This window comes from Hydra vulgaris, chromosome 09 (assembly GCF_038396675.1).
Source record: "Hydra vulgaris chromosome 09, alternate assembly HydraT2T_AEP".
NCBI lineage: Eukaryota > Metazoa > Cnidaria > Hydrozoa > Anthoathecata > Hydridae > Hydra > Hydra vulgaris.
In genome coordinates this window covers 35,972,903-36,117,081 of record NC_088928.1, presented here as the reverse complement: position 1 = coordinate 36,117,081, position 144,179 = coordinate 35,972,903, and the positions used below count along the sequence as shown (strand labels likewise).

General features: G+C 28.2%; 1 protein-coding gene across 1 annotated transcript; it reads right to left on the bottom strand.

The window, feature by feature from the left end:
- Positions 1-37,080: 37,080 nt before the first annotated feature.
- LOC100213760 (protein white) lies at positions 37,081-122,133 on the bottom strand. Its single transcript, XM_065805540.1, has 20 exons — positions 121,740-122,133; positions 90,641-90,821; positions 80,302-80,350; positions 78,800-78,986; positions 78,597-78,668; positions 78,278-78,376; positions 77,996-78,162; positions 68,563-68,634; positions 65,369-65,471; positions 59,966-60,022; positions 59,603-59,637; positions 53,480-53,585; positions 51,537-51,677; positions 51,283-51,375; positions 51,113-51,170; positions 50,548-50,625; positions 45,254-45,359; positions 42,259-42,359; positions 41,237-41,325; positions 37,081-37,537 (listed from the first exon to the last, which is right to left on the bottom strand). Exons 1-20 carry the CDS (start codon positions 121,947-121,949, stop codon positions 37,436-37,438), a joined length of 2,106 nt encoding a protein of 701 aa, XP_065661612.1. The 5' UTR covers positions 121,950-122,133; the 3' UTR covers positions 37,081-37,435.
- Positions 122,134-144,179: the final 22,046 nt, after the last annotated feature.

Genomic DNA, 144,179 nt, shown 5'->3' with positions numbered 1-144,179 from the left:
GTTATCTGATTTAAAATAAAGTTTTCAATAATTACCCAAAGAATAGTTAAAATTATGATGACGGCATGTGAGCCAGAAAGGAGTTTTTGTAAATTTGCATTGCAAGCGTTCATAGATTTTGAATCTCAAATGAAAATGAATTTTTACAAATTATCTATCCTGCCTTTTAAACAAGTTTCTATCCTGCCCATTCATCCAGTTTCAACTTTTAAGAAATGCAAACTAGACAATGTCTTATCCTGAATCAGTCTGGTTTTAACATATTATTTTTTATTTGGAGAATGAATATAAAAAATATTATCGGTTGATTGTTTGAGCAAGTAAATTTTTTTTTTTAATTGTTTTTTTATTTATTCATATTTTCACTGTCGTATAAGAGATGCTATTGTTAAAATAGTTTGAACTTATATTACTAATGTATATGACTAACATAAAACACTACCAATGTGGTAGTGGTTTGGTGATAGAGGGCTCGCCTTGTAAGCAGGTAGTTCCGAGTTCCAACCCATCACGTCGCTGGTTGTACCACCCTCAACTTGTTTCTCCAGGCATCGATCATGCTCGTTAAGGTTCTTGTTTCGATGTTAAAGAGTTAAAAGAGGTTTATAATCAAAATTTAAAAGAAATCAAAAGGAAAAAAAGAAATCTCTTTGACTGTAGTGACCTCCTTGACCTTGGAGAGGCAAATTCTTTAAAAAAAAAAAGTATTAGAATGTATTACCTGTTGATTTTTAAAACATATTCAAAAATAAATAATAATTTGAACAATAAGTTTTTAATTACAATTTTATTTGATTTAATTCATAAAAACTTTGTGTTTTACCTTTTACTTTTTAAGCCGTGCTCGAATAGGAAAAAAATCGAAAATGGTTGGTTTTTAGTATTTTCAAATTACCATCTTATCACTGCTATATATTTTAAACTTTAACGGTGGTGGCCTGGGTATATCACCCCGCCCTGTCTTACTTGGATTACTGCTTTTAAGTATTTAGTAACGATTATTGTTTGATGGAAAAATAGCAGAAAAACATTTAAAAAGATACAGTACAGTAAAAAATAAAATACTGTAAACGCAATGCAGTAAACTCGTATTCCAGTTCTCTAGCAAAAACTGGATATAAAAATGTGTTTAAAAATGATTGCGTAGGAATAAAATCTTTAAAAGTATAAAAAATTACCACTTCCACCCCACCCCAATCTAATGACCATTCCCCAAATCTGCGCTTGCTCAACGTATCTCCACCTATCCCCACAATAACAGTCTCTTGCAAAAGTTTAGTACCAGTTAAGCATTTTTAAGTAAATCTATAATTTATTGAAAATAATATACTTTGTGTATGTAATTTGCATAAGTCATTTTCAATAAATTATGGATTTACCTAATAAAATACTAAACCAATTGCAAGAGACTGTACAACAACCCAGTCAATGAATTTTTATCATTAATTTTACTCCCCTTAGCTATTTAACCCAATTAGGTAAAATACAATTAGGTAAATAAGAGTAGATTTTGTTTAAAGCAATTTGTTAAAAAAAAAAAAAATTAGCATGATATTTAGTTTTACTCAGCATTTTAAACGTGTTTTTTGAACAAATACACTACGTTAGGAAGTCATCGCAAAACAAATTTCTTTATGTTTGGGTGCATTATTCCTATTATTATCTTAATGTAATCTTTTAAGTAGATCTCTTGGTGTGACATATTGCTTTTAATCTAGGCTGGTGGTATTTATGTAAAACATAAATTATATTAAAAATATCATATGCTTATAAGAAAAACGCGCATTTGCAACTTCCACGTTATGCGTTTGTTTGAACGAACAATAGAAATACGCAATTAAGTAATTAAGTAAGTATTAAACCGAACGAGTTAAAAAACGGAACAGATGCAATGGAAGTTTTGTGTTTTAGTTTGTGCAGAACTTAGAGATGAGCAACATAAACACTTTCATAACAAAAAAAAATAATTTTTGTAGTAAAAGGAACAATATTTTATGCAGCCATTAGTAAAATTGATTCTTTGGAAAATATATGTGGTAAGTGGGCTGCCCTAATAAGTATAAACATACAAATGTTTGGATTTTGCTCCATGTCTGGAAGTTAGCTCCAAAAACTCCTGAATCCGAATCCCTTGATGAGATTTCATTATACGCATGATGGGATTTCATTATAATCCCTTGATGGGATTTCATTATATTACGTTATATGCCGTTCTAGTGGTATACGTACAGGTTTTATAGCTACAGTTTTCAAAAGTTTACCCACAACAGTCAACACTCTGCATAAATTGGTTGTAGATTACAACAAAAAAATAAAGTTTTTAATTACTGAAATAGCCGGCAAGAAAAACCTGAATTCGGCCTATGAGAAAGATTTTCTTTATATTTTGATGTATGGACATCGCTACGTAACCGTAGCTAGAAGAAGATTAATTTACATTCAAAAGTTGTCAGTTCTGGAATTTAGGCTTAATTCGTATAACAGGATCAATGTCTGCAGATAAGTGTATTGAGCTATTAGAACAAAAGCTTGCACAGCTTGAAGTTGGTTGATCTCGATGCTAGTCATAATAAGCATTGAGAACAAAAAGCGATGTTAGTGAGGTAAGTTATGGTTTAGTGATCAAAAAGGTACAAAAATTAATAGCAATGTTCAGACGATTACCAAAAAGTATATATATATATATAATATATATATATATATATATATATATATATATATACATATATATATATATATATATATATATATATATATATATATATATATATATATATATATATATATATATATATATCTTGCGGATATTAAAATATATTTTTTAAAATTAATCATTAATCGTTAAATGTTGCAGCGAACAGACGTGTTTTATTGCAAAGAACTTTTTTTTTTTTAACAAATTTAAAAAAAATTTTTAAAAGTTAACATTTGTTATCAATTTAATTGTTAAATATGGCAGTTACCATTAGCGAAATAAAAAATATGTTTAGAGAAATGTTCGCTGAGTATAAGAAAGACATAGAGTTACTAATAAAACAACAAGAAGAAAACGTTCTTAAACTCATTATTGCAAATGCAAAGATTGCAAAACGAGTGACAGACAACAAAAAGCCGAATTAAATATTATCGACAGTATGGAAAAAATCAAAAGACTCGAAAAGGATGTATTTGATATAAAAGAAAGCCTACATTTTCACGAAGAACTCATTGAAAAAAAGAATAAAAATAATATTGAATCTATCGAGAAAGAAAGAGTTTCTAAGATCGATCACGAAGAAATAATCTCAGGATTGATGGACTGAAAGAAAACAAAAATGAAACATGGACGGAAAGTGAAACAAAAGTGATCAAACTGTTTGAACAGACTTTAAAGGTAAAAAATGTTAAAATTAAAGGAGCGCATCGCTGCGGATGCAAAGATACAAAAAAGCCACGTACAATCATGATAAAACTTTTAGATTACAAAGATAAAGTAGAATTTTTTAAAAATTCTTTTAAATTAAAGGGTGAAAGTATTTTCATTAATGAAGATTTTTGCTACAAAACTAAGGTAATAAGAAAAGACTTGAGAGAAAGAATGAAAACTGAAAGGCAGTTGGGAAAATTTGCATATATATCGTATGATAAGCTAATTGGGCGCGATTGGGTATCAAATAAACCGTGCCAAGAAAGCAAGAGTTAAGTTTTATTGTTTTATTTGCAATTTTGTGTTTATACAAAATGTCCCTTTTATTTTCTATTATTATTATTTTATCTTATTTTTTTTAAAAAACAAAAACAAATAAACAAAAAAATGAAGGAAAACCTAATAATTAAATTTTGTGATGAAAATATCATTCTCAGGGACGAAAATGACTCTGATAATTTTAATCAACAAATATTTGAAAGTCAATACTACACAGTTTTTGAATCTTTCCAATATCTACAAAAAAAAGAAACTTTTTTTTCAATTTAAAACATTAATGTTCGAAGTTTAAAAAAATTTTTGAAAACTTTAAGTTTTTGTTGGATGAATTAAAACATGACTTTAAAATTATTTGTCTTACGGAAACTTGGTGTAAGTGTGGTGAAACAAATGCGGAATTTGAACTAATTAATTACAAATCAGTTCACCCACCACGTAATTTTGGTATTGTTGGGGGCGTAAGTATTTTTAACCACAACTCAATTAATTATAGTTTACGTAACGATCTATGTGTGAATGAAATAGATTGTGAGTCATTATGTATTGAATTAAAAAATAAAGACACAAAAAACATAATTGTAAACGCGACATATAGACCGACATCAGATAATTTAAAAAAATTTAAAACTCATCTGAAATCATTTATAACAACTATCAATAAAACGCGAGATCATGTCTTTTTGGCTGGTGATCTAAACATTGACCTAAAAAACATGCTTCAAAAAAAATTTAAAAATTTTATAAACACTCTTCTTCAAAATAATTTAATTCCAACAATAAACAAGCCAACTAGAGTGACTAACAACTCTTCTATACTTCTTGATAGTATAATAACTAATAACTTTCATAATAACCGTCTTAACACAGGTATAATCAAAACTGACTTATCAGATCATTTCCCAACATTCTTAGTTACTAATAAAATAATAAATAGCAACATTCCTTCTAAAACTACCGTATTTAGGTGACAGATCAATGAAAACTCTGTAAAACAGTTTCAAAACGTTTTAAGAAACAACGTTGATTGGAATCTGCTATTGCAATTAAACGATGCTAACAACTCATATGATCTATTTCTAAGTCAATTCTGCAAGCAATATGAAACAGCTTTCCTGAAAAAAAATTATTGTGAACACAAAAACAGTTATGACTCCATGGATGTCTAATTACTAAAATCCTCAAAAAGAAAACAAAAGTTATATGATAAATACTTAAAAAAAACAACTTATAAAAACGAAATGACATATAAAAACTACAAAAATGTATTTGAAAAAACAAAAAGAAACTCTAAAAAGCTTTATTATGCAAAGCTATTAGACAAAGCAAGCGGAAACACCAAAAAACTTGGAATATAATTAAAGAAGTAATTGGCAAAAAAATAACAGTTGATGAAAAATATATTTATGATAAATAAATTATTGCTGAAAACATAAACAGTTTTTTTATTAATGCTGGTCCAAATTTGGCATCAAAAATTCCTCTGAATTCAACTTCATTTGAGTCTTATTTAAAAAATAATGATTAAGTTATGGATGAGCCTAATCTTAAATTAATTGAATTGCGAACCGCCTTTTATAATCTTAAAACTAACAAAAGTGATGGATTTGATAAAATTAACGTTAATGTTGTAAAATCTGTTTATGATATAATCGAACCTCTTTTGTTTCATATCTTTACTCTTTCTTTTAAAACAGGTATTGTCCCGGAAAAATTAAAAATTGCACGAATCACACCGGTTTTTAAGACTGGCGATGACTCTATTATTTCTAATTATAGACCTATATCTATATTATCGTGTTTCTCAAAATTGTTTGAAAGAATAATGTACAACAGGCTATTTAATTATTTATCAGAAAACAAGATGTTGTACTCAAAAAAATGTTCCACTGAACACGCAGTGCTTGAAATAGTCAATCAAATAACAAACGCATTATGTACTAACTACTTTACATTAGGAGTTTTCATTGATTTGTCAAAGGCTTTTGATACTGTAAACCATAACATACTAATAAAAAAACTTGAATATTATGGAGTAAAAAATAATAACTTACTTTGGTTCAAAAGCTATTTGATCAATAGAATGCAATTCATCCAATATGCGCAAAAATAAACAATTCCATATGCTGTAGCTTGTGGTGTCCCCCAGGGCTCTATTTTAGGACCCTTATTATTCTTAGTATGTATAAATGATTTAAATTTAGCAACACACTTCTTAAATTGTATTTTTTTTTGCAGATGACTCCAATCTTTTTTATTCCCACAGAGATATTAAAACACTTTTTGAAACAGTTAACGAAGAGTTGGGTAAGGTTAATGAATAGTTTATAAGTAATAAACTGTCTCTAAATGTGGATAAAACCATATTTATTTTATTTCATGAAGTAAATAAATTAGAAAATATTCCCATTAAACTGCCAAATCTGATAATCAACAACTCTAACATTAAAAGAGAAACTTCAGTTAACCTTTTGGGCGTAATATTAGATGAACATTTACGTTGGAGTGATCATATAAAAAGCATTGAAAAAAAATTATCAAAAAATATTGCCATGATATATAGGGCTAAACCAATTCTAAATAATAAATCTTTAAAATGTTTATATTTTTCTTTCATTCATTCTTATTTGGTTTATCGTAATATTGCATGGGCAAATACAAATCATGCAAAATTAAAAAAATTGTACAGTAAACAAAAACATGCCTGCAGAATATTATTTGGAGCTGATAAAATTGTACGAGCCTCTTCTGCGTATAATGAGCGCATTAAATGTTTATAAAATAAATTTACATCAAGTTTTGTTGTTCATGTATAAAACAAAAATCGGAAATCTCCTCAAATATTTCAGTCCTACTTTGAAAAAGTAGTGCATAAATACCCGACAAAATTTTCAAATAATAACTACATTGTCCCTAAATATAATTCAAAACAAATTACATATTCAATTCAATATCGTTGACCCTATTTGTCGAAAAAGTTTCCTATTATTGCAAATACGAAAAAAGTTAGTATACATCAGTTTAAAAATGAATCAAAACAGGTGTTATTACAAATGGATTTTAACATATCCGATTTTAAATGCCTCGTTTAAACTAAAATTCAATCATATAAAATATGTCTCAGAATTTATCAACTTTTATTTTTTTTTGTTTTTTTGTTTGTTTGTTTTTTCATTATTTCAGTTATGATGTTTCCTCTAATCTTAAAAGTTATTGCTGAAATCTTAGTTCTTGAACATTTTACTATTAATGAGTTGTTATTTATTTTTAATTAAATTGGTTTTATAATATACATATATATAACACGGTTTTTTTAAATTAAGTACTCTTTTATTTTGAATTTTTTGTTCTTTATTTAAATATTACTTTATTACAAATTGATATAAACTTTATTTTCATATTTTTCAATAAATACTTTGTATAATAAATACTTTGTATATAGCGTGGCTCTTGTAAATACGTGCTCTTTAATTAATTAATTTATTTTTTATTTTTATTTTTTATTTTTCTTTCAGTTTTTCTTGTTTACTTGATTATTTCTCTTAACATGAGTATTGTTCTTTAAGTATTTCTTAAACTAATTGTTATTTATTTTTACATTTATAATTTTTAATAAATAGTTTGAAAAGTGTAAATATATTTTACGGCTATTGTAAATACGTACGATTGGGGCTCGGTGATAAGACAAAATAATGTCTTCTACTTGCCCCACCAGTGTTTTTATTTATAAACTTTTAAATTGTAAAAGTTATTAAACGGCGAAATAAATAAACACATAAAAAAAATAAAAAATAAAAAGAAGTGTGCTGCGGCTAATTCTTTAGTCAATGCTTTAACGCGTCTATTTATTAAAAAATTGCATACAAAAAGCATTTATAGACATAAATCTACCAGAAGGTGAACCTTTGGCTTTTTCCTAATAAATAGTTTTTTATAAACTTATTTTGAATCTCTTATCATTTTTATTAAAACTTTACTAAATAATATGTTAATATCTTTTAAGAACAGATATTTAAAAATCCCGGGATTAATCCCGGGATCCTGGGAATAAGTAAACATAACCCCGAAATCCCGGAATTAAAAATACAGCACGGGATTACAAACCCTATTACGCATTTTCTAAACAATGATCCTAATAAAATTGAATGATATATTAATTTACAGTATTTTTGATATAAAATAATGGTATGCCATTTGGATCTGTTCAAATAATGCGTGACACTTTTTTTGGCGTTGTTAAAGACCCCCTTCCCTATGTAATATTTTGTGAAATTTTTAAGAACAATCACTAGCCACCTCCCTGTGTGACGTGACAAAGATAAAAATTCAGAATTTTCATAAATGTATATTTTAATTGTAACAGCTCATGTTTTTAAAAAAATACAACTGATAAATTTCTGTTTAAGACCTAAATTTGAACCCAAATTGTACTTTGACCTTCAAATAAAGGTGTTCCATGTTCTTCAATAATTATTGAAAGCCAGTAGAGGTCAGAGGTATCAATATTGTCCTGATCATATCACTCAACTATTTTTTTGACCGAATTTAATGAGAAACACATGAATTCAGATAGACGTTAAGCAACTTGGTTTTGACTTATGACGTTTTAAATTTTTGAATCTTATTTGATAATCCAATACTTGAGCAAACTGTTTTGTGGTGTTTCATTGATTTGATAATTACCAAATATAGACTACAATTGATATAAATTCTCTTTGGTAAGGAACTTTGAATGCTTATACATGAGTAGTCGTATGTCATTCTTTAAGAAAAACTTTTTGTAACTATTTTGGGAAAATTGTTTTGCTAAGTGATAAGTTTAAAAAGAGGCTTGCAAAATTATTATTTGTATTATTACACTAAAGGCCACCTTCTCCATGGAACAAAGAAATTGTTGGAAGAAGAAAACCAGTTGGATTATAATGAAATAGTGAGCTGCGACGATGACAACAGCAGTTTCAGCAGATTATACATTATACCTAAAGATCTTATTCTAAGCAACTTTTAATACTTAAATTTCAATATATTTTTATAAATATCGTTAAAAAAATAAAATAAGGTTTTTGATGGTATTATAAATCGGTTTTAAATAATCGCCCACTACCTGGTTATTTTATGTTCGTAGGATCAGAATTTCTTTTTATGCGTGCAATTACCACAAAAAATTTCTTATGGCGTAATTGTTAAGACACTCAAACCAAAAACGCTCGCTATTTGTGAGGTTGAAGCATATCATATTTCTTGAAATTTTTAATATTATATTTAAAAATCTCCGAGTTTAATTAATTACGCAGTGATAAAAATTTTTAATTTAAAATGTTTTTTATCACGTCACAGTGTAGCAAACCTTAACTTCTTAAGTCAAGTTATAAATAAAAAGTTATTGAAAAAAAATCTTGAAAATGGTACAGAGTACTCTAAACAATATACCTTTTTTATACATTTTTGCACATTTTTTGTAAATCAAATTAAACAAAAGTATTTTTACATATCAAAAATTTTTTTTTTTAAATGCAGATTAAATTTAATTTTGCGCTGTAGCAGTGTTTATAAACAGCAAAAATTTTCGAATATTTTTGTCTTATTTTTTGACTTTTTCTCTAAAATGAATAAAAATTTTACCAAAAACAAAATTTTTTATCTCTAAGGAAAAACTCAAAATAAAAAAAAAATTCAAAAAAAATTTAATGGAAGAATGAAATTTAAATTTTATTGAAAACATAACTGCTCAAATATTGCAAAAATGAAAATTTTAGAAATCAGACATTTTTTTATCATTGCATATCAGTATTAGAAGGTTTCTAGATTTTAACACTGCTTGGCAACGGCGAGGCATTAGTTCAACTAAATTAATCAGAACATCTAGATACTCTCAATTTGTTGGGCAAATAACCCAAGTATTTGTTCAACAATCCAAAAGCATCTTGAATCATCTTTATAATTCAGTTTTATGCGCTTTAACCCTTTCAACCCAAGGTACTTTGTATTCGTTTAATTAAATTATGATTTGCATGAACTGTGCATTAGAATATGTACTACTTAGAATATAATATTTAGGAACAAATTTTTATAGATAAATATAAACCAATTAAGTAAGCAAACAACAATTGTAAAAAAAAAAACTTGTAACTCATTTTATAAATAAACACCAACCGAGCTGAAAAATGCTTAAGGTCTTAACTGGAACCGCTAGATTTGAATGGGTTAATTGATAATGAAGATGTTCTGAAGGATGTTTTCGAAATGTTTCCCAAGGATGAGTTAGACTTCCAGAAGACCAATCTCGTTTTGATTAACCGATATTCTGTCCTGCCTAAAAAATGTTTTTTTGCAAGTCTCTTAGGGTCTTTACCCAGCCAATATTGTCGGACTTCAGACGTTCCAAATACTTTTTTTTTAGGTCTTTTATGTACGAAGCTCAAGCTCCCGGGAAAACTTTCAAAAGACGTCGTTTTTGCATCCTGCTTGCACCAAATCATTTTGAAATAAATTTGGACTAACTGGACTTAAAGAAGACGTTTCTTGAAAGTCCCATAAAGACGTTTTTTTAACGTACAAATTTTGTTTATCCGCCTGTTTAGACTAAAATAAAACACAAGGGTAAGTCTTATTTAGTTTTTACATCGGTGTAATTGCTGCAATTTTGTTTTTAATAATAATGTTTTTGGCTCCATCAAAATGTTTGTCAAGTTATTAGTACTAGCAGTAAGCAACCCGTAATACGGGTTATTTGTTATTAAATCATTGCTTATAGTTAACGACAAAAAAAAGACTACTTTAACATCAGTTAAGTTCTTACAGACATTACTATCTCTCACATTACAGGCATTACTATGTCTCTCTAAAATAATTAAAAAAGAAAAGATTATAAAAAAAGCTAGACAACTTAATGTAAAAACACGTGCAAATAACATCACAAATCAATAAGATTTTATCAACTAAAATACTTGATTTTATTTATTACAATTTGAACAATTATATTATAAAATAGCAAGCAAACCGTAAAATATTTTATATATATGGTCATTATCAATTGTGGTATTAAGAAATACGTAAGAACTCAGTAATTACATGTTTTATTGATGCTCCTTGTACTAATTCTCATTTAACTCTCATCTAAGAGAGAGAGGGAGAGAAATAAAATGTTTTCAAAGCAGCATATTAAAAAAAGTAAAAAAGACACGTAATAAATAATATTAACTGGTTTTATTAAGTTATCAGTAAACAAAATTATTTTAACCTTCATTATGTAAAGATCCAGCTTCTCTCTTACTGTTGACTAATGATTAATAGAGTAAATTTCATATCATTAAATTTACAAGTTTAAAATCATGTTTCAACAGTAAGCAAACTAATCAAGAATCTTACAAATTGTGATCTTTTCTAATTAAAGACTATATTTTAACTTAAGATTAATTGAAATCTATATCTTCTTTTAAGTTTATATATATATGTAAATATATATATATATATATATATATATATATATATATATATATATATATATATATATACATATATATATATATATATATATATACATATATATATATATATATATATATATGCACATATATATATACATATATATATATATATACATATATATATATACATATATATATATGTACATATATATATATGTACACATATATATATATATGTACATATATATATATATATAAATATATATATATATATATATATATATATATATATATATATATATATATATATATATATATATATATATATATATATATATATATATATATATATATATATATATATATATATATATATATACAGTCGTCCCCCGGTTAACGAACTTAATTCGGAGTACGAACTAGTTCGTTATCCGAAAAGTTCGTTAACCGAAACGCGTTTTCCCATAGGCCGCCATTAAAAAATTTTTAATTGGTTGATTTTGCCGAAATAATGGGGGAAAAAATTCAAAAAATTGTCCAGCTTGATAAATAAAATAGGCAAAGGTGAAATGATTGAAACCTGAGATTTATGCACTTTTAAAAATTGAAACAAATTGAAATTGTGCATGAAAATTGCTTGTCAAAGTTTTAGAAAAAACTAAAAATTGAACATGAACATTGCTTATCAAAAAATGAAAATTCAACAAGAAAATCGCAAAATCGAAAAAATCGCAAGTGGGAAAAAAACCAAGAAAAAAGCACAAAAATGCATGAAAAATATTAGTGAAACAAGAAAAGAAAAAAATGAAACAACAAAAGCACACCCAGCACAACCATTCACCTCCCAGGCTTCCATGACACTCACAAAACTGAGGGGGAAATGCTGGACGGCGCGCCCGACTTTCACGCGCGTGTGCACGCCATTTGGCGGTCCCGGTTCGTTAACCGAGTTCCGGTTCGTTAACCGGGGGAGGATTTTGGGCAAACTTTCGGTTCGTTAACCGAAAGTTTGCTAACAGGGGGGTTCGTTAACCGGGGGACGACTGTATATATATATATTTATATGTATATATATATATATGTACATATATAAGTTGTTTATCAAAAATAAAACAATATTTATTTACATCAATAAATTGTAATTTAACAAAGAATGTAGTCTACAATACACAATCTAAAAGTGTAAAAAATGAAGTAATATCAGTCAGTATATTTTACTCTAAAGTAAAAAAAAAATTAAGGAATTCAAGAATATGTGTATATTAATAATTTCTAAGAAAAAATATTCATATAGAGAGAAATATAAAATATACTGAGATATAAGAACATTTATGTATATAAACTTATTTGTAAACAAAAGACAGACAGTTTTCCATATTAAATACGTAAAAGGTGTATCTAATAAAGAATATACCCAATATAAAACAAAAAAAATATAGCAAACTTACTAAAATCAGTACCAGTTCTACTGTCTAAAAATTTTTATTATTATTAATCCTTCTAATAATAATAAAAAATAACAATAAAGTGATCTGAAGTGACTAAAAATCACTTCACATTTTTCCAATCGCGCTAAAAAATAGTTTTCAGCTCTTTCCAATTGCTCTAGAATATAAAACAAAACTTGATTAGCTACGTTGCTTAGTTTTTAAAAATCTGAAAACAGAAAAGCAAAAAACCTGAAACAAACATTTTTTATTAAATTACTATATTCAAACAAATTAAATTAAATTAACATCTAAGACTTCCTTCATAATTTGATGGCAAAACTACAACACGTCCTGGTCTGATATTATGATCATTTCCAAGGTTGTTTACATGTTCGTGTAAGGCATCATACTGCTCGCTTCTCTGTTTGTTTAGGCTAATTGTCTAACTGAAGGTCTATAATTTTTATACTGAGATAATGTAACATAATTTCTAACCAATGTAGCACGTTTAGGGTTGTGAACCAATTGATTATGTCAACCAGCATCACCCCTTGGAAAAAATAGAAAATAAACCATAGGATTTAAGTTGGCAGACATAATTGATATAGTTTTAAGAGGATGACTTTTTGGGTAAATAACAACTTCCTCGGAGGCAGGTGAAGCACCATCTTTGCCTACAAATACAACTGCAACTCAATTATGTGAAGGGAGATTATGGCAACATCTATCTTGCCTTTCAAGTAAAGACATTTTTACAACTGAGGCTGAGCGACCTTCTTTAGCTGCTTGGCGAATTTTTTCATCTTTCACTTCAGCCATGTTTTTAAATGCAGGAGCAAATGGGTTCCCTTCACTAATAATAGTTTGCAATCGAAACACAAATCGTTTAAGCAAAGATCATTACCACGTTGTCAATCAATTTCGTAAGCCAAATGTCTATCAACTCAAAACATTACAAAAAAAAAAACAAAAAAAAACAAACAGCACACAACAATAGAACACACCATTAGACAATATAGCATGTATATAACAGAACTTAAGTAGCATAACGTTCATATATAACAGAACATAAGTAACAAAATTACGCAAAATGCTATAAAAAGAAATTGTTATATATTTCCAGAATAATTAATATGAAAGGTTAGAAAACACTTAGACTTAAAGCAGTAACTCAATTTGAGACTAAACATCAAGTCACACCTCTGCTATAAGTACATCGCTTGGCTGGCAAGGTTGACAAACCTTGCTCTACACATTTTCCAAGTCACAGCACTTTGAAAACAATAAAATATAAACATATTTACCAAATACAAACACAAAATATATATTCAACATTGTATAAACATATTTAAACACATGTATAAAACAATAATGTAACACATACTACCACATACACAAACAATAAAAAAACATTTTAAACTATTACAAAAACACATTCGTAAAACAGTTCTAAAGCACATATTACCACATACTTATAACAAAATTTAACCTTCACATCCATGTCAGTGTTGGCTCAAAATTTTAATTTATTTTTTTAAATTTCCTAAAAAAGAACAAAAATAGTTAATAGAATCACAGAAATTCCAAAGTAGTAATAACCAATTTTATGGAAATAGCATTAGTATAACTTTTTTTTGTGCAAAAAAAGTGCATAAAAAATAGTCAGGCCTCATCCATACCCCCGTTTTCCTTCTAAAAAATAAAGTATAAAAAGCCCTATAAGAACAAAACTCTTTAAAAAAATAAAACTCAAAGAAAAGCTAAAACAAACAAAATGCAAACGATTTTAAATATTAAAAGGAGTGATCCTTTCTAATTTATATTTAACAAAAATGTAATACATAAATTGCTCAACTATTTCCTATACTTACCTCAAATATAATATGATCTAATTATGATTATTTATCTTAATATGGCTCTTTACCTAATATTTCTACACTAATAAATAATAGTTAAATTTTAAAAGATAAAAAGTTTTAATTCGCTTAACAGATCTTTCTCCAATGACCGCATACATTTTGAGAACACGCACTTTCAAGTTTAGAAAAGCCTAGTAACTTATTGAAATACTTTAAAAACGAAAGTGAAACGACGTTGAACGTTGAACGTTGAATCTAGCAATTATATTAAGATAAAAAATTAGATAGTATAACATATTAGAAGTTATTAGGATATAAAATTATGTTTAGTATCGTTTTGAGAAACAACCATTATAATTTATTTATAAATTCACAAATTATATTTTTACAACATGCACTGAATGTTGCCAAAAAACTTAGCATGTAATAAAAGGCTTACATGTAGTAAAAGTTGATTTCATTTAAGAACCTTTGGTCTTCATTTTTAAATGTGTAGTCTAAAGGTTTAAAAAAACTGAAGTACTCTAGCTTCTAAAGAATAATACCAGGTAAGTTGTATTATTTTTTTAAAAAAAAAAGCTTTGTAGAACTATTACGTCCATCTTGAACAAAATCGTTTTTTTATACATTGTAACTATGTTGTAACATACAATGTTTAATATATATTGTGATATAATATATGTGGTTTAATGTTGAACAATATAAAGAAAAAAGGTATGCTGCGCAAAAAAACAATATTAAAAAAAGTTTTAGTTCTTTAAAAATATGATATTTAGTTAAATAAATGATATATAGCATTAGAGACCTTTCACTATTTTACCATGGCACTAGTGACTAAAATAGTGAATGGCCTCTAGTGCTATTTATCATTTATTTATTTATAAAGTTATATTTTTTTAAAGAAATAAATCTTTTTCAAAATTTCAATATATACTCAAATCTCTTAAATATTAACATTACTATATATTCATTAGTCTATAATTTTATTATTATTACATTTATGCAATGCCAATAAAAAATTAGTAAAAAATAATTTGCATATACTTTTTAAACAGATAATTTATAAAGATAGCGGTAAGTTAACCAAAAAATTAGTGATGTAGCAGCAAAAAATATAGATTTTCAATCAGATTTGAAATGAAAGTTTTTCTTTCTATGATTCATTTTTCTGCTCATTTTTCACATACATAAGCCTAAAACAATTTTAAGACTTTGTTAATGTTTACGGGAATGCAATATTAAGGTTTGATTAACTTTATTTACAGTTGCGTCATTATTAATAATCAGATTTTTCTACAATACTAAACTTGAACGTTAAAATATCCTAAATATATTATTGGCTTATTTGATAATAATATGTATGATTTTTTATTTTGTGTGGAATTTTTTTAATAAATTTGGTTTCTAATGTTTTATTTAGATTCAAGTTATCATGGAGAAATAAACGAAAGTCAATCTTTTATCAATCAGTGATATTGAATCAAATATTATTTTTACTTAATATTTTAAAATAAACGCGGTGAAAATAAAAAAATCTTTTTTTTTATTATATAAAGAGGATTTTATACTATGCAATATAATATTTAAATAGGTTATTCGAAAAAAGGAATATTTATATATTTTGGAGATTTCAATTCGTTTTAATATACTTACGATCATATCATTAAAATAGAGTACTTATTAAATGATGAATCTGTGCAGATAATAGGCATTTTGAAATAATAATATAAAATAATATAAAAATAAAATAATAATACAAAATTAAAGTTATAAAAACAGTTTCTTTGTTCGCCCTGCGAAATTTGTACCCATATTTTTGATGGTTGGGTGGTTTAAATTAGGACATTTTTGGCATTTTTGGCTGATTTGGTATTTGCCAATTTCGGATACGACTCAGATAGTTAAGTTACATAATTACATTTAATATTACATTTTTAATAAAACATCAATCGTAGATGTTTCCTTGTCTTTGTTTATAGGTCCTTTATTTCTAACTAGGACATCAAATAGTCTGATTGGGATTGACCATCCATCCAGGATGTCAATGAGATTGGTAACAATGATTTGTCTGGTATGGCGGTTCTCAAGATTCCTCAATGATAGCACAACAAACATTCGGTTCCACTCTTGATCTATCCAATGTACAGTTAAGGGTAGAAATGCTTTGAGATTATTGTTGCTTGTCCAGACATCACTTGTAACGTGGATTGAGTCTGCCTTATGAACCAAAATCTGAACTTTGTTTCTCACTTCAGCATACATTTGGAGAATTAAAGTACTAGAAAAAGTCACTTGTCCTGGTATGGATTAATGAGGCTCTAACTTATGCATCAGGCAAATGAAACCAACATGACTTACAAAATTTGAGGGCAAGACATCCACTGCAATTATTTCAGCTATTAACTTTGTGATCTGTAATTGACGCTGGTTATTAGCATCAAAAACTTTCTTCTTGTCAAAGAGAGCTTTAAGTGTTTGCACTTTTGGCTTCTTGGAAGACAAAATCCTTGTCCCGAAGTAATATATGAAAAATATTTCCATATATTACTTCGGGACATGGTATTAAGCTGCTATAAACTTAAGTTGTTCCAAACTTATCATTCTTTTTATTTATGATAGAATTCACTAAATATTTAAAGTTTTAAACTTATTCAATATTCAAAGTTATTTAAAATTATTTGTTTTGGTTTTAATGATTTATTTTTTATAATACAAAACATATATTTTGCGAAAAATATGTTTTTTTGGTTATTTGGTCTTTTGGTATTTTGTTTTGGTTATTTAATTATTTCTTAATTTTGTTTATTTTCACTATTAGTATTGGTCTGCTGCTTTGGTGCCAATACCGATTAATCGGTTTTAGCAAAATCCGGGCGAGATCGATTTTGCGGATCAAGATTCAGTTATGCCCTAATTTAAATTTACTCTGTTTATTTAAAGCATCCATTATTTATTTTAAAACATGAATTTAAAAAAAATGAACACACTAACACTGTCTTTACTTAGAAATAATAAGAAATTAGGAATAAGTGTTTAATATACTTTTTAGTGATGTGAAGGTAAAAAAGTTAACAAATTAATAATAAATTTATTAAAATGTATTTTTAAATATATTTTTATGCTCTGAAAATTTATTTTAATGTCTATTACATTCATCAAGTAGTTGTTGACTATCAAAGGTCATGAATATTGAGAAAATAATACTTTGCAGGAAAGAAACCACTAATCTTTGGACAATTGCTGCTCAATAGCTGACGGATTAGGCTAAACAATCCAGCTTTGGAGTTAAGAAAAATATAAATATTTTTTTTGCTTAGATTTATGTGACTCAAGTGAGGATGAGTAATTATTGGTTTATAATTCTTTAGTTCATCCTGTTGATGTGTGTTTTACAAAAGATCTCTTATCTTTGTCAACACAATTCGCTGCTTGTGCCACCCATAACAAATGGTCACGTTTTTCCGTAAATGAACTATTGTGTATTTTGCAGGTTGAATATCCCAAATAATGCAATAACGTTTCTGGTAGTTTTCAATTCTGAAGCGAACTATTATCCATGACAAAACTACCACATTTTGCAATGTCTTTGTGCTATGATTTATGCTACATGACCAAAAATAAATACAAAGACGTCGTAAGTAAACGATGCTTTCTGCTTGAGTACAAAGATTACAATTAAAGGTATATGAGTCCTTCATACATAAGTCACAGTTTGGTAAGTGTTTACATTTTTTTCCTGGATTCATTTTTCTTTGTCCTAGATAACTCGCCTTTGAAATGCTAGTGTAACTACATTGTTCCTAAATCAATAAAATTTAAAAAAATAGATAAACACATAAAAGTTATTTTTTTTATCTTTTTTTTTAAGATTTATGACCAAGAAATTGGTTGAGGATATTTGTTGTTTATAAAGATTTTATTTTTTTAAATTTTGTAATATATGTATATGTAAGGTATGCAAACAAAGTATGCTTCTACGTACTTTTAACAGTTTAGTAGTTTCATCAATTATTGTTTATGGTTGTATGATTGTACATGGTAAACTTAAGTTTCATAAAATAAGTTAATCAATTTCATTTTATTGTATAGCTTTGTTAAAAATAAAATAAGTTCATGACTCGATTAATAAACAAGACATGAATAATAAACATGAAGTATATTTAACTCTATATAAATCTATATATAAATTTATTAGAATCAATTAAGTTCATATCTATCAAATACTATTTTAATTTTATAAACAGGGTAGGGTTCCATTAGTTGAAGCAGATCCCTAATTGCATAGTTTGATTTTATTTCCAAAACAAATGTCATCTACTTATACTCTGCATTTAACTAGTACAACTTTTTGCTTTTTATGTTTTCTAAGTTATGGGACAAAAAAATATTTCTGCGAATTTTGGTGAGGTTTTTTTTAGGTAAATCTAAGTTTGTGTAATAACTATTGATTGCATACGGTACTCACTAATTAGTAGAGTATTTATGATTGATTATAACGATCGATAGAGTAATTAATCCTACTTATTAGTAAGGTTGAATGTCTATAGTTACTAAGAATTAAAGTACGATAGATTTGTCATCTGCTGTAAAATGCTGTTTATTCCCTTAGTGTTCCAATTTAGGCCTCTCCTACTTTTAAATAATTTTTTCATAAAATTTGTAAAAGTTTTTACTAATAACTTGTATTAATTTTAGAATCGTTAACTAAATCCAGCAACATTGAAATTCAAGGGTGCATTGGAAAAACATGAAAAGAAAGAATAGCGATAGGTGCTGAGATATCCCTGAATTTTTTATTTTATTCGTACCTTTCATTTTAAATAAATAATTTTATGACTGTAAATTTGTGTTAATTTTACTATAATATTACAGTGGTACTTTGATCATCCTGTGCGTACGTCTTTTAAACGTCCTTTCCGAACTTTTATATACGTCCTTTAAAAACGACATTGGTAATTTCATCTGGATACCAAATCTGAACCATTTAAAAACGTACAAACCAGACGTATTTTGAACGTCTCAATCGGTCGTCTTTTGAATGTCATCTGAATAGGACGTCTTTTGAACGTTTCCTCGGAACGTTTTTGGTAATTTCACCTGGGCACCTAAAAAGAACCACGTCTGAACGTTCCGATCGGACGACTTTAAAACGTTTTTTGAACGTAAAAATGCCGACTGGGTACACTCTAAAAACAATCCGTTAGAAAAAGGAAAGGGTTGCTTTTTTCCGTTAAATTAACGAAGTAATTCGTAGTTAAAAAAATTAAAAAATGATCGGAGTAAAATTAACTATTTACGGATTGTTTGATCCTTAATTTAATGGAAAATTACTGAACTTTTATTAAAAAGGGTTTCCTAAAGAAATTATGAAGGGCTTCCTCTGTAGACTATATTTTTAAATCTTGTTTGTTTGATTTAGATTTGTCAATATACTATAGTTCTTTATTTAAAAGAGATAAAGTTTTAAAAGGCATTTTTCTTAAATCACATTTAAATCGTAGATAAAAGGTTTGTTGCAGTAATTTTAATTTGCCATTATTTTAATAGCTTCACATTTCGACTAAATGTAAAGCTATTTTAAAAAAGCGTAATTTAAACTGTGTTTATCCATTTGCTTTTTCTACTAAATTTTAGTAGAGAAAGCAAATGGATAAACACAATTTAAATTACACTCTGTTATTTGTAATTTCGAAAGATATTAAATTTATTTTAAGTTTTCTATATAAAGCATTGAATATATTTTTATGAATATATTTTTAATCTTAATTTTATATGATCAACTAAAGGGTTAGTTGAACAATTATTTCTATAATAGAGACTGTATGAATTGCATTGAAAAATATTGGGGGTAAAATATCCTTTTTTAAATTCAATTCTCTATTATATTTCTTATATTTATATATTTTCATGGTGCAGTACCAATAAAAATAAATTAAGAAACCTCGTTAATATGCAAAAACATGCAATCAGAATTATATCCAATGAAAACTGCTATACAATCTAGGGGAGGAAGGAAGGGTTTAAAATATTTTGCAAATTATATAAAACTAATATAAATTTTCAGTTATTCTTAAAAGAAAACCACATGCATCCGTTTTCATTAAAGTATCATATCAACTATAAACATGTTTCACTAAAATTTAAAATAAAAAGATAATGTTACAATCTAAAAATAATTTAACGTTTTTTAAAGTAAGAAATTCTGGTGTCTTTACTTTTTCCATTTATAAAATCTTTTGCTATAGCTTTAACATCTATTTCCGAGGTGTTCAATTTATAAAATTGAAGGAATAGAAGATGATTCAATCGTTTCTGAGTCAAGGTTGACCGACTATATTACTTCATCAATCGTAGGTGAGAGAAAGATCTCTCGGCCATGCATGTTGTCAATGGTCGATACCAAGTAAATTTTTAGAAGTTTTGATATTTCAGAAAACATTTCTGAGACTCCTTTACAGTCGTTTAACATATCAATTATAGTTGTGATTGATATTACCTGTTTAATGTTCATTTTATATGTAACGTTATAAGTTTCCTCAATGGATTTAAATAGAAAAAGTTCAGCTTTTAATTTTTCATAAACTTTATCATTTTTATAGAAAAGCTTTATATTATCTAAAGCTTTTATGTCCGTATCACCACTTGCAGTTGACGATAATAACCTTTCTAAAGCAATTACTGATTTCATTGAATTTTCTAGGAACCACTGATTTAATTAGCTTTCTATAACATCATGTACCTCGTAATGCTGAGCTCGGTAATATTCCATCGTGTCCCATTTGTGAATGTTCAAAGTATTATCAAGACAAGGCAAAGAAGTATGATGTGGATTGCAACCAAATTTCTTCACTCCTTCATTAATACAAGATTCAAAAATTGATTTAAAACGTTTTTCTGATCTCATAGATGATGTATAAATTTTTAATAACATTATTGATGAAGCAATTGTTTCAGCATCTACTTCAGCAGATTGCATATGTTGAGAAACTTGCTATACAGTTGCAAACCCATTATAAGCCAGGCAAAGCCCAAAATATAATTGAAATGATAATAATTTATCAATTAAATCTTCTGCTTAAGCTTTGTTAGGATCATTTGATTCAGAAATATTTTGATGCTCTCAAACAATAACTTGAAAATTTGTCAGAATTGAACCATATGATTTGGTCGTCGCGGTAAAACGAATCGGACAAGGAGCACTTATTATTTTATTCATTGATTTGCTTGACATCCTCGTCAAGTATATCGCATTGTAATTTTTTAAACCTTACCAGTCTCTTTGGAGCAAAACAAATGAAATTAAACAACAGCTGGCACAATTCTTGTCCCTCGTTCATACAACTGACTTGTTTACAAGCATCTTGAAGAACAAGGTTGAGCTGATGTGCGTAACAATGTATAAAAACTGCTTCATTGACATCATCTTAAAATAGTTAAGAAACACCACTTAGATTCCCTGACATTGAAGCGGCATTATCGTAACTTTGCCCCCGCACTATTTTTTGTCTTGTCCACATCTTAATAAAAGATCACATATTGCATAAAAAAGCGACTTACTTTCGGTAGCATCAACTGCATAGAGACCAAGAAAATCTTCGTATATTGTAAAATTTTCAAAAACTGATTGAACACATATAAACATTTGCTCAATACCGAAAATGTCTCGAGTTTCATTGCATATTACAGAAAAAAAAAATTTGATTTAATAGCACTAAGTACGTTTCTTATACATAATTTGCCATTAGTTCTATCATCTCGTTAACAATATTATGAGACATGTACTTACTGTTTGACGGCCAGCTTGGTAGAGGTGGATAATTTTCACTCCTCTTTAAAAGTAACTGATTAAGATTGCTCTCAATTTCATTATTCCGTCGAATAGCTGAGTCTTTTTGAGTAACACGTTTTAATGTAGAGATTACACAAATTAAGCACTCGTAATGCTCATCGCATTGCTTATCATACACTTCACTTATTATTTGATGGTTTTTAAACCTGCTGCACGTAGTGTAAATAATTTTTCCTGTGTCTCCTTATGAAACGATGATAGGTCGTGTTTTCTCAGTCTTTCTGCAGCCTTTTTCCAATTGTGATAACCAATTGCCAAAAAATTTTGTTCCTCGCATTTTGAAAAGATACCAGATTTTTCTTGACGGAAAGAAAAATCTGGAATTTTGGAATGACATAGATGAATCCAAGGGTAATCTATTATATTTTCATTGAAAAATCTAAGTTGTTTGCTGTACATTTTTTTGGTTGCTTCAACATCGATTTATTTTTGTTTTTGCGGCATTCCACTCACAGCAGGAACAAGAAGGAAAAAATTTTTCAATGTCGTTTCCTTCTTGAATAATTTCTTCCGTTGGTGAAGTTGGCCTTGAAGAATGCTTGTCATGTTCAAAGTAAGATATCGGTGTTGTTTTTTATGAGACGGTTCTGTCATGACCAGTAGTTGTAAGGAAATATTAGTCGTATAAATAGTATTATGAATTATGTAAAATTTGCTCATGTTTAAGTTTATATAGTATTCACAACTGTTAATCGCTCCCTTGTGAATTGTAAAACGTTGTTCAAAGCAGACACATAAAGTTATTATTTCAAATACAAAACGCTAATAGCTCCCAAGAAGCTTGTAAAAACGTGATTCGAAGCAAATGCATTAAGTTAGTACTTCAAATACAAAATACTAATTGACCTCTAGCGGCTTAAAGTTGTGATTTAAAACAAGATAAAAACTTTTAAAATAATAATTTTACAAACTTGTAAGGTGGGGGGGGGGGGGGGGAAGGCTGTAATACCAAAGCCCCCACAATTTTAAAAGTGAGGAGGCTGAAGCCCCCAAAGCCCCCACTATTCCACCACCCCTGGAATAAATACTTAACCAGATATTCAGATAACGCCAATATACAACACAAGTTATTTTGTGGTAACTGAGTTTTAAATCTTAATTAGAGGACTGAAGGCATGGAATAAAATACTTACAACTGAACTTAAAACTCTTACAATGTTGAATGAGTTTAAGGCTAAACTGAGTTATTACTAAGAAATGATTTACTACAAAACCATTTCTGAAATTGAAAAATACCCGAATAATTAATCTATCAGTTAAATGAAAAGTATATTAATTTTAGAAAAGATTGAGTTAAGTGCACTTGGTAACTTTTTAAATTTATTTATGTCTTAGTTGCTTAATGTGTATTGTTTTTATTTTTATTTTTTGATCCTTAGATTTCCGTTTTGTGTTCTAAAGTTTAATATATATAAAAAAAATAATTCATGACTTTTCAATAAATAAAAACGAAATACTTCTGTGCTTCTAGAAGAATATGTTTAAGTTAATAGCGCTTCTTGTTATTTCTTAATAATAGATGTTTTATTTATTACTTTACCAATTTTACATTTGTTTATTTTATATAGTTATCGGAATTGCTTATTTTTAAATTAAACTTTATATTTGCTGAATTTATCAAGGGGTTTGGCGACAAGACATATTAGTCTTCTTCTCGCCCCTGCTACCTGAGGAGGCTGAATAAGTGCTAATTTCATAACTGCGAATTTCATAACTGCGAATCTGCATAAGTGCGAAACAGTTGCAAAGACTGGCATAAGTGCGAACTGGCACAAGCGCGAACTGGCATAAGTGCGCCGAAAGAATTTAAAAACATTGGCATAAGTGCGAACTGGCATAAGTGCGAACTGGCATATGTGCGAATCAATTGCAAAAACTGGCATAAGTGCGAACTGGCACAAGCGCGAACTGGCATAAGTGCGCCGAAATAATTTGCAAACATTGGCATAAGTGCGAATTGGCATAAGTGCGAACTGGCATAAGTGCGAATTGGCATAAGTGCGAATTTGCCAATTCGCCACTTATGCCAGTTTGCACTTATGCCAATGTTTGAAAATTCTTTCGGCGCACTTATGCCAGTTCGCGCTTTTGCCAGTTCGCACTTATGCCAGTCTTTGCAATTGGTTCGCACTTATGCCAGTTCGCACTTATGCCAGTTCGCACTTATGCCAATGTTTGGAAATTCTTTCGGCGCACTTATGCCAGTTCGCGCTTGTGCCAGTTCGCACTTATGCCAGTTTTTGCAATTGTTTCGCATTTATGCCAGTTCGCGCTTGCGCTAGTTCGCACTTATGCCAGTTTTTGCAAGTGATTCGCACTTATGCCAGTTCGCGCTTGTGCCAGTTCGCACTTATGCCAGTTCGCACTTATGCCAGTCGCACTTATGCAGATTCGCAGTTATGAAATTCGCACTTATTCAGTCGCCCCCTGCTACCTATATCGTCAGCCCGGAATACAAGTGTCGTATTCGACATTTTTGAAAAAAATGACTTATATATGCGAACTATCTATTTTTTGTGGACTTATTTTAAAAAAAATATGCGATAGCTCAATTAAAATTTTTTCCACTATATTTCAGTAGGTCATTTGTCGTAAATGAACTTTTCAAACAAAACGCTCGAGTTACATTTGTTGTACTTAGCGTAGACCAATAGTAGCGTTCTATTTGCTCACGTGACTTTAGATTAATACGTTTTCACTTGTTTACTTTATTATTACGTATTCACATTGTTTTTTAATATTTAATTGTTTTTTTCTCTTTGAATTGAATTGAAATGTTCAGTAAATAAAAATTATTACCCGTAATCAAAAGAACTAAACAGTATTTATAAATATATCGTTTTTTTGTAAAGATAAGTAACAAATATGGAATATTTTATAACAAATATGGAGTATTTTATGGCTTCTGATGCTGATAATCCGATACCAATAGTATTGGAGCCTAACCACCAAATGGAAGAAGAAACTTCTAGATATGTAGTGGAAGACCCTACTAATTCATCTATTTCTTCTACTATCATTTCTCCTAACAATGAAAAGTAAATATATAAAATACTTGTGTACATAGATTTGATTACAATACGTCTTGTGCTCGAATAGTTTTAAAGAGATCATTATTTTTACATTCAAAACAAGTTCTTGAAATTTCTTTTTATTAACATTACCTTTTGTTTATTTATTTTTACATCAACTGTATTTATGCATTGTTTTTTTATAATATTCTAAATTATAGTTTTTATAACATTAATTTTTCTACTTTTAATAGGCAGTTTAACAAATAGTTTCCAATACAATAGATTTATTGTTACTTTAATTATATTTTGTAGAAAACTCACAAGAAAAAGACAAAGAAGTGTTAACAAGTGGAAAATAAATGTCAGAAAAAAGCAAAGGCAGTGTGGCAAGGCCTACATAGATAGAAATGGTCAAGAGAGACCAGAGAGAAAAGTAGAAGAAGCTTGTTCTTCAGTGTGTAAACTAAAATGTTTTAAAGTTTTTAGTGCTAATGAGAGAGTTGAAATCCATTCTTATTTCTGGAACTTAAGTGACACTAAAAAACTTAACTTTTATACTCAAAATATAGAAAGGTGGGATTGTAAAAGAAAAAGTTCAGGAATTGGTAAACATAAGAAGTGTGTTTATAAATATCATTTTGAAAAGAACGATGTTAGAAGCAGAGTTTGTAAATTATTTTTTCTAAAAGCATTAGATACCAGTGAAAGAAGAATTTACTATAATTTTGATAATATGGTAAATAAAGTAAGTGGACTACCAAGGTCCCCAGAGAAAGGAAAAATGGTTTGTAGAAAAACTTCTAATCAAGTCTTAGATAAGATCAGAGAACATATAAATAGTTTTAAAACAGTTGATTCACACTATTGCAGACAGAATACTAACAAAAAATATTTAGAGCCGTCATTAAGTACAATTAAAATGTACAGGTTGTGTAAACAAGCTTACACAGAGTTCAATGTAAAAAAAGATGTTTATTATTCAACTTTTAATACAGAGTTTAATTTGGCATTTCATAAACCAAAGAAAGATTTGTGTGATTTATGTCAAAAGTATAAAAACAAAGAAGATGATCAAAAAATACTACAGTATAGAGAGAGTAAGCTATTAACTAGAAAAGAAAGAAAATGTGATCTGGCTAAAGTTGCAAATGGAGATTACAAACCACAGCAGTTATAACTTTTGATTTAGATAAAGAATTTCCCAATTTGCTAATTAGGAAAAATTTCCAATTGCTAATATTTCTGCATTCTATTATTAAAGAAAATTAAATTGTTATAATTTCATAGCCCATTGTTCATTGAATAACAAAACTTATTCTGCACTTTGGAATGAATCTATGACTGGTAGAGGTGCAAATGAACTTGCAAGTTGTCTGTATAAACTATTAAAGTTAATTATTCAAGACTGCCCAAATATAACAGTTAATAAAATTATTTTGTGGTCTGATTCTTGTGTTCCCCAGAATAAGAACTCAATTGTGTCAATGGCAATAAAAATTTTTCAAAATGGAAGCAGGATACCACTCATTGAACAGAAGTATAGTGAACCTGGTCATAGTTCAGTACAGAATATTGACGCTGCACATAGTGTGATTGAGAAAAAATTAAGACATTTTGAGATTTACAGTCCTCCTATCTTATTTAAGTTACTGTCATCTATTGAAAAAACTTCTGGAGTAGAGTTGAAAGTCATACAAATGTACAAAGATGACTTCAAAAACTTCAAACTTGCTTCCAAGTCTTTATATTTCCATAAAGTGCCTTTTGCAAAGGTAAAACTAATGTGTCATGAAAAACATCTACCTTTTTATATTAAATTAAAAAAATCGTTCTCTGGTCCGTTAATTGAAGAAAGATTGGTAAAAGGTACCCCTCAGAGAAAGAATAAACATATAGTTAAAGTTCTGAAATAATTTCCTCCATTAAAATGTGATTCAACACGTTTTTTGCTCTCAGATAAAAAAATTAATGACCTTATGTCAATGGTAAAATATTTTGATGGTGATGATCTTGAATTTTTAACACTCTTTTTAAGTCACAAAGTCTGAACAATTAAATATATCACTTTGGAAAATGTTTTAATAAACGTATATATTTATTTCTTTATTGTAAAAATAAGGAACAATAACGGAAATGGTTGTTTTTTATATTTAAGGTTTAAGTTATTTATATCATTTTTCACAGACAAATAAAAAGATGTAAGATAAATTAGTTATTTTAGTTTTAATTATTCGAAAATAAATAATATTAATAAAAATTGCTTAATGTAAAAAAAAAAGTATAAGAAGCTTATTAATTTCTATATAAGAAGCTTGAAGATTAAAAACTGTATATTTCTGAATATAATGCCGATAAATTGGTTACCGAGAAAGAATTAAAGGAAAAAAATGCGAAGGACAGCGAAAATAAAATTATACTAAGTCTATAAGTCATTGTTAGTTACAACATAAGAAAATTTAACCTTAATTCACCTACTATCAAATTAATTGCATCCATGACAATTGTATTCCGACAAAATGTTCTGATTTCGAAATACATTTGTTGTATTTGAAAAACAGTGCTCTTAGTTACGGGAAAAGTTTTTACTTTTTTTATTTTTTTAACAATTTAAACAACAACTTATATTGATTTTAGTCAACTTAGTTAAATTTCAACATGTAACTAAATTTACATAAAGAGATTTTGTACTTTAAACTTTGAATGCAAATTTCTCAATTTAAACACAGTGTCGTATACGACACTTGTATTCCGGGCTGACGATATATCTTGTTTGTAACACACGGATTGTATATATTTAAATAGCAAAAAAAAAAGAAAGAAAGTGTTTGGAGATATTGTTGTTGTAATTTTTTTTAAAAAAAGTACCTAAGTTTATATGAATTATACTTCAGTCGTCAGCACTGAAGTCACACACAAATTTGGTAGCATGTGAATTCATATACTTGCCTTGTACGCCGCACAGTTTTCGGCAGTATATGTATGTAGTATCTAGCATATTATTTCTGGTGAATGATTTTTTTTTCCTTGCGTTTCTTTTTGATACCATTATCTTTTATAACATTGCTATTTTTGATGTAGTTTTTGTAACGATTTTTTTCTCTGATACTTTCTTTTAATTTATCTTCTTGTTTTTTTGCTACTTTGTTTCTAGAAATCTTGTCTTTGTCTGGTGTATCTGTTAAAATATGATCTTTTGCTTTTTGGGCCAATTTCTTTAAATCCTAGTGGTATTCAAATGTTTAATATCGGTCAAACGCTTCAAAAATTCTTCAAATTTTTCTAGTGGCGTTTTTACTGCATTTGATCGTGGAGATTTGAGAAGTCCAAGAGTTAATATTCCATTATACTCAGTATTATCGGTCTCTGCACTTGAATTAAAACAAAACATTGCAACCAAAATTTAAATAAAAAATTACAATTATTGTTGTTGTTGTTGTTGTTGTTGTTGTTGTTGTTATTGTTACTATTGCCAGTAGCCAAAGCCGAAAGCTCTTGACTGTCAGAAGTTAAAACATGAAATTCAGTCTATGCTATAGAGACTGTTGGTTCTGGACAGTCTTTAACATTCAAAGACATAGTCAACATCCAATAATTTTTTGCGGTTGAATGGCCAGATTCCGTTGACTTGAAATCTTGTGTATATATTTTTCGTACACAGCTTGGAATATCATATAATGTTATTGTTTTCTCATGTGGCTACAAAATTAAACAACTCATAAAAAACAAAATCTTCTTTTCATTTTAAATGTTAAAAATAAATAATTTAAAAAAAGTTATCAATCCGTGGTTTTGTCACAATGACCTTTTACTTAGTAATTTTTTTTTTACTTAAACACTTATTACGAAAATTTAACTTACATATTACGAAAATTTAACTTACATTTTGTTTGTGGTTTAGGCTCGAATCGATAAAAAGCTCGAATTGGTAAAAATGTAATACATGTTTTCTAGAATGAAAGTTGAAAAATTAAAAAGTTATCTGACTAAAAGGATTAAAGCGGTAAAAGAAGAGCTAGCAGCACATGTCTTTGATGCAATAAAAACAGATGTTCTTCCTATCCAAAACAGATGTTCTTCCTATCAAAAACAGATGTTCTTCCTATCAAAACAGCAGTAAAAGCTTAGACATATTTGAAAAAAATAAATATCAAATGAAAATGATATTATACGATAGACAGGTACCTAATTCGTTTAAAGTTTTTTATTGCTAGGTAAATAAAGAAAATGTGAATGAAACAAAGGCATGTCAATGTTGTTATATCCAGAGCTAGTTGGTATGAGGCCCCAAAAACCTATCAGTAGGGCTCCAGTCTTTTAAAAGATTTTCTGGAAGCTATTATTAAAAAATACCAAAAAACTTCTTCAATTTCCGAAAGGATCCCTAAATTTGCTAATGGGTCCCCTGAATTCCCTACACCCCTTCCCCCAGGAAGGTACGGGGGTAGCCTAACCACGTCTAAGTATTCAGTTATATTTGATTGTTTAAATTTTCATGTTTTATTCCCTTATTTTTTCCACTTATATTTGATGAAGGACCGTCGTTTGTTAGTGAAGAAACCAGTTTTGAATTTTTGAACCGGTTCACAGTTTGTAAGTCATTCAATATTTTATCGTTGTATATTAAATCCTTCCTAGTTCGGCAAAATCGAATTTTCAAGACTCGAATTCAAATAAAAGACGAATTTAGGCCATATCCGTAAACCGAATTTAACTGAAAAAGAATTTAGGCCATATGTGTAACCCAAAAAGCATGAAATCCAGTGTTTTTTTATGTTGTAAAATCATTTTATATAAACTAAAATCATCAATTTGTAAATTTGAATAAAACTCAATAAACTAATATTTATTTACTTTATCATGTTTAATTCAAATTTACTTTTTTTGTCAGAAACTATATTTTTGTTGTTTTTTATTGATTGTTTTTTGGGTAATGTTCTTTGTTTAATTTTAACATATGAATAACTTTGGATTAGTTTTGATTTTATTTAATAGTTGTTTTTCATATTCAATTTTAAATTTTTCACAGATCATGGTATCATCCTACTAATCATTTTACAGTCATTTAGTAAATAATGTTTTTAAAGCTCATTGCTCTAAATGATGATTTTAAAATTCATTACTCTAAATGATGACCATATAAAATTTGCAACCCACTCAAGTTGAGGGAGTTTAAACTTTATACGCTAAAATATTTTACTATGAAACTTAAAATTTATCGATGAATATAAGTCAAGATGAAAATAGTTCAAAAAAAATTTCATCAACTTGTTGCTATCACGTTTGTGGTAGGAGGGCAAAAGCTTTGGGCTTTTTTTTCCCAGGCTCCAACCATCGCAATTTTTTGCGAAGCATCCTGCAACGCCACTACTCTCTTTATTTTTGCTCCACCCAGCGGTTGCCCATGAGTTCTATGGCTTATCTTTCTTAGAAAAGAAGTTTATAGAGCAAGATAACCATTGACAGACAACTTAAAAAGTTTTAAATTATATGAATCAGGAAAGCAAGATGAAGGTAACGAATTCCAAAGGAACTGATGTTCGAGGAAAAAAACTAGACAAATAAGAGTTTTTGGAGCACTTCGGAACAGTCACAGAAAAAGGATGAGACTTAAATGAATTTTAGTAGATGGCACAAGAAACGTTAGCTCTTTAAAGCAGTGCCCGTTTTAGTATTTGTAGAAAAGAGAAAGAGAAGCAACATTACGACAATGTGATAGTGGTTGGAGGTTGGCTGCAAGAGCAGTTCCAACTATGTCTACTATGCGCATTTGCACCTTGTCTAAAAGAGAAAGGGCATCATTGGGTAGATCCGCCACAGATATGGAAACAGTATTCCATTCAAGGACAGTTTTGATATTTATGGAGATAAAGAATAGAATCCGGAATAAGAAAGTGTAGAAAATGGATTGGAAACACGTTTTCCAAAAAAGATTGGAAGTAAGAGTCAATTTAGAAGATAAAAGGTAGATGACTTATCGAGTACACTACTGTTCATAAATATAGGATATCTAAATTATTGCGATAAAATTGGCTGAAAAAGTTGGGTTTTATCTGAATTAAAGTTCACCAGCCACTGTGAGCCCCATGCTGTAGCAGAAGTGAGATCCTTTTCAATCTCAAATGCCCCTTCAAGCAATCAGAGAGTGTTGGCTTCTTATCGACAACCCAACAAGTTGAAAGAAAACATTTCATTTTACCTCACTGAATGGCAGAATAAGAGTTGCTGAACGTATTGAGCGAAATGACGATAACTCTGATAAATGCGGTATCTCTGGCGCAAAATTTATGGGTCAAATATAAGTTAGCTTTCAATAAGGTTCGCAGCGGAAATTCAAGTTTTATCGGAACGGGGGGGGGGGGGGTTTAGACAAAAAAAATTGACTAAGGACCGAAACAGATATACTAAGACAATTTATCAAAACAAAAGTATTAAGAAAATTTAATATTAGCTTCAGCACAGCAATAACAGCCACCTTGAAGGAAGATTGTTTTCACTAAAAAAAGTGCACGAGGTACTTTCTACAAAAAACAGTAATAAAAGCAAACAAAAAAGAACTGAATATGTTAGAAACATTAACGAACAAATCACAAATGGTCATCAGATAGTTTGGATAAATAAACTTAAACCATTTTTGTAGAAAAAAGAAGGGACATACAAAATAGGAAAGAAGAGCAATAATGAAAATACCTGCCTCAAAAGGTGCAAATGCAAAATGTGTAAAAGATGTTTAAAAATTTTCCAGCTCAGTTGTAACGTTTAGGACCTTACAGTCCAATTTTAAACCTGACGGAAAAAATCTGGTCTTAAACTAAAAGTAACGTTAAAAATGCAATTCGCATTCCATCTGTATTTGGTGCTGGGATTACGGAACAACAAATGCAATATTGGCAAAAAATTGCAATAATAGGAAGTGATTGTGCACGTGCTGCTTAACATAGTATTAAGCATTATTCAACAATTCCCAAGTTGGTGTTTAACTGAATACTACTATGACTTTTAATGAAACTGTTCAAATTTAATTTAAATCTTTAAATTTTTTTGTAAATAAGTAATTTGTGTTTTATTTATTATTCGTCTGATTTCTCATATGAGTTTTTCACAAACAAAAAAAAGAAAAAGAAAAAAACACCCGATAGGATTTTTCCAGTTACCGCCAAAACCGCAAAGTGTATTATTATTTATTGAAAACCAACCCATATGGCCACCATGGCCAAACTTGGAATCAAACTTTAATTACAAGGTAAATTAAAGCAAAAAAATTAAAAATACAAAGAAATTTGTTTTGAGAATCTATATTACAAACATTTCTTAATTTTAACTATTATGTTCTCCATTACATCTATAATTTCTGATTAACAACTTTCACGTTTTGAATTACGTCTTACGTTTATTAATTACAACTTTCATGTTTAAATTACATCTTACGTTTCTCAGTTACAGCTTTCATCTTCTCAATTACATCTTACATTTCTTAATTACAACTTTCAAGTTCTTAATTACATCTTGAAAAGGTGTTGTAACTCCCAACTTAATAGTGGCAGCCTTTTTGGGAGATAATAAAAATTAAAAAAAAAAAAAATTTGGATACACTTTACTTATTTAATATTTAAGATATTTATATATTATATATCTAATTAAGATATATAATATATCTAATTAAGATATATAATATATCTAATTAAGATATATAATATACTAATTAAGATATATAATATATCTAATTAAGATATAGCTATTTAAGAAAAGTGGATTATGATAATTTATAGTAACAATATAATAAATAACAATAATAATTACAATAATAATAAAAATACAAATAATAAAAGTAATAACAACAGTAATAATAAAAATAATACAGTGATCGATCTAGGATTTTTTGGTGTTTAAGGAACACTGTGAAATAATGCTATGAAATCTGAAATTTATCAATGAATATAAGTCTAGTTGAGAATAGTACAAAAATTTTTTTTAACTTGTTTAGAGGTGTGTGTGTGTGTGTGTGTGTGTGTGTGTGTGTGTGTGTGTGTGTGTGTGTGTGTGTGTGTGTGTGTGTGTGTGTGTGTAAGTGTGTGTGTGTCTGTGTGTGTGTGTGTTAAACTATAGAGTTTTTGATTCCAGCCTCCAATCATTGCAACTTCTTGCAAAGCATCATTATTTGTAATAAGTATAAACATACAAATGCGTGTACTTTGCTCCATGTCTGGAAGTTAGCTCAAACACCAAAAAATCCAGAATCCGTCGTTGCAATAATGCAATAACAATAGTTATAATAGTGAGAGTTTGAAATAGTATCCTAATTAGAATACTTAATTTATGCAACATAAAAAAAAAATAATTTGAGAATTAATTAAAGAACAAAAATAATTTGAGAATTAATTAAAGATCAATATTAATTTAAAAAAAAAACTAAAAAATAACAAATGTTAATAGCAATAAATCAATTCAGCAATACATTAAAACGAAGAATAAATTTGAAACATCAAACAGCAATAAATAAATGAAACGAGGAGAGTAATAATAATAACTAAAAAAAAAGTATAAGTATAAAAAAAAGTATTAATAAACCAGCATTAAAGCGAGTACAAAGTTAAGATAAATTATAGATAGTTAGCAATAAAGGAGCATAGGAATTAGAAAAAATACTTAATAAAAATAACTGTTTTTAATAAAAGTTTTTGAATTTGGAAAATGTAAGAAGATATTTTAACAGTGAAGGGAAACTATTCTATGTACATATGCTCTAATATTTAATAATTTTATGACAAAAACGTTTAGGTATTTAGATTTAAGTATCTTTTAAATGTAGTATAAAATTTTAGTGTTGGAGTTAAAACGTTGGATGGTTTTTAGGTTTTTATTTCAGAGGTAAAATAATTTTGTATTAGCTTGGGTTCGTTCTTACATTTGACAAGCATATCCAAGATGAGTTTCAAAAATAACATGATACATTGCGACGTTAGAATTATCATGTACCATCTACACTTTTGAAAAAAATTGAATTATTATTAATAATAATAATAATAATAATAGTGTACACTGTGTCAATTGATGAAATCAATTAAGGAGCACAATAACAGAAGATTTTGTGCTATAACAGCTAAATATTGATAGTCTTATGTACTTCAGAATAATGTTTTTTTACTGTACTGAAACCTAAGTTATTAGTAAAAAAGTTGCAGAGAAAACATAAATTATAAAAATATTTTTATATGCCGTCTCCTAAAGTTCTTATTTTTTAAATCGTTTTATCTCAAAACTTAAATATGTGGAGATTGAACAAGATGATTCTAACGTCGCGATACGTTAAGGAGTGTTTCAATATTTAAGCAGCGGTAGCGCAGTAGCGCGCCTTAAAAACTAGAGATCTGTGGTTCACCACCTCTGAACAATTTTATAACATCGGTAAGGAAGGAGGCGTGAACTTTCTTTCAAATGCTCGTTCGCGGTGCTCTGTGATAAGACCGTAAGGACTTCTTGGGGCACTTTAAACAAATTAAATATATGACAAAAAAATATTGAGATTAGATCCAACACTACTCAAACATACTATTGGACCTGCTTAGTTTCAGTGCTAAGTCTTGAAGACGGGATATAGAACTTAAATTGAAATAAAATTTGATACCAAGATATTTGATAAAATTCACAGGATATATTTTTTGACGACTTCTGACGAATCTGAAATTTAGGTGCTTTTTTTTTTTTTTTGAATAGATTTAAAGATGTTTTTTTTTGAACTTTTAAAAGACTTTTTTATTAAAACTAGATTGGTTTCATTAGCTAAGTGGTAAGGAGTGGAAAACTTCAGTGAGCAAATACAGTGGTGGCTCAAAAAACTAGAGCCGCCATAAATTCTTCATAAAATACGCATTTAAAATACCAAATTGTTTGTAGTTATTTGATTTCAATTAGTAAATGTCACAAATATGCATTACGCCACATCTTGGCACTATTTTATCATAGTGGCAACACATTTTATTGCATTGTAATGAAGTTAGTAGCATTTGAGTTATTAACGGTAGTTTTTTGAATACACGTGGATTTTTGACAGCAATATTTTGTCCAAGAACAAATTACTTTTATTTTCATATTTTTCACTGAAAATTATTTTTTTTTTTTGAACTAAGGTAAGTGCTTCTTCTATTTGAACGTTTAAAAAATCTGATATTTTTTGTCTCTATTTGTTTTATTTTTCAACATAACCTAACCTTCTTTTTTTGTTATCTTTAAAGCAATGGGAAAACAAAAGGATATTTCACCATCTCTAATTGGACTCATTCAGGGTTGGCTACTTTACCATCAATTGGTAAAGTAGCCAACTCTAGACAAAGTGTATTTAAGCTTGGTTTAGTCAATTAAATGTAATCTATATACGGAAATTTAATATTTTGATTTTGAAAAAAAAAAGGAATATCAATTTCTTTAAGGACTCTTCGTAGAAGATTGGCAGAACAGGGCTTCAAAGCTTGTAGACCTGCAATCAGACCCAAGCTCACTGAAGCTATGAAAGAAAAGCGCCTACAATGGGCAAAAAATCATTTACACTTTACTGTTGATGATTGGAAAAAAGTATATTTGAAAAAAATCATTCTTATAAACTGAATTCTTTTACATATTTTGGCTACTTACTAAAAAAATGGTGTTTTTTAATTTTTATAACTTTGACTTTTAAGGTTTGCTTCTCAGACGAATCCACTATAGAGATCATGATGGATAAAACCAATTTTGTGAGAAGAAGAGAAGGCAAGACTCTTTGTTTTACTCTTTGCACTGTTTGGTGCAAAGAGTAAAACACCCACTCAAAATAATGGTGTGGTCTGTTATAAGTGGCCAGAGAACAGGAAGGTTGTATATTGTACAAAATACGATGCGCCAGGATCAGTACATTAAAGTTCTCGAGGAACGCCTCATACCTTAGGCAAAGGAGTGGTTTCAAGATGGAAAATTTATTTTCCAACACGATTCGGCTCCATGCCATAAAGCAAAAAGCGTATCTAAGTATTTAGACAACAAAAAAATTACTGTTTTACCCTTACCAGGAAATTCACCAGACCTAAATCCAATAGAAAATTTATGGGAACTTTTAAAGCGGGATATTTGTCAAAAAATTTTGGTAACCAATAAATAAAAGTTAATTGAAAGATTAATTGAAGTACGGTACCATAACATAAATTTGATAGAGAGCATGCCAAGGAGAGTTACAGCAGTCATCGCAGCTAAAGGTTGTCATACAAAATATAGATGTCGATGTTAAAGTGTATTTTTTTTTTTTGTATTAAAACATGTAAAAGTTATCACCATTTTTTTTTCTAAAATACCTAAATGTTCATGAACCAATTGATTTAGAAATTTAATGTATGCCAAAATCGGTGATTTTGGCACCTAAACCTTAAAAATGTGGAAATTTTATGGTGGCTCTAATTTTTTGAGCCACCACTGTAAGATCAATAATAATTAAAAGTAAGATTTGATAGTTTTATTAATTCAGGTTCCATCTAATTCATAGAAACAAATTGAGCTCAAAATTTTTTTTTTCAATTTTCAATCTTAATTTGTAAATAACATGTGTTGGGAGCTGGTAGTTGTTAAAGGTTCATAGCGGCGCGTAACGAAGCTCAATCGATGTATTATTTGGATTTTAAACTTAATTATTTCCAATTATTATAGTATTAGTATTCTAGTCTTAGAGACAAATTTCTGTGCAGTGATGGCAAAATAAAACCCTGAACAATTTATGGAGGAGGTTCTTCGCCGAACATGAACATGACTAAAGGAGTGGTTCTTCACAAAATATTGACATGGTTAACGGACAATGACATAAGTAGTTTAATATTTATATATTTTAAGCCACATGACATAAATAAACAGTCAACATCAAAATCCAAAACTTTTGATTCATCAGAATTTTTGTTGCTAAAAATGTTTAAAGTTATACTCTGCAACAAAAAATTGTAATTAACATATAAAAAATTAACAACAAAGAGTATAAAATTTACCTACAAAATTTACCTGAATATAAATAAAACCATATAAATTCTGAAAACTGCAAATAACCAATCGCAAAAAATATACATCCACACATACATTTATGCATATGCAAATGTATACAAACATACATATAAACACGCTTTAAAAAATTTACATCAAATATAACTTTTTACAAAAAATGTTTGTCCCTCATTTTGCTCGGTATGCACGTAGTAACACGAAGAGAAAGGCAGCAATACGAAAACCTCCGATTAAAGCAAACATAAGCCCAATATTACGCCCCATGTTACTCTAAAAATAATAATAATAATACAAAAAATAACAGTCAAAATAAAAATAATTGTTATAATACAGGTATTTTTGCCCATAAATTAAAAACAACAACATCTATTTATTGTTACTATGCACATTTTTCCATGATTATGCATGGAGAAACATGTACAGTAAAATATGTAATTCACTCAAAGCTGATTGTAAAACTTAGACGAAAATAAATAGGGTAGGGTAAAATGAATATGGATAGTTAGGGTAATATGAATATATTCAATAAGTATGCATAGAGTAAGTTATCTATACATAATGCTAAAATCTGAAATTTACTAACGGCTTACACACATAATTAGCTTCTTCTTTTTTTTTTTTGCATTATTGTTTATATTTGATTTACATGAAAGCTTATATGTAAAATATGTTATTTTGAAAAAATAACATGTTTTACATATAAGCTAAAAACTTTTTAAAACTTTTGTTTGCAGACTTCTATATTACTTATGAAAGTTTAATGATGTATATTTATTAGTTGGACCATGATGTAACAGCATGTAAAATTTAATTTATAAGTTCTCAAACCCAAATTGATAAATAAACAAAAATCTAAAATGGGGTAAAATGGATATATATAAAATATATAAAATCCTACTTACATAATTGTATTTTATTACAATATTATAAGCTACATGACATTTATTTATACACTTTTGCTTTTTAATATAGTATTATACATTTTTCAGTTACATAGTTTTATATAATTATTCTGAACTATTTACATTAAGATCATAGTTCAAATTTGTTTTCTCTGAATGGCTAGGGCAAAATTTGAACTCCCATCGAAATGTTTTATATTTTATTTTTGTGTTCCTATTGGTACATACGATCACAGCAAATTAATGACTGCCATACAACTTGTTAAGGAAGGAGAGTCAGTAAACAATATATCAAAGTCTTCTGGAACTCCTTAGAAAACAGACGACCCCATGATCAATTCCAAAGGAATGACAAAAGAATTAAAAGCAGTCGTGGGTTTGTTTTAAATAATACTGAGGAAAATCTTCTAGTAGAAGCCCTGATGTACTTAGCTGATAAGTGTTTTTCACAAGATAGAAAAGATATCAAACTGATGGTTAAATCCTACATAAAATTTACTAGCAAAAAAAACTCCATTTAAAGATGACAAGCCAGAGAAAGACTGGTGCATGTCTTTTGAAAAAAGATGGAATGTAGTTCTTGGAAAAGAAAACCTGAACTTTTGGCAAAAGCAAGAGCTAATGATCTTTCTCTAAAAATATTGACAATGCAATGAATACAAAGAAAATGCAATGTATGGTGTAACAAAATCAGGTTAGATGGAGGATTATATTTTTGAAAGTTAGATTGACAGGTTTATTATACATGTAAAGGATTATGAAAAGCCTGTGTTGCTGCTGTGTGATGGACACAATAGCTACATAACATATTCTACTGTTAAAAAGTCTCTGGACAATCATATAATTTTACTTTGCTTACCTTCAAACACAAGTCACACATTATGTCACTCTTGATATTGATTTTTTCGCTCCATTGAAATCCCATCGGAAGAAAATCTTTAAAAATTGGTTAAGAGAAAGCAGACATAAAAATGTTGAAAAGTCTGTATTTCCAACTTTACTAAAAGCTCTTGTCAGTAGGATAGATAGCAAACTTCTGAAAAGTCGTTTTAAAGTTAGTGATCTTTACCCTGTTGACAAATCAAAAACTTCAGAGAGCAATTACTTCTGCACTTACACTTAGTCCAAGTCAACCTACACTGACAGCAATTGCGAATTCAAAAAAACGCAGGGCACGTGTCCAGGCCAAAAAGGGAGAAATTTTAACAGCAAGATGCTGTCACAAGGTTGCAAGAAAAAGAGAAGAATAAAACGGAAAAGAAGACTGTATCAGTAAGAAAAAGAAAACTGCTAGACATAACCAATACAGTTTAACTTTTTAAATACATGAAAAGCAATAAGTGTGATATATGTATCAAATATAATGAGTATCCGTATTAACCCACCAGTGGGGTAATTTGAATATATGAAAGGTATTGTTAAAAAAGGATTAGTAAGTTATATTAAAATATAAATTTAAAAATGTATTTTACAAATATACGAACTTCAGAAACAGACTTTAGACAAACAGAAACAAAATGATATATTTTTCAAAACGTTTTATGCTCATTTTTTTTTTAAATTCTTATATAAAGATAAAAAAGTGCTAAATATTTATACGCCAAACGAACCTATTGTTCAGTTGTGAAGATGTCACATTGATTATATTTAAAAATCTTTGTTCCCTTAAGATCCTTAAAAGAATTGCATCACTTTTCCCTAGTTTTTCTGCTTTATCTTTTTTTATAATGATGACTATAGAATTATAATTATAATTATAATGAATTTTCTAAATAATAGTTATTGTTATAGCATAATTGTAAAAAATATTGATTATATTGAAAGACCAGAGAGAAAATTTGGCACCAAAAGATCATTACAACTTAGCTTAGTAGATTCTGCATGGTCTAGAAACAAATTTTTAAAGAAGCAAAAATCAATACACCAGAAAACATTTAATTTACAACTAAACATTACATAACGTCTAGTGAGGTAGGAAATACCTTACTCACAAAGTTTCACCTTTTGTTGGAGAAAAAAAAAGATAACCCCTACATGAAGTACTTGAAGAGTCTAAACACTCTAAAACCGATTCTAATAAAAAATACAAATAAAATTTTCTAATATAAGATTTGCAATTTTGTTATAAAATCCAAAATTTACAAAGAAGTATTATTAAAATAACTTAAAAAACTAATCTAAAATAAAACCTAAAACTTGATATTAGGCACTTTATTTTTATTATTTTTATTTTATGTCACTAAAACTAGATAAATCTTTTTGACTTTTATCTAATATTAATTATTTTAGCCCTAAATTTACATGACAATGCTAGAAGCGCTGCAAATAATGTTGCACAGAGAGCCTTCAAAGACCTCTTCAAAAAATGATATTGCTTATATTTTATAGGTTTTAACTTCATAAAATTTCTAGGATGTCTTGTTAAATTATTAAATTTCAAACACTAAAATCTAAATATAGGTTTACCTGTCCTACTTTACATTTTTAGAGATAAAAAACGTTAATCATTATTTTAAATTATATATTATTACATATTTTACAGTTTATCAATAACTTTAACATGACTCCACCATTACAAGTTCTTATTTAAACGAGTCACCTGCATTAATTTTAATGTAACTAACAAAACGATCTGGTATATATTTACATAGTAAAAAGTAATAACTCAAGAACCTGGAGTAGATAACTTGTTTATTTTGAAAGCTTTGATATTTCAATTGCAATATTTCTATTTGAAAAGAGATGTAAAAAAAATAATTTAGATGACTTTTTTATTTTCCTCCAGACCCTTGAAATAATGAATAAAAACGTCTTGCAAATATCTTTTTTGAATATAATGGATTTAAGTATTGATTAAAATCAATATATATTTGAAATAGAATTAAAATCATATATAACTAATGTTAAGGTTTCAGTTGCTAAAGCAATCACTTTTTATTTGGCCATTTAAAAATGTTGCAAGCGGTGATCAATGAAAAATATTAGTAACAAAATTGCAAGGTTAAAGATGCTGTCTTACAAATTTTAAAAAGGTAATAATTAAAAAATCATGATTTTAAAAACTTACAGGTGAATATCCAAATGAAGAAAGAGCTTCATTTCCATCATTGAAAAAACAATTCGAAGTCCTATTAATACCAGTAACACATTTTTGGGCTAAATAAATAAATAAATAAATAAAGAAGTATAAAAAATAGTAACTAAATAAAAAAAGTAGTTCATTTATAAAAAAATTATTTATTAAGTTATATTTTAGATTTCAGTTTATATTATAGATTTAAGTTTATATTATAGATTTAAGTAAAAAAAAAAAAGTTGTTCTGGTTTAAATGAGAAAAGTTATTGTCAATTCAAAATAAAATATAAAATCATTGACAAAAACAAAAACTAAAAAAAATTAAATATAAATAAATATATTTTTCCATGCTTTATATAAGGTTACTTTCTATATATATATAAGGTTACTTTTTCTTTATTATATAAGGTTACTTTCTATATATATATGTTTGTGTGCCACAAAATTTGAAATCAATTTTTGAAAGCTTTTTTCTCAACCAATTTTGCTCAAATTTTGCACACTTAATCATTTTCGATGACAATAAAAGGAAATGGAAAAATTTGACCAAAAAAAGTTAATTAAGTTAACAAAAATTTAATTTGTATTTCCCCATAAGAACACTGAATTAATAAAAAAAAAAATTAAAAACGTAACAGCAATTTTTCCTTCTACAAAAGATAACAAAAAAAGAATTTCTAGGCCCAATAGAATTCTGCCTGCATAAAGCATGGATTTGAAAAAAGAATTTTTTTTGATTTACTAGTTTTTTTATTGCTTTTTTTTCATCAAATATGCTAATATTTTATTCTATTTTTATTTCAAAACCCATTCAACTACCATATTAGATAAATATTAATAGATAATATACATTTTAACATATTCTCAACAACTTAAACTCTTGCTTTTTTTACTCTTAAATGCATCATATTATTTCTTCTCTTACAACAATGTGTTACAAAAATTTAAAACAAAATACCAATTCATGTTCATTAATGATTCAAAAACATGTTTATTGCAATCATTTAACTTACCAAAATCTTTGTAACCATCCCATTGAATAATCTGAAGACACTCTGCGGAATACTTAAACCAAGAAAGCCATTTCAACCAGATAAAATAAACAGGAATTGACCTATACAAGACACATTAAAACGACTTATAACCATTAATAAAAAACAAATATTGTAGGTGGTTTAAGCTCTTGAAAATTTAAATAATTTGAAAAAGTATTACAATTAAAGTAACTATAAAACAAAAAAAAACAAAAAAATCAATAATAATAAACACAGTAATAACAAAATAACAATTAAAATAATTTATAACAAAAATTTTAATGTTTGTAATGTTAAACAAGAGTGTGTAATAAGCATACTCTTTCATCAGCTGACGACTTTGTTTGCTTTTAATATATTATTAATTCCATTTTAAATCGAATGGGATTTCTTCTGTATACAGATTGTTTCATTAATTCTTTGGGTTTTATTATTATTTTTGACATAGATGTACACCATTTAACTATGGTATTAAACCATAGACAATTTTGAAGCAATTGATTAAATCTCCCCTTAACCTCTAGCATTGTAATAAACTTTTTGATTCGTGATTCATAACTTAGATGCTTTAACTTAGATGGCTTTTTGTTTGAGCTGCTATTCTTTGAACTTTTTCATTTCTTTGATGGATTACAGATTGATGCTGCGTATTTGAGAAGAGGTCGAGTAAAGGCTTAATACCATATTTTGACAATTGAGTGTAAAATTGAAAAATTTGTTGTATTAAACCTAGCATTTTGTTAGCTCTGTTGGCGCAGTGTTGGATGTATTTTCCATCAGCGATATGTTGGCTGTATTTTGCATCAGTAGATTTCATAATGCCTAGGTCTTTTTCTAAATCAGATACTTCAATTCAAATTTGTATGTTATGGTCGTAGTCTAAAATAGTATATTCTCTTTTTTTATTATGTTTACCAAAATGCATTATTTTACATTAAGTTCTATCTTCCATACATTTCACCATTTGGCTATTTTATCAATATGATTTTCTAATTTATTTTTTAGTGTCTTGATTTTGTCCATCTCAGCTAGAGTCTTACTACCATTAGCATATATTTTTTGTTACGTGAAAAAGTTGACAATTAAGGTCATTTATAAATATTATGAATAAAAACGGTTAAAGTACTAACCCTTGTATTACACCACTACTAATTGGACTCCTGTCAGACTGGTTTTCACAAGTGGTCTGTTTCTTAAGAATGATTTTATTCATGCAGCAAATTTATTATTAAAACCGTACGCATTTAATTTTTATGGATAGCATGATCATGCGATACAGTGTCGAATGCTTTTGCAAAATCAGTAAATAGAATGTTGACTAGATGTTTGTTATGTAAAGCTGTACTAACAAAGTCTTGACACTAGCAAATTTGTGACACAAATCTTTCTTGGCACAAAACCATGCTGTTGCGATGTGATAAGATTACTTGTTATTAGATGTTGTTATCAGATTACACTCTCCATTAATTTACTTATGACCGATTTGAGCGGAAATGGCCTGTAATTACTTGCAATAAGTCGACTACCGCTTTTGTGTAGAGGCATAACATTTGCCTGGCTCCATTGCCTCCGTAATCCTTTTAATTAAAACTTTTCATAAAAATTATTTTTAGTGGAATACAAATTAATGTTACTAAGTTTTTTAGAACGTATGAACTTACGACATAAATTCCGATTTGTGAATATTTAAATTTTCCTACCTACCAACCACAAATAACCCTAGATACAAAAAAAAAGTAAACATAATATCATTTGGTATAACCCTGCATGAATGTTAAAACAAAAATAGGAAATCATTTTCTAACCCATACTGACTTACATTTCCCAGCAGGCCACAAGTTACATAAAATTTCCAATCAAATTTCTATTAACAAATCTTTCATCCATGTTTTTACTGTGCGAACTGTGTTGACAGGCTCCAAATTTTGTTGAAATTGCCACCATTCTTTTCAATCAATTAGCATGCCCATTGATGGAACCATGCAGTTCTCTAGCATCTCCATACATTTATGTTGATATTTTGCCTGTATAAATGTTACACACATCTACTCCATTAAAATAACCAATAACCAAAATACCAAAATAACCCCAAAAACCAACACTCCCACCGCCACCTTGCAACCTTGGTATAACAAAGCAAATACTATACTTTTTGATTTAAATCATTTAACAAGAATATTGCTTTTTTTAGTTTATTACTTTGAAGATATTTTCATCATTAAAATTTTCATGCTTCCACTTCTCCAAAGACCACTCAAACTCTCTCCTCACACGAACTTATTCTTGTGAGCCAATCTTTGGCCATCAGTGTAGGTTTTCTAACAGCAACTTTTTTCCTTAATAAAATGTTTCTACCTGCATTTGAAGAAACAAAAGCTTATCATAAATTTGCATAACTGTGAAATTTTGCACAACAAAAACCAAGCAATGTAACTGTGTTTTGGCCATTGAATAATCAGTGTTTTCCAAACACGACTTAAATTAAGAAACGCAAACCATCTGAAATCATTTGCATCAGTAAAATACAGAAAATACACAAAACTCTTTAAGGAAATATGGAGTTTAAAAGACAAAAACATAAAATTATAAAAAGGAAAATTATCAAGTATTGCAAATATCTAACAATAAAAATAACTTTTGTCTCTATGAAAAATATGTAACTTTATCACATAATGGTAAAAATCTACTGAATAAAAAAAAAGGAAATTGTATCTTAATATCAGCATTCAAAATTTTTTTTTTTGAATTTGACAAAAGAAAATAGTAAACTATAACAGCTTTTTGTTTTGTTATTTACTTAGATTTGTTTATCATGTCTGAACTCATTCTAAAATAAAATGAACTCTCCACAGGTCAGTAGAACATATATTTCATTATAACATCATTGATTATGTTTTATGCAAGGCTAAGAATGGAAAGATATTCTTATATACATACATTTAAAAATTAAAAAAACAAAACACATTTAACATACTTATCTTTAAGAAAAAATCCACCAAACAACATAAATGGCATAATCAATGGAGGACCAACTCCTGTAGCAACTTGTACTGATGGTGACATAGCTGAGACTAAGTAACCTTTAAAAATATTTAAACATTAGATGAAAGTTAAATTCATAGATGAAAAAAAATACTAAATTTACATTGTTCTATATTTTTTTTGCCAATAATGCCAATAGCGCTAAAACTAAAACTCCTCAATAAGGTGCATAAGGTACATTTTGAAGATTTCTTATTTTTGGAAGATAGTTATTATCATAAACATATAGTTGGCATCATTAGTATGAAGTACAAACCTGTTTATCTGTCATCAATATTGTTTAACAAAGTTCAAATAAATGAATTTAGAAAAATAAAACTATAACTGTAATGATTTCCTCTGGAGCCCTGGGAGGTGAATTTAATATTTAAAAAAAAGCATAATTTGAAATTATGAGTTGTGTCAAAATAAATAATAACAACTTTCATGATGCTCTTTTTACCTAGAATGCATCTAGAAAAAAAGCTCAAATAAATACTTTTGTTGACTGCTTTACTTACTTTTAGCAAATAGAGGACTAAAGTTTTTTTAAAGTAAGATAATAGATAAGGTTTTCATTTTAGTTTATCTTTATACTTCTTTCTTTACGCACTTGACGCCCCTTGGAAAGACTGACATATTGCTTAATATGACATGCTGTTATGCATGATATCATCATAAAAAGATCGCTCATCAATACCATGTCATAATCAGTGTTGTTATCAGACTATTAGTTCAGAATAGATTCTTCTTTTTCTTATATGTAAAATTATTTCATATTTAGAAAATTTCTTATTGTTTAAAAATGGCAACTAAGTAAAGTTTGAGATCCACTCTATTTGAGAAAAGATATCAAAATTATAAAGTCATAACCTTAAATTCTTATTTAATGAAAAAATATTTTAACACATAAGTGTTAAAATATTTTTTCACTAAATAAAAATTTTACAGATGAATTTTAGACACACCATTAATGGAAGAATTTTAAAAAATGCTTTTACTCCCCTCCCCCTTCCCTCTACCATCCTACAAGTATTTAGTCCTTAGGACACTAATTTTGAGGTAAAATTGTTTCAAAACTCTTCAGTTTGTAAGGCTAACCTGAGATATGCAACTTTAATAGATTTTAATGACTTAAAGGAATTAACTATACAACTATTATTTATCTTTTTCCAGTTTTAAATATTTTATTAATTTTTCTAACACATAAATATTATTCAGCAGATTTTCAGATTTCCCAACTTTAAATTGACCAACAAGCAACTAAGACCTTTGCAAATCTAAATTTTGGTTCCACAAGTTTTTGCTTATAGAGTGGCATCAACAGGTTGCAAATATTTTTTATGATTATTGTATATTTTGCTTCTATTTCTACTAAATAGATGAAGTTCCATTTGACATTTGAGCAAGAATTTGAATAATCTTATCATCTGGCAAACCAACTAGTAAAATTTTTTTTTGTAATGTCATTCACTTTTGCAAATCTAAAAGGCCCATTACAGTCAAAAAGGCTATGTAACATTAGGAGTCTAGGAGCTGTAACATTACTTTTAAAAAAAAAAAAGGTAATGTTACAGCTCTCTACTATCTTTTTAACTCCAAAACACCAAACTTGATGAATGAGGCCACTGCATGCCACAGTCCTTATTTAACTTCTTTATTTTTTAGGTGATTTTCAATCTAGGTTAAGATACAACAAAAAAATTTTTTTTTTTCCTTCCACATTTGGGACAGTAGGAACCATTTTTTTTGGTTAATATTATTCTGAGGCTCCAATCACTGGATATTTATGTAAAACATATGACACCAGTATCGATAATACAAAAATTAAAGTTTTTTTTCTGGAAGTTACATATTTGGAGCACCAAAAATCCATGACCAGCCCATTTAACCCCCTTTTTTTTTGGTTTCGAAAAATGAAAATTGTTTTTAGTGGTTATTTTGAAATTATAATTATTCCTGATACTGGTAAAATTGTGCTAATAATTGACCAGTGTTGCTGAAATCAAAAGAATATTTAAACAATTATTTTAAAATATAAAAATTTAAAATAGCATTATTACTTTGACTAGATTTTTACAGCCTACACTGTGCTTTTATGGTGTTAGAGAATCACTTAGATTTACATCTAACTTTATAGTTATATGGTGTTAGACAATCTCTTAGATTTACATCTAACTCTATAGTTTTATGGTGTTACACAATCACTCAGATTTGCAAAATGACTATTCAACTTGTTTCTCCACACAGCTATCTTCTTTGTCAAAGTTTGTGTTTCAGAGCTAAAGAGTTAGAGAGAGTTGTAACCACAATAGCGTTGCCTCCTCTACTTTAGCAACCCTCTATGCCTAGGGGTGAGTAACATTGAAAAAAAAACTATTTTTTAAAATGACCTTTATTGAGAATTCACCTTAAAATTATGAAAAGAAAGTTAATACATAATTATTAATTACTGATATCTATTTGTGAATCAAAAAAAAACTATTTTATTCAAATACGACAGATGATTATCAAATTTTATATGATATATATATATATATATATATATATATATATATATATATATATATATATATATATATATATATACAGTCGTATGACAATTTATTATGGCCACCCAATAAATTTTAACATACCTTGCTTATCTTTTGTTTTCTTGGCATTATAGTTCAAAATTATATAATTTAATTTATTTGGATGCATACAATATAGTTATACGTTGACAAAATTATTTAAAATTTTATGCTGGTGTAAACACTGTCATTTTTGACAGTCATTTTGTGTGACGCCATCTTGAGACCGCTATTCTTACAGTGCACGTGGTGAATACTCTCTGTTAGTTTTGGTATATTTTTCAAAGTTATCATTAAAGTAAGTACTCAAACCAACTAATATTACTTTAAGAATATTACATTACATAAATTAACATAAAAATTTTTTATTTCACTCAGTATTTTGTGATTAAAATTATTTTAAGTAATAATAGAAATTTTCGTACTAAAATTGGTTATTGTTTTAGAAATGGGCAAAAAAAAGGACTTATCTCTAGAAAAAAAAAGTGAAATCCAAGCACTTCTTACAAATACTGGTTTTTCCCAAAGAGGAATCGCCAGAAGATGTAATGTTTCTAGAGTGTAAGTGCAGAATATCCAAAAAAAAATTGTCAACATAGAAAACCTGACTCCAAAAAGGACTGGGAACTGTGGTAAAAAAAGAATTCTTACTCCACGAGGTGAAAGAATTCTTACCAAAATAGTATTGGAAGATAGGCTAGCATCAAATGATGATATCACTCAGAAGTTGGAGAGCTCTGGTATTAAGATGTCCAAGAGAACGGTTCAGCGTCGTCTACACGATCTTGGCTACAGCTCAAGACGTCCGGCTAAAAAGCCAAAATTAACGCCAAAAATGATGGAGAAGCGATTAGAATGGGCAAAAAAATATAGAAATTGGACTGAAGACGATTGGAAAACGGTATAACAGATTATTTTATTAAATAATACTTTAAATTTTTTAGATAATCCATGCATTGTGGTCAATGAACCATCGTATAATATTTTTAGGTTTGCTTTAGTGATGAGAGCACGTTTCAAGTCTTATCAAAAAAAGCACAATACGTGAAAAAGAAGGTTGGAGAGAAATATTTAAGTAGCTGTATTATTCAAACCGTCAAACATCCAACCTCGGTGATAATTTGGTCGGTCATTTGTGGGAAAGGAATGGGAAGGCTGTACATTGTTCAAGGGATAATGAACCAGGTGCAGTATAAAAATGTCCTGGAACAAAGATTGTTACCCCAATTGACGGAACGGTTTGGTCCAGAGGAAAACAAAACATTCATGCAAGATGGAGCACCATGCCATACGGCTAAGTCTATCAAAATCTTTTTGAAAGATAAAAATATTCCTTTGTTGGACTGGCCGGGAAATTTGCCGGATCTCAATCCTATAGAGAATGTTTAGGAGCTATTAAAAAAGGAGGTGGCCAAGGAAAATATTACAAACAAGGTGGTTCTAATAGAAAGTATTATAAAACATTGGAACCACAATGCAAGATTGCAGGAAATGGCAGAAAACTGCATAAAAAGCATGCCTAAAAGGGTACAGGCAGTAATCGATGCAAAAGGGGGGGGGGTTACAAAATATTGATTGTAACTAAGATATTATATGAATATTTTTTATTAAAGTGTATTTATTCTTATAAAATGGTAATTTTTTATTAACACACAACCTGATTTTTTATTAGAATACGTCTTTGGTAGATAAAATTGTAAAAACGATGGAAAATCACAATTTTTCTAGAGTTTCTAGAAAAAGTGTAGGTGGCCATAATAAATTGTCATACGAATGTATATATATATATATATTAGTAGAAAATCACTTAACAAAAATTTTTTCCATTTAACACTGCGTTTCATCAACAAAGATTCATCAGAAATGAATGATCAAATTAATAAAACATCAATTTATACCAAAAATTAAATTACAGGAAGTTGCAAATGTCTTAACTACTGTAAATTTTCACACATTTGTGGAATACATACATATATACATACATACATATATATTTATATATATACATATATATATAAATATATATATTTATATATATACATATATATATAAGTATATATATATATATCTATATATCTATATATATCTATATATCTATATATCTATATATATCTATATATATCTATATATATATATATATATCTATATATATTTATTTATATATATATATATATATATATATATATATATATATATATATATATATATATATATATATATATATATATATATATATATATATATATATACAAATGCTAAACTTTTAAATTATTAAAAACTATTTTTCCACAATTTTTTCAAATATATTTTTTAAATAACCAAACATTTATAAATTTATCAACAAATAATATATCAAATGACATTTATTTTGTAAATGTAAGTAGATAAAATATAAATTTATATCATTAAATAAGCTATTTTATAAATGGTGACATAAATGGCTAGTTTTGTTGTGAATGCGCTTTACATTGATTAAGTCTTTTGATTTTTGTTTCCAAATTGAATTTACATTGAGTATTGCAGAATATTGCATTAAACTTTTGTTTCAATTTAATGTTGTTATTTTTTAGAAATTTTTTTTGGGCAGACTTAATTTTTTTAATTTTACACTAGGAGTAAGTGTGTCCTTAAAACTTTTTCATATATATAAATAAAATTAATAAACAAAACCTACCAAACGATAATGCACATTGAACTAAAATTTCCAAAATGCCTAATGATGCAAAAAAAGCACCAGCAGTTTGGCGAAACCCTAAAAAAATAATGATGCAAAAAGTTGTACAAAAAAAAAAATTCTCAGATCTCTTTAAATAATGTTAACATAATACTAGGGCTAAGTAATAAAATATTTTTAATTTTTTAGAAACATATAGCTCATTACATAAAATATCTATTTAATAAAACCATTAAGTGAGTAAAACTATACTTTAAGATATCTATGATTTTTATTAAAAAAAAGTTTTTAAGAATTGAAATCAAATATTTTTGAAATCAAATGTATTTGATGAATATATATATTCTTTATTATATGAATGTTAAATTTGACTATTTCATTTTGTCTGTAAAAATTAATATGATGCATAGTTTGAAATTTTTTATTTTGCAACCAATTTATTTTAGCAAATAAATGTTTAAAAGAATTGAGCATTACATAGTGAATAAAATTAAAAAATATTATGTAATGTTAAACTTTATTCAAAAAGAATGCTATCAGAACTAAAAAAATTAATGTTACTTACCCACCATAAAGTAATAAATTACTGAATAAAGAATTGGCCCAATCAAATATGAAGGAAACTAAAAAAAAAATCATAATCACTTAGATACAGATAGAATAAATAGTATAGAAATAATACAGAAAATATAGATAATAATAAAATATAAAAAAAATATTATTTGCTTAACTTACTTCTGCAATAACTTTTGACAAAAAGTAGACATCTGTCCTATACATTCCAAGCTTATGCTCTTTTAAAAAAACAGGTATTTCTGCGGGAAACACCTGAAAATAGTAAAGGAAAAAAATATAACAAAAACTATTTTTTTAATTTTAACTTAAAACAAAATATAAAAGTAAAAATTGAAAAAAAAAAATTTATAATGCAACTAATTTATTTATAAAATAACAAGAAAATCTTTTATTTATATAATAAACATCTTTACAAAGAGTGAGCCTGTAATTGATCCAAATGACATTGTGGTGACAGTAAAAAAAATAGCACCATTGATATTTGCAACTTTGTCATCATTTTCTTTTAAATCACCAACACGTAGATAAACCAAACCAGCAATAATTGCTATCACCTAGGTTACATATTAGTTAACCATTAATTTTCAATGGTAAAATTAGATTTTTTCTTGAAAAAAATTTGAAGGTTTACTAAAAGTAGATTCACACAATTAGAAGGTAAGATAAAAAAATAAATGTGAAAACGCAATAATAGAAAATCAGAGAAATAAGTAAAAAAAATAAAAAATACAAGACTAAAAAAACTGTATATGGTTCAACATTGCTAGGTACATTCTAAACGACAACCAACCAAGATCAGTCAACCCTAAAATCAATCTTAGGCTAATTAATGTTGTTTTATCTCATTGAATAATGAAGATATCTGCTTGAATTTTGTTTTACCTGATTGGATAATGAAGGAATCTGTTTGGATTTTGATTTATCTGATAGGTTTGCAAAAAGCATTACTGGTGACTTTGACTGCTGTTTAGATTATAAACCAGGGCTTAAGTACAAAGATTGACTGATATAAGACTATCAAAATATGAATTTATTTTTTAACAAATCTAATTACTATTATTATTACTAGAAAGTAAAGTTAAAGAGTAAATAAACCTTTAATATTAATAGTAAAAAAATGATACATACCACATTTACAATGCATTTTTTCATTAAAAGGACAAGAAAAAACATAACAAAAAAAAAAAAAGGGTTCTATAAATACAAGAATAAGAGATTCATAGAGACATAGAATGCCATCCAAAGTAAAAAAATAAAAATCAACCACATACAGTCATGTGACATTGAAATGGAAACATATTTAAAAAGTAATATTTTTTTCATTCTTAATTTTTTTTTCTTAAATGTTCAATTTGATGACCCTTGTTATCATAGATAAGTTTACAATGTTTAGACCAGGACATCAATGCTTTATTCATAAGTTCTTGAGGGATGTTCCTCCATATATCTGGAGCTTTGAAACTATTAACTATTGGAGCCCTGTAACATTTTTTGCTTTTTGTGTTTTAATTGATTTAACATATAACACCATGTAAAAAAGTCCATAGGTGCGTTATCTGGTGAGTTTAGTGTTTTAGGATAAATAAGTTTGATTTTTTGGTCAGTTAAAAATTTAATGGTCATTTTCAAAGAGTGACTAGGTGCAGAGTCTTGATGGAAATTAAAGTCATTTTTTGGATGTAGTCTTTTGATATCATTTTTAATAAAAGGTTTTAAAACACATGGTTTTAATACACACTGAGCTTTGAAACTATTAACAGATATAGTGCAACATTTGACAGCAATGCATTCCAACTATTCACTACCTGGTTTGTAAAAAATTGAAACCTTTGCTCGCAATTTTGTGAATATTTTCTTGTCAATTTTAGGTGATTTCTTTTATTTTTTATCGCATTTGACACTCTAACACGAAAAACATGGGGTTTCATTTTGTGCAACAATGTCTATCTTGTTAATAATTTTATACATTTGTTTCTAAAGAAGTTAAACTAAGTAGACTCAAAAATTTTGTGTATAGAATATTAAGAAGTTGAGGAGTCATGTGGCTGAGCATACGATACAACATGCCTAGAACACGATTGGCTTTATTGATTGCATAGGCTGAACTATATGTCATTTCAAATCTGGCTTGATCAGAAGCCAGATCAGTTTGAACTAAAGCAATGTAAGCTTGACACTATTTTTGTTATTAGCTGGCATTTGAGTAGGCATAAATATATTTTCAAGTTTCAAAATCAAAATATCAGAAAAATATCAAAAACAAAATATCAGAAAAAGTAGCTCTTTTTAATTATATTCAACAAAAAAGTTATTTTAAATTCTTTTAACAAATGAAAAACCATAAAAAACATCTTACTATATTTTGCATCAGTCGAATTTTAGTAATGTACGGTTCTCTTAAATTGGAAATCCAGGCTCGCCAAAGTGTGGTATGCAGTTGAGTAAAGAATCCTACTTTATATCTAAATTCAAAAATGTTCAACAGCTTTATACATTTTATGAGTTTAAATAGAGTAGTTTTTCAAGGGATATCGAGAGGTAATTATGTTTTATTTGAGATAAAAACTTTTCTAAATTTTTAGGAATAAATACTAAAAAAATTATAACTATTTAAATAAATTTTGTTATGAATTTGGTAACTGGAAAAAAATTGCATTTTTTCTAAGAAATAGACTATGAATAAATTCACCATAAAAAGTTATTATATTTAACTATGTTATTATATATATATATATATATATATATATATATATATATATATATATATATATATATATATATATATATATATATATATATATATAATGTTAGTGTATTCTACAGAGCGCTCAATGTTCTAAAAAAACAGAGCAATAATAAATTAGTAAAAACACTTATCTAATTTTTGATTTCTTTTACACTGTGTTTCACCATCAGTAGGTTCATCAGGAAGAATTATAATATAAAAATTTTTATATAATAATGTATAATATAGTATATATATATATATATATATATATATATATATATATATATATATATATATATATATATATATATATATATATATATATATATATAAATTTTTAATCATAGAAAAAAAACTATATAAAAAAATCTTTTGTAAAAAATTTATAAAATCTTTTAACAATAAACAAATGATGATTGGCAATGATGAATCACTAAAAATAAAAACGTTTTAAAAGTTTCACTTTTAAAATAAAAATTTTGAAATTGAAAAGAAATAAATTAATAAGCTCTAATTACAGACATTATTATTTTTTAATTGATGCAACAGTTTTCTTTGTGGTTTATTAATAATGTTCATCATAGTTTCACGAATAGTACTTAATTATAGAAGTTTATCAAAGTATCTCATCATAGTTTTTACACTTGAAAAAAAAAATTTCAATAGAGTGTTTAACATTTATAAACAAATGTCAGACAAATTTAACCTATAATTTGAGTATTAAAATAACTTTAATAAAAACAACCGGTAAGCAAATTAAGTAAAACAAAGATAACTAAAAACTTTCATCAAAAAATAATATCAAAATGCATTTTAATCCATTCAATAAGTTACACTAACTTGAGTTTAATACAAAGTACCTCGAAAATTTTTTTTAAAGATTCAAAAAACTTTGACTAATTTTGTTTGGTTAAATTGTGAATATATGTAAAATAAAAAACTTCACAAAAGGGCTAAATTGAGCCCTTTGTTGTTTACAGCGATGATCAATAAATGCAAAAAAGTTTTATAATTTGTAATCAGCCAATACATAAAAAAAGTGAAACTAAATCTAAGTGAGGACTTAAATAAAAAGAGCATTAAATAAAATCCATATAAATAAAATATTCTAAATGTTCGTTTTTCAAAGGGCTTTTAATATATATTGAAAACTCTTAAAAATAATCAAAAGATTTTCCTACTTAAAGATAGCTACAAACTTTAAAATAAAAAATATTGAAACTTTTAACGAACTGAGGCTTTAACACTATAAAACAAAGTAGAAAAAATAACTCAATTTCACAAGTTTTTAAAAAAAAAAAAAAGAATAAAGTATTCTTAAAATGGATAATAAATTGTAATACAAATTACCATCAAAAAATATTTCATAATGCCATATATTTTTTTTAATTATTAAGGTGCTCCAAGGAGACCTAAGGTCTTATCACAGAGCACCACCAAAAAGCATTTAACTAGATTGTTCAAGCCTCCATTACCTGATGCTTATATGGCTGGAGCCGGCCACATAATTAATAATTTATATAATTAAATTATTTTAACTAATAAAACATTTTTGTTAAATATCCAGTTTTAAAGCAACTCTTGTGAGACTTTGTGCTTTTTTATTTTAAGTTTTCTGTAACACAATAAAGTGTAAATTGATATTGTTTACGGTTTTATTATTTTTCAAATGATTTTCTGTTTTAAATTTTTTAAATAATAGTGTACGTAGTAACTGAAAAAAAATTTCAATATCATGTTTTCACTTGAATTTATAGAGCATCAAATTTGTTTTTTCTGTTAGGGTATTCCTTTATTTGGTCAGGACACTTTATTTTTATGCATTATGTTTGATGCTACAAGTGAAATTTAATTTCGAAACAAAATTTATATTTCAGTTTCTATTCAGTTCTTGTGGCGTTGATTTAATTTTTAATTCTAATTTTACTTTTAAAACAATTCCTATTTCAGTTTTAAATCAGCTCTCTTAAAATTAATTTCAGCTCAGTTCTTATGATTTAACATTTCTACTTTTTATTTCAGTTCCTAATTTAGGTAATGTTTCATTTCTATCAAGTTTTATTTGGAAATTTTCAACAGGATATTAACTTATTAAGTATCATTATCAAAGCTTCAAGACAACAATATTAAAGCAATTTCTTAATATAATATAATACAATATAAATAATCAAACAATAATTGTAAAACAGTCAGATTTTTTTTAAACTGTTAGAAAATGTATGATTGAATTTGAATCACATATTCTTGTTTAGTTTCATAAAAACTCTCTAACGATTTTTTTCATCATCTCATTTGATCTCTAATGATGTTTCATCATCTCATTTATTTCATGTCTAATGATGTTTTCATCATCTCATTTATTTCATCTTTAATGATGCTTTCATTATCTCATTTATTTTATCTCTAATGATGTTTTCATCATTACATTTATTTCATCTCTAATGATGTTTTCATCATCTCATTTATTTCATCAACTCTTTAGTGTCTTTAAATATTTATATTTTTTTGTGTAAATATATTGTCAAAAAAATTTTTTTTTTGTTAAATTTTACTTTTGAATTCAATAATTTTTGTTCAGAAATAATAAATAATTTAGCTTTTATTTTTGTTTCTATTTCATTCTTCAAATAATTCCTAATTTAAGTTTTCATTCACATTAACGAAATCAATTATTTTTACTTTTAATTTTACTTAACATTAACTTAAATATCACTGGATGCTACGTAAGAACATATGATTATATTTTTAAGTATTTATTTATATATTTTAACTAAACACACATTTATTTAGTTTTTTTTTATTTCTTATTTCTGCTCGGTGTTATACTTCAGTGTAGGCAAGAAAAAATGTAAACTGATATTGCGTAATGTAAATTTTTATATTTCTGTTCTGTGTTATACTTCAGTGTAGGCAAGAAAAAATGTAAAGTGATATTGCATAATGTAAATTTTTACATTTTACGGTAAATTTAATGTAACAAATTATGAAAGGCGCCAATCATTGGCACTTTTTGCAATTTATATTTTATGTTTTTTACAACTTAAAAAATACATTTTACCATTTTATTAGCTTCTTAAAGTAAAATCACATGTTTATGTCTTCTTTTAAACTATTTCTTGAGCTTTATATAAAATATGCCATTATGTTCTGAAATACAGAAATTGACTGGTAACTAATATAATAAAAAGAAAGAGGCAGAATGTAGGTAAAAAGAGCAAAAAAGCTATAGCAGTCTTCTAACCTATTTCAAACCTATTATAGAATTAGTCCGAAAAGTCAAGAAATTAGCAATACTGCATTATTGCTCATAGCTACAAGCGGTCCTTGTGAACTATTGCAGTACAATTAAACCTCTTTTAAGTTTACTTTCTCTTCAAGAGTCAGTTACTTGAAAAACCATGATGATTATGCCAGAAGAACCATTGATACAGTTCAATAGAAAAATACAAAAATTGGTACCAAAAGTATTGGTGTTGATGATGGAAAAAATTGTACACAACCTGGATAAGATGTTACAAGGAACACCAACAATGCTAACACTTCAATTCTAACTGATGATAACTTAGCCATATATACTTTTACTTTGGTGAAGCCCATCTTTAGTTTGCAAGTAAGCTACCCAACAAACACTCACTTTTTTTGTAATAAAAGTGTAACACCTCCAGTTGTTAGAGACTTACTACAATATGGACCATGCCAGCCAGGACTTAGTGATAATTATATATATTTTACTAGCAATAAGGACTTAATCATAAAAGATGATACAGAACTTTATCGCAGTACAAAAAGAAATTTCACAAGAAAAGAAACTTATCATTAGCTAACGCTATATTTTTGTTTTTTCCTGATAGCTTTTTAGTAGTAAATCAGACTTTGTTTGGAGCAATAGTCGAAAAAGTTATATTAATTTTGCTAATGTTTCTTCTAAATTTAGAACCAGGAATTATCAAAAAGATATGAAGAATCTATGAGGTTGTTAGCTCTACAAAGTTTTGCATATCTAAAAAAAAACGTTTATGGCAAAATTTGTGGTTTCAGAGAGGAGACAGATAAAAAAACACAAAAACATAAGGATCTTGAAAATTATGATGGAATATTGTTTTTAATCAAACAAAAATTGGCTTTCCATGAACAATTTGGTTGCAGGGGATCCAATATTTGATTTAATTTCCTTGAACTAATGAAACTTCTTGCAAAATATGACATGTTAGAACAGTGTGTCAATCAAAGTAAACGCAATACCTCTTATCTTAGTCTGGACATTCTGCATGACCTTACACAGCCTTTAGCATCTGAAGTTATTGCAAAAATATGTTTAGAAGCAAAAAATGCAAAGTACTTTGCAGTTGTAATAAGTTCCAACATAGATGTTAAAAAAGAAGACCAAATTTTGTCTTCGCAATATGTTTCAGCCGGTGGAGATTTAGTTGAAATATTTGTTCATTCTTAACTACCTATTGCAAATGCTGAAACTTTTTTTACCCTTCTTAAGTCTTCTTTACATGACCTCAGTATACCAGTAGAACTTTGTAATTTCTGGGCGGCAGAAAAGATTCAAAGACATTACACTGCATGCTTTGTTTACATATTTCTGTGCCCAAAATTAGAATCTTGTAATAAATCATGCTGTAAATTATGATACACAATATAAAATATTTTTTGAAACTTTAAAAACTATATTTTTACTAACAGTTTGTCTAGGTTAACACCCTAAACCTAAAACAACTTAGTGACACAAGGTGGTTATATAGGAAAACAGCGGTTGATTCTTTATTACATAATATTCAAAATTCGTACAGAGAAAATAAAAAATTGTAAAGCATCTGGCAAAAGCATAAGAATTCAAGCATCTTTTCAGAACCAGTCAAGTATTTAAGGTTTTTGCTTTGAATTATATCAAAATATTTGAATCTTAACTTAAGTGTACAAGGAAAGACTATGAAACTAGTTTTTAGAAACTGGAAAAAGAAGCCCATGACTTGAAACATAAAAGTAGGTTATAAACGAAAATCCAACATAAATAAAATCTTGTCTCCAAAACATTGGAAATGTTTTGGAGACAAGCAGTGGCATTACAACAAGCTTGCATTTGATGAAAGAAAAGAAAATGCTAGAAATAATTTTGTTTTTTATACCTGCCTGGACTCACTAGACTCTGTAATAATAAAAGAATAATAAAAAACCGCTTTGAAAAGCTCATAAAAGTTGCTTAAAAACTCAAATGTCTAGATCCAAAGAATTTTGAGACTGTGGATAGTTTGAGGCTAATCAAATTTCTCTCAAACCAAAATATTTGTTTTTTTCATTTTTTTACTTTATAATTCACCTCCCCAAGGCCGAGAAGGCCACTACAGATAAGGAGGCTACTTGTGGTTATAACTCTCTCTCAACTCTATAACTCCGAAACAGGAACTTGACAAAAGTTGAGCGCGGTACTTCCAGGGATGTGGTGGGAATCGAACTCGGAACCTCTTCCTTATGAAGCGAGCGCTCTGCCACTACACCATTACACCATAATTCTAGCAATACCACAACTTTGCAACTCTTCTGATAAACAATTTACCAATTTAAAGTAACTCCATTATTCATAGTAGCTAGACCTCGTGCTGTAAAGCACTTTTACTATATTTTTGCTTTACTTTAAAATTTGGTGTACTAAGAGCTTGATCTCTTCATAAAACCATATGAAACTTTTTATACTCCTTAAAAAAATCTTAACTTCATTAAAATTTTATAACAATTTCAACTTACTTTGAGCCAGTATTTGTATCTTCATCAACAACAACCTATATAAAAACATAAAAACATCACAATTCTTAGATAAAATAATAGAAATTTATCAGTAAATTTTTAAGCATAAAAGATAATTAGTAATAACCAGGTTTATTTCTAATATATTCTTTTGTTTTGGTTTTAACAAAACAACAAGGTTTTAAAAACATTTGATTTTGATTTTTGATTCTTTTTAATACATTTTGCAAACAATAAAAAGATGTAAAAATAAAAAAAAACAATAAATAAAACCCAAAATTAGATTTCTGTCATTTTAATCATCTTATCAAGTTGAAACTTTTATTATACAATAAAATAGGCAAATATAATTAAACCACTTACTGGATTAGAATCTATAGGAGCAACTTTGTTTTCATACTCAAATGCATCACATATGGCCTATAAATAATAATAATTTTTATTTACATTATTTATATATGAATTATTTACATTTATACCATATCTGAACAAATTATTTCTTAGATTGCTGAAATAAACTATTTTGTACACAATTACCAATAAAATTACACCATAAACAAATTAATTACGCCATAATCAAATAAATTATACCGTAAACACAAATAAATTACACCATAACCGAATAAGTTACACCATAATCAAATAAATAAAACCATATAAAACCATAAATAAAACCACACCACAAAAAAAATTACACCATAACCCAATAAATTATATCTAAACCATATAAATTACACTATAACCAAATAAGTTGTACCATATCCAAATAAACTACATCATAGCCAAATAAACTACACCATAAACAAATAAATTGTATTATAAGTAAATTATCATAGATAATATTTAATTTTTTATCAAATAACAACTTTTTCTCTATTTTAAAATTACTACAGTATAGATATAAGAATAAAGTGGGATTATTCAAAAAAAACAATTCATGAGGGTTGTCCCAGAAGGGTTGTACCTAGCCTAACAAAAAAAACACAAAAATTTTGAAAAAAAAACTACCATGGCTGAAAGCCTAATCTTTTGAAAGGGATTGCGGCAGTGAGAAAAGTCGGTATTATATTCTGGTCGGTATTAATAACCAGTCAATAATAACATTGATAAACGATTTTGATGAGACAAAAAAAATGATTTATTGATCCCCAACTTATTAAAGAATCAGAAAAAGTATTTTCAAATGGTGCTTTTATTTAAACCAGAAAATTTTAATGAAAATACAAATAAAAGTCTTCATCAATGTTTTGCTCGTCTTCTTCAACTGACCACTTCTTAACAACGGCTTTTGAAATGTTTTGCTTAATGTAAACAAGTTAATGTAAACTGATTTTAACAATGTTCTCTTGCACGTAAAAATGTTTCCTGCTTGTGAAAACACTCTCTCAGATGACGTTGATGATGCTGGAATACGCAAAACTTTTCTGACTACTCCTGCCGAAAGAGGTAGTTGAGGAGAGTGAATCTTCCACCAATTTAAAATGTCAAAATTTTTTGATGGAAGCCTAGTCGCTTGTACGCTTCCATTTCAAATGGTGATGTTTTGATGTGCAAAAGTGAGGTAATTCCTGGCTGTTGTGGCTCATCATCTCTCGAAGGAGTGCCTCAGCTGGGAAAAGATCTTGCTGTTCTTGAGGTGTGCTTGCTGCAGGCAAATGTTGCATCTCTTGGGCTTGCTTATCTCCTAAAGCACATCTTTTCAACTGTGAAATAGTAAGACTCTCTCTTCCAAATCTTGGTAGTAAGTGACCTTTAAATTTGGGGTCAAGGAAATGAGCTAATGCATTGTTGCTCAAACCTGAGGCACACTCTGGAAACCTTTTGCTGAGATTTGATAGTAGTTTGAATACTAAATTAGTTGTGATGGTATCGCTTGGTAAAATTAATAGTTTAAATTTTTCTTAAATATCAAACAAGCCAGGAATAATTAAATGAGCTGTAGAATACTTTTCTGAAGACACAACATCTGTGAAGTCACTGAACACTTGTAAAATTGGAACAATTTTTTGAATCACTTCAAAATAGTCTTGCGTAAGGATAAGTGATCTTTAAATATCATTAGTTTTTAAGTTGCTATTTGTAATAGCTTCCAATGCTGGTTTGAGATGTAAAATAGAGATCATGCACATAAACCCACTATTCCATCTCGTTTTGGATGGTGTGATGATTTGTTTAAAGTTGATTTTTTCTTCTCAGCAGGCATCAAAGATTCTTCTCTGATTAGCAATTGACTTGTGTGTTCTTGAAGCAAGCATTTTGCAAGCTTGGCACCTCTCATTAACTTACTCTACAGAACTGACACCTTGTGTTATTACCAAGTGGAGAATATGTGCAGTACAAGTAGTATTTTCATTGATCATTGATGATTTTTTCATTGCTGACAACATGTTAGCAGCACTATCAGAGACACACGTCATTTTGCAGTCTGGCTTAAAAGGTATTTCACTGATATTGTGTCTGTTTTGAGAACAACGCTATCTCCAGTGTGTCGCTTGGGGAATGCAACACATCCAAGCAAAAAGTACTTAAGCTCATAGTTGGAGTTTATGTAGTGCAAAGTTAAAGCAGGATATGTATCATTGCTTCTACTTGACCACAGATCTGTTGTGAAACCAACAGCATCAATACTTGCTAAATCCTTTTTCATAATAATCAAATTGCCTCTCTAATATTTTGGTATAAGATGGGTAATTTGCTCCTTGAATATGTGGAAGGTGCTTTAAGATTAACTTCAGGCATTGTGAAACCCATAAGATCTTTAAACCCATCAGAAGCAACATGTGTAAATGGTAAATTTGACACGCACAAATATTTCATGATTTTAAGTCTGCTATGAGGCACTTTATAGTTACTTATCATTTGAGAAAAATTTTGTTTTTACTTTGCAATAAGAAATGTCCATTTTCATTTTTTTACCTCCTTCAACAATCTGGGCTTGACTTACATTTTTATCAGCAGCTTCACCTGTGTCTTCACTGCCAATGCTTCAGTTGTAGTTTCAGATGATTGCTTTTTCTCATTTTTAATACTGTTAAAAATGTCTTTGCCGCAGCCTCAAAGATGAAACTTTAGTCTTGTGCCCTTGATGGGCACTGTTGATGATCACGAAAATCTTTTTGTAAGAATTCCCAATAATGACTTGCTCTTGGCATTATCAACTCTTAAGATGTCACTTTCTTCAAAACAATAAAACAATGTTATTCTCACAATTAATTTTTTAGACAGACCTGTAAATTTTATTTTTAAAAGAAATAACCTCTGCAAAACTAAATTAAACCATAAAAATAATTGAAAATTAATTATTTTATGAAATTTACTTAATACAGTAGAATCTCTCTAATTCATATTTTATGGGGAAAAAAAAAGTTCAAAAAAGAGAGATTTTTGAATTATCGAAAGCTGATTTTTCTTTAACGCATTTCATGATGACTTTGAATTTAATCGAATTATGGAGGTTTTTGAATTAAGGGGTCGTCCATAAAGTACGTACGCCAACTTTTTTTCTCAATAAAAAAGTTTATTTAAAAAAAAAAAGGCAAAGGGTACCTTAGATACTTTATACGACCCCAAAGCCCTTTGTTTGCGCATTTTAGAAACGCCTTTAAGTATATATGCAAATAATAATTTAAATAAATTTAAACTACCACAAAGTAATGTGTGTGTTTGGCCGAGAGGTTAATGCAGTTGACGGAGATCCAGAATCGATTCACGGAGAAATCTATTTAAACCTTTTTCTTTGTTTTAATAACAAATCAAATATAAATAAACTATACTTAAGGTGGACGTTTTTTTCATGCACCCCTCTTTAGTAAGTAAAAAACGAGTCTTACGTGAGATCAGTAATATTGAAAACAAAGGGTAAAACCCAGTGACGGGTAGCCTATACCTCTTAATTGGAAGGGGAGGGGGCAACAGCAAATTTTGTGCCCTTTTGCTAATTTAAGAAGCTTTTTATTTTAGCAAAACCTAGCAGTCAAATTTGGAAGATTTTGAGACGCCAATGACACGTTTTATTGGGGGGATGGGGGATGGGGGACTCCGACCCATCAACCACGACCCTGCTAAAACCTGTTTTTTGTCGACTCAAAAAATCGGTCTTACTCAGGGCCAGTATATAAGGGGTGGTATGTGTGCATGAGCCGCCGCAGGATTTTTTGATGTTCCAGATAAAACACTTTCATACATTATGCAAACTTTGTTTGTTTATATGCCAAATGAGGTGGCCTTACAAAAAATTAGGATAGCAGAGGCCTGGGAACAAAAAGCCCTAAAACGTTTGCCTCCCCCTTCCCTGCCCAAACGTGAAGGAAATATGTAGCAAAACTTTTAATTTTACCATCTAAAACTAAATTTAAATTTATCAACAGATTTTAATTTTTGTAGAAAAATATTGTAAATTACAAAAAAGTAATGACCATGCAAAATTTACACCCCCTCTCATTTTGGGGGTCGGAAAATTTGTATGGTCATAACTTTTGTAATTTACAATATTGTTGTAAATTTCAATTAGTTGAAAATTTTACTACATTAGTGCCCTCACGTATGGGCAGGGGAGGGTAAGCGTTTTAGGGCTTTTGTTCACAGGCCTCCGCCATCCTGATATTTTGCAAGGCCTCCTTATTTGGCATAGGTATAAACAAACTTAAGTTAGGAGTTTGCACGATGTGTGAAAGTGTCCTATCTGGAACATCAAAAAATTCTGAGGGCGCCCATACATGTGTGTGCATAGAGGAAAACTATAACCTCTACTCCATATACCATACATCTTTTTATGTTGGCAAACTAGAATCCTTAGTCAGAATGTAACTTTTCTATTGATTAGCTGGTTAATTGTGATAAATTAGAAAATCGAAGTACATACTTTTAAATTAAACCCTCCACCACCCCCAACTCCATATGCTTTCGTACGCTTTTTGAAGACCTCCCCCCTCTCCCCTATGAGCGTACGTACTTTATGGACGACCCCTAAGGAGATTCGAATTAGAGAGATTTTACTGTATAATTCAATTTTAATAAAAATTTTAATGGAGAATTATTAAATTAATTTTACATAAATTAATTCTAATAAAATGTCAAATGTTCAGGTAAAATTATTATGCTCTGAAGTTTTTTAATTTAGGACAAAACATTTTTAATTAAATTTTTTTCGAAAAATTTGTATTATTATTATTACCAATTTTTTTGATATTGAGTTCGGTAGTGGCAAAAGGGACTTCGGTAGTGAATTTTTATTATTTGAAAAAATGTTTTCACTTTCAAACACTCGATATTGAAATTGAGTTTTTTGATATAGCACTTTCAATATTATTACTACTGATAGTTAGGTGTTTTTTAATACTTCAGTGATATCGCAATACTCTAATCAAGGCAATGCACTGGTTCACACATGTGTTATTGCCATGGCTAAAATTAACGAATTAAAGTTTGAATTGCTTCCTCAAGCACCCAATTCACCAGATTTAGCCCCCTCAGATTATTTTCTATTTCCAAACTTGAAAAAATGGCTTGGTAGGGGACAATTTTTTTATAAATGAAAAGGTAGAGTCTGATGGCTATTTTGTAGAGTTCGATAGTTTTTACTATAAACAAGGTATCAAAGCAATTGAAAATCGCTGGGAAAAGTGTATCGAGCTAAAAGGGGACTATGTTGTGAAATAAAAATAAATTTTTTCAAATTTATTATGTTTTCTTTGTTAGGCTAGGTAGTTCTGGGACAACCCTTGTAACTAGAAAAAAAACTTCAACAGAGAATTTTAATAGACTCACATTACATTTAGCTTTACATTCATCCTCTTTCCCTGGAATAATTGCAAGTGTGTGTACATAATGATCTGCAGGATTATAGTTAAGTGGACAGGGAGAGTTTACTCTAAACAAAAGTTTCACTGATTACAGCTATTATAAATTTAACATTTAAACATTCTTTTTTATTTTAACAAAAATAAGAAAACTATTTGATAGTGATAATATGTTAATGTTTGGCATGTACAGTATAAATTTAATGGCAGATTTGCGAATATGGGAATAGTATGCATATGTATAAAATTTTTGTAAAACTGCAGTTGTGTGAAATTTAAACATAAAAACTTCTTTTAAATCAAGTTTCCGAAGTATTATGATTTACATTCCTTATTTTCTTTAAAATCTCTTTTAAAAGCCGTAAAAAAAAAAGAGTTTTTTTTAATTATAACCAATTCAAACTTTTTGAATACGTGTCATTTGGTGTATTTTGAAACTACAAATGTTCAACTAAAATTTTTTTAAACCATTAACAGGCCTTGTTTTAAATGAAAAAAGGCTAAGCGCATTAGCTCTTCGTGATTTTGGTGTCATAAAATTGTCTTTAATTTTTATATTATTTAGGGAAATTAACTTTTTTAAACTACTGCAATAAAATAAATTATGGCAAAACAAGTTTATTTTACTAATTAAGAAAAACAAATCTAGATACTTTGAAATGTCTATTTTGTTTCAATTTACTTTTTTTATTATCATTTAACATAAATTAATTTCTTTCTTTTCTAGACATTTGTATAAATGAATTAAAATGTTTTTGTTTTTTTTTTCATTATTTCTTGAAATTGCGGCTTTACAAATAATAATTTTTTACTTTTAAAAAGTTATAAACAAACAAAAAATATTACTTGTTGCGAAGAAAAAAACTCAAGTTAATTACTTTACCAGCATTTATTTTTTTGTGACAAATATTTAAGTTTCCAAGTATCATTTATTAAAAAATATATACCATTGCACTTTCATTTGTCTTAAGTTAAATGTACATTTTATGAATATTTTTGATGCAGTGTTATAAGTTAAAAAATGTTTACAAGGAATTTAATTTTTTGTAAAAAATAGAAAAGAAGGAAGAAAAACCAAGAAAAACTAACCTGTTTATTTTTAATTTAAATAACTTTTTTAATCAAAACTCTTTCTTAATTATAAGGAAATTTCTGTTTTTACTTATTTTATATTGCGCAATCTGTTATTTATATAAAGCTGATATAACTATTATAAAATAATATTTTTAATAATTATTTTTTTAAACTATTATTTTTCACAAAATAAAACTTATAAATATAAACAAAGACATTGCAAGAGCAAGATGACTTACAAATGTTTACATTCTCATTTTCAAAATAAGATGCGCGCGCATACTTGAAGGCAAAAAAAAAAAAAATATTAAGAAATTTTCCAGTAAAAACATTGAGATATTTTAATGTTCTGTTTGTAAATTTTTTCACTGTTTTATTTTTTAACATGAATTAAAATATTTCAACAAGTTGTTGTGTTGTTAGTTACTCAAAAAGATGTGAAAACTAATGTGGATTTAAAGTTTATGGAGTTACTTTCGGAAAATTAATTTTGAAAAGTAGAAGACATAGAAAATGGATTAAAGCTAATGGATTAGCCTAATCCATCTGATTTCATAACTACAATTTCTAGTTCAATTTTAAAAAAGAGAAGAAAAAATTATCATATGAAGCTTTATGTAAAAAACGACAATTATTTGACTATCAATACTACGATATAGATCTTGATTACTATACTGAGAAAATACATTATGACACCAAACCACTTTATAATAAGCCTACTATTTGTAAATATTATCAACACAATATTTATAAAGCAGAACTTTAAACTTTTTACTTTTACTTAATGTAGCACAAAACTTGATTGAATTTTTGAATTTAAAAAAAAAAGCTTTGCTTGAACAAAGTAAACATATTTCATACAAAAATATAACATCAGACAATCAGACAAAGAAATTTTTTTCAGACTTATCATAAAGAATGTTAATGTCTCTCTTCAAAAGAGTTAAAACTTAGTTCACTTACGATTGTTGTTGGAGGACAACAATCTATATTGCTTCAAGTGTAAGTTCAAGCAAAAAAGTTATATCATTATAAAATAATAAGTTATATTATAAGTTATATAAGTTATAAAAATTATATAAGTTATAAAGAGTTATATCCATAAAAAAAGATTTTTTTTTTTAATTATAAAAATATAAACTCTATATAAGATGTCATTTGAAGTTTGTTATAATTAATGTTTTTTCTTTTTTTTTTTTTTGATGAAATGAAAAAATATTTTGTTATAAAAACATTATAACAAAACAAACAAAATTTAAAATACCAAAATTGGCGCTAATATAAAATAAAATTTAATGTGTACTATTTTTAAGCTAATAACTTTTTTTTTTTTTAAATTGGGTAATTATTTTTGTTATTATTTGCTATGAGAAAATGTCTAAAAAAATATTCTTGCCCTTGCAAGATAATAAATAAAAATTTTGTTAATATGTTTATTTTATGATTTCTTTTTTTATGCGCCTATAACATCTTTTTTTTTTCTTTAATGAACATTTTTGATGGAAAAGTTAGGTTAGTAAAAATAAAATTCTCTTTTTTTTTTTTTAAGTTATTACATTTGTAAATAGTGCAAATATCAAACATAATTTTAATGCAAACTATTTTACATAATTGTAATTCAAACTTCATAAGTGGTTTATAATGTTAATTACTTCTCTTAACTTCCACTTAAATGATTTCTTTAGACTAAAAATTGCTAATGTGAAATAGCTTAGCGTGTACGTAAGGGTCGCGCATAAAATGCTACAAAAATTAAAACAATACGACATTGGAATAAATGTTGGAATGAACTCTTTTTTTTCTTAAAATTTATTAAAATTTTATAAAAAATTTGTAAGAATTAGTTTTTTATGAGTTCTTATAATAAGAACTCATAAAATATAAATGTAGAACGTAATTTAATATTTGATAATTTAATTTCTTGTACATACTCTGCAATAATAAATATATAATAATAATAATAGTAGTAATAATAATAATGATAATGGTTAAAACAACTTAAAAAAAGGTATCATTTAGATCTTAAATAAATTTCTTGTAATAGTTTGGCATAATCAAGATATGGTCACCTTATTAATAGCCAGTTACCTATTAAAAAATGTTATGGCATCTATTGTCTTTCCCAAAAATGCAGTTCGCCCTTCTGATAATAGGAGTAATCTAAAGATTAAAAAATTAAATTATATATATATACATATATATATATATATATATATATATATATATATATATATATATATATATATATATATATACTTTTATAAATTGCTGCATTTGGGAGTAGAGAAGGTAAAAATTGATTCTTTGCCAACAAATACGTCACTTTTAATTACATTTGACTTTTGTCCAACATTTGCGTGTTGTCAGAAAGTTAAAACCATTAACTTAATTACAAATTAATTGTTTTTTAAAAAAACCGCAAAAACGCAAATTGAATTGACCAGAATGTTTTTAAAAACATTCTAAATGTTTTTAAAACATTTTTAATGTTTGTAAAACATTTTGAATGTTTTTAATAATATAAACAATGTTTTTATTTTTATTTTTTTACTGTAAATCATGCGCCGAATGTTGCTACATCGACTACCTTATAGCCTGACTTACAACGGAGTGCTGCTATATTTATTTATTTTTTTACTGTAAATCATGCGCAGAATGTTGCTACATCGACTACCTTATAGCCTGACTTGCAACAGAGTGCTGCTACATCAACTGACAAATAGCCTGACTTGCAACGATGTGCTGCTAAATTGACTGACAAAAAGCCTGACTCACAACGGAGTGCTGCTACATTGACTATCTTATAGCCTGACTCGCAAGGGAGTGCTGCTACATCAACTGAGAGTTTGGTTGGGGCAGGCAGTCTATCAAGTAACAAAAAAAAAAATTCCGGTCTTGCATTTTAGTTTCTTTTTTGTGTCAACAAAATACGGAAAAACGTTTTGACAACCAGTAAGAAGTGTATATATATATATATATATATATATATATATATATATATATATATATATATATATATATGTATATATATATATATTTATATAATATATATTTGTAAAATACACTTAACATAATTTACATATATATATATATATATATATATATATATATATATATATATATATATATATATATATATATATATATATATATATATATATACATACATATATATATATATATATATATATATATATATATATATATATATATATATATATATATATATATGTAAATTATGTTAGTGTATTTTACTAATAGAGTGCTCAATGTTCTTAAAAAAAACAGCAATAATAAATAAGTAAAAAACACTTATCTAACTTTTTCTTCAACTTGAAGTTTCACCATTGCTGGATCATCAGGAAGAGTTACTAAATCTCAAAAAAAATTCACTTTATAGAAAAAAATATTTTAAAGGAAGTTATAAATTATTATAATTCCTATATTTTTTTGGTTAACTTAAAGTTACAGAAAGTAATTATTAAATAAATTTCTTTGGAATGGGGATAGTTTAATTTGGTCATTTACTTTTATAATTTTTTAAGAGGTATTTATTTTCGTGCCTACATTTAGAAATTAATTCAGATTTTTTATATAATAAATTTTCCTGATTTAAATGAGTAATTATTTCAAATTTTTCTTGCAAACATAGCATATATATTTTGGAAATGTTATTATAGGCAGGGGCAGATTTTAGAATAGACTGCAATAGGGGCAGATTTTAGAATAGACTGCAATAGGGGCAGATTTTAGAATAGGAGCAGATTTTAGAATAGTTTAAAAATGCCTCACTATATATTTCTGACTTGGAAAATTTTGAAAATGATTTATTACACTTAATTAAGACTATAAAATTTTAAAATTTCTAGTAATTATACAAAAGCACCAAAAAACTTGGAAAACGCCATTAATTTAGAAGCTCAAAACATTGCCAAAAAAAATTAATTTAGATGCGAGAATTGAATCAGTTGCACCAGCGCAAGCGTTTGTTTCATTTGGAAAAAACTAGGTTTACATCAGTGGAAAAATACCACTGATGTTTTAGATTGGTTTTCTAAAATTAACAATAAAAATGAATGCACATTTATACAATTTAATATTATTGATTTTTACCCCTCAATTACAGCAGAAATTTTAGATAAAACAATAAAATTTAGAAAATCCCATTAGGAAATTACTGAGGACACTATCCGTATAATTAAACACAGAAAAACTTTACTCTATTTTAAAAAGGAAACGTGGAAGAAAAAAACCATGCACGAATGCTTTGATGTAACAATGGGAAATTACGAAGGAGCAGAAATTTGCGAATTTGTAGGTTTATAAATTTTAAATACCCAAGCTAAAATAATCCAAATTAATCAATTAGATCTTTATCGCGACGACGGTTTAATAATAATGCATAAAAAATCAGGGTCACAACTCGATAAAATTAAAAAAGATATTACTAAAGTTTTTAAAAACATTGGCTTCCAAATTGAAATAAACATAAATATAAAAATTGTGAATTTTCTTGATGTCACATTTAACCTCTCAGAAAGTTTTAAAGCCCTAGATAAGCCCTAGAAAAAGGCTAATGACCAAATATTGTATAATAATGTGAAATTGAACCATCCCCCTCAAATTCTAAAACAAATTCCAATTTCAATTAACAATAGGCTAAAACTCTTCTAATAAAAATATATTTAACTCCTCTAAACGGGTTTATGAAGATGCCCTTAAAAAAAAGTGGCTTTCAAAATTTTGAGCTAAAATTTGAAAGAAAATTGAAAAAAAGCGTAATAGAAATAGAAACATAATTTGGTTCAACCCCCCATATTGCAAAAATGTTTCAACAAATATAGGTAAAATTTTTCTAAAATTAGTAGACAAACATTTTCCTCTAATAAATTACATAAGATTTTTAACAGAAATACCATTAAAGTAAGTTATAGTTGCACAAAAAATTTAAAAAGAATTATAAAAAGGCTCAACTACACGTTAATTAATAACAATAAACATATTAAAGAAAAAAACACTGATTATTGTAATTGTAAACAAAAAATAGATTGCCCTCTAAATGGAAAATGCCTTTCGAAAAATGTAATTTACAAATGCATTGTTTCCTCACAAAATAACCCTGATAAACAATATATTGGCTTAACCGAGGGGAATGGAAAAAATGTTATGCCAACCAAAAACAATCGTTTAAACAGAAAAAATATTCAAAAGAGACTATACTGTCAAAATATATTTAGGATTTAAAAGAAAAAAAGAAAAATTTTGATTTACAATGGTCTATTATAAAATCTCTGCCCCTGCCTATAATAACATTTCCAAAATATATATGCTATGTTTGCAAGAAAAATTTGAAATAATTACTCATTTAAATCAGGAAAATTTATTAAATAAAAAATCTAAATTAATTTCTAAATGTAGGCACGAAAATAAATACTTTTTAAAAAATTATAAAAACAAATGACCAAATTAAACAATCCCCATTCCAAAGAAATTTATTTAATAATTACTTTCTGTAACTTCAAGTTAACCAAAAAAATATGGTAATTAAAATATTTTTTTATAATAATTTATAACTTTCTGTAAAATATTTTTTTCTATAAATTGAATCTTTTTTGAGATTTAGTAACTCTTCCTGATGATCCAGCAATGGTGAAACTTTAAGTTGAAGAAAAAAGTTAGATAAGTGTTTTTTACATATAAGTTAGATAAGCGTTTTATATATATATATATATATATATATATATATATATATATATATATATATATATATATATATATATATATATATATATATATATGTATATATATATATTTATATATTTTATATATATATCAGTGGCGAACTGGCCCCAGGGAGCACCGTTAAAATTCCAGGTGGGCCAGCCTAAATCAGGTTGATCAAAAATCAGGTCGGTCAAATTTTTTTCCTCTAAATTTATCTAATTAGAATTCAAATATTTTCTCAGGTTTTATCAATTTTTAACCTGTTTCTATACTTTCTTTTTCTTTGATGTGGGTCGGACAAATGTAAAATTCCCGGGCAAATTTCAAGCCTCAGTCTGCCCCTGATACATACATACATATATATATATATATATATATATATATATATATATATATATATATATATATATATATATATATATATATATATATACTTTAAATGTAATACGTGCATATCCATAACTACTCTGTTGCTTTTTTTAATCTTTCAAGGGTTTAACATGCCTTTTGTTCATGCTGAACATCAAAAGAAATATCGCGAAAGGCAGTTAGAAAAATTTGACGAAAAAGTAGTTAAAGAAAAAGAATCAAAAAGAAGAAAAGAAAAAAGACTTGCTAAATTGGAGGCTCAACAAGAAAAAGAAAGGCAACGAAAGAGAAAGATCAGACAAAAAGTAGCCCAGCCATTTTAAAAATACTTAATGAAAATGCATTAGATGCTTTAACTGTAAAATTAATTCTTGGTTTTTACCAGCGTGATGATATATTCCGTCAAGCACTCGGTAAGAGAAACCATTGTGGTGAGATTAAAGAACAAGAAAGAAACTGTGCAAAAACGTCATTTGTATATGAATGTTAATGAAGCTTATGCTGTTTTTAAAGGTGATTATCTTGAAGAATTATTTGGAAAATCAAAGTTTGCTTGTTTATGCCCACCACATGTGCTTTTGTCTAGTTTAATGTCTTAAAAGTTTGTTGCTGTCAACGACATCAAAATATAAGCCTTATCCTTGAAGCCATGCACAAATTTAATTCAAATTTTCCATTGTATTCACATGAATTTCCTCTTAGCTTATTTCCTTATTGTATGTATTAGTGAAACATTTGTTATAATGATGTTTGTACAACATGTAAAGATGCTGCAAAGTTTCATAATCATTCATAAAATTTCATAAAGTTTTGAATGAAATTGACAAGAATAAGTGCATTACATGGTACCAATGGGAAAAAGTTGCAGATGGTAATGGAAAAGAATGTATTAAAAAGATTGAGAAAAAGGGAAGAGCTGATAATTTTTACAGCACCTTTTCAAAATCTTTACCTTCATTTCTTTGGCATTATTTTATTTAACAGAAACAATCAAATACATATTGTGATCATGAGTTCCATCTTTAAAGTAATCCAGACACAGCCGTCCTTCAAGTGGATTTTACTGAAAATTTTTCAACTTTGTGGCAAGATTAAGTGCAGTCATCACATTGGCACAAGAAGCAAGTTACTGTGTTTACTTCTTTATTTTGGTACCAAAATTCATGCTCATTAGCTGCCATAGTTTCAGATGATTTAAGCCATTCAAAAGAATCTATTCTTGTATTTGTTCATAATTTATTATCTAACCATATTGAATCAAGTGTTAAAATACTACAGGTTTGGACAGACGGGCTGAATAATCAATTTAAAAATCATTTTATTGATCTGAATGTTCAGTAAAATAATAATAAAATAATTTGCTTGGTATGATACTTATAAAACACACACACATACAAATTGTCCACATGGCAGTATTAGTTGAAAAGTACAGTACATTAAAACCATTTTAAAGTATAGTAATATTTTTTAATTGATTAATAACATCAACAGTGCCCTAGCAAGGTTGTGAGACTCAAGTCTTAAAGCAAGTCTCAGAGAGACACTTATTTACCAATAGCTAGAAATCATTAGTTCTTTTTTGTTAAAACTAACTATATTTTTAAATAGTTCAAATTTAGCAAAAATCTTTCTTTATTATTTGTCTTCCATTAGTCAATAACATCGTTCAATAAAAAAATTGTAAAATACTGTAAAAATACAATCAAGTCTTTTTATATACAACTATACAGTTTTTAATAGCTTGTGGGCCAATTTAATCAATATTGAAAATGCACCTACCCTTTTAGGGATGGGGGTCCCAACTATGTTTAGCCTCAAACAAAGCTTGCTACAGCATTGAATGTCAATATGCTAAGCAAATAACAGGGTAAGACAATTTTCGAAAATTTTGAAAACAAATTATCTTAGTTGCTACTTATAGTTACAATAAAAAAACATCAAAAAAAGTGTTTTTCAAAGACACTTTTTTTTGTTTTTTATCAACAAAAAATATTTTAGAAAGCCCTCTTTGAAAAATACTTTTTCAGCAAAACATCAAAACAAGTGTTTTTCAAAGAGGGGTTTCTAAAATGTTTATAATCTGCTGCACAATATTTTACCATAAAATTGTCCATAACAACTGCCTAAAAAAGGCATAAAATTTTTCCATTAATTTTAAAATAACTAATGTTTTTTTGAAAATTTCCAGAAAATTTCTTGAATTAAAAATTCAAGGGAATTCAATTCTGGAAAATTCCATCTCTAATGAGTATAAAATAAATAAATAAGAAAATAAGCTGCAATCCAGGATGTGAGCCAGCTAAACTTAACTTTAATAGCAGTATAATAATTCATATTTTAATTTCAGATTTAAATAAGACAATTAATACTGAAATTTACTGAAATTCTTTATATTTTGGTATGCTTAAAGATTAACACGCTTGGAGCAGTCCTGTATAAAAACTTCTTTTATAATTTTATCTTCCTCAATTTCATCTATATATATATATGTATATATATATAATTTTATATATATGTATATATATATATTGATTTGATTCAGTACCAACAAGGCTGCAAGCAAACACTATTAAGTTAGAAGGAAACTGTTGACAGAAGACTTAAAGAGTTGTAGGTTATATGAGTCCGGAAAACATGAAAATGGCAGAGAGTTCCAAAAGGTTAAAATGTGGGGAAAGACCAATAAAAGTTTTTAAAGCATGCAGGGACAGATACAGTAAACGAATGAGACTAGGATGCTAATTTAGCAATCGATCGTATATATGATTTACATTAAAGTTCATTAGTAAATGATAATCCAAACAGACATAAAGAAGAGGATTAGGTGAGAGGGTTGTCATTCATTAATATAGGAATGTCAAAAGTATTGGGATAGTTGTATGCAGTAAATAACTGAGTTTTGTTGAAGTTAAAATTTACAAGCCACTGTGAGTGAATTTTACAAGCCAATCTGTTACAGAAGTGAGATCAGATTCAAGATCAACTGCCTGCTTTAAGCAATCAAAAAAGAGAAGACTTTTTGTCAAGACATGAGTAAAAAGTTAAGACATCGGAAAAAGAGTCACTTTAAATATAAGGTTGTCGGGAAGATCATTAATGTAGATAAGTAACAAAACAGGGCCAAGGATAGAATCTTGAGGTACCTCAGAAGTTACTGGAAATGAAGAACAGTGTTGGCCTTCAAGGATGGCTTTAATAAAGCGGTTTAAAAGAAACAATTTGATAACCTAAAAAACTTTCCCAGATGCACCATATGAAACAAGCTTATGGAGACGACCAGCATGCCAAACTTTGTTAAAAACTTTATACATACATACATACATACATACTTTAATTGTCCAATATTTAGTTCATGCTCAAGCTCATTTTCTATTTAACAGGTCCTAATATTTTTTTTAAAGAATTTCTTAGAAAACAGATCAACTTAGTACTCAAATGAATAGAAATTTTATATGAATCCAAAAAAAAAAATATTGTAAAAAAACAAACTTATAGAAAGTAATGTTTTTTATTTTTGATATAAAAACTAGTTTTTCTGCAATAGAATCTAAAAAAGGATTAACAAAAAAGATAACCACACCACATTAAAAACAGTTGTGATTTCTATTAAAAGAGGTTTTAAGGAACTATAATATCTATATATATACATACATATATATAAAGAGAAAGGATATCTTTAAATTATCGGGTGAATTCTTCTTGTTCTTCTTGTTGGTAATCAATTATGATTAAACTCTCCAGGGGGCAAAAATAAAAACCTTAGTTGCCCATTTATTTAAACCTCTGGACCAAATTAAATGAAAAAAATAGAAATAGTTAAATGTTTCTTTTTCAATAAGACTATGTCTAAAAATTGACCTTAAACAACAGAGCATGTTAAAAAATTTTGCAAGTGTCCTGATATAGTATTATATGAAAATATCTAGATAAATAAATCATATAATAAGAAAAAAATGCAGATAAAAAAATAATTTATGGATAAACTACTACTAGCGATATATATTTTTTTGACAAAATATAACAAACAAATATAACAAACAATGTAAGACTAAATTACTAAATAATATACAAATGCTCAAAGAAATAAATAATCTTGATAGATAGCATATTTCTTTTTGCAGTCTGATATTAAATTAGTATACTAATATATTTACATTATCAAAACAAAAATAGTAACTTTCATATAGGATAAGAAGTATTTCTATATATAATAAGAGTATCGCAATTTTTTGGAAGCACAACACAAAAAATAAACATTTCCATACAGTATGCCTAGATATATAACGAACTTATAGCTAATTTTTTTATTTTTATTAAAAATTTAAATTTAAATTAGTGTTTATACACGCAATTATGCTTTTAATAATCATATACCAAAAATATACTAGAATAAAGGAAAATTTTTCTAAAATTTATGCCAAAAAAAAAAGATAAAAAAAAAGAAGCAGAACAACACAAAAAAAACAACTGTTGCTTGCAGCCTTGTTGGGAGTGAATTAGATTTTTAAAAAAATTTTAATTCGCTTCTTCAACAATAAAGTTTTGAGTTTTTTTAGATTTAATATTTCTAATCTTTTCTCATACACTCAATGTTTATACTTTATGAACATTATCCCCTCCCTTATGAAACATTATTCCTTATTTTGTAGTTAGAGATAGGTTTATCATCAAGTTCTTTAAATCTATTTTCTTCAAATCTATTTGCGTCTTTTAAGTTTGTTACTGCCACATTCAACAAGTTAGATATTTTTTTGGCATTCTACTATTTATCTTTGACAGAAAAACTATTCAACCAGCTAGAATTTAATCTAAAATATTACTATTTATAAATAATTGGATGATCTATTTTTTACTTATTTAAAGTAAATTTAATTAATTTAAATTACTTAATTAAAGACTCATTTTTAAATTAGTGATTAAACAATAAAATTTCTAATTGCACAAGTTTTAAAAATCTTTAAAAAATAAAGTATGATATTAATAGTAAATCAAATTAAAATAATTTTTTAAATGGCTATAAAATAATTGCCCTATATCTGGTTTTTCCAAAATTGAAGAACTAGAATTGCCTTTTTGGGTGCGATCGTCATTTGCTTATAGCATGAATTCAGCAAATCTCTTTGGGTCATGCAATATGACTGAAAATGCATATATAAAAAAAAAGTTTTTGTTTCATTCTTGTTGTATGGTTGTTTTAAATTAAAAACTAAACATGAACAACATATGCACACGAGTAATCTTTTTTTCTTTGTGATATTTCCACAAATTTTATACAGATTTTCATTAGATATAAAAATAATCATATAATTTTAAGTTTGCTGACATTCTAAACAAAGCAGACCAAAATTTAATAAAGAAAAAAATTTAGTATACAGTTATTGTTTTATGCTTTAACTATAAATAAAAAATGAAATAAAAAAACACTTACCTGTCAAATAACTGAAAAACCTCAGATGAAGGCTGATGAATTGTAGCAATAATTGTTGTACCTTCACTAGCAATCTTTTGTAAACAAGTTATTACACTTTCTGCCATGAATGAATCCAGGCCTGATGTTGGTTCATCCACAAAAAGAAGTTGAGGATCTGTGATTATCTAGTAAAAAAAATAAAAGAATAAAAAAGATTAAGTAAAAACTAGTAAATTACATTTTACTCTTTGTAAAACCTATATATTTTTTATTTTGTTAAAGAATCACTATACCACTTACCTCTGAAGCAAATGAAAGTCTTTTATTCTCCCCACCAGATATTCCACGAATTCGTCCAGGTACACCAATTATTGTGTTTTGACATTTCGTAAGACCAAGCTGCATAAAAAAGTTCAAAAGACACAAATATAATGAACTATATTTAACTTTTACAAAAAAAAAACAAAAAAAAATAACACTAATACTTAGAAAAACTAAATTTTTTCAAAGTATTAGTGTTATTTTTTTTTTGTGTATTCACACAAAAAAAAAATTACATTAATACTTTGGTGATTCAAATGAAAAAAAAAGATTTCTGCTTTAAATCAATTTTATTTACCTGCAATATAACATCATCAACCCTTTTTTCTTTTTCTTTGGTTGAAAATTTATCCGACATTCTTAAATATGCCTGAATAACAAATTCAATGTTTATAACGGGTTTTTAAAAAATTTTATTATTTTTAACAATCAAAACATATATACTTTTTACTGAAAACAGAAAAACAATAACGAAACTTGAGAACATAATATTTTAAGTACCTGAAAAAGCAGGTGCTCTCTGACAGTCAGAGTTCCAATGAACAACTCTTCTTGCATGACATATGCGGATATATTTTTGATTTTATTACGAATGAATTTATTATTTACAAGAATTTCACCTTGAATAAACAAATTTTTAACATTCTGGCGCGAGAGAACATTTAAAAGAGTAGTTTTCCCAGCTCCACTAAAAGTAAAGTTTTCACAAATGGTTATTAACTATTTATTATTATTACTTACAAATTAATTTTTTTATAAATAATGGAATATTCAGGGTGGATTTGAAAAAAGCCACAAAATAATTGTAAGATGACACTATTGTTAGTGTTTAAATAAGGGTCACTCGTGCAACTAAAAGAATCACTGCAGGGCAAAAAAATTTGTCCAATTAATCTAATTTAGTCTCAAGTAAAAGGTCAGATGCTACTTCAAAGAATTACAATTACTAATTTAGCCTTTTTTTAAAAATTCCTCAAAGAAAGTTATATAAAAAAAAGAAACAATTATCAAGTTTTAAATTATAAGCATGTTTTAAAGTTATAAAAAAAAAGAAAAAAAAGAATTAGCAAGTTTTAAATAAGTTTTTTTAAAGGGTTTTTATTTTTTTAATTTATTTTCTTTTACTTGCACTTTTTCGCTATAAGCTTCTTTTACTTGCATTTTATCTATTTGTAATTTTATTTACTTCTTGGAGAAAAAAAGTTGTTTCTTTCTTTTTTTTTTAATTATAAAGAGATTCTTATAAGTCAAACTAATTCTTCTAAATAATAAGACACTTACGTAAGTTTTATAAAGTATTGAAATTGTTCCAGTAGTTTATCTAACATTAAATACCACACTGATAAACAAACTTTTCAGAGTGATATTTCATGTTAGATAAACCTATAAAACCTACACAAGCGGGTTAACTCAAGATCACTTATATTGTCACAGTTTCATATATTCTTGTGTTAGACATAAACATAAGTATAATATAAATATAGACAAAGTCAAAAAATCATTAATAAATTTACAGGATACCTTACAAAATAAAAATTAAGTTAAACTTAATTTTCAACTTTTAATAAAAAATTAGTTTGTAAATATTTTTAGAGGGATACTGACAATGGTTGACATTTGTTCATTGCACCTTGGCCATCTTTATAAATGTACATAAACTACATTTAAACTTTATTAAAATTACTTAGATACTAATTTAAACTTTATTAAAATAAATTAGGTACTACATACGCAATGTTGAGTTGAAGTTTAAGTGTTTTGTTTTTTAAAGGTTTTTTTAGGGTGTAGAATAAATTAAATTATTAAAATACTAACATTTTCATCATTAAAAATCAAATAAATAAAAAACTCAAGAAAACATTATTATTTTAGCCTGAATTATAAATATCTATATACTGCTTTTGTTGTTGTGCCCAAGATTTCAAACACTCAATAAGGATTAGTCTGCTAATAAACCAATTCTTATATCATTATTGTATTATCTATTAATTTTTTCAAAATACCTTGCACCCATAATTGCCAACAAACTTGATGGTTCAGCAGTACCACTAACTAAAAAAAAAATCTACAGTTTTACTTTAAAATCAAAAACTTACGTCTAATTATAGATTGAATTATGTGAAAGCAAAAAAAACTTTTTTTTTGTCTATTATAAGAGAGAAGGGTTTATGTTTAAGAGAATTCTTTTCACAAATAGTTTGAAAATTTTTTTGTTTCTTATTAATTCAATATCGTATAAAGTTCTTTTGACATAACATACTTATAAACATAAATTATGTTTACAAATACTTTTTTGGTAACTAAGAAAATCTATCTATAAACTATTTAAAATCTTTATCAAAAATATTTCATTAAATACGTATAGAAAATAATTAAATAAGTTGTGATAAACAAACAAAAGATTATGATAAGTATAACATTGTTTTAAGAAATAAATTATAATAAAATTATAAGGAAATACAATTTTTTTCAAAAACAGAATTTAGATTTTGCTAATAATTTTTGTTATATTACTTTAAATGATTTTTAACGGATTTTAAAATTTAATTTAATTACAGCGCAGTACTTTAAAATACACTAATTTTTAACACTAATTTTTAACACTAAGTTTTAACTTAATACAACTTTCATATACTGTAGAGGGTCTTCTCGCTAACCATTTTTTTAAATGCTGATAAAATTGTGTGCACACTCAGTCAAAGGTCTTCAGAACCTACTTGACTTATATCCTAGTTTTGCTTTAAAGCATGATATGAATTTTAACAACAAGTCTCAAGTAATGTTATTTAAAAGTTATGAATCCTAAATAAAAAGCCCTTGTTTCACATTATCTAAAATAGTTCTCTCGTACACTACTCAAATACTTGGGACATTTGATCCCAAACGACATGCATGATGATAAAGATATTTTAAAACAAATACATTCGTAAAAATCACATTGCTAAATGCCTTTTTGCAGTCCTATTTATGGTTTTCAGCTTTGGTATCTTATACAAAAAGACTCATTATATTATCTACATTTAGAATATAATAATGCACTTTGTCTGATTCTGAACAAACCACCTTGGAACAGTGCTAGCAAACTATTTTTGAAGAATGGTGGCCATCCACTTAATGCTGTTATTGAAGCATCAATACTCTATATTATTATTGCAGAACAGTAATAACCTCATTATAAAATTTTTTGTAAACTCAGACAGGTTCTTGCAGCTTCCATTGATGTACAAATGGAGAGCAGAGTTATATTTATAACATTTTTATATATATATATTTGCAGTCCATTTTAAATTTAATGCCAGCACACAAAAAAGCGCTGGCTGGATGATTATTTTAAAAGTTCATCTTTACCTGTTATTTAATTTAAAATAAACACAGTAAAAAGAATGCTTTTCATAAATTCTAAATGAAATTAATAAAATAATATCAATAGGAACGTTTATATAAATATTAAACAAAATAATTAAAATAAAAACAGAAAGACAAACATTTTATATAAGTTCTAAATTAAAACAATTAAAAAAACAAGAGAAAAAAACTATGTAAACTCTAAATAAAATAATTACATTTAAAACGACAAAATAAACATTTTATATAAAAATGACATTTTATATAAAAACGACATTTTAAATAAAAACAACAAAAAAACATTTTATAAATGTTTTATTAAAGTTCTAAAAATCATGAAACACTTCAAATGTATATCGTATATTTAATCATACATTAAAGTGTTTCACAATTTTTTTATAAAAGTACTTGATGAGCAAAATAAGATTTGTTGTAATTTGAAAAAATTGCCATTTTTTGAGTAAAATTTTTGCAGGTAAGGTAATGTGTATATATTCTAATTTAATTGTAGCTCCTAAACCAGTGGTTAACAATAATGCATTTAGTGATATACTTGGAGCTCAAGGGTTTAAAAGCACATTTTTCTAAAAGAAATGTTCAAATAAATTGTTTCTCTACCATTTGTTCAAAAAACATTAAAGTAAAGAAATAGAGGATAGATAGCTGAATAAGTGTTGAAATAGAGGTTAGTGTGAAGAACAAAATGAGCCACTTCTAAACCACTTTTCTGCAAATCTATATTGGGTAAGCAGGAAAAGGCTTAAGCGCTAAACATCTGGCTAAATGGAGTAGACTGTACTTAGTACATTGTAATAATTTTATACCATTTTACTTACTGTATTCCAATTATCTTGGACCTTGAGCCTATCGATAAATTTACTTGATATTACTTGATATATATATATATATATATATATATATATATATATATATATATATATATATATATATATTTATATGTATATGTATATGTATATATATATATATATATAAATATATATATATATATATATATATATATATATATATATATATATATACACATATCAAATATATATATATATATATTTACATGTATTTATACATTTATATGCAAATGTGTATATATATATATATATATATATATATATATATATATATATATATATATATACACAGCTATGCACAAAAGTTTAATCAAAGAGAGTTTTTTATAACTATGTGTCAGTTTTTCTAACATTAAAATCAGTTTTTCTAACATTAAAAACAAATATATATTTCAAGTTTTTTTTTTGTGTGTTTTGCTATTTATGTTTGTATCGATAAAATAGACAAAAAAAATATTCACACATACTACACTACTTCTATAAAACTAATTAAACTTTATACAATTTATTTTACTGATGACATATAAGTTTAATCGAGTTAATTAATTAAACATTTTTCATACTCGATAACTAATTATTATATTTAATTACCGCTATAAATTATAATATAAAGGGTACTCATGATTCTTAAATAAAAACTACTCATGATTCTTAAATAAAAAAAAATTTTAAAATTAAAAAAAAATTTTAATTACAAAAAATTGTCTAAAGAATAACTGCAATCTTTTAAATTCTATTCGCTTGCAAATGGGTAAAAAGGCAGTGTTAGAGAGCATCAAATGGCAAATTACTAGACTGGTCAAATCAAAGAATCATAACAGCGCTGAAATTACTAAACTTAAGGGTGTTTCGAAATTTTGCATGCAAGAAACAGTGAAAACCTGGGAGCTAACAGGTAACGTCGTTGACATGCCTTGTTCTAGAAGACCACTGAAGCTTAGTGACCATGACAAAAGTAGCATATTCAGAACCAGTAGAAAAAATCCTAGGCTCAGCAACAAAAAGCTAGCTCAAATACTTAACCAATCCTTTTCTAATCGAAATGTAAGTAAAGAACTTGTTAGAAGAACGTTAGCATATAAAGGTATTGGGTCTTACATTGCAATAAGATTCTATCCTGAAAATCATGGACTGACACAAAAGATAAAAATGATGCAAAAAACATTTGTATTGGGCAGTTGAAGATTAGATAAAAGTGATTTGGAGTGATAAGTCAAATTTTCAAGTCAAAAAAAGATATGCAACTGAAAAATATTGCAAGCACTATTTACAAGCAAGACGACAAGGTGGCGGAGACTCAGTAGACATATAGGGATATTTTTTTCACAAAGGCCTTGGTTTTTTGAGCTGTATAATGGCCGTATTAACCAATATACTTACAAAAACACACTTGAAACACATTTGATTACATAAACAAGGCAATATTATTGTACGGCAAAAGCAAGCAATATATATTCAAGCAAGACGGGGGTCCAGCACACATGGCACATGGTATAAAAAACTGGTTTACCACAAAGAAGATCAATTTGTTGCTTTGGTGCCCTAGATCACCAGATATCAATCCAATAGAAAATATTTGGTCATGGATCAACACTCAATTGGTAAACCATCAAATTCAATCACCTGAGCATTTGAAGCAACTTCTGAATGAGTACTGGTTTAAAGTGCCACATGGGATGTGCATGAAATTGGTCAAATCAATGCAGAGACGAGTTCGTTTTAGCTATTAAGCCAAAGAAATACACTTTAAATATTAAATTTTTATTTTTTTTATTTTTTGTGTTCTAAACCCTAACTTGGTTAAACTTTAATACAACTCATTTTATGATTATATAACTATTTATTTATTTTTTTGAATTATTTTTTTTAACTATCTTATCGTAGTAATATTAATTGTATTGCTAATAAATTGTTCTTTTAAAAATTAAAACATTAATTAAATTCATTTTCCTGATTATTTTTAGTTGAAAAGACCCTAAAAAATTTGATTTGAACCCTGAAAAGTTTGATTAATATATATATATATATATATATATATATATATATATATATATATATATATATATATATATATATATATATATATATATATATATATATATATATATATATATATATATATATATATATATACAGTTATGCAGAAAAGTTTAATGGAGATGGTTATTTAAAATTACAATCTCAATTAAACTTTTCTGCATAGCTGTGTGCGTATATATATACATTTATCTATATCTATATCTATATATCTATCTAGATAGATATATAGATATAGATATAGATAGTGATATATGGCAGTGAAAAATTTAGGACAGAAAAGGTATGTTTATATATAAACTAATATTTACATAAATAAAATCTTTAAAACAAAGATTAATATGGACACATTTAATATTTTAGAAAACATCTAACGGATGTAGAAATTGGACGAATTATTGAAGCTGCTGACCAAGGAGAGTCTCATAGAAGCATTGGAAAGCGTTTTAAACAAGAAAACTCAACTATTAGTAGATTGGTAAAGAAATATAAACACACTGGTAAAACTGAAAGGTCTGGTGGATCTGGAAGAAAGCCTAAAACTTCAAAAAAAGAAGATTGCTACATTCTTAACGCTGTCAAAAAAAAATCGTAAAATCACATGTTCTGAGATAAAACTAGATTTGAACCTTACTTATATCTCAAAGTGGACAATATCTCGCAGAATAAATGCATCGGGTGATTTTTTTTCTGGAAAGCTAATTAAAAAACCCTTTATTAGTGAAATCAATCGAAAAAAACGTGCATAGAGCACAAAGATTGGACATGTGAACAATGGGCCAAAGTTATCTGGAGCGGCGAGTCTCCTTTTGTTTTGTTTTATAATGGTCGATCTCACTGTTGGAAATTAATTGGGGAAAAATTCAACCCCCAAACATGCAAGGCAACAATTAAGCATGACAAAAAGATTAATGTTTGAGGTTGTTTTAGTGCACACAAAGTTAGAAAACTTTACCAGGTGAAGGGCATCATGGACCAGCAAATGTATCATAAAATCTTGGTTAATCAGCTTGGACCAAGTATAAAAGAACTTTTTCCTAATAGTGACTACACCTTTCAACACGATAATGATTCTAAACATACAGCACGGTTAAATAAAAGATATCTAGATTCTAAATTGATACCAGTTATGTCTTGGCCAGCACAGACTCCTGATTTAAATCCAATAGAAAACCTTTGGTCTATATTGGATAGAAAATTGAAAGATCGTAGAGCAACAAATGAAGATAATTTGTTCCAAATTCTTCTTGTTGGTTGGAATGCTTTGCCAAACGATTTATTAAAAAGACTTGTAGATAGTATGCCTTCTAGATGCGTAGAAGTCATAAAAAACAAAGGATGGCCAATTAAGTACTAAAACAGCTGAAACCTAAAAAATACTTTACAAATCCTAATTTCTTTTTATTATATGTAATATATAATGATGTTATAAACATTTTTATCAAAATTGTCCTATATTACTTTTATTATGAGTCTTTCTCATTTTTTGTTGCTGTTTTTTAAAAAAAAATTAGAGTGGCTTTTTTTTTGCACCCCCCTGTGTATATATATATATATATATATATATATATATATATATATATATATATATATATATATATATATATATATATATATATATATATATATATATATATATATATATATATATATATGTATATATATATATATATATATATATGTATATATATATATGTATATATGTTGTGATTCCTTGTGTTGATATTATTCTTTTTGAACTATTTGTGTTATGTATATATTTAAACTCTTATATCTTTAGATTAGTACATTATTGTTGAATAAAGCCTTTATCAAGAGGTTTATGTTTTTATTGGGTTCATCACAATTTATTCAACATAAATAATATATATATATATATATATAAAATGTCAAAGATCTTAAAACCAATGAGGCTTGATCTTGACCATAATGCACCAACTGCTTCGAAAGAATGGAAGCATTGGAAACGAACATTTGAGAATTTCATAGAGGATTGTGGAGATGATGCTCCAGATAAATTTCGCTCCATCATTAATTTTGTATCATCAAATGTTTATGATTACATTGAAGAGTGTGATTCCTATGAAAGCATTATTGAAACACTGGAAAACTTATATATAAAAACCCCTAATGAAATTTTTGCAAGTCATCAATTATTTATAAGACATCAAACATCAGGTGAATCTCTTGAAGACTTTCTTCAGGAACTACGCAAACTTAGCAAAAACTGTAACTATAAAGATGTTTCAGCTGAACAATATCGAGAGGAACAAATAAGAGATGCTTTTATTTCTGGAATAACTTCAAATTACATTCGCCAATGCCTTCTTGAAAATTCAACATTGAATTTACAATCAGCATTTAACCAAGCTCACTCTCTTGACATTGCTCAGAGGAACTCTGAGTCTTATATACAGAAACCCCTCTCATCATCAACCAGTCCAAATATTGTTGCTAATATAAAGTTACCAGAAGAACCTTCAGCAGCACTCAAAGCAATGCTTGTTCATCCACAAACAAATTGTATTTATTGTGGTAATCAACCTTACAACCAACTTAATCGAACCTCTGCTCGGAAAAATTGTCCAGCTCAAAATGTTACATGTTTTAAATGTGGAAAAAAAGGACATTTCTCCAAAGTTTGTCTTGGCTGGCCAATCAAAAAGACCCACAGTGTTACAGCTGCAGTGCATAAACTAAGTTTGTGTACTGTTTCAAATGGCTGTCCTGAGAGTCTTTTTCATGCATCTGTTGTTGCCAAAATTAATGGTGAATCATTAACAGCACTAATTGATTCTTGTAGTTCAGATAATTTTATAAGCAAAAAAATTATTGATACTTTGAAAATAAAAACATTACCCAGTAAAAGAAAAATTTCTATGGCACTCACAACAATGGAGTCTGGATTAGTGGGTTGTTGTTCAGTTAACCTCGAACTAAATGGCTTACTGTATAATAATGTTCAATTTGGTATCTTGGAAAATCTTTGTAGTGATATCATACTTGGCTATGACTTCTAAAAGCAACACAAAAATCTTACTTTTCCATTTGGTGAAGAAAAAGAAGACTTTATAGTCGCAAGGAGAAATAACCTATGTGCACTGCAAAAGGCTAAAATAAAAATACCTTCCTTGTTTACAAGTATTTCAGATAAAACGCAGCCAATAGCTACTAAATCAAGAAGATTTAATAAAGATGACAAAAATTTTATTGAAAGTGAAATATCACAGCTATTATCAGATGGTATAATTGAGCCATGTTTCTCACTATGGAGAGCCCAAGTAGTGGTTGTAAAGGATCTTACTAAATCAAACAAAAAAAGACTCTGCATTGATTACTCTCAAACAGTTAACCTTTACACTGAATTGGATGCATATCCTCTTCTTAGAATAGATGATATGATAAATGAACTTGCAAAATACAAGGTATTCTCTACCTTCGACTTAAAAAGTGCTTACCATTAAATTCCTATAAAAAATTCAGATAAAAAGTATACAGCATTTGAGGCAAATGGAAAATTGTTCCAATTTTGCAGGATTCAATTTGGAGTTACTAATGGTGTGTCTATGTTCCAAAGATCTATGGACAAGTTTGTTGAAGAAGAAAAGTTACATGGCACTTTTCCATACCTTGACAATATAACCATTGGTGGCTATGATCAGGTACATCATGATGAAAATTGTCTACAGTTTCAAAGCGCCTCATAACATTGGGGCTTAACATTAAATGAATCAAAATCTGTCATTTTAGTTCCTTCGATAAATATTCTTGGTTATTGCATTAGTCATAACAATATAAAACCAGATACTGAACGCTACGTCCTTTAGATTTACTACCTCCTCCTTCTGATATTTTATCACTTCGTCGAACTTTGGGTATGTTTTCTTATTACTCAAAATAGATCCCTTCTTTTGCTAATAAAGTTTGCCCTTTAATTAATGTTAAATCCTTCCCAATCGATAGTGAAGCATTTGAAGCATTTCGATTACTTAAAAGGCAACTTCACTCTGCCACTTTGAGTTCTATTGATGAGAGCTTACCTTTTGTTGTTGAATGCGATGCATCCGATGTAGCTGTATCAACTACCTTGAATCAAAATGGTCGTCCAGTTGCTTTCATGTCTCCGACATTAAGCAAAAGTGAAATTAATTATCCAGCAGTAGAAAAAGAAGCAGTAGCTATTATTGAAGCTGTTTTGTAAAAATAAATGGCGACATTTATTGTTACAAAATCAATTCCAGTTAATCACTGATCAGCGTTCTGTAGCTTTTATGTTTGATAACCGAAAGAAAACAAAGATAAAAAATAGTAAGATTCAGTGCTGGAGGATCGAGTTATCAGAGTTTAGCTATACTATATCATATCATCCTGGAAGTGATAATGTAGTCCCTGATGCACTTACGCATGCTTTTTGTGCCACAACTCAACCTCAAACAAACCTAAGCGATATACATAACTGTTTATATCATCCAGGAGTCACTCGTGTGCTTCACTTTGTTAAATCTAAGAACTTACCTTTTTCCACGGAAGAGGTCAAGAAAGTTTGTTCTAACTGCCATATTTGTTCAGAATTAAAACCAAAGTTTTATCGATCTGCAAATGTCAGTGAGTTAATCAAATCCATACGTCCAATGGATCGTCCAAGTATAGATTTTAAAGGACCATTGCCATCTAATTCTAGAAATAAGTATTTATTTACAGTTATTGAAGAATATTTTCGGTATCCATTTGCTATCTTGTGTCCAGATATCAGTTCAACAACCGTTGTAAAATGTTTAGACCAAATATTCTCTTTTTGTGGTTTTCCAACTTACATTCATACTGACAGAGGCTCATCATTCACATCTAATGAACTAAAATCTTACCTTACTCAGAAAGGAATTGCAACAAGTAATTCTACTCCATATCATCCAATCAGTAATGGACAAGTTGAGAGATATAATGGTTTGATATGGAGAAATATTTGTTTGGCACTAAAAACCCACAACCTAGATGTTAGAAATTAGGAAGTTGTTCTATCCGATGCCCTTCACTCACTCCGTTTGTTATTATCAACTGCAACTAATTGTACACCCCATGAGAGATTATTGAGTTTCCCTCGACCTTCATCGTGTAGAACTTCATTACCCTCATGGTTAACTCCTGGTCCCATTTTTCTTAGATAATTCGTGCGAACAAACAAAAACGATAATCTTGTTGATAAAGTCGAATTAGTGGATGTAAACCCAACATATGCTAATATTCGTTACCCTGATGGATGAGAATCAACTGTTTCACTTCAAGATCTTGCACCATATTCTGCCCCACAAGAAAAGTCTTATAATATCAACGAGAATAGAATTATTGAATCTTATGATAATGTAAATGCGGAAGTATTTAATGTTAATAACATCACCGAAATCTCATGATAATGTAACTGCCCAAGTATTTAATGTAAATAAAAACCCATCACCAAAAATTACATCTGAAATAAGTGTTAAAGTAAATAAACCAATAAATGAGTCATCTAATGACGTTTTGGGACGTTCTACAAGAACTTGCAAAGTTCCTGTAAAATTTGATGACTTTATACTTAACTGAGGAAACTAGTCGTCTTTTCTATATAGATGGGAAGATTGTTGTGATTCCTAGTGTTTATATTATTGTTATATATATTATATATATATATATATATATATATATATATATATATATATATATATATATATATTTATATATATATATATATATATTTATATATACATATAAATACATATAAAATAACGCTAAAATAAATAAAGCTAATAAACGACTTTTACTTAATTACACTTATCATCAGTTTCAGATTTGCATCAGAAAAAACAGCCAACATTTGTAATGGCTTAACAATACATTGGCTTAATGTATATGTGACAGCTGGGTAAGAATATTTACAAGTATGTAAGAGTATTCACAAAACAGTATGTAAGAGTATTTAAGAGTTTTTACAAATAATTATTGTAAATAAGAGAATTTACAGAACACTCACCAATCAGTATTTTGCAAATATATTGAATATTTGTCCAAACAAAGTCAAAAATTTATAATATTATATTATCAAATGAAAAATACTAACTTGATTTTATAATCCTTTTTCCATTGTTTTCTATGGATGATATTTTTTTTGAAAAAAGCTTCTGTATAGGTGAGACTTTAGGTATAGTAGTAACGCTAAGGTTGTTCCATGATAGACGAATGCCTTTTTTATTTTTATGTTGTGAGAATGAATTTTCATATGGTGGAGGAGTACCATTTTCCTAAAAATTATTTGATATACCTAATTTACCTAAAACTTGATATATCTAAAAATAACTTAGACAATAAACAAAAATGTAATCATATTGTACTGATGCAGGATATAGCTTTAAAAAACTTGGATTGTAAAGCAAAATATAATTGTTTGGTAAGCCCATGTTTGAACCAACACTTTATGCAATAAGTACTCACTTTTTTATTAGTTCAGAACTTAATCCTCACCATATGGCTGGTAGGATCACACTTGTTTCTCCTTGCATTCAAAAGTTCATGATTCAGAACTTAAATCAAAATTAGTACTTTATTTAACTGCATCAGACAACATGGCAAAATATTTTTTTTATTCATGTTTTAAAGTTATATTTTATTTAATATTTAATTTTATTTAGTTACCATATTGTATTGTTATTGTATCAAAAAAAAGAAATAACTATTTACCAAACTCATGAAAAATTGGTTAAAATAGTAAAATTTTAACTTTCTTGAAAATGTGATATCAAGTCTCAGACTCTACATTTTAAAATTTTAGCACATTAATAATAGCCAATGACCTTTTTATCTTACTGCTACTTTTTCCTTAAATTACATTTATAAAGACATTTATTAAAATTAAAGCTTATAGATATAAAGCAACTTGATAAAATATTCATCTTAATAATTTGTGTGCTTTATTAAGTAAGACTATACAACTAATCATAAAGTATCTTGTTTTAACAACAAGAAGTAACATTAAGTTTTAGTATTCATTTTAATTGTTTTAGTAACTCTATTAGAATATAATGGTATAAAGAAATGAGTTTATTTAACTTTGTTAACTTTTATAACCTTATATTGTTAACTTGTATAATCATCTTTCTTCAGATTCGAAATATGCCTCATTTCTTTATACCATAGCTTATTCTAGAGTTACTCAAAAATTAAAATTAATATTAAAACTAAATGTTACTTCTTGCTGTTAAAACAAGACACTTTACTAGCTACTTTTTCATGTAGCTTAAAGAACAAGCCACCTTGATTGAATTATAGGGCCAGTTTTTTGATTTGCCAAACATTAGCATGATTTTATGAAATTATTGTCTGATATATATATATATATATATATATATATATATATATATATATATATATATATATATATATATATATATATATATATATATATATATATATATAAAGTGATTTCACCGGTTAACCGTATAGTCGGATATCCGGATTTCCTTTCGAATATCAAATATCGATATTCGAATGATAAAAACCGGCTTTTAAATTTTTCGAATTTGTCTTAATATTTACAAATTTATATTAAAATACGAAAGATAATTCAAAAAAGAAATAAATCTAAAAATTAAAAAATAAATACTTAAACTTTGACTCTGACACTGACTGCAAGCAAGCTGACGCTGACAGCGGCTTTTGATTTTTGTTAAATTTTTACCGCAAGCCGCTGGTAGTAACTTTTGAGTATGCTTTGCAAAAAAGGATTAATATTCTTTTTTGTACATTAATTTTTATTCTAGAAACATAATTTTTTTGTTCTTTTAGTTTAATTAATTCTCTACAAAAGTAATAACAAATAAGATTGTGTAGTTATAAAAAATCACTTTACAAAGTTAAGAAATACATGAGACAAAAAAACTTTAAATTTAGTTCTAAAATAAAGCAGCACAAGGATATAAAACAAGATTTATTATTATATAAAATATTATTAAATAATAATAATAAAATTATTATTAAATATAAGAAATAACATAATATAAAATTGATTATTACATCCTTGAGTGGCTTTAGTATTTCAACGGTAAACTTAACTTGTTAGAAGTGTTTAAGAATTTAGGTAAGTAATTAGTTTTAAAAAAAAACATTCTTATTATATTTGTTATAAGTTTGGACTAGTTATTATTTATAAAAACAATCGTTTTCAGCACTTTGCATTTTTTGTTGTTAAATAAAACATGTTAAAAATTTATATAAATTAAGTTAATTTATTAAGCTTTCAACGAAGTTTACTATTCGAATTTCAATTCGTTTTCAGTGTAATGTCATCCAAATTTTATTGTAAAAAATGTGCGGTTACAGCAAAGTTTTTTTTTATTATAGTGGCTGGTAGAGAAAGAGTTTAATAATAAATTTTTACAATTAATTATAACTTTATAAATATTTCTAACTTTTGCAATTAATGATGATTTTTTAAATATTTTATAATAATATCTAATAATATTTTATTAAATTATATTGAGTTTTTTTTTATGATAAACTCAATATCCTTAAATTTTCGTAAAAAGTTTTAACGAAAGTTTTAGGCTTAACTTCAACTTCTTAATAATAAAACTTAATTGCATGAATATTGAAACATATTATATAATTTAAAGGTTACTTTTTTCAATATGGTACTTAATTTGTTCAGAGCATAATGTCTAGCCACAAGAAGAGCATTGTATAGAAGTATTTTAAGAAAGCAGGTAATAATGTTTCTTTGTGCGATGTATGTGGGGAGACCATATCATACAAAGGAGGAAGTTTGTCTGCAATGCAGAATCACCTGAAATTGCATCATCCTTCAAATCTGGTTGCTGGGACATCTGGTGCAGGTTCAACATCTAGTGCTAGGAGAAACATGGGAAATAGCTTGATAACTTGTTATTTTAACACAACGACTGTGGTAATGAATCGAGAAAAAAAAGGAAGAGTACTGCAATAAGTTGGCAATGATGTGCATTCAGGATCTGCGTCCCATCGATATTGTCAAAGGGAGAGGGGATAAAAATTACAACCCCCTCAATTTGAGGGGGTTGTAATTTTTATATGGTCATAATTTTTGAACGCTTAGAGATAATACTATGAAACTTAAAAATTATCGGTGAATGTAAGTCTAGTTAATAATGGTATAAAAAATATTACATCAACTTGTTGCTCTCATGTTTGGGGTAAGTGTTGCAAAAGTTTTGGGGCTTTTTTGTTCCCAGCCTTCAATCATCGCAATTTTTTGTAGACCCTCATTATTTGATATAAGTAAAAACATATAAATGTTTGGAGTTAGCTTTATGTCTGGAAGTTAACTATCTCAAAGATTAAAAAATGCTGGATCCGCCACTGTATAAATAAGACCAAGATATCTGGGCTCCTGACCAAGACCAAGACTGAAGACTTCAAGACCAACACTAAGACTAAGACACCAAAAAGTTAAAGCAAGACCAAGATAAATTTTTACATAACCAAGATCTAGAGGTAGATTCTTAGAAGTTAAACGCAATAAGACTCATGCTTAAACATGTATGTTTATTCATAGGCCTTTAGCTGATGTATAATTTTACCATTTATACACAATACACTTCAATAAAACATAATTACACATGTAAATATATTTTTTTAACATTTAGAGTTTTATTGTAAAATTAAGTTTTTAAAAATGTACTTATTGTAATGTATATTACAAAACATGTTAAGAATTAAAAACATCGTGTTATTTTTAAAAACTTCACTTATTTTATGCAACTACGACTTTTACAAAAATCACTCATGTATACTATAATTACGTTATCACAAATTGTGCAGTGCACTGTTGCAGTCTACAAAAGATATCTTTAATATGAACAGATAACTAATAGGTCAACAAAATGTACAAATAAGAAATGTTATAAGATCATTACACTCTGAAACAAATAATATACATGTCGGTTGTTTTTTCTTTGTAACTATAATAGCCACATATTATAGTTACAAAATAAAAAGAAAAAAAAAGAAAGAAAAAAAGAAAAAAAAAGTTTATTCTGTTTAAATACTTTATGTAAGAAGTTAGACAAATCTGAATTACTTATTTTCATAACTTAGATAACACATTATTCTTAGTAGTAACAGTTTAATATTAATTCCTAATCCATCGATTGTGTTGATATTTTTTGTTAGGGTCAAGAAAGTATGAGACAGTAATAAGTTTAAGACCAATACTCCAGGCTTTCAAGACCAAGACTAATAATATGAATCTCAAGTTGTTTTAAGACCAAGACATAAGACACAAGACCTACATTTTGACTAAGACAATGCTTTAGTTCAATATATTAAAACCAATGGCCTGTGTGGCACCATTTGTTTTTATTGATTTTTACATATCATTGTCTGCTTTATGTAAATAATGCTAATAATGATATGTAAAATACAATAATTGTAAATAACAGAAAAATAAATAAATTTACATATCAGATAATGATAAGTAAAAGTATATAATTGATACCTTCTAATCTTTTTTCTAACGTCTTTCTAGTGTCTGATTATTTTACACTATTATCTGGATAATTCTGTCTTAAAAATAGTGCTTTTTATTAACTTGTGTTACATTTAAAAAAAATTATAACCTTCTTAACTTAAAATTTAAAAGGCTGAAAAATGGCAAAGTGAAAATATCTGCAATGTAAATATTAGGTTGAAAGTTTATAGAAAATTAGAAAACAAAAAATAGAGTTAAAGGTAACAGTTGTAGATTGTATGAGTCAGGAAAATGTGAAGATAGTAGAGAGTTCCTAAGTGGTTGAAGTGCGCAGAAAAAAAATTAACAAAGAATGGTTTTCAGAGCATGCAGGGACAAATACAGTAAAATAATGAGACTTTGCTGAATGATGAGTCAAGCGAGAATGAGTTTTAGTTGATGGAACTAGAGATGATAACTGCTTTGAGCAATGACCATGATAGTATTTATAGAAAGAAGAAAGTGATGCAACTTATTAACTATGGGAGAGATTTACAATGCATATTTGGACCTTATCTAAAGAGAAAGAGCATCATGAAAATAATCAGCATAAATATGACAACAGTATTCCATGCAAAGACAAATAAGAGATTTGTAGAAGTAGAGAATGGAATAAAGAGTAAGATAATGGTGAGCAGAATAAAGAGAAACAACCATAACATATGCTAGCTTTGAAATCAATTGTATTTATGGTTTCCATAAGAGGTCAATGATAATCTGAGAAAACATAGATAAAAATATCAAAGGCTTGCCCATTAATATATGAATGTTTATAGTGTTGCAATAGATGTTTGCGGTAAATAACTGAGTTTTGTTGGACCTAAAATTCATAACTCACTGCAAGCTTCAATCTGAAACAGAAATGAAATAAGATTCAAAATCAGCTGCCTGTTCTAAGCAATCAAAAAGAGAAGACTTTTTGTCAAGATAGGAGTATAAAGGTCATCAGCAAATAGAGCCACTTTAGATATAAGGTTGTCAGGAAGATCATTAATGTAGATAAGAAACAAAATAGAATCAAGGATAGAATCTTGAGGTACCCTTGAGGTACTTGAAGTTACTTGAAAAAAAGAAGAATGTTGGCTTTTGAGGATGACTTTAATGAAGCGGTTAGTAACAAATGATTTGACAATCTCAAAAACTTTTCCAAATACACAAGATGATTGAAATGAAGAAATAATTTGACAATTTCAAAATCTTTTCCAGATAGACAGATGAATCAAGCTGATGAAGAAGAACTGCATTCCAAACTTCATTGCTTTGAAATAATTTTTCAGTAATCAAGTCAGCCATAGAACATGAAGATAAAAAAATGTTTTGATTTTCTGACAGTAAGTTGTTTGACTCAAGATGGGATGTTAAATTAAAGACTCAAAGAATTGGAACAACAGATGCTATTTTAGAGCAGGCAGGAAAACAAGATTCTGTCAAGCACTTATTAAATAGTTTAGAGAGAATTGAAGAGAGTTCTTGAGAACACTTTTGTAAGACTATAATAGGAATTGTATATGAATCCCAAGTAGTAGAAGAATTTAACTGAAATACGACTTTAGCAACAGAAGTTGGAGTGATTTGAATCTCTAACAATTGATTGACCAGTTTAACTGTGATGGCAGGAAAAGTATGGACATAAGACTCAACAAAAAAAAATCAGAAAAAATTCTTTGCAAACAGTTCTGCTTTATCCCAGGGAGAGGTTTTAAGATCAGTCTCATAAATTAGAGATTGAATGTTAGACTTACCTTTGTTAATGATGCTATAGAAGATTTTCAAAAAGTCTCTTGAGCTTAACTTCAGAGATAAGATACAACATTTAGTAAACTAAGAATGATGGAGTTTAGCATCAGACAGCACCTTTTTATATTGATTTCTTGCAATAATAAATAAGTATTTGTTCTCAAGAAAGTTGTTCATTTGAAAATGATGAAAAAAATGATTATGATTAGATATAGCAACTGCACAAGGTAAAAGTATAGAGTAGAATGAGACTTGATTTGGAACCACAATCCTGCCTGGATCCAGGAGGCTATGCAAGAGGTGCATTCATTAGTGGAAAGAGAAAAAGCATCAGCGCAAGGAACATTACAAACAAATCACAAAAAGAATCCCGGTTAGAGTTTGAAGAAGGAGTACAAGATGAAAGATTTATATTATTATTGCATGGTGAGAACCACCTAAAGGAAACAAAGAAGAAACTGAAGACAAGCTAAGGTCAGAAACAAGACACAAATTAAGGATTGAAGGTAAGCAATTAGGGTTGTCTGGAAAACAAATACGAGATTGAGAAACACAGAACTTATGGGTTTTTAGTGTCAACAGGGTCATCCATGTGAGTCATTCAATGTGATAAGCCATTCAATGTAATGAGCATTAAAATCACCAATAACAAAAGTATTAGCAGAGGAGTAAAGAGGTTGACTTCATTTGATCAGAAACATAATAAAAGACAACATCTAAAAGAGAGGAGTCTTGAGAAGAAGGAGAACAAAAAATAAAAAGAAAAGTGAGACAGGTGAAAAAAAGTGAACAGGTGCTAAGCAGAATCACAAAAAAGAATGGTCAGCGGATTCAAACCTGATTTCTTGACAAATAGGTGAATTTATGCGTAAGTATACCTCTAAGCCAAGCATGTGACTATTGGACCCTTTGCAAATCAAAGGATAGTGCCTCATAATACTGAGATCTGAAGTAGGAACAGCCGAATTTAAATTAGTCTCACAAAGAGCAACCATGTCTGGTGAACTTTGCAAGAGGTAAGATTAATTCACCTCCCCAAGGCTGAAAAGGCCAATAAATTAGATGAAGCTACTTTTAATTGCTGTTACAACCCTCTCTCAACTCTATAACTCCAAAACACTAACTTTAACGAACAAGGCAGCTGCCCAGAGAAACAAGTTGAGTATGGTACTACCAGGGACAGTGAGGATCGAACTCAGAACTTCTTGCTTATGAGGCATGCGCTCTACCACTATGTCACTACTGCTTTATTTCAGGTCAGGTTAAAATTTAAAATGAAATTTTTGTTCTAGAAATGACCAATTTGAATGACCAATTTGGAAAATGGTTTAATTTTGTATGATATGTAATTTAACAACATTTTTTTTAATGAACAACTAAACTTAAAAGTTATGTTAAAATAAATATAAGCAACTATTTACATTGATAAAAAAGTTTTCATTAAACGAAAAGAAATTGAAAATTGAATGGTTTAAAAAAATTTAATTGCTAATTTTAAACATTACTTATTTATAGGTATAAATTATCTTTTATAGGTATAATCAATAATAGTATATTAATAAAATGGAATCTTGTGGAATTAAAAAATTTTTAGATAATGGCTGTCACAAAATATTTTTTTTATAAAAAAATTTCAAAGGATTTTTGCACTCTAGAAAGAGATTTTCAACATACTTACATATGCAAAATGGAAGAAGTAGTTGCAAGTGTTGACTCTCATGTGCTTAATATACTGTTTTTTTTTTTTTTTAGGTTTGCGATATAGTTTTTTTGTTAATAACAAGTAAAAATTAATAAACAAAGGTCTTAATAAAATGGGGTGGGTGGTGTCGCCCCAAATTTTTACACTCATCCTACGGATAAAACAAAAGCAAATGATCTTGATCAATTGACAATTTTAATAATAAAATTAAAATTTGAACCATTAAAAAGTAAAATTCAAATATTAACTCTTATACCTGAATTTTGGTTTCAAAAACATGGTGCAGAATACTTTGAAGTTTCTGAACATCATATTAGATGTCATATAAATATGAAAAGCTAGGCAACTTAAAAATGTAAACAAGATACTTGCTATACCTGATAAAATAATTGGCCATAAAATATATGACTTTCAAGATTTTTTCAACAAGATGAATATTTCACAATTATGGCTGGTAAAAAAGATTGTGTTAAGATTTCCACAACAAAAAAAATTAATGCTATGCAACCTTCTTGAACTTTACATTGGTTTTACAAGTAAAATCCCTAATTTTAAAATTGGATTTTCAAAATTTTGTAGTTTGTGTCTAATATGTACAAGTGTGTACACCCAAGTGGTACACACTGTGTATGTAATGTTACATATCAAAATTTAATGTCAAAATTAGATGGTGAAGATGTAAAAATTCAATTGGAAATCAATAAGAAATGACTGATATAAAGAATTAGTTACATTAATCAACTTACTTTGCATTCATATATTGCTAAATGCAAAACTCATTTTTTAAAAGAGCTTGAAAATAGTTTAAAATAGTTGAAAATAGTTACAATGAATGTATTATACCGGCAGTTTTTGCATAAAATCCAGAATCTATCAGTTTTTAATATATGATGAAATACAAAGTTACCATTGGAATAAACAAAAATGTACATTACACCCTGTTGTTATTAATTTCAATAAAATTTCTAAACTAATTATTCTGCCTAAGTTGTATTTTTTTTTAGTGATGACAATGACCATGATATATGCTTTGTGTGAGTTAGTTGAGTTTCAAAACAAAATGTTGAGTAAATAAAAGAATATATAGTTGAGTTTCAAAACAAAATTGTAGAGTAAATTAAAGAATATATAGTGGATACTAATAAAATTTATTATTTCTTTGCTGGATGATCAGCTAATTACAAAAACTATTACTAACTTTTTAAATATATGCTATCATAAAGAAGATTTCCTGATTTTTTTGCAACCAGCCATGGAAAATTCCTTAGTGATGGTACCGTGGTACTGTTAGGAGAATAAAAGCAAGTGCATATTTACAACAACCACTGGAAACCTGTAAACTGTCATTTGATGATATTCTTAAGTTTTGTATTGTCAATATAAACACTTTCAGATTTTTAAAATCACCAAAGTAACAGCAACAGCAAGGCAACAACAACTAAATGAAAAATTTGTTATGAGAAAAACTGTTCCAGGGACTAGAAATTAATACCATTACATACCTAATTTCAAGCTTTGAAACAAATTTTAAAAGAACAAGTTAGCATCAATATGTAAATAGAATTATACAATTAAAAGTATTTGATGTTGTGGTTGTACCACATCTAAACGATTTTGTTACACGTAAGTATGATTTCTTTTAATAGGTAGGCATGGTTAGAGAGATATTATGAGATATTAATAGGTAGACATGGTTAGATATTCCTACAAATAATATAAAAATTAAGTTCCGCCCTTATAGTTTATTTCAAAACACACCCTCATGGTCCATTTCAAAACTTCATTTGGCCATTAAGAAATTACGTTTGTTTAGAATATTGTTGAATTTGATTGTAGTAAACCCAACAACAAGATCAGGAAAAATACATAAAAATCACTCTGGTTCGGTAAATTTTATTCTCTGGTATTTTTAAATATATTACAGCTTTTTTTTTGCATTTTATTGGTTTTTAGCAAGATTTTGTAACTTTCAAACCAAATATCTCAGGTTAGAAAAGTTCAATTTACTTCAAATTTTCACAATATCTTCGGTATATAAATAAAATTCATTTAAATTTAATATGTATACTTCAGTATACATATAGTTTATTTAAATACGATTAAATAATTAAACTCTTTTACTGCAAATTATTTTGTTTATTCTGAATTTGGTATTTTTTTAGTGCATACATAATAAATGATACATTTTTTTTATTCTATTAAGATTCCATAAATCATTTTAGTTCTAATTATCTATTGTTAAGAACAAACCTACAAGAATTTATTGTGATTCGTTGATTAGATTTTTGTGATATTATGCTTTGAATTTTCCTCATTTTTGGGCTTATTTTTTATATAAGTATGGGTAGGCGAGACAAATTAATAAAAAAAACTGTCAGATTATTCTTAACATAAATTCAAATAGACTTTACAAAAGTTTTTAGGAAAACATTATGATTTTTAGGTTTTCTCTGGTCCTACGACTGAAGTCACGTGATCAGAATAGACAATTATGAATTGCGGGAAAACAAATCAATGCGCTAACAGTGTCTTCTAATATAGTCGACATAGCAATTATTTAGTTTTTTATTCTCATCATTATGACATTTATGAGTATTTAGAAAACCATTTATGAGTATTTAGAAAAGATGGGTGCAACACTAAAAAAAGATATAATAGTAAGTTACTTTATAGGTAAAACATTTTATTATGTTTTATGGTAAGACTTTATTAGGTTCTACTTGAATTATTATTAAAGGTCTATTTAAATTATTACCTCAGGTTTATCCTTCGTCACTTACTTGCTTGATTTGTTCCACTGCTTTACTTAGAAATTTCCTATTGATTTTCCCCATTGCCGTTTGCCGTAATGAGCCGACTTGAAGAATAGTAAATTTATAATCGAAAGGACGCAACGTGTAGTTTTTTTGGAAATGACGTGATATTACAAAATCTAATTAAATACTGTAGCGTGGGGTATTCGAGCACTTTATGGGGTAATGTGCACTTGTTAACATATTAATTTTAAAAGACAAATAAAACATTTAGCATTAATGCTTAGTTCATTTTCAAGCTAAAAATACATAAAGTAACTTTAAGAAAATTTAAGTTGTTAATTACAGCTCTTTTGGAAGAAAATAAATAACCGATAACAAGTTAATTATATCACGGCATAGACTAAGGGGTGTTCAAAAATTAGGTTATGGAAAAATTTTCACTAAAAAATAGGCAATTTTTTGCGGACTATAATAAAGAAATAAAAAAGTGTTTCTTGTTTTTTTCTTTAAATTACTTTTTTACCTCGCGCTGACCAAAATTTAAAAAAAAAACTTTTATTTTATAAATTGGATAATATACCGGGAAAAATGTCAAAAAACTGGATACTATTTTAACAAATGAATATTTATGTTATTTAAAAGAAATATACCAAAAATTATCATTGTAGGTTCATTTTCATGCTTTGCACCAAACCTGTAACCATTATTGACACTTTTTACCTGTTGCAAACAGCAACAGGTAAGAAGTGTCAACAATGTAAGTGTCAACAGGTAAAAATTTTCTGGCGGTCGGTTTTCTGATGAAAGTAGAATTCTTATTCTTTTTTTTTTTTTTGTATGTTCAAATAATTTATAGAAACAAAATAATCTGCAGTGTATTTTGATTAACCGCAAAAAAAAAAGGCGGGGGGGGGGAGCCCACCTCACTCAATCTCTTTTAAATAATAAACAAACAATGGTAAAAATGTATTAAACAAAAATTACAAAAATCAACAAAAAATAATTAGCTAGCTGTCATTAGCAGCCTCGTGGTCACCAAACAGTTGTTCTATAGCATTAACATCAGGAAACAAATCAGTGCTGCAATCTGGTTCAGTATCCATTTCAAAGAAGCTGGATACATTTACATCTTCTATGACAGGAAACTCTTTTAAAAATTGAGCTGGTGTTTTTTGCTCAGCTTATTTGCGGTAGGCAGCTTTGGTCTTTTAGGAAAACACGGTCCAGTCGTTTTTAAGTTTGAGCAGCTTTTGCAGCTTATGCTCAAACTTAACTTGATACATTGTTTGCTGTACCATCTTTACAGCCCTCTCGCTACAATCATTAATGACAGACAAGTTTTTGACACACGACTGGAACTCCAAATAATCAAAATCAATATTCCAGGAGCTAGCTGGGTAAATCATCCATTTGGGCTTAGTTTTGTCATGACCTAAAATCTCAAATTAGCCATTAATCACCAGTGATGAAATCAACCAGTTCTGGCCGCCTGTCAAGTACAGGCATGTCTTTTGTTTCAGGTAAGAAACCTTTGTTGTTATGTTTATCCATGTCATAGTCATTTAGTATGGGTATATTATAGAGCTTTTTGGTGATCAGCTTCATTTCTTTTCAGTGATTGAATAGAATTAAAGTCCTGATGAAGAAAAAAATGATATATTTTTGTAATTTTATAATTATATAGTTTGCATGAAATTTTGTAATAGTCCATTTATATTTAAACTTAACATTTATGTTTTGTTTGAATACCTGTAACGGAGAAATGCCTGGTTTCTCATTAGTCAGAAACTTGAGTGTATAGAAAATAGCAATAAACTTGCCCATCCTGGTGATTAGAGCTCCTGGTAATGAGATGAATCCATCTATTTGCTTTTGCACAAAATCTTTAAGAAGGAGAATTTTCAGGTAATAAATACCTTTGGCCATGAATCTGGCATGGTGCATAGATTTCTTAAATTTGCAGATATAGCTTGGGTCTAGGTACATAAGACATAACTCTGCTAGCTCATGGTAGTCATCTCTTTTCTTACCAGTCTAAAGTTTTTAAATGTTTTATTGAATGTTTTCTAAATCTAGATACTTTAACGCAATGAAAAAAATGCTACTAAAAATTTTAGAGTTTTAATAAATGTCTGCTTACAATAATTTTAAACCAACCTCTGAATTTTTAAATAAGTTATATAAGTTGGTCCTTCAATGGCTTGAGCTTCTAGTCAAGTTCCACAAACAGATTTCCATTCAAACCTATTCAGCGGCAACTTTCAGTATTAATGAAATACAATTTTTTATGAAACAATTTAAAAAGAGGATTTTCAGGACTAAGAGCGGCCTTATAACCACTAGCCTTTTTGAAATGATTGATGTAGACCTCTTTTACGTGGTGACGGCAGGCCAGCATCAGTAAGGGCTTGCCAAGGTCAGAACTTAGTCTTAAAAGTACATAACGTTCTTTTATTTTATACTTACTGCAGTTAAATCATGATCAATATTTCTGTAGCCTCACATAACTGCTATAGTACTTTTAAAATTCAAACAACAAAGTTAGTAATAAGATATTAAAAATGTATGCTTATTTTTATTCACCTGTACATAGTTCCACACAGTTTGCCAGTATTGCTGCTGGTAGTATTAAAGCATATAGAGTGCATATTTTCGGCTATGTCCATCTCCTTCAAAAGGTTACTGATTGCATTAAACTTGTTTAGGCCAGTGCAAGAGTCAATGCCTGGTGCACTTAGCAGACAATTTTTGCCATCAAAACTTAGTACACAGATCCTGTCCTTCGTATTGTCACAGTGTTCAGTGGTATTAAATCCTTTAATATTTTGCCATACACATGTAATTCAAGCTTGCCATCCTTTTAGTTGATGTGATACTGCAATAATTTTTTTAACTTTTCAAAATCTTCATCAAGTATCTTATTTTTCATTCTATATACACTTGAATATGAATGAGGCAGCTTATCTGGATTAATGACCAACCTTCAATGACCAACTTTGTTAGAGTAGCAGCGATTTTATTGGCAGATGTGTTTACTCCTAGAGCTGTTCTCATTGTGTTATGTATGGTGTCTTTGCTAATGTCAATATGTTGAGATTGAGGATTTGATGTGTTTTTTTTTGGCAGGACTAGGCTGATATTCACTGCCACTTGAACTGAGTGTCAGATGAATTTGAAGAATTAAGTAAAGAACCCTGAGCATCTACAATAGAAGGTATTGTATTTGTAACTCTTTCCAGATCTCTTTTTTCTTTTTGCTTTGAATAGTCAGCTCTGGCTTTGCCCAGATCTTTGATAGACATTTTGCGATCTGTTATCTGATCTCTGATTAAGGCTCTGATCTCTGATTAATGTCATTTGCTTTGTCTTCCTTGAATATAAATTTATCTATCTTGATAGCTTTAATAAGTGTCTTGTGTTCAGCCAAAAATAGTTCTATAAAAAGTAAAGCAAGTTATGTTAGTTGATATAATAAAATTACAATTTTTTTGTTGTTATGATCGGCTTTTTTTGGGCTTGTGAGAGCTGGAACAACCACTACCACTGTCAACAGGCTCTAATTCTCTCTTTCTTGTTTTTATTTTTGAATTCTATTAGCAACTTAAATGATTTACATTGAATATCTTACGTAATTGAATATCTTACGTAATTGAATATCTTACATAATTGAATATCTTACATAATTGCCATTTGATTTAAAAATTAAAAAAAAAAATACTATAACTATAAAAGAAAATTACAAAGTAGCTAAATCACAGGAAAAAATTTCGCTTTTTATATTAAAATTCACTTACAACTAAAACTTACAACTCTCTAAAAATCATCTATTATATTAAACTAATCTTATCTATTTTTAATTTTTTCATGACTTCAAGACTTCATTCAGAAAAAACATGATTACATCATTAACAATGATGCAACCATATTTTTTCTTGTTAAATTCGTTTCTGGTTTCTTGCTAATACTGCTAAATCCCTTCCAATCCTTATTGGTTATTTCTAATAATTAGAAAATATAAATAAATTGAAATAACCAAAAAGGGTTTAGAAGTGTCTTCCCCATTTCTTTTTCAGAGAAAGACTGAGGTCGGCTCCCTCTCCCCCCTTCCCCCCTCCCTCACCTTTTTTTTTTAGGTGGTTAATCATATTACACTGCTGGTTATTTTTCTTCTATAAATTATTTAAGCATACATAAAAAAATAAGAGTTCTATCTTCATCAGAAGATCCACCGCCAGAAAAACCTGGATTTCATTGATTGATTGGTTGCAACCGGTAAAAAAGTGTCAACAATGGTTACAGGTCTGACGCAAGGCATGAAACCTACGCTGATAATTTTGGTTTTTTAAATAACATAAACATTCATTTGTTAAAATAGTATCCAGTTTTTTTACTTTTTTGCCGGTATATTATACAATTTATAAAAAAAAAAATTTTTTGAAAATTTTATGAGGCTCGCGCAAGGTAAAAAAATAATCAAAACAAAAAACAAAAAACAATTTTTCATTTCTTTATTATAGTCCGCAAAAAGTTGCCTATTTGTTAGTGAAAATTTTTCCATGATCTTATTTTTGAACACCCCTAGTATAGATTCAAAAAATACCGTAAAAACTATTAACTGGAAACACTAAAAGTTAGCAATTGTAGTTAAAAGTTTCTTAGAATTTTAAATTTTTTGTAGTATACCATACTTTAAGGTGTCATATTAGTGGTTTACACAAAAGTAGTGTGGTTGGTCAAAAAAGTTCGTTGCTACCAGACGAGAAGATGTCAATTGCACAATACATTGCAACTTTTAGTGATTTTAGCAAGGCATTTGATAAAATAGACCTCAAATCATTTATACAAAGTTTTCTAACAAATCTGAAAAGACTGACAATGTTTTAAAGGAAATTTGCCTGGTGATGATTGGGTAAGATCATTTTTAGAGCGGCATAAAAGTTTTTTGTCTTATCGAGCGTGTCAAAATATTTGTCGAAAGCGTGTTGCAATTTTATGCGATTCTGTAAATTGATTTTTTAACAATTTAGAAGATACTATAAAAAATGTTCTACCACAAACATTATAAACTTTGATAAAACTAAACTTTCTGATGACCCAAAATCAAAACAAACGATATTCCGGAAAGGTATTAAAAATCCTGAAAGAGTTATAAATACATCAAAGTCATCAGCGTCTATAATGTTTGCATAAAAGATTAGATGCAAACATAAGTAATACCTTACTTCGAACATGTTGACAAAACACACCAAAACTTTTTATAGGTAATAGTTTACCATGCCATTTATCTATTGCTGTTATCAAAATTTGTGCAGCTAACAATATTAGGATGGTCTTTACATACAATATATCATAACAATATTCAAATATGAAACACATAAAAGATTTTGCTGTAAATGGGTTCAAAACATCTGGTAGCTACCCACTAAACAGAAAAAAAGATAGACAAGATTTAAAGGACAGACATATTTAAATCTCTTAGAAATTAGTCTCCCCATTAGCTCTTTAACGTCTTGCAGAACTTCGAGAAGCTTCTGCTAAAAAGCCTGGGGCAACAATGCTTGGGGAAAAGGTTAAGGTTTCAACAGGAAAAAGTGTTTCACTGAAAGATGTTGCAACAAAATCTTCTGTTTCTAAATCCCAATCAAAACACAAGCTAATCAAAATAATAAATACACAACTTAATGTCTCCTTAAATATAGAAAGGAAAGAAATTCTAAATTAAATTTGAATACTTCTAAAGAAGTTATTGAATATGATATGTCTTCAAGCTCCAAGATGTATATAAAGCTACAAGAAGCTTCTGACAAAAAATCAGATGGTATACAAAAGAAAAAAGAAAAAAAGATCAAAAGATTTATTTACTGAATATATATAATGAAGTAAAAGTGATAAAATTTTTTTGCATTATTGATTTATTTACAATGTAACTTGTCTAAATATTATTTATAAAAAAAAAAGAGATTTAAAAATTTGTAGACATCCAGTTTTTGAGGATCTTCAGAGACCCAGGCCACGGCCTAGTCTAGCCTATTCGTAATTTGATTTTTGGTTTTAACTGGTATTAGCCTATTGTGTAATTTATATATATTTATCAAATGTGTATGTATGTATGTATGTATGTATGTATGTATGTATGTATGTATGTATGTATGTATGTATGTATGTATGTATGTATGTATGTATGTATGTATTTATGTATGTATGTATGTATGTATGTATGTATGTATGTATGTATGTATGTATGTATGTATGTATGTATGTATGTATGTATGTATGTATGTATGTATGTATGTATGTATGTATATATATATATATATATATTCGATAATTTTATCAAAAAAATATTCAGGTGCTTGTTTACCCCATATCGTAGGGTAATTGTGCACCCGTATATTTTACAACATAAATTCTTCGCTTTTTATTTTTTCTTAAATCCAACATTCCTCTGAAAAAGATTAAGTGTAGTACTAAAAGAACATATATCACTTTTTCAAATTTTCTTTAAGTTTTTTTTATATTGAAAAAAGCTACAAAAAAGGTGTTCAATTACCCCACGTTAATGTAATTCAAGGTTAATGTCCTGAAAAAAATATTACGGGTCATTTTTAAAATGCTGAATTCAGGGCCTTCTTTGGTACCGATGACGTCACGCTATAATATTTTTTATAAAGTCAAACTAAAAACAAATATTTATGTCAAACATTTGGTAACCTTGTCCTGAACAAAAAATATGAAAAACTCATGTACAGAATTTCACCAGGTTAGTAGTTATTGGGTCAAAAGTCTCATTTGATGACGTCACTAACACTTGATGACGTCACTAACAATGGAAAAGTTGAATTTTTTGTTTTTTTTGCGTTAAGGGGCTGTCCATTGATTATGTCAACCATTTTTTCTCATTATTTAACTCCTCCTTCCCCTTTTCGACAACTTGTTAAACTTCTAGACTTTCTTTTTGACCCCTAAACCCTATAAAATTACGTAAACATTTAGTAACCCTCTGCTTTCCCCCCGAATGAACCAATTGCGACGATAGTGTTAAATATTTATAATTTATGTACAGCGCAGAGTCATAATTCGTGAATACGCCATTTCTCCTCGCTTTAACTTTAAACTTTACCCAATTTAACATTGAAAGCCAATTATCTCTAGTAGAAACAAAAAATTCGTATATTCGTTAAAAACTCTTACATGCATGCATTCACATATATATATATATATATATATATATATATATATATATATATATATATATATATATATATATATATATATATATATATATATATATATATATATATATACACATAGGCATAGCACATATACAAACATTCTTATTTATGCCAGAAATTATAGAGTTGCAATTTCATTTGTAGTTTAAAAGAGAAAGTGCTTTTCAAATTCTTTAAACTGTTATTTTTTAATTAATTCCATGACGGGCCTTGGCTGATAATTGAGAATTTTGAAACTTGTAGTTTTACTCTGCTCAAGTGTTAGTTATGGTTGGTATTTGACCAAAGGTTATATTTTTGTGAAAAAGTCGATGTGAAATGTCAGGAAAATACTTTGGCAACAATTTATTCTTATATTTATTCATAAATATTAATATTTGAAGCGAAGAAAGTTTTGATATATCTAGGATATTCATGTATTTTATTACAGGGATAGAAACACTATGTAAGTCTAATGAGTAGACAATCTAATTAAAGTTTTTTTTTTGTCTTCATAGCTTCAATATGGTCTGTAACACCTTTTAAATTTAATTAAATTGCTATTTCTGCTTCAAAAGCTATTAGGTTTAGACAAAATGCTTTGCACCAACGTTGTCCCTTAATAATGTCATATTTAACATCAGTGCTACAATTTTATTTTATGTTATTGTTGACAAGGATAAAATGCGGAAATTTTCTCCTAACTCTAATTCTATCGCTGCCTTTAACCCAAACCCTTAGTCAATGTATAACTACTTTTTCCCTAAATGATTCGATGTATATATTAAACCTCCAAACTTGAAGATGTCTTAAGCTTTGAGTTGAACAGATTTCACCAAGGCCATATCAGTTTTTAAATTAGGAGCCCTTATTAGACCACACCTTAAATATGCTATGTCTATTTAGACACTGCATATTTAAGGTGTGGTCTTATAATCATTTTATATAACTTGAGAGCAATATTTTCATCAATAAAATTAAATGTACTTTTTTAGCGTGCCAAGAATTTGTAAAGGCTTTGGTTAACTGTTTGCTCTACTTGATAAAATTATAAAAAAATCATCTCAAATCACGTTCTTTAGTAGAGCTTTGTAGGCATCGGTCAATACCTTTTTATTTTGTTTGCTATTTATTCTGAAATATCTTATTTTTAACATCAGTCTGTTGTGAGGTATACAATCAAAAACTTTAGCGAAACTGTGATAAATTGCACCAATAAACTTAATTTATTTAACAATATAAAACATTTAGAGCTTTCAATAGTAAACAAAATTCAAGATTTGAATTGAGAGTTCAGAAGATCAACTCTTTTAGAAAGAACTTCAATTATTCTCGCTGAAGTCTCTTTCAGAGAACGAACTCTATCTTTAATTTTTATTTACTTGTTAATATATTTGTAGACGAGTTTTGGGTTGTTCTGAGATTTTTATATTATTTTATTTTAATGTGTTTTTTTGGCTTTAAATATTTCAGCTATTACGGAACGATAAAAAAGATTGCAATCTATATAATAATGCTAAACTTAATAGTAGTAGTGTTAGTAGTGCCCTTTTGAGCATGTTTGACACAGAACTCTTGGTGGCCATTGCAACCGAGGCGAGAAAGAGCTGTTTTATAAGAGAACGTGAATGAAACTGTATGCAAATATCTAACGTTCGTAAGCTTCAAATTATGTAATGTTAAAACATATTAAAACTTATATCAAGTTTATAGTTTTTCTTTCACTTAAAAACTGCATTATGTCAACCTCTCCTTAATTTTGATCTATAGCATTAATTTTCGTTAAAAAAATTATTATATAGTTTTTTTTAACAAAAATTAATTGTTATATAGATTTTTAAAAAGGCTAAAAATTCTAAAAATATCAAAAAACAGGGCGAAATTTGCTGCGTATGTGTCATGATTAAAATACTTATGTTATTTTAGTTTTACATTTCAAGTTTTTTTACAAATAAGTTGAGTTCGTGCAAGGAAAATGAGCATACGAAATGTTTATATATAGAATATAAAATCTATAGAACTATGAAGTTGCTTTGTTATAGCATTTTGAATAACAAAAATTAAAAAAAAAAAAGCAAGCTGATGATTTAAACCTGCCACGCGGCGACCTCAACTATTTTTTAAAACAATAAGGGGGTTTAAAAAGTATGTTTTTAATAAAAACACAATTGAAAATTCAAATTTTATAAGTAAAATAAACCATTTGAATAAAATTGTCATTTTTAAAAATAATTAAAAGTTAAAATTATTTAATCTTGGTATAATAAGGAAGCTTAGAGTTTTACTGCTATTTTACCAAAAAAGATCAGAATTTTTGCTCGCAGAGTCCTAAGTTAAATAAAAATTCAAAATAGCGCATTAAGTTTAATGAAGGTTGCTACTTAAAAGAACTGAAGATCTCCTTCTTTTTTAAAATTAAATTTAGAGTTGCGTAATTTATGGACGATCCCTTAGCGATGTATAGTCTATAGTTTTCATTGGTCCGGGCCCGTAGCAACCGGGGGGTCAGCAGGAGCATTTGGACCCCCGCTCCCCCCAAATAATTTTTCAAATAAATGGTTTTGAAGTTAGTTTTTAGAAAAGAGCAAACAATTACAAATTAAGATTTAAAAGAAAAAAAAAGGATAGATTAGACATTAAATGGTTATTCGTATTTTCGGCGTAAGTTCCTTTAACAATATTTTTTGACCCTTTACTATTTGACCTACCCAGTAGTATCGCCTCCCCCCATCTCCCCGCAATATATTTTTTGTTCCTACGGGCCTGTGATCTAAGATCATCATAGTTCTGCCATTTGTAAAGCGTTGCGTAAATGTAAACGTCTTTAGCATATGTTGAGTTTGCAGGCAGTATATGGAACAATCGTGTGAAAACTTTTGAATTTTATTAAACAATTAGAAAACTTTTTTGCTGAATTTTTTTTTTTTCGCTATAAACATATCTACAATTATTATAAATATATACTGTAATAAAAATTTTGCTATAAATATTGCTATACACGAAAATTTATTAGGGAAGGTCTTTAATCCCCAAAGCAACACTGATAACAGCACACTAAACCACTGAGCTACCAATGATATGCGTTTAGGAAAAGAAAAAAATATAATTATAAATCTCTTATAAGCTCTAGGTATGCGGAAAAGGTGCGCGCATTGATTTTTTTGCTCTTAAAGCAATTTTTTAAAGATTATTTTATGTAAAATAATTCCCTTTGAAAATTTTACATAAAATAATTTCTTTACCCATTATTTGTTTGCTTCAATATTTTTAAAAATTTTAAAACAAACAAATTCTAGGTAAGGAAATTATTTTATGTAAAATTTTCAAAGGGAATTATTTTACCTAAAATAATTCCCTTTAAAAATTGCTTTAAGAGCAAAAAAATAAATTACGCAACTCTAAATTTAATTTTAAAAAAGAAGGAGATCTTCAGTTCTTTTAAGTAGCAACCTTCATTAAACTTAATGCGCTATTTTGAATTTTTATTTAACTTAGGACTCTGCGAGCAAAAATTCTGATCTTTTTTGGTAAAATAGCAGTAAAACTCTAAGCTTCCTTATTATACCAAGATTAAATAATTTTAACTTTTAATTATTTTTAAAAATGACAATTTTATTCAAATGGTTTATTTTACTTATAAAATTTGAATTTTCAATTGTGTTTTTATTAAAAACATACTTTTTAAACCCCCTTATTGTTTTAAAAAATAGTTGAGGTCGCCGCGTGGCAGGTTTAAATCATCAGCTTGCTTTTTTTTTTTAATTTTTGTTATTCAAAATGCTATAACAAAGCAACTTCATAGTTCTATAGATTTTATATTCTATATATAAACATTTCGTATGCTCATTTTCCTTGCACGAACTCAACTTATTTGTAAAAAAACTTGAAATGTAAAACTAAAATAACATAAGTATTTTAATCATGACACATACGCAGCAAATTTCGCCCTGTTTTTTGATATTTTTAGAATTTTTAGCCTTTTTAAAAATCTATATAACAATTAATTTTTGTTAAAAAAAACTATATAATAATTTTTTTAACGAAAATTAATGCTATAGATCAAAATTAAGGAGAGGTTGACATAATGCAGTTTTTAAGTGAAAGAAAAACTATAAACTTGATATAAGTTTTAATATGTTTTAACATTACATAATTTGAAGCTTACGAACGTTAGATATTTGCATACAGTTTCATTCACGTTCTCTTATAAAACAGCTCTTTCTCGCCTCGGTTGCAATGGCCACCAAGAGTTCTGTGTCAAACATGCTCAAAAGGGCACTACTAACACTACTACTATTAAGTTTAGCATTATTATATAGATTGCAATCTTTTTTATCGTTCCGTAATAGCTGAAATATTTAAAGCCAAAAAAACACATTAAAATAAAATAATATAAAAATCTCAGAACAACCCAAAACTCGTCTACAAATATATTAACAAGTAAATAAAAATTAAAGATAGAGTTCGTTCTCTGAAAGAGACTTCAGCGAGAATAATTGAAGTTCTTTCTAAAAGAGTTGATCTTCTGAACTCTCAATTCAAATCTTGAATTTTGTTTACTATTGAAAGCTCTAAATGTTTTATATTGTTAAATAAATTAAGTTTATTGGTGCAATTTATCACAGTTTCGCTAAAGTTTTTGATTGTATACCTCACAACAGACTGATGTTAAAAATAAGATATTTCAGAATAAATAGCAAACAAAATAAAAAGGTATTGACCGATGCCTACAAAGCTCTACTAAAGAACGTGATTTGAGATGATTTTTTTATAATTTTATCAAGTAGAGCAAACAGTTAACCAAAGCCTTTACAAATTCTTGGCACGCTAAAAAAGTACATTTAATTTTATTGATGAAAATATTGCTCTCAAGTTATATAAAATGATTATAAGACCACACCTTAAATATGCAGTGTCTAAATAGACATAGCATATTTAAGGTGTGGTCTAATAAGGGCTCCTAATTTAAAAACTGATATGTCTTTGGTGAAATGATCGGTGTGGAATAGATAAGTATAGAAATGGTAGGTTTAGTAAAAACCCGTATTTTATGGGTCTGGAAAGCTAGGGTAAACATATAAGAAAAAAGTATAGAAAAGATCAGTGTGGAATAGACTTATAAAGACCCGTATTTTTATGGGTCAGATCAGCTATTTTATATTATTCATTATATAGTTATGTTATTATTCTTTCATTTAGTTGAACATTTGAAATGGATTTTTTTGCTCGGATGAGGTTTTTATTATGTAGAGTAACACAAGGATCATTTCTTTTTTGCTGTTTAATTAATCTTGGGATAAAAAATTTGCAACCAGTACAATTGTAAGAAATTAATAAAATGAACATTTGATCCGCGGTTTTATTTGAAATAAAAGGTCCCAGTTGATTGATGAAATAAATTTTGATATTGAATTCTAATCACCTTTGTTGTAACTAGACAATTGAGGTTTACTTTCGAAAAACGGTTCTGAAACTAATATTCTCAAAGGGATACTAAAGTGACTCATAGTGTTATTACCTAGTATCGCATTAAGAGACAAGTTTAAAATAGAATTATTGTTAATTAATAGATAATTAGCAAGTCCAACATATTATTTGAGCCTCAAATAATATGTTGTAATTCTCAATTAATATGTTGTCTGGAGGTAGAAAAAGTGGTATGTTGTGTAAAGAGGCTATTCTGGTAAATATTTCAGAAATCATTCTCGGTAGAACTGTTTGGGTTGAAAGGATTAATACCATCATTGGACCCCTTTATATTATAGAAGTTAAAATAGCTAACTATCAAGCAGTTATCGTAGGGCTTCCTAATTAAGCTATGAGCTAATTTGAAGGATTCAGTGACATTATTAAATTAGCATGATTTGGTCTCTATCTACAAGCGATTTGATTTGGTCTCTATATATAATTGATATGATTTGGTCTCTACTTACAATTATATGTGTATTATTAACTTTTACAAATACCAAACATGTTCGAGAAGATTTGTTTAGAACTGATTAACTTCATGAGAGTTAAATACTTCAGGAATGTAGAAAGCTACACCACTACCTCGAGGTCCGTCAAGACAATTTTTTTTTAAAGCGATTTATTGTTTTACTATAGTAAACAATAACTCGCTTTAAAAAAAATCAATAATAATGCTATTGTGTTCAAAAGCTTTATCATTTTACTTTGCGTTTAAACTTTACGGCATATTTGCCACTTAATATAGGTGTATATTATTTTATTATTTATGAGTTAACGCAGTTTTTTTTAACTTTTTAGATATAAATAAATAAAAAGTTGTTCACAGAAGCATTAATCAAGATTATTATTAAAGCTAAAAAGATTTAAAGAGTTTGTACTATAACGATAGTACAAACTCTTAATTATTAAAATTTGTAAAAGTTATAATTGTTAATATGTACCAGCGGCGGATCCAGCATTTTTTAATCTTTGAGATAACTAACTTCCAGACATAAAGCTAACTCCAAACATTTTTATGTTTATACTTATATCAAATAATGAGGGTTTACAAAAAATTGCGGTGATTGAAGGCTGGGAACAAAAAAGCCCCAAAATTTTTGCTACACCTGCCGCGGACGTGAGAGCAACAAGTTGATGAAATATTTTTTGTATTATTCTCTACTAGACTTATATTCATCGATAATTTTTTAGTTTCATAGTATTATCTCTCAGCGTTCAAAAATTATGATCATATAAAGTTTAAACCCCCCTCAATTTGAGGGGGTTGTAATTTTTATACGGTCATAACTTTTGAACGCTGAGAGATTATACTATGAAACTTAAAAATTATTGATGAATATAGGTCTAGTTAAGAATAATACAAAAAATATTTCATCAACTTGTTGCTCTCACGTCTGGGGCAGGTGTAGCAAAAATTTTGGGGCTTTTTTGTTCCCAGCCTCCAATCACCGCAATTTTTTGCAAACCCTCATTATTTGATATAAGTATAAACACAAAAAAAAGTTTGGAGTTAGCTCCATGTCTGGAAGTTACCTATCTCAAAGATTAAAAAATGCTGGATCCGCTACTGTGTACTATAATAATAGTACAAATTGTTAACGTTGCTATGTTTTTAAACATACTTTTTATTTTTTAGAGTAACAACTTTAATTTTTTTTTTTGAAAGTTGTTTTTGGCCCCTAATAATTATTCATTAGGAGAACATACGTATGTTTTTTCCATAAAGTTTTATTGTGAATTTCTTACACAACTTAGTTGAAAAGCTGTTTAATTGGTTTTGGAATTTTTTATCAGGTCTTCGATCTTCGTTAAAAAAAAACTCAAACGATCTTTCCTTTCTCTGATATTGTTGTATAAAAAAGAATAGCCGTATTCTGGTCACCACAACTGATCCTTTAAATTCTGCAAGGTCCTTCTATCGAGAATCTTTTTTCTGTCTGCTTAGTTTTCATAATGAAATTCAATTAGTTTACTAGTCTATATAATTTCGAAATGGTTTAAAACACACTCTATCATATTGTCAAAAGTAAAGACATGGTTGAAAAAAGGCATGAAAAGACATAGTTGCATCTACTGTAAAAACAAAAGAATTTCTTTTCGCAAATAATAGAGCAATTTTTAAATCGAAATCAATGTTTGGTTTAATTTAACAAACTTTTAAGTAATTTTATATAAATATGGTTAGATAAAGATGTTACAGTGTTCGTAAGTCTACATCTTGAGTACGCGGTATAAGTTGGTATTGATATCTAAAACAGTATTGGCAAAATTGAAAAAATTCAGCCAAGTGCAACCTAACTCATACCATTTCTTAAAAAAGAAGCTTATGAAAAACGTTTTAAGATGATGAATTCGATAACATTACAAGAACGCAGCCTGTTATGTAATTTAACCCAACAATACAAAATTGAGCGCAACCATAATATCATTTATTAGGTTCTTAAAAATGAAAGATTTATATAAAGTCTCAATCTACATCAGTATGAATATACTTTGAACTTATAGTATAAGCAAGTATATATTTAACTTTTTCTCTAGCAAGGTTGTTTTTAACATGTAAAAGTTTAATATAAACGCCAAACTCAAAATATTTTACAGAAATAATTATTCTTTAAAGTTCACCGAGTTCGCAAATTGTTCGAACTCGGTGGTGTTTGGGGAAGGGGGTTGGGGGGGAGGTCATTCTTGGTAAAATCCCCCTAAAAGAAAGGAGCTCGAAATGCTTACTTTTCGAGAGCACCTAATAAATTATCATTTCAGTATCGAAAATCACAAACTTGTGTTTGTGTTAGGTCATTTATTCACCTTTTTTTATACAACTATTAATGTAAAAATAATTACATTTTATATTTGTTCTTGGTTTTCGAAACTGATAAATATAATTTTTATTTATGGTTATTTATTAACATTAACACTTCATGTTTACGCAATAAAAAGTGCTTCGATTTTTACAACTGAAATGCTGAATAAGTATTACGGTGTTGAAATACAACAGGAAACGCAGGCGATTTGATGATCATTCTGAATTGGGTTGCAATAACATTTTATTACCGCACATTTCTGTTTACTTAAAGATTTCATTGACGTAACCATGACTCAAAAAAACCATTTAACTAAATTTTTGATTAAACAGATTATGCGTCTAGTGTGTTTATATGTGTATTAAAAAAAATCTCAGTCTCAAAAATTAATTCCGCAAAATTGTTTTCGCTCATAACTATCTTCCTTTAATTATGTAAATAAATTTGATTAAATGTTTTTTTTAGAGAAAAGTTGCCTAACACGAGTAGGTTCCTTAGATAGTATAAACATTTTCACGGTCAGACTACTGAGTTTCTTGAGAATGCTTTTGGTTAGGAATATTTATACAGGTTTGACAATGCTATTTATTTTTATTTAGTGGTAATCTAGTTGATATTCTGTTATATTTTATTGTTTTATAAAACTTAGCACCCTCGTAACAAAATGTTTAAGAATTTATTGCTTCATCAATATTTTATGTTTATCCACATGATGTGGATAACCAATTCCATTGGTTATATTAGCCAAAATACTAGTAGTTATGATGTTATATAAACTATGATACTCGTTATATATTTCGATACGCTCAAGATGAGATTCATTTTATCTTTACAGAGAAAGCAAATTTTTTTTTTTAATTTTAGAAATAATGTTGTAAGCTTTTTAGAGAAAATATTTACTTATGTTTTTGATTTCTTAATATTAATGTTATGTTTACTGATCTTCCAACTTTAACAGCTAGACCACGGTTAAATAACTATTCTCACGATTGATCTTAAATTCTTGTGGTAAATTTTAAAAACGTAAAGTAAAAAGATTCTTTAATTTACTCTTAAGCTTTAAGCTAGTAGTTAAGAGTATTAAATGCGAACATTCTTGGTTTGATTAATAATTTTAATTATTAATCAAACCAAGAATGTTCGCATTTATATTTCGGTGCCGGCTTATACTTATTTTAAGCATGAAAAATTTGCTACTTTAGACTTTGTCGTTAGAAATTGTTTTTTTGTTTCTTCATTTTCTTGTATCAATGAACTTTAAAAAATTTATAAAAAATAGCGTTACTTATAATTAGTTTATGCGCAACTAGCATTTGTTTCTTAAGTGTCCCGCAATATGCACCGCTCCGTGCTATTATTACGCTTATAATACAGTTTTTTTTTTTTTTTTGGCATTTACGTTTTTCAAGGATTTGTTTAAAATTAAATCTCAAGGTTAAAAAAAATAAAAAAAATAAAAAAAACTTTTTAAAAATAGCTTTCTACTCAATCGACTAAAAAGTAGAAAATAACTTTTTTCTGTTTCTGGTATTCGTGGAAATCATGTACTTAGTAATAATCTCTTTTTAAAGCCAATACTGGAAGACATTAAAGGCAATTCATGTACGTATGTAAACAAACAAACTCATCGAAGTAAAGGAATAGAAAGTTTGGCGCCTTTAGCTTTATGTACATTTTAAACGAATTTGATTTTGAAAGCATTTGACTTAAAAGGCGCCAAACTTTCTATTCCTTTACTTCGATGAGTTTGTTTGTTTACATACGTACATGAATTGCCTTCAATGTCTTCCAGTATTGGCTTTACAAAAGTGATTATTACTAAGTGCATGATTTCCACGAATACCAGAAACAGAAAAAAGTTATTTTCTACTTTTAAGTCGATTGAATAGAAAGCTATTTTTAAAAAGTTTTTTTATTTATTTTACTTTCTACTTTTTAGTCTTGATAAAATTGAATTATTACACTTATTGATTATGATTAATATTCAATAAAAATTTATTTTGAATTCTGTATATAATAATTAACAAAAATATTTGGAGCATATTTTTTTTTATTAATTTAAATGTTGGTTGGGTCTTCTTCTCGGTTGATGTATTTGTTCTTTTTTGGACGCATATTTATTTGTCTGAAATTAACAAGTGGAATATTTGTAAAATTTTTAATTAAATTTATATTGATACTTAACACATTTTTGATGCCCTCTCGGTTTCCGATATTTTTTTCGGAGTTCCAGATCTAACCAACGGGAATGTGGGGCATCGTAAATCTAAAATACTTATTGAATCAAATGTAACAAATGTAGCTATTGTTAGTCGGCAAAAGATTATTTGTAAAATTTCAGCGCTGTACGATCAAAAGAATTGCTTCAAAAAGTTTTGGCCTCCACAAAAAAAAAAAAAAAAAAATCAAAAAATCAAAAAATGCGGACTCGTCAGTGAGTGAATAGAAAGCTATAAAAAGGGTGGAAGGTCAAAGATGATTACTATTTAGCTTAAAGTTTTTTTGTGTGTGAATATTTGTAACCATACTTTATTCTTATAAATGCAGTATTTTAAATTATATTTAGAAAATATATTCATAAAAAAGGTAATATTAACAATAACAGCAACAACAGTATATATTCTAAAATGAAAAGGTTGCCAATGGTATTTTTATGTTTATTCACCATTAGTACGAATACTAATATAAAGCAAAAACAAACATAATAATATTAAAGCAAAACCCAATATAACAAAAGTCTTACCTTCTTAGATTTTCTAATATTTATTTATGTACTCCTAAGTGCTTATTAAACGGAGAAAACGTCCATTAATTTTTGGAAATTTTTCCAACCCTTCCTCAGGTTAATTAAGACTCCCTCCCTCTCGTTTATTAATTTTTACTTGTTATCAACAAAAAATCATCTCAAAACTTAAAAAAAAATACATGAATTAGTGTTTTTAAAAGGGCGGATTTTAAAAATGCGTATTTGACGAAATGCGTAAATTGCTACTTCAGCATTGAAATAAATAACAGTAGCGTTAAAAACTTCATTAAACAACAAATGCTTAGTAAATACTTCACGTTTAATTAAACTAAATCTAAGACTTTTGGACAGTATGTTGAAAAGTACACTTACAATTAGTTGTAGTTGTGGTACTAGTAGGCTGTCATCATGTGGGACAAAGCCTATAGATGATAGTATGTACTTTTTTGTACTTCGTAATAGGGTGTACTTTTTTGTACTTCGTAATATGATGTACCGTTTTGTACTTCGTAATATGGTGTACCGTTTTGTAATTCGTAATATGGTGTACCGTTTTGTACTTTGTAATATGGTGTACCGTTTTGTACTTCGTAATATGGTGTACCGTTTTGTACTTCGTAATATGGTGTACCGTTTTGACGAACTTTAGCTTCTATAAGTAGATAAATTAGGATGAGAGAAAAAGAATTGACATCTTGTTTCCAAGATTTTTTAAGTACTTTTTTAACAGCCTAAAATTTAGGTGTTTGTAGATTTTAGGTTGACTTAATTCGAAAAAGATTATTTAAGTTTTACTGGCATTAGTATTTAATTTGTTAGAGACTAACTATTAATTTAGGTTGGATAAATCATGGTGCCATAGAATCCTAGCCTGTTTATAGACCATGAATATATCTCAATCAGTAACAACTGATAGACCAGTTGACCAAGTTGCTAGCATTATTTTAACAACAATAAATTTAACTATGCAAATGTGTACACCTTAGAGTATTGATGTGAGACACAGTAATTATTTTGAGTCTTAAAATGATCATTTAACTCAAGCCAAGTTACTTACTTGACTAAAGACCTGCAACTTATCTGAAGCTCAAACTGCACCACAAACCATACAATGACCAGCAAATTTAGCTGCACATTTTTATTGAAAATTTTAACTGTTTAACATTTTAAGCAGTTTAACTTTTTAAGTTGAGTTTGACAATTCATACTCATTTTTTTTTGAAAAATTGAATTTGTTATCTTTATCAACGCTAAATTAATCAATGTTTAACGTTGAAAGTTCGAAACCTTCCCAAACCTTGTTAAGGTATTTAACTGTTTTGTTATTAAACAGTTAAATCTTCATAATACAACTTATGGATTTTTTTTTTCTCATTTTTTGAAAAATTTTTAAAAGAATTATTTTTAATATAATTATTTTTTTCTTGTTTTGAAATTGTTGTAGAAAAATCATTTTCTCGCCATTTAAAAGTTGAGAATAAGCCATTTATCTTATTCAAAATTTATAAATTATTTAAATTCAAAAATGATGATTTTGATGCCATAATTCAAAAAAGGTTTTTATGTTGTGATTCTAATTTTGTTGTGAGGCTCGACCCGAAATTATTTTATTGACGTTTTTTATAATTGTTAAAGGTAGAACAAAATTTTAAAAGACAAAAAAAAAAAAGTTAAAAAGATCAAAAATTTAAAAGATAAAAAAAGTATTTTTAGTAGTTTTACCGTAATTATTTACAGCAGTTTTTTAACTGCGCTCACCTCCTTGATGCCGGAGGGGCCGCGCTACATTCAAGGCAACTTTTTTTTTTAGAAAAAAATTAAATTAAATAAAACTCTTATTAAATCACCCCTTAAACATCAAAACACGAGCCTTGACGTACAAGGCTGCTGAGTGAAAAAACAGATTAAGCCAGCTACTACGAGGATATGATAGAGATCGTTTACGAGAATTCCGCAAATACTGCAAATAAAAGGATTATTTGCATTAATAATTTAACCCCTAACCTCTCTCTTACTGACTCTCTTGCTCTCTCTCTCTCAAAATTGGGGAGGTTTCGAACTTTCAACGTTTAACAGCGATTAATTTAACGTTGATAAAGATAGCAAATTCAATTTTTCAAAAAAAATAACTATGAATTGTCAAACTTGACTTGAAAAGTTAAACTGTTTTAAAGATATACATGGCAAGGGCATTTTAGGTCCCAAAGATTCCTAACAAAGCTAAACAAACAAACAAAAAAGCAGGGTTAAGTATATACCTTATCTGCAACACTAAAATTTTCTTCGGTTTCGGGATTAAAGTAAACAATGTCAACTATTTTATTGTTTTTGTTATTTGATATTTCTGAAGATTTCAGATCAACATCAATGAACGTATCTTGCGAGATTGGTTTGTTAGCATCATTTTGAAAATGAGTGTTAGCAACATTTGCTTCGGTCTCGATATCCAAATGATTATGCAAAGTCATTCCAACAAAACTGTTTTTCCCAAAACTAAATTTCGACAAATAATTTTGCTTATAGATTTACTTAATATTTTTATAAAATAAATTTCTTATGTTTTATAACTTATGTTTTATATCTTATGTTTTATAACTTAGTTCTTTAATAACGCAGAAATGTAATTCTTAAAAATAACAAAACATTAGTTATAAAGATTATTAAAACAATTATAATTATACATGCATGCTAATTTATTGAATTTAATAAAGATAACGCATCAATATTCTTATAGAAACAATAAATTATAATTTATTACAATCGTTTGCATATGCAATAAAAATTTTATTACTTTATGCAAAGCATAAATTTAAATAAAAATGTTAACGTTTATTTATCCTATTGTCGTGACTGCATAAGTTTTTACTTAAAAAAATCCAACATTAAATTTTTCAAAAAACTTAACACCTGATTTTCAAATGAAAAAATAATTATAATTTTTGACATTTTTATTTGTGCGTTAAAAATAAATTTAAGGGTGAGAACTGTTATAAAATATTACCAATTATTAAAAATTTTATTATATCCATTGATACTCCGCGATATCTCTCTTAACTTTTTGAATAGCGCTTTGATCAGAGTACTATTTTATAACACTAAAGTGCACTGATCTTATAAATTAGGACACTATGTGTAATAACAAAAACATTTATGCATGTGATATATTGTATTCATCTAGAGTACATACATAAAAGATTATGGTGTACATTAGGTACAATTAAGTTATGTGCATTACGTTCAAAGTATGTAATGTATATAATCTTTTCTGTATGTACTCTAGATGAATACATTACTATTCTTATTTAAAAAAGTTTTACTTTTAGTTTTTATGATTGCTGGTATTGGTTTGAAATAAACATAAATAACGTATGAATGACATGAATAACAATGAATAAACGTAACTGAAATTAAAAAAGAATCAAGACTTTCAAAATATTTTGGAGGAAGTAAGGATGTTAGCCCTATAGAAGTGCCGAAACTTATAGGTATCCTGAGGAGGAGTCTGCGAATGCAAGAATGTTTTCTCATTAAAAAAATTACTTTAAAATATGTTAGGAAAAGTTACATTTAAAGATGGAAGAAACAATGTTTAGAGTTTTGTATCCACTGTGTCCAACCGTTTATCAATTGATTAACTTTTATTGAGGTTGATTTTTGAAGAGAACTTTGTGTACAGTCAGCAGACTTGGTTCTTTATTAGTGAAAAAGATCAACTGCTATTTTCAAGTTTCCTGCGGAAATAAACAAGATAACTTAAACACAGGAAAAATAATTATACTTGAATAGTTACACTAGAAGACACAAAAAATTACGCTGGGAGACAGCCCAAAAAATTGTTTCTTCGTAGAAAACAAAAATAGAATAACTGCTGAACATTACGCTTTGTAAATTTAAAATTATCTCATGTAATAAAGAGTCTTCAAAATTGAACAAATTTTTACATCCTCACCTTGGACATGTACACATTCAGTGTAATTGACCGAGTGTGAAAAAAAGATTACTCATCCAGTGCAATTGACCGAGGGTAAAAAAGGTTCTAAAAAGTAAACATACTTGATCAAAGGCTACGAGAGAAAAAACTGGATCTCAATCAAAATGTTAAGTGTGCTGTTTATATTCTGGGAATGATACTAAGGAAATAGACAAACTTCTTTATGATACGAAGGAAGTAGTCAGGTTTTTAGAAATGAGGAAACTGAAAAGAAAAGCAAGTATATATAAAAATTTGAGAAAAAATAAATTAAAAAATAAAGACCTTTTTGAATGTTTTATAAGGAACGATGATTCAAATAGAATGAAAATTAATAAAGAGCTTTAGATCAATGTCATAACTAAAAACTTTTTTTTTTTAAATTTTATAGTAAGTATAGGATCAGAGCCATCTAGCCAAGCAAAATAATTGCTAACTGTTTTCTTTTTTTTTCAATAAACAGCTCAAATCATGAAACTATTGAAAAATAAACAGACTTAAAAGAGTAAATCATTTAAAATCTTTAAAAATTTTATTCCTCACAAGAAATATTTTTTTGTAAAATAAATGAAAGCGGTTTTCCAAAAGTCATTTTTTTTGTTTCAAAAACACATAAATTGCAATAATCATATACGCATGCGCAAATCTCTAAAGTATTACAGTGTACAATAAAATAATCAATTAGAAAGTATGATTTTTCTAAAGTTATACGAAATTTGTCAATTTACCACTGCTCCCGAATAAGACCGGTCTCCCGTACCATATATGATACCAAGGAGGTAAAATAGACTAGTTGGAAGTAGAACAAAGTCGAAAATCATTTAAAATCGTGGCACAGTCTTAAAGGTATTACTATTCTAGTGGCAAGTTCCAGGTCAGGTCAGGTTATCCTGCTACTGATAACATGTAATCCAATACAATCTGATTCATGTCCTGCTGCCTTGTAGGATACGCCTTTTTAGGCAAAGGCTAGGAGATGCAAACTCTGCCTTAAAACACCCCCAGCCTTAAAACACCCCTTGCTCTTTGTTGAGTAAAGACTAGAGATGGTATCTCGATAAAAATACTCATTTTGGGCAGATGTTAAACACATCCGGCTACTGTCTTGTAGAAGGCCTCCTAGGCAAAGACTTAAGGGGTAAACAGATTCTATCTATTGCCCAGCCTCGCACCACTTCTTCATCTAGTAGACTAGCGCAAATGTATTTTTAATACATTGTTTCAAGTTTAGTATGTTAAGCGCTGGATCTTCTTCACTCAATGCATGGGTTTTGCTTGTGCCTCTGTTTTTATGACTAGGCAACTCATTCTATTATCTCCTAATAAGTGACAGCTTTAAAACTCAGTTTTATGGTTCTGAGGCCGGCTGGTAGTCAGGTTTCCCGAACTCTGTGGTAGCTCTCAGAGAGGCTGATTCCATCAACAGCTGAAAAATATCAAAGTATTAACAGTGCCATGTTGCGCATGGATGGTGTCACTGTTTGTACTTTTGGTGTGCATTGCGGAGGCCACATTTGGAGCCCTTTGTTACGGCTTAGGGTTTATTAGTAGAAATGAGGCAATTGCTTGGGCTATTAAACAGTGTTCTGAGTACTATCTATGCTTTGATTCAAGTTCTTCAATCTAATTTAAAAATGAATAAATTCACAAAAACTATAAAACACAAAAAACCATCATCATCACCAAGCTCTCTAAACCTATCATTTACTAATATTCGTGGTCTTTGAAGTAACTTTTCTTCTGTTAAGTCTTATCTCTTGCAAAGTTCACCAGACCTACTTGCTCTTTGTGAGACTAATTTGAGCTCGGCTGTCTCATCTTGTGATCTTAGTGTTGATGGTTATCTTCGTTTAATTCGTAAAGACTCCAATAGTCACATACTTGGCATGGGCATTTACATTTGTAAGAATTCACCCATTTGTCGTGAAACAAGTTTTGAATCCACAGACTATTCTTTTATGTGCTTTTGTTTAGCACCACTTTACTCTATCGCCTTTTTCTTTGTTCTACATCACTCTCCTTCATCTTAAGACTGCACTCTTTTTGATGTTATTTCTGATCATATTGACCAAACCCTCTCTCTTTATCCATCAGCTAATATAGTTGTTGTCGGTGACTTTAATGCTCACCACTCTGAATGGCTTGGCTCTAGTGTCAGTGATTCTGTAGGCATTAAAGCCCACAACTTTTGTCTTTCTTAATCCCTAACTCAAATTGTCAACTTTCCAACTCGCTTTCCAGACAACCCGAACCATTTACCTTCTCTACTTGACTTATGTCTTGTTTCTGATCCTAGTCAGTGCTCAGTTTCTCCACATTCACTCATTGGTGCTTCTGGTCACAATTTGATCTCTCTAAAACTAATATCTCATTCTTCTTCATCATCTGAATTACCCTGTTATTGTACCTCTTACAACTACAGTAAAGTTGACTGGGATTTTTTCCATGATTTTCTTCGTGATGGCCCTTGGGTAGAAATCTTTTGTCTTCCTATCAACAAATGTGCTTCTTACATAACTTCGTGAATTCAGGCTGGCATGGAATCTTTTGTTCCCTCGCGACAATTCCAGGTCAAGCCTCACTCTCCTCCACGGTTTTCCTCACACTGTGCTGCTGCGATTGCCAATCGAAACCATTACTTCCATATATATTAGCAAAACAATTCTCCAGAAAACAGACGTCTGTTTATTACTGCTAGAAACCATTGTAAAAAGATTTTGTCTAAAGCCAAATCCCACTATTCTCAGGTCATGAAATCTCGTATCTCATCTCACAAAATAGGCTCTCATGACTTCTGGGGAATCTTTAATAGTGTTAATAATAAGGGAAAATCTTTAATTCTACCTCTCTTGTATGGTTCAGAATTTATCACCTCACCTAAAGACAAAGCTGAATTGTTCGCTGAAAACTTTTTATCAATATTATCTCTTGATTCCACTAGTTGCGTTCTATCTGATATTGCCAACAAACAGATTGATCCATTGCTTGACATTCGTATCACTCCAGCTTCTGTATCTAAAGTGATTTCCTGCCTACACTCTTCTACAGCTTGTGGCCGAGACAACATACCTGTTATTGCCTTGCAGAAGTGTTCTCCGGAGCTGTCGTTCAACAAGTGCTTATCAGAGTCTTGTATTCCAGCCTGCTGGAAAGCGGCATCTGTTATCCCTATCTTCAAAAATTCTGGAGAGCGATCTGATTCATCTAACTACCGTCCCATTAGTCTTCTTCCTATATAAGCAAGATTTTTGAATCTTTAATTAACAAATACTTAATTTCTCATCTTGAATCTAATAACTTACTTTCTGACCATCAATATGGATTTCGATCTTCTCGTTCTACAGCTGATTTGCTAGCAGTAATAACTGATAGGTTTTATCGTGCATTAGATAAAGGTGGAGAGATTAAGGCCATCGTTCTTGACATTTCAAAAGCTTTTGATAAAGTTTGGCATGCTAGTCTTCTTCATAAGCTTTCTTCTTATGGTGTATTTGGTAACAACTTTAAGATTATTGAATCCTTCCATTCCAATCGTATTATAAATGTTGTCCTCGATGGACAGCACTCTTCTTCTTATTCTGTAACTTCAGGGGCTCCTCAAGGTTCTATTCTTGGCCCTATACTATTTTTAATTTACATAAACGATCTTCCAGATATTCTCACATCTAAGGTGGCATTGTTTGCTGATAACACTACCATTTACTCTTGTCGTGATAAGAAACCAACACTCTCTGATTGCTTAGAGGGGATATTTGAGCTTGAAAAGGATCTCACTTCTGCTACAGCATGGGCATCATAGTGGCTGGTGAACTTCAATACAGATAAAACTCAATATTTTCCAGCCAACCGTTATCGCAATAATTTAGATCTTCCTATATTTATGAACGGTGATGTACTCGATGAGTCATTAACTCTTCATCTTCTAGGATTAACTCTTACTTCCAATCTTTCTTGGAAACCATATATCAAATCAGTTGCAAAATTATCATCGGTTAAGGTTGCATCTCTTTATCGAGCTCGACACTTTCTTACTTCAGATTCTATTTTCTATCTCTATAAATTCCAAATCCGGCTTTGAATAGAATACTGTCGCCATATCTGGGGCGGATCTTGTAATGATGCCCTTTCTCTTTTAGACAAGGTACAAAAACGCATTGTAAACATAGTTGGACCTGCTCTTGCAGCTAACCTTCAACCATTATCACATCGTCGTAATGTTGCTTTTCTTTCTCTTTCTTACAAATACTATAATGGGCACTGCTCTATAGAGATAGTGTCTCTTGTGCCATCTACTAAAATTCATTCTTGTGTTACTCGTCATTCAATTAAGTCTCATCCTTTTTCTGTGATTGTTCATAAGTGCTCCAAAAACGCTTATTCGTCTAGATTTTTTCCTCCAACATCAGCTCTTTGGAATTCGTTTCCTTTATCTTGCTTTCCTGATTCATATAATTTGCAATCCTTTAAGCCGTCCTTCAATTGTTATCTTGCTCTACAATTTTCATCTTTTCTCTTCCAGTAACTTCCAACTTTAATTAGTGGTTGCTTGCAGTCTTGTTGGAAGTGAAGATGTTTAAAAAAAAGTAATAAAAAATAAAAGTCAAAATGGCGCATTTGCGTTAAAAAAAGGAAAATTTCAAAATTTAGTTCGTATTTTTTGAAATGCAAACTACATTTCAAATCAACTGTACATTTCAATCAAACTTTAATTACTGTTGGTTTGAAATGTACAAACTACATTTCGATCCACGGCAATCAAAATGGATTACTTTCTTAAAAGTTGACTAGATAAGTTTTAAACAACTATCAAAAAGTAGTGGAGAGCGGGGTTAGTTGTCACACCTTTTACATTTTAGACTGCTTAAACTTTATTTTCATTAAATCAAAGCTAAACTTTGCACAAAGGTAGCTTAACTATTTCCGGTAACCATTACAACAATTTCATGACATTGAATAACCAGTTTAAATTTGTTAATATAATTATGAGACTAAAGTTTTTCAGACTACTTGAAAAATAAAGTTTTTTTTCTTTAAGATATTACCTACCTAAGGCCGAGGCGACTATAGTCGAGAAGGCTACTTATTTTGAAAAATAAGTATAAAGAAAAAAAACGGTTTTGGGCTAAAAAAAAAAGTGTGGCACTAAAAATGCGTTTTGTCCCAGAAATTATGGTTATAAGCAAACTATAAATCATGGTTAAAAAATTTAGCTTTATCCAAAACATTATGGTTATGATCAATCTATAAGTTTTAATCAATTATATCCTAAGCGTAAATGTAATATAGCTCAATTTAAGCTTAAGCGTAAATGTAATATAGGTACGCATAATAGTAAAATTGTCTTTTAAAAGCATAAAAACTTCCAGATTGTCCGATTTGTTCATCCCCAGAATTTAATGTAACCACTAATCTTCTTCCATTAGTAACGCTCGGCATGGAATCGGTATAGTTTACGTAAAATGAGATAGTAGTTGTAGAATCAGTTGTTGGTTTTGATTGATACAATGGTGTAGATGATATATTATTAAATGAGGCTACATAAGCACCGTTATATGAAGAAAGATAAAAATTTTCTTAACCAGATGAACATTAAAAACATGAACTATTATCATCATATCCAGGAAATATTGAATAATTACTATAATTTATATGGTGTCCAAGGTTGTATAACAGAGTTAGTATTTACAGGAGAATTGAGTGCGTCATACATGCGTACTCTTGATTCCAACCAATTTCCAGATGCACCAACAACATGAAATCTAGCATATTTTAAATAAACACCATTATTATTACCCACAGTATCCAATAATATATATTCTCTACCATAAACTGTATTCAAATATCTAAATGTTGATGAGTATAATTTAATTGATGAAATTGATTGTGGTATTGATGGACTTAATGTAATAAAAGGTTGTAGCAAATATGTTAGTGCATTACCAGGTTTATTGAGCAATTCAATTGCTAGATAGGCTTTAAATGGTAAATCAAGTGTAAAGTATCCTCCTAATCCAGTATTAGTTGATGCATTACAACCTTGTAAAGAGTTTGCATAATATGGTCCACCAAGTGAAGAAAATAAAAAATCAGTGGTTAAACATATACTATTTATTCCGTTAATATCTGTAGAAGAAAAAGAATTTCCTATGCAAAGTGTATTATCTGCGTATATTTTTATAAATAAAATACTTGGTACAGTTCCAGTAGCACTTTTTTCTGTAATTGCTAACCATAGTTTTCTGAGAATACCAGGACCACCATTTTGAATAAAAATTGCATTGCTGATCCATCAGCACCTTTATGTGGTGCAAGAGTCTGTGATTTTACTCCCATGAATGTATATCTTGAATTTGGTATTATTTGTAAACTGCTAGGATTAGTTATTATATTATCAACATAATTTTTTGTAGCAGCGTCATTTGAGTTTGTAGGTTCTACTACATTTATCAATTTATTAGAACTCATCTAAATATTACTAGTTGCATTATTTTGTCCATCTCTCCTAATAAACAAGTTAGTAGCTTGAGATGTTGTTAAATCATTTGTTACTTGATTTGTAGTTGAATTTTTACTGCGTCCGAATTTATCAACAGCCATTTTTATATATTAAAGCTTTTTTTTTTTTAAATTACCATAGGTTATTAATAATATTCCAAAAATCATATCCTTCATCTTTTTTAAAACATATAGACATAAGTGTCCACAGAATGAGGTATTTCCAAACCGAACACTTTTACTCTTATAATAAACAGGGCTTTTTAAGTAATTAACAATTTCGACTGGTAGCAGTTGTGCATAAGAGTCAAAGTTTTTTGTCGCCATCTTTGTACAAGCAAATCCAATGAAATCCCTTTCTCCTGTATTTAATATTCCACATTTTTTTCTTTGTGTATTTTTAGGTAATTGGTCTCTTACAAATACACCTTTAAAATGTTTTATTTTTAGTTTTTTTGCTGTTTTGATTAACTGAAAATTTGTTAGTGGCTCATTTGGTAAAATTATTCCTTCAACATTGATAAGTTTATGATAATTGTTAATAATCTTTTCCGTTTTTACTTATAAATTATTGTTTTTTCCTTCTTTAAGTTTGTAGTGCCCATATGCTAATGTGAGTATGCCATCTTCTAAAATAACTCTTTTATCGTCATCTCTGCTTAATGCTATTTTATAGACCTCTTCTGTGTAAATTTTATGTAAATGGGATCTCATTACATTCATTTTCCTAATACGATTCCTCTTACTTAATAATCTTTGTAATCTTCATGTGTTATATATTTTTTAACAACATTTTTCTTTACTCCCTTACATTTTTTGTTATCTTTTCCGTGTACTTTGTAAGAACTTTGATCTTAGTCCTACAAATTCTTCAATTTGTGCTCCTCCAGACTCATCTTTAAACATTCCTATTACTTTCTTCTTAGCACCAACTTTAAAACCTACATTATTGATTGCTGGGTGCTTTGGGTTAAATTCACTTGTTTCAAATTTGCTTTCAACATTATTAGAAATATCTGCGTTAAAGTCTTCTGTTTTAATATATATGCTAAAGAATCTGTATCTGTGAATAATAGTTTTGCTCGATCAGAATATTTTTCTTTATGTAATTTTAGTGAAAATTATAAATTAGAGTTTTGCTTAAATCTAATATACACATACCTAAGTAAATTAGTTTGTTATAAAGTAATTTTGTTCTTTTCATAGGGTAACCTAGGGCAAAGCGAGACACCGGGGCAAAGTGAGACAATTAATTTTTCTAGCTTTGTATAGAATTTTTTTGAAATGATTCAGTAATTTTGTTTAACTATATTAAAAATTTCATTTTTTTTTTTATGTTTTAAAGTAGTTTCCATCAGTGTTTTCATATATTATGACACAGAAAAGTGGGTTTAAAGCTTATTAAAGCGAGTTGCGTCAATTTTATTGAAAAATCAAAATTAAATTTTTTTTCTTATGTTGAAAAAACCCACGTACGCTGCCATTTTTTACCCCAGAACAAATATAATATTGAGTTTGTAATCGTTTATTTGTTGTCTTTCAGCTGCCATTCTTCTTTTTATGTCAGATTATTTTGTTTCAAAGATATGTAAGAAGTATATAACTTTACATTTACGGGAAAAGTGCGACAACGCTAGTTACTGAAAAAGATCGTCAAAGTAAACGTTTAGGGTAGCAAGTTTATAAACTTTATAAATCGTTAATGTAAACGTTTACAATATCATCATTTTATGAAAGAATTTTATGTAAAAGTTTATAATTTTAATAGTAAGTTATTTTAATTTTAAGTAATTTATTTTAATTAAAAGTTAATAATTTTATTAGAAACTTTAAAAGAATATAACATAACTTTTTAGTGACCAAAAGTTTTTATATGAGAAACTGCAAGAGAAAAACTAATCAAGCTAACTGGAACGAAGATGACATGAAAAATGCTATTACGGCGTGTTAAAAAGGCTTCACTTGAAATTAGTTTACATTACTTTACTTGGAAGATTTAGAAAAGTGCTTTCTGATAACCAAGAACAAGATCTAAATAAGTATATTAAAGATATGGACAATTCATTTTATGGTCTCTCAATGATGGATATTAAATTGATAGTATTTGAGTTCTGCAAAAAAAAATTGAATTACAAAAAATTGAATTCCTTTTAACAAAGATCGTAAATTAGCAGGAGAAGACTTTGTGCAAGGCTTTTTAAAACGCCATCCTGATTTATCACTAAGAAAATCAGAAGCAATTTCTATAAACAGAGTGTTTGGTTTGAACAAAAATAATATTAAAATCTACTTTAGTAATTTAGAGAATTTGTTAGATAAATATCACTTTGAGCCACATCAAATTTTTAATTGTGATGAGTCTGGATTGTCATGCGTCCATAAGCCATTAGAAGTTATCTCGTCTACAGGAAAATAATGTGTTTCATCAGTGACAAGTAGGGAAAAAGGAGTCACAACAACAATTTTATGTGCATGTAATTCTGTTGGTCATTATGCACCACCCATGATGATATTTAAGCGCAAAAAAAAGAAATTATTACTCACAGATAATACTCCAGTTGGAACTACTCAAGGATGCTTAGAAAATGGCTGGGTCAATACTAATTTATTTCTTGAATATATACAACATTTTGTTAAACATGTGCGATGCACCTTGATCAACTAAGTTTTACTTATATTTGACGGTCATCGTTCTCATACCAAAAGTTTAAAACTTATAGACTATGCTCGTGACAATGGATTGTTTTTGCTATCGCTATCACCACACACAACTCATAAACTTCAGCCATTGGACCGTGCATTTTTTGAGCTTTTGAAAAACTTTTTTAATCAAGCATGTATGAGATGGATGCAAAATTATTCAGGAAGACGAATACAAATAGAAAATCTTGGAGAAATTTTTAATGAAGCATATTTAAGTGCTGCTATATGGAAAATGCTACTTCAAGTTTTAGAGCAACTGGAATTGTCCCATTTAATCGGCGTTTGTTAGAAAATGAATATCCAAGGACATCTTTTAGTGATAATAGTAATAAAATCAGGTTATCCATACCTCATGAAACTCACTTTAAACGCGATAACAAAAAAGAAAGTGAAGTTTTACAGCAGCCAGAGTTTCCTACATTAGAATTAATGAGTCATGATAAATTAAAGCCAATTGAAAGCTTTTCAGAGACTACTGCTACTTCATCACGTTCTTTTGAAGACTTCAAATTCCAAAACTTTATCCTCCAAAAAGAAAATTAGCTGAAAATTATAACTAGTTCCCCATATAGGAAAAAAATTTTACTTGAAAGGAACAACGAGAAAAAAACAGTAGGAAAAAGAAAAAAAGAACAATAAGACAAAAAATTTACTGGAAAAGAACAATGACAATAAATTAAAAAAATATATATAAAAAAGAACAAAAAGAAAAGAAAATTAAAGAAATGCTTAATTCAAAAAGATGTAAACAATGAAGAGGAATGGTTTTGTCCAGTTTGTCAAGGGAAATGGTGCAATGGTACCCAAGTTGACTAGATAGCTTGTTGTGCGTGTACTGTTTGGGTACACAAAGACTGCACATTAAACGATGTTTGCTTTTTATGTGAAAAGATTTTATTCAAATTTTTTGACTAACATGAAACTTTGCATATGCATTTTTTTATTAATAATTTTTTTTTAATTCCTATCATGTTTTTTGATTTAAAAGGAAAAATTACATTATAAAATGATACTTTTGTGTTTTTATTTGCATTCATATCTAATTAGATCGAAAGTGAGGCAGAGTAGTTGTTGTCATTTTGAATTTAATTATGTACCAATGCAATAACCTATCATCACAAATATTTAAGAGATCATTAGACACATAATGTGCTAGTGGACTGCAAAATTTCTTGTTGTGAAACTTGATTCTTCTCAAGTTATGAACATTCTCCAATAAAGTGTCTCGCTTTGCCCCAGGTTACCATATGTATTGCTATTAAGTTTTCATCAAATATTTTTCTACTTTCAAAATTAGGTTTTGATGCTAATTTAATAACTCCATTTTTGTTATTTACCAACTTTACATTAACTCTGTTTTTAATATTCTCCATTGTTTTTCCAAATACTGAATTATTAATGAGTTTAAAAAAGTCATTTTCAAAATCATTAGTTGCATTAGTTCTTGGATTTGTATTTAGTTCAATGTGTTCACTTAACCATGCCCTTTTTTCAAACTTTATGAATTTTTGTAATCTTTAATCCTAAGCTTTCGTACAGTTTAAGATTTTTATAATGGAGAACATAATTTTTCTTAATTATCAAGTCAGGCACTAATTTTTCAATACAATCATCATATAGATTTTTAGGGTAATCTAAATCAACTTCTAGTATACAGGAAATTGATTTTCAGTTTGTTAACTCGTTTTCATCCATCCATTTAAAACCATGTGTAGGCAATGATTTACTCATTGCCCACCCATATAAATTATTAGCATCAAAATACAGTAAATATGTCGATGGTTTGCTTTGATCATACGCATCACCCATGCACTTATTATTAGAAGTTCCTAATCTATTAGATATCATACTAATTCCACCTCTTATCCCTTTCTTTATCATCAGTATCATTTCATAATCACTCAGCAATTCTAATTTTATTTTTGTTTTCTTTAATGCTGCGTCCCAAGCTAATCCTGGTGATGTGTAGTACCAAGCGGGATCTAATTCATAACAATTCATGAAAACATCTCTACAATTTTCAAATACATCAGTTAGTAACAGCACATCTGAAACATTGTACAAATCATGGTAATTTTAAATTTTTTACTATTAAACTCGTTCCATACAACTTGTGCATGTGATCATCATCACTTATATCTTCATCTTTTTGAAAAAAATGATTCTTTTGGTGGTAATTGTGTTTCAAAAATTTTATTAATAGAATCAACCCAATCATATGGGTATACACCTTTTCTTAGTAACAAATCTAATTTTTTACCTGCATATAATTTCCGGTGTCCTTACATTGATCTTTTGTTAAATTCTTTGATAAACTATCTAAATTAGAAGGCATAAATCTATAACTATCTAAGAAACAAAGATCACGCCTAATTTCAACGTTTTTGTCATCTTTGTTAATAAATTCACCAACTTTAATTTCTTTAGAAAAGCTAATATTTTTCTTCATTGTTTGGTATACACTTTAATTTTCCTCGTGATAATTTCTTTATAAACAAGTGACAATCATAACCAGATAAATTGTGAAATATAACTGGAAAGAATTTTGGAATTTTATAATTTGAATTACAAACTTTTTGAGCAGCACCTCTATACTTTCCAGTAATATGACAGTGGTCACGTACTTTATCATTTTCAAGATCTTCTCCACAAATGTGACATGATGTTGCTGCATTAAAATCATCCTTGTTTTGATGAGTATATATCATCTTTTTTGAAAATCTAATTATGTTACAAATTTTCTTAATATCCTCTTCTAAGCTGTCAACAAATTTTTGTGCAAAATCATCTGTTTCGTTACTTGCAGTATATGTGACTGGTTTAATTTGATAAAAACTTTCATCAAAATGTTTAATATTATAACAGAATGAACTTGGAATATGTCTTTGATATTGCTTAGTATAGGAATCATTCGGATTCGGTGCACAAGTGTTGATTGGTTTGATAAAACTTTCAAAGTCGGAATATACCACAAATGGTACTCTCATTGATCTATTTTGATTATTAAATTGCATTGTTGAATTTGGTTCTGGAAGTACTGAATGATGTGTGTCACAATACAATTTGTGTTTAGATAAAGATTCTTCAGAATCAAACCCAAATAAGCAATTTCTACAATTGTGAGTAGTCCCTTTTTTTCTTGGATGTTTGTGAAGAAAGTAATCTGCTTAACTTTTTATTAAACAATAGTGATTAGTTTCACCATGTAATGCTCATGTGACACACCACTTAAAACACTCATTATCTTCATTTTTTTATAAATTATTACCTTTGTAGTTGCTAACTTTTTATCAAGTTTAATATATGATTTAGTTTTAATAGGATTATACTCAATAATATTTATATCCATCTTTTTGATAGAAGCAAACCTCCAACCTGACTCCTACTATAAAAATGATGATAATTTTTCCAAAATTGTTAACCTTACTGTTTCCTATAATTCTTTCAAAATGTTGATTCTAATACAACCTCATTCTTATTTGAAAATGCAGCAGTTGTGATTATAGTTTCTCCTGTTTTAATATCGCTCCATTTCACAATTGAGAACTGTATAAACCTTTGATTTTCTATTTTGATTTAGTACACTTTAATTGCACTTTTTTTTACAAAGTTCATAAATGATAAAGCATCGTAACCTTTTTCACCCATAACTGTTTATTGTTTTGTAATATTTTTTACAGACGATTGTGTTAATTTAAATTCTATTGGTTTTCTTTCTTCAACTTTATTATCTGGTTCATTTTTATTTCTAACTTTCAATCTATTTAATAAATTTTTTAATGAGTTAATTTTTTGATTGACTTTACTCTTAATTGTATCAGGTACGTATAACCCAATTCAATCTGCAGTAGAATTAAATTTACTTTTTTCAGTTGATACTTTTTTTGCTGTCAATCAATGTATTGACTGTATTTTAATTTTATTAAGGAAATATGACATTAGCCGATTTGCAGTAGAATGCGTTGATTTTTGTTTAATCGGTGTGTTCCTAACTGGTGTAGATTGCGTTTGTGTGTGCTCAACAGGTGTGAGCTCAACAGGGTTGAGCTCCAACGCTTCTAATAAATTCACTTTTTCTCATTCTATAATAATATTTAATTTTCCGCTCTTTTGCGATTTGTTGTAATTCTTTGACATTTTTGTTTTCCATTTTTATATAGCAAGATTATTTTTTTATATTTTTATTTCTCTTTCATTATTTTAATTTTTTATTTTGTATACATTAAGTTTTTCTTATAATACATACATAAAATTTTTTTATATATGTAAAGATTTTATATGAATTTCTGCGATTGTTTCTTGATTTAATTTTCAGATTTTATTAGATCTTCTGTTTCATTCTTGTATTCGTTTATATGCATATATTAAAAACAACTATCTGAGCGTTTTTCAACCTGTTTTATTACATAAAATCGTATATAAATACAAAGTTATAATTCCCATGACAATTATAAAACAACAATAGTCATTAAAAACCATAAATGAATGCGTGACTTTTACCACGTATACGTAATAATTTTAATTCACCAACTTTAATAGAACATGCCCTTTTGGTGAATTAACTTATAAGTCTAATCGTTGTGGGGCTCTTTTTATTCTTCCAGAGCGCGTTATCATTTGTTCGTTGCAATCATTTCGAACTTGAACGGCATCCTCGATTTATCTTCCTTTACCGTTACCAACTTCATCTTTTGGTATATCAAGACCATCGTTAAATGAGTCTTTTTTATTATGAGAGTCCGGAATACGGCGACGCAGGTGTGAGATATGTCGTGGGAATACCCTATTTGCGGTTTCGACGTCAAACGATTAGGTATTTTGCTTCCGTACGATACCAGGTATCCAAGACCGATCACATTTTGTCTCTTGAGCTGGTTTTACCCAAACATTGTCACCTTCCTTGAACATGTTGTCTACTTCATATTTTTCGACTTTCTTACGTGTATCGACACCTGGAATAAACGACGTTGGTGTTTGCTTAAATTGCTGCGATGGACTACAATTTGATGAGATTGTCTCATTGTACAGTAATACTGCCAGAGCGATTGAGCAACGTGAGCGGGCGACTGTTCTTTTAATTGTTCTGTATACGCGTTCAACGATACCATTGCCTTGAGCTCGATGAGCTGCTCGATATTCTAAATCAACGTCCCATTCGTCAGTAAAAATTGTTAGCGTGTGTGAACGAAATTCATTGTCCATTAGAAGACAAACTGGCAGTCCAAATAAGGAAAATATTTCTTCCAGCTTTCCAATAATTTCAGCCGCTGTTTTTGTTACCAGTTTGCGCCACACTGTATACCGTGATGGGCCGCAGTCAATCATTGATAAGTATAGTTCTGCACCTACATGCGTCACATCGAGAGCAACCCGATTTCATTTCTGCTTTACACTCAGCTGACCATGCTTCTATTTTACGGAATAAGGATTGATGGAGTTGCACTGGTTACAACTTGTAATTACTGCTGAAACCTCCTTACGTGATATATTCTGGTTGTTTCGTAAACAAAGTTGTAATGTTCAATCGACACCAAAATGACCAATTGAGTGAACTTTCCATATGTCTTTCTGTTGGATTAATCCGGTTGCACACACTGTTCTGCACCATTTTTTAGGGATTCTTGAAAGTCGTTTTTCAGATTTCGTTTTTCAGATTTAGTTCAGGTGGAATCCATTAGACAATAATCTAGATATCTTTTGCTATTTCCTTTATCGTATTCAGCCGTCGTTGTACTAGCAATTAATAAATTCCCCGAGTCTTTACGCAATATTCTTCTTTTAAAACTGCGTTTAACCATCCCACGGTGTTCTTGCTATCGCTGTATACTGTGAGTTCTTTTACATCCCATTTACTGGCTAAATTTAACCCTCGAAGTATCGAATCTGGTTCACTTATGTTAATATGGTGCGTATCACTCTTCGGTCGTAGCCATGCTGCATCTTCAATAACTATTCCTCCAATTAGAAGAACTACACCCAGTCCTATGGACGATGCATCTTTTCCATTGGCTGGTACGAGCCATTTCCAACCAACCGAGTCCTCTTTTTCCGAACGGTGAAGCAACTCATTCATTTTTTCTTTGCAATCTTCAGAAAGATACTCGTTCCATGGAATATTTCCAGCTAATCGTTTGATGTATGAAGCTTGTAAAAGCAAACTTCCTGCCACTTTTTTCCGTCGAACTTTGCCGTAAAATCCTGATGTTTTATTTCGTTGTTTTTGTTTATTTCTTTCTCTTCGTTTATTTCGTTATCTTCGTTTATTTCGTTTTTTTCGTTTACTTCGTTCTCTTCGTTTATTTCGTTTATTTCATTTTCTTTACTTCTTATATAATTTGCCCCACATTTTGCCGTGTTTATTTCTCTTCGTTTATTTCGTTCTCTTCGTTTACTTCGTTCTCTTCGTTTATTTCGTTCTTTTCGTTTATTTCGTTTTCTTTACTTCTATAATTTGCGCCACAATTTGCCGGCTCACATGCTAACGTTCGGACGGTACGGTTTTTATCACCATAGATTACGGCTCCTCCGAATTTTTCAATAGCATCCATTCCAAAAATCAAATCAAACCCGAATGGTTTGTCTTTTACAATTAACGAATTAACCATCCGATATATTCCATCAATTTCCAATTTGATTACCATTTCACCTAGTACTTGTACAGTTCCTCCCAAAGTTGTGATGGATTTTTCACTTTTTGAAACAAGTCCACGTGTAGATTCAGCATGAACCACTGTAATTGAGCATTCAGAATCAATTAATGCTGTTCGTAACGTTCCGTTTATTTTAACTTTTAATGATGGCAACGCTGTTTCAGGGAGAATACTGGATGCCATTATTTCTCCCTTTTCCTTTTAAACCTTGCAATCGTTTGATGCAGTCTTTGGCTCGATAATTGTGTGAACAGTTCTTGCATTTTACCTCGCAGTCCCGTGCATAATGTCAGAATTTCCCACAATTAAAAATGTTATTTTATTTGTTCCGGCAAAACCAGTTGTTTGGGGAAGTAGCGATGTTGCTGCAACCATCACATTATCGGAACCATCCAAATGTCGGGTTTCTTGAGTCACTCGTTCCAAAGTAACAGCAATCTCAACAGCCTTTGCAAATGTAAGTTCTTCAGATTCCAGTAATAGCCGTTTGATCGTAGCTCCATTGTTAAAGCCAATGATAAATTGGTCGCGCATCCTGTCATCTCTATCCGTAAATTTGCATCCTTCAGCAGCTCTTGCAACCCGTCGGGAAAATTCCGTCACACTCTCGTTACTTGCTTTTTTAACAGTTGCAAATTCAAAGCGTAGTATTATTGATGACTTTGGTTTAAAAAGCTTCATAAAATTTTCCTCGATCTTTTCGTAAGTCACTGAATCGTCTTCTGGCTATGCCGGCAAGCATAGATCTTCTAATGCAGAATAAATCTGTGGTGGCAAACATGTTAATGTTATCGTTTTTCTCTTCGCTTCGTCAATTTCAATCGCTGCAATATATGTTCGCAGTTGACGGATAAACCGTTGATGGTTGCCATCAAATACTGGTGGCATAATAGCCGAAACTGCTTGTTGCATTCTTGTATTCGTTTATATGTATATATTAAAAACAACTATCTGAGCGTTTTTCAACCTTCTGTTTTATTACATAAAATCGTATATAAATACAAAGTTATAATTCCAATGACAATTATAAAACAACAATAGTCATTAAAATCCATAAATGAATGCGTGACTTTCATCACGTTTATCTACGTGACTTTTACCACGTATACGTAATAATTTTAATTCACCAACTATAATAGAACATCTTCAGATCCAGATTTTATTAGATCTTTAGATCCAGAATTAATTATTTCAAATTTAACACCATTTAGTTTCACGTATTGCACTATATAATGATTTATATATTGCAATTTTTCCTGTTTCCATGTTTGTTAATTTAATGACACTGGATTATTTTTAATTGCCCCTAATCTTTCATATTTTGGATCTATAATTTTTTCTTGTGTTTAACGATTTTTTCTAAGTCTCCCAACAGGTCTATTCTTATTTACTTCTTTCATTGGATGTATTCTAGGTCTCCCAACTAATCTTTTCTTATTTACTTCTTTCACTTCAGTCATAATAGGTTCTTTATTTAATAACCCATTATCCATAGCAATCATTAGCAATGTAGCGAGATTGTCAGATGTTTTTGAAATGTTATTTTCTTCTAATAGGTTTTTTAAATTTTTCTTTGTATATTTCATTGTCATTTTATTATATAAAGAAAAAAAATGTAACTTATTTTCAAAATTTTTAATAAACAATATTCATTTTATTTCCGTCTGATTGAAATTGTAACATTCTATCAGATATTACAACTGCAATTGCTTCAGTATCTGCTGGAATAGCCGTATTAAATGTTGCTTTAATTTGTACATCTACTACTGATGATTTTAATCTTTTTGATTGTCTACTAACATTAAAAACAAAAAATGGGTATAAATCTTTATAGTTAGAAGGAGTTACATTGCTGTGTGTGATCAATTCATTCATTCCATAATATTTTACACTAAACACAGCTGCATCTATATAAGCTCTTGAAAATCGCTGATTTGGGAATGATAAATTATAATCAACAGCATGATATCTTTCCTGATTAAGCATAATGTACATATTTTTAAAGTCACAATTATCAAATATTGAAGAATTAACATTTTGTTCTCCATCCTTATTGGTCTGAAATCCAACAATAATGTATCTTGGTTTTTCAGGAGATGTCTTTACGCTCAATCTCCAAGAAATGGATGTAGATTGCGGAACAGATATACAGATCACACTGCCGCGCGTGAAAACTTACTGGAAGTGTCATTTTTATTTCAATAGATTTATAAAGATTAATCCTTTTTACACCTGATGGGATCACATGTGGTATAAACAATGATATTTTATTAAGATTAACTTTTCCTGCAGCTACAGCAGCAAGCTTAAAAATTGCGTCATCATCACTTTTTCTTACAAGAGTTAGTGTATATTTAAATCGATAAATAATTTTGTTTAACCATCACAGAATCCAAAAATGTGCCTTTATGCAAAATGAAAATGTTCCTTTTGTAGTTGGTTTCTGAATTATGTATGATTGTTTTACTGCAAACCCTGAGTTATCAGCAAGTACTGCTGTTGCTACAGAATCTTTATACCACAATTGATTTAATCCTTGCGTTGATTGAAAGTCGCTTGGATATTTAAGCATTCCTAACCTTGTAGTTGCTTGATCTGGATGTTAAACAGATTCTACTTCTTGGTTTGATAATTGGTATGATACTTGACTAAATAAATGCATAATACCATTATTTTTAAGCGACACTACATCTGCGACACTACATCTGCATTAGCATAAGCTAAAGCTTATGCTAATGCAGATGTAGTGTCGCAAATCTTGGAAGTGTGAACAAATCTTGTTGCTCAACGTTTGTTGTTATTTCTGCAGCACTATTTAGATTTGTACGAGCCACTGGCTCATATTCATAGAATTCAAATCTTTCAATTCCTTCATCCAAAGTTGGGACTTCTGTAAAATTTAATACTTCGAAAGTTGTCATTTTGTTTTTTTATATATAATATAAAAAAAATTTCTTTCCAACTAATAATTGTATACAAAATTACGCAAGTCTATTACGCAAGTCTACTACGCAAGTCTATTACGCAAGTCTAAGACCGCGTCCTTTTTTAACTAGCTCTTCTATTCTTATAGCATTTTCATTTGAGATTTTTTTTACTGATCTTATTGCAGACCCCATTATTATTTTATTTATATTTTTTGTTACTTCATCTCCATTATTTTTAAATTTGAAATTATTTCTTCAATTTTTTTATCAGGAGTATTTGGTTGTGAAACTATTTTTGAAGTTGCTTTATCAATTATTTGTTTTCCTTTTTCAACTACAGCATTTCTTGCAGATTCTATTGCTGATTTTAAAAGCTCTTTTCCTGCTGATTTAGCAGCAGTTATTTTAGTTTTTCTTAAATCGCTAGCAGCCAACTGCTTCAACATAGCTGATGATACTCTTGTTACTTTTGACGCTGCTGCTCGTTTAAATAAATTTCTTATACTGTCGAATATATCACTTCCTCCAACAACATGTTTCTTTACATATCTCTTATTATGAACAATTAGCATTTTTATGTAATATACATTTTTTTATATATATATATATATACAATGAGATGTAATTATAAATTATTTTGTATCGATTTATACTGTGCACTATTCATAACATCTTGCCTTAATAACTCATCGCAAAATCGCAACAGCTTTATTTCTTGCTCCAGTGTTACCTGCTTTCAATGCAGCTATACGTAATTCAAGCATTTCAATTAGTGCATTAGTGTCGCTAGGAAGGATTATAGTTGGTAATCATGTTCCTTTTAATTCACGCTTCTCATTTTTCTTTATACCTCTCCAAATGGGGGCTATTATTTCTCTGTATTTTCCACTCCTAGACGACCTTGGTTTGTGTGGGTTTTCAGTAGTATTTGCATCTGTTTGTATTAATATATTTTTATAATTTTTAAGACCATTTTTAGTATATAAGTTCTTATCAGGATTAAACTTTGTTATCAACTCCGAAAGACCAGGAGTACCATAATATGTTTTACTTTCAATAGTTATATCATCATCATTAATAAATTTTGGTTTTTTTCCAATGTATAACTTGTCATCCTTAGAATGAATTCCAAATGTAGTATCTGTAGACTTTTTACTATTAGTATACATTCTTAGATAGTCTGTTGCAATTTTTCCGAGCCTCAAGGTCCTAATTTCTTCATAAGTTTGATCTCTTTTTTCAGGATCTTCAATTTTTAGAAATGACATTTGCTTTTTTACAAAAAAAGATAAAAAACATAACATAACGATTTATGTTGTGTTTTTTGTTTTACGTTTTTTTATTTTATGTTTTACGTTTTTATATTTTACGTTTTATTTTAATAAATTATTTTGTGTTTTTACGTTTACATTTTTACTAAATTTACTTTGGAGTATATTAATTACCTCATCTCTTCCTTGTTTAATTAATGACTCCTTAGTTTGTTCATCAATTTTAGTTTTTGTTTTTGTTCTAATTTGTTCCAGCATGACTTTAAATTTTTCAAGTTCACCAAGTATTAATTCATATTCATTGTCATTTACATGTCCATCCACTAAAGCTTTAGAAATATAATCACTTATTGTATTAAGTTTTGAATCAGCAAGTATCTTAATCTTTTCATGGTTTTCTACTTTTAAATTTAATTTTTTATTAATTTGTCCACCTATTAATGATAACACACTTGTTCCTAATGTTGCACCCTCACATGCAATAACTACTGGTGCTGCAATTATTGTTGCTAAAAAACTAATTCCAATAGTTTCAAGTGCCATAGTGCTTGCTAGTAATACATTATCAATGGCTGAAATTATTTTTACTGCTCAATTTTTACTTAACATAGTTCTCTTTTCTCTCTCACTCTCTATTTCTTTTTGAATCTCATTAATTTTGTTTAGCCGATAAATAGATTTG

What these genes read in the sequence shown, in the direction of transcription:
- LOC100213760 (XM_065805540.1), bottom strand. Translation starts at nt 121,949, where the DNA reads ATGACTTTGCATAATCATTTGGATATCGAGACCGAAGCAAATGTTGCT. An exon ending in TTGGCAATTATGGGTGCAAG is followed by an intron (nt 78,987 to 80,301) that starts GTATTTTGAAAA and finishes CTTTACTTTTAG; the next exon opens with TGGAGCTGGGAAAACTACTC. An exon ending in CAATTACAGGCTCACTCTTT is followed by an intron (nt 51,376 to 51,536) that starts GTAAAGATGTTT and finishes TACTATTTTCAG; the next exon opens with GTGTTTCCCGCAGAAATACC.